This window comes from Giraffa tippelskirchi, chromosome 11, assembly GCF_054371585.1.
Source record: "Giraffa tippelskirchi isolate mGirTip1 chromosome 11, T2T-mGirTip1v1.2.pri, whole genome shotgun sequence".
Classification (NCBI taxonomy): Eukaryota; Metazoa; Chordata; class Mammalia; order Artiodactyla; family Giraffidae; genus Giraffa; species Giraffa tippelskirchi.
This window is the reverse complement of record NC_137285.1, coordinates 148,400,178-148,505,992: the sequence shown is the minus strand read 5'-3', so window position 1 is coordinate 148,505,992 and position 105,815 is coordinate 148,400,178. Positions and strand designations below refer to the sequence as shown.

General features: G+C 52.3%; 5 protein-coding genes, 2 long non-coding RNA genes and 1 pseudogene across 38 annotated transcripts in view; 3 read left to right on the top strand and 5 right to left on the bottom strand.

Moving 5' to 3' along the window:
• YPEL4 (yippee like 4) overlaps positions 1-4,206 on the top strand; it is a 5,449-nt gene extending 1,243 nt beyond the window's left edge. Inside the window, exons 1-7 of one of the 11 annotated variants that reach the window (XR_014068305.1) lie at positions 854-1,072; positions 1,228-1,552; positions 1,743-1,786; positions 2,116-2,224; positions 2,432-2,942; positions 3,650-3,799; positions 3,956-4,206. Coding sequence is in view for 4 of the 11 variants with exons in the window: in XM_081539005.1 (XP_081395131.1) it covers positions 1,412-1,552; positions 1,743-1,786; positions 2,116-2,224; positions 2,426-2,515 (384 nt within the window). In the remaining 7 variants the exon portion in view is untranslated. Of the gene's footprint in view, positions 1-853; positions 1,097-1,227; positions 1,553-1,742; positions 1,787-2,115; positions 2,225-2,425; positions 3,450-3,649; positions 3,800-3,955 lie in introns of those variants that run through there. The other 10 variants (XR_014068303.1, XR_014068306.1, XR_014068304.1 and 7 more) reach the window with 10 other exon arrangements.
• Positions 4,207-31,086: 26,880 nt separating this feature from the next.
• Positions 31,087-44,581, bottom strand: SERPING1 (serpin family G member 1). 7 transcript variants are annotated; one of them, XM_081538993.1, is made up of 8 exons: positions 44,468-44,581; positions 43,706-43,783; positions 42,281-42,713; positions 40,012-40,146; positions 37,815-38,018; positions 37,492-37,631; positions 32,501-32,702; positions 31,087-31,571 (listed from the first exon to the last, which is right to left on the bottom strand). In XM_081538993.1, the coding sequence occupies exons 2-8, from the start codon at positions 43,757-43,759 to the stop codon at positions 31,318-31,320; spliced, it is 1,422 nt and encodes a 473-aa protein (XP_081395119.1). In that variant the 5' UTR covers positions 43,760-43,783; positions 44,468-44,581; the 3' UTR covers positions 31,087-31,317. The 7 variants fall into 7 exon arrangements, with proteins under 7 accessions (XP_081395119.1, XP_081395124.1, XP_081395121.1 ...); XM_081538998.1 differs by having other exon boundaries at positions 42,281-42,698; XM_081538995.1 differs by having other exon boundaries at positions 44,555-44,581.
• Positions 44,582-46,720: 2,139 nt separating this feature from the next.
• Positions 46,721-56,899, bottom strand: LOC145525575 (uncharacterized). The gene is made up of 2 exons (XR_014068299.1): positions 56,621-56,899; positions 46,721-49,432 (listed from the first exon to the last, which is right to left on the bottom strand). It is a non-coding gene; the product is annotated as an uncharacterized LOC145525575 (long non-coding RNA).
• A 5,293-nt stretch (positions 56,900-62,192) lies between these two features.
• LOC145525573 (uncharacterized) lies at positions 62,193-64,461 on the bottom strand. Its single transcript, XR_014068298.1, has 2 exons — positions 63,550-64,461; positions 62,193-62,775 (listed from the first exon to the last, which is right to left on the bottom strand). It is a non-coding gene; the product is annotated as an uncharacterized LOC145525573 (long non-coding RNA).
• Positions 64,101-77,975, top strand: UBE2L6 (ubiquitin conjugating enzyme E2 L6). 2 transcript variants are annotated; one of them, XR_014068297.1, is made up of 5 exons: positions 64,101-64,614; positions 69,141-69,273; positions 69,614-69,709; positions 72,813-72,999; positions 77,247-77,975. XR_014068297.1 is itself a non-coding variant. In XM_081538990.1 (4 exons), the coding sequence occupies exons 1-4, from the start codon at positions 64,588-64,590 to the stop codon at positions 77,396-77,398; spliced, it is 462 nt and encodes a 153-aa protein (XP_081395116.1). In that variant the 5' UTR covers positions 64,514-64,587; the 3' UTR covers positions 77,399-77,975. The 2 variants fall into 2 exon arrangements, 1 of the variants encoding a protein (XP_081395116.1); XM_081538990.1 differs by lacking the exon at positions 69,141-69,273 and having other exon boundaries at positions 64,514-64,614.
• A 2,095-nt stretch (positions 77,976-80,070) lies between these two features.
• On the bottom strand, positions 80,071-94,421 carry SMTNL1 (smoothelin like 1). 12 transcript variants are annotated; one of them, XM_081538974.1, is made up of 9 exons: positions 94,374-94,421; positions 92,978-93,066; positions 87,929-88,623; positions 87,591-87,723; positions 87,181-87,232; positions 85,494-85,655; positions 85,220-85,334; positions 84,948-85,099; positions 80,071-80,322 (listed from the first exon to the last, which is right to left on the bottom strand). In XM_081538974.1, exons 3-9 carry the CDS (start codon positions 88,619-88,621, stop codon positions 80,178-80,180), a joined length of 1,452 nt encoding a protein of 483 aa, XP_081395100.1. In that variant the 5' UTR covers positions 88,622-88,623; positions 92,978-93,066; positions 94,374-94,421; the 3' UTR covers positions 80,071-80,177. The 12 variants fall into 12 exon arrangements, with proteins under 12 accessions (XP_081395100.1, XP_081395102.1, XP_081395105.1 ...); XM_081538976.1 differs by having other exon boundaries at positions 85,494-85,652; XM_081538979.1 differs by having other exon boundaries at positions 87,944-88,623.
• Positions 94,422-95,842: 1,421 nt separating this feature from the next.
• On the bottom strand, positions 95,843-100,219 carry LOC145525569 (large ribosomal subunit protein uL4 pseudogene; annotated as a pseudogene). Its single transcript, XR_014068295.1, has 2 exons — positions 99,937-100,219; positions 95,843-97,263 (listed from the first exon to the last, which is right to left on the bottom strand). The product of XR_014068295.1 is annotated as a large ribosomal subunit protein uL4 pseudogene (transcript).
• Positions 100,220-100,407: 188 nt separating this feature from the next.
• Positions 100,408-103,099, top strand: TIMM10 (translocase of inner mitochondrial membrane 10). 3 transcript variants are annotated; one of them, XM_081538989.1, is made up of 3 exons: positions 100,408-100,447; positions 100,946-101,062; positions 102,679-103,099. In XM_081538989.1, the coding sequence occupies exons 2-3, from the start codon at positions 100,992-100,994 to the stop codon at positions 102,878-102,880; spliced, it is 273 nt and encodes a 90-aa protein (XP_081395115.1). In that variant the 5' UTR covers positions 100,408-100,447; positions 100,946-100,991; the 3' UTR covers positions 102,881-103,099. The 3 variants fall into 3 exon arrangements, with proteins under 3 accessions (XP_081395115.1, XP_081395114.1, XP_081395112.1); XM_081538988.1 differs by having other exon boundaries at positions 100,439-100,825; XM_081538986.1 differs by having other exon boundaries at positions 100,439-101,062.
• Positions 103,100-105,815: the final 2,716 nt, after the last annotated feature.

Below are 105,815 nucleotides of genomic sequence, written 5' to 3'. Positions count from 1 at the left end.
CGGAGGGCAGGACCGAGCCTGCGCGCCCCGGCTCTTCTGCCTACTGTTGCCAGAGCACCCGGCTGGCATCCCTGAAGCAGACTGGGGCTAAGTCGCCCAGAGCGGGCCTGCAGGCCCCACCAAGGAGCGGGCAGAGGCTCCCTAGCTTATCAGGGCCGGCAGAGGACACCTCCCTCTTATCCCTGCCTCCAGCACCCGCGGCCACTCTGGGGCTGAAGCCTGCGAGTCCTCCTCAAGATTCTTAATCAGAACCAGGCAATTCTTTTTATCTCGCGTCACCCACAGAGTTCCTGCCCCTGGGAGAAGGGGAAAGAAACATCCTGTGCCTTGTGCCCCGCAAAGCACGGGGTTTTGACGCTGCCCATCTGAGACCCCGCGCCCGCACCGCAAACACGGCCCGGACCGCCGGCCTCCCTGACACCGGCCCTACTTGCCATTGGCCCCAGCGGTCAGACGCGCCCAAAGGGAAGATCGTTTCTCTCCTAGGCTGGGTGCTTCACTGAGAGCCAAGGCAACAATCCTAGAGGGCAGTAGAGAGAGACAGACAGACGAGCTCAGAGGCTGAGAAGACAAGCCCAGTGATGCTCCCGGGGCAGAATGAGTGGATCCAAGTGCAGGACCGGGCAGCAGCCCTGTCCAAGTCCTTTGGTACCAGAAGAGACGTCCATCAGGTTCTGGACCGCCGCTCCCCGAGAGGACTGGCGCGGAGTGTGCATGTCTACCTGCTCGCGCTCCTTCCCTTTCTCATCACGCTCCTCCCACCCACACCAATCGTGTGCTGGGGCCAATTACCTTGCAAACCGAGGTCACGGAAGGAAGGATCGGCGCGCACCCCCAGCTTTTTCAAGGCTTTGAGCCCCGGAGACACAGAGCCTACCAGCGCACGTGGGATGCATCCTCACAAAAGGACGGAAAAGCGAGGGAGGAAGGAGCAGTTGCCTGTGACGCGGCTTCCATGGCAGCGGGCCGCTCCCGGTGGAAAATGGTGGAGGCCGGCTCTGGCCCCAGGAGGGCGAGACACCGCCTCCCGGGCTGAGGCCCGCATCCGCTGCGGGGCCGGCCCGAGCAGAAGGTCAGCCTGGGTGGCAGACGCAGTGTGAGTGCGCGCGGAGCGGGGCTGCCGCGGACGGGTGAAGCAGGAGTGGAAGTGATCGCAGGCTCCCCGGCTCCTCCGCGCCCCCGGCAGGGGCTCCCCGGCCCTCCTGGTGACCCTCCCCTCCTTCCCAGGTGACCTCCATTTCTGCCTGGCTCACGTCTGGGGGGGCCCTGGCCCGGCAGCCCCCCCGCACCGCTCCCGCCCTGAAACACGGCTCTAGCCAACCTGCTCCGCTGCTTCACCTGCGACCGTCTGTGCGGGGGCTGCACGGCGCCGGCGCCCCCCGCCCGCCAGGGCATCGTCCTCCAGCCCGTCATGCCCAGCTGCGACCCTGGCCCGGCCCCCGCCTGCCTCCCCGCCAAGACCTTCCGCAGCTACCTGCCTCGCTGCCACCGCACCTACAGCTGCGTCCACTGCCGCGCACACCTGGCCAAACACGACGAGCTCATCTCCAAGGTAACGCCCCTCCACCACTCCCACCCCCACCCCCACCCCCGCCCCAGGCTCCTCCAAACACCACCCAGGGGTGAGGCCACGAAGCCTGGCCTCCCTCCTCCATGCCCCCGGGGGGGGGGAGGCTTCAGGGAGCGCGTGACCCCGGGGTCAAGGGCTCCCCGCAGTCACCATCCGTCCTGTGTCTCCGCAGTCCTTCCAGGGGAGCCATGGCCGAGCCTACCTGTTTAACTCCGTGTGAGTCTACCCCTCTCCCTTCTGCGTGTGCCGGTGTGGGTGAATAGCTTTCCTCTCCGGAGAGAGGGGCTGAGCCGCCCGAAAGGGGTGCCCTGCGCCTTCTGGGTTTGCCTCTCCTTTGGCAGAAGCCCGGTCTGCCGCTCTTTGGTGGGGAGCCCGGGAGAACTGGGGTGCCAGGAGCTAGACAGCAAGGGGTGGGGTGCTGGAGGCAGGGCTCTCAGCCGGGTGGGTCGCGCTCTCTCCAGATGCTGGGCCCTCTGGGCTGTTTGGGGGTGCACTGACGGAGTGACCCCCTCCCCCCCGCGTGCTGGGTCCTTCCCGTCTCCTAGGGTCAACGTGGGGTGCGGGCCAGCTGAACAGCGCCTCCTGCTCACGGGGCTACACTCGGTAGCTGATATTTTCTGCGAGAGCTGCAAAACCACCCTGGGCTGGAAATATGTAAGTACTGGGGGGGAGGGCCACCCTCTAACGAGGGGGGGTCTCCGTGGCCCCCGAGGCCCCAGCAGCCACTGGTCAGGTCTCTGCCTGACCCAGAGGGAGGAGGGAGCTAGGAGTGGGGGGGACTGGGTGGGGGGCGGGCTTACACCGACGGCGGTAGGCGGGCCCGCTGGCCCACATTGCCGGCCTCCCCTCCGCCAGGAGCAGGCTTTTGAGACGAGCCAGAAGTACAAGGAGGGGAAGTACATCATTGAGATGTCGCACATGGTGAAGGACAACGGCTGGGACTGAGGGCTTCCGGCGGCCTCTGCCCTCCCGACGCATGCCCCACCCTCCCACACCTGCCCCCGCCCGGCCGCGCGGTCCATACCAGCATGAGTACTGCCCCACCCCTGGGGGGGACCCTGCTCCCGCCGACCCTTCCCCCGCCGCCGCCACCCCATCATGCCCAGGCCCCCTTGGAACGGGGGTCTGGAGTACCCCAGGGGTGCTGAAGGCTCAGGCGTGGGCAGCAGTCAGGGAAAGACAGAAACGGGGGGAAAGGGATGGCCGTGGGGCCTTGTCGCCCCCAAGGTCCCGAAAACCGAGGGGCTGGCGGGGTGGAGACGCAGGCAGAGAAGACCCCCGGGAGGAAGCCGTGTTTGCTCCACTTCTGCGAGCAAACAGAGGACCAACCTCGAGTCCTGGCGCTGGGAGATCCTAGGCCACAGAAGAGCAGGTGAGAAGAGGCTCAAGGTGGAGTGAAATGCTGACCTCAGACGCCGGGAGGTACCGGAGTCTCTTAAGGGTGACGTTTCCCACCCCTCATTTGCAGGAGCCAGGATTCGTGGGGTCGGGGGGGGGGGCGGAAGAAAAACAATCCCAAGTCCCAGGCCCTGGGCGATCATCAAAGCATCCCAGGGGTTTGCATTTCACTCCACTTGGTAGTTTACCTTGGCACTGAAGAGGCACTTTCGAGTATCTGACCTTTGCCATGGGGTGGGGTGGGGGGAGGTGCCCCCCGGAACAGCCCCCACCCCCGGCTGGCAGTCTCCAGAGCGAGCAGGGTTGGTGATCGTCCTCCGAGGCCCGGCCACTGCTCCCTGGGACCCAGGCCCTTGGAGGGAAGGTGGGAGATCAGTGCCACGAGGCTAGGCGTCCTCGCGGCTGCCACCAGCGAACGAAACTTTTGTATGATATATAAAGTGTTTGGGTCTATTTTTAATAAAAAGGGGAAAGCAACACATGAGGCACTCGGTCCTCTGACTTTTCTTGGCAGGTACCATAGATCGTCCCACACACCCCTACCCCAGCCTGCCCCATCTACCTGTTGTTTAGTAGCTAAGTCAACTCTTTTGCAATGCCGTGGACCGCAGCCCGCCAGGCTCCTGTCCATGGGATTCTGCAGGCAAGAATATTGGAGTGGGTTGCCATTTCCTTCTCCAGGGGCATCTTCCAGACCCAGGGATCAAACCCAGGTCTCCTCATTGCAGCCAGATTCTTTACCATCTGAGCCATCAGGGAAGCCCGCCCTTTTACCTCTAGGGGGCAGCAATTGCTCCATCTATGGCAAGACACCAGGGGATGGAGATTCAGGTGAGGTTTTGCTTCTGAGATTTTTTTTTTTTTTGAGTGCGATTCCCGCGTTAACAGCTTCTGTCTTTTGGAGCCCTTGACAAGGAATCCGCTTTTGCCTGGTTTGAAGAGATTCATTCCAGAACAAGAGTTTTCTTGGGTCCCATTGCCTTTCAGCCTGGTTCTGGAATGTTTTGGTCAGCTCATGGCCGCTCTTGAAGCGAAAAGGAAAATCGATCAGCCAAGGTGCTGCCCTGGCAGCGGATACAAACTGGAACAAAATAGCTCAACACTGCAGCATCAATGCAACCATGTGACCCAAGTGCAATTGTTGGCAGTGCTGTGAAATCCTTATTTGTGGGGTCACCGACAACTGCAGGGAGGACTGGATGCATCATAAAAATATTTTTTTTTCTTTTGGTAAGCAAGCTTGTTATTTCCACATTCATTCGTTGCTACTGTAAATATTTGTAAGAGCACTTCGTCCTTGCCACGCCTTGTTTAGCAGTCATAGCCTGACTTCATGGAGCTTCCTGTCTAGCGGGAGGACAAACAAGCAGGCAATTCCAGTTGAAGTTGATGGGGGAGTAGGCGCAGGGCTCGTAGTAGAGGCTTCACCTAGATTTGAGGAAAGAAGCCTTTGCAGAAGTGATGACTTTGAAAGCCCTTGAAAGCTAAGAGGTTGGGTGGGCAGAAAGGAAGAGTAAGGGGTGGGGGATATTTCAGGCTGAGAGAACTGTGTGTCAGGTGGTCAAGTTTAGTTAATTTGAAGAGGAAATAAGTTTCTTTCCTAAACTGGAGCACAGATACGAGTGGGCGAGAGGTGAGCCAGCCCAGGAAAGACAGGCTGGGGCCATGAAACACTCAAGGATTCCATCCCAAGGGCACTGAGTAAACACTGAAAATTTCTTGTCCTTTAACAAGTGGACTCGCATCACCAAATGGCTATTTTGTGCCCGAAAAGAGGCTCAAGTAGAAATGCTAAGAATGAAAAAAAAAGACTTGAAGCTAACTGGAGTCTCAGATACTGTTGTCAACATCAGAATGAAGAGGCTGTTTGGGCAGAAGAGCTCTGGAAGACACAGGTGCTAGAAAGCAAATCAAGCCCTGAAGGAATGATGCCCAGCACCCCCATCTGGGAGGCCTCGGGGTCTGTCCCAGCACCCCCATCTGGGAAGCCTCGGGTTCTGCCCCAGCACCCCCATTTGGGAGGCCTTGGGGTCCGTCCCAGCACCCCCATCTGGGAGGCCTTGGGTTCCGCCCCAGCACCCCCATCTGGGAGGCCTCGGGTTCTGCCCCAGCACCCCCATCTGGGAGGCCTTGGGGTCCGTCCCAGCCTGCCTGGTGATGCCCAGAGCCTTCTCTCAGGTTCCAGAAAGGGACCCAGAAACCCTGTCCTTCTCAACCCTACTTCTTGCACCAGAGTTCAGGAAGGCTTGTCCTTGAAAATTTCTGACCTTGAGCATCAGGCACAAACTAGCTGCCTTCTTAAAGCTCCCCAAATCTGCCTCTCTCTCAATTTACTTATTAAGCCAACTAGGAACCGTGGGAAACAGGAAAGTAAACGGCACCCATGGCTCTCAGTTCTTTGTAATCTCGCCTGGAAGAATCATTCTGTCAGCTGGGTTCAAGGGATCCTATGTAATCTTTACAATCAGGCCACGGGGTGGGACTGTCCAAACTTTGGATGCTCAGACAGGTGTCAAGTACTCTGTGACCAAGAGGGGCTGTGCTGGGAACTGTAGGTGGAGAGGAGGTCTCCTTTTTCTGCCCAAGAGCCAGGGAAAGAGCTGCAGCTACGGGCTGCCAAGGGCGTACCAGCCCCTGACCCCAGGGTGCAGTCCTTTCAGGTTCCCACTTTTCCTTTCCTGTGCACCCCCTTTTTCTCAGGGAGGTCTACTCTGGACCCAACAGTGATCTCTCAATCTTCTCCATCCATCCTCCAATCCCAAGCTGAGTCTGGGAACTCCTTCTTAGCCAACAAGCCCCTCACTCCTTTCCTCCTTAAAGCCTTGAACCTTTGGAAGATACTCTTCTACAACCAGCAGGTGGCACCAAAAACCCTCTACCCCTCAGCTCCGATAACCTTCCTCAACCCTCTCCAAGACTGGTGAGCTGTGATTTAGGACAGGATTAAATCGACACTCTGAAACTTAGGCGCCGTCAAACTCTGGCCATGCTGCTTAAAGCCTCTCCTGACTCAGTTTTTCCATCTGTAAAATGGGGACATTACATTTCAGTCCTGAGGGCCCACCATGATGCATTTGGTGTCTGGCACATGGACTGCACTCGCAAGTGCAAGCTATTCGTCTGACTTACTCAGAGGGGGGCCTCCTAAATTCCCGCCAGGGTGGCTGAGGGGTGCCCAGGTGGGTGAGGAAGGTCGATGCCCAAGAGGCAGCCGGCGCTGGGTAGCGCTGCGCGGCCAATGCCCTTTTAACATTGCACTGCTAGTGACAGGCGCAGACAGTAGCACAATGTGAAAAGAGCTCCGGCCCGCAGCAGAGGGGCGCCGGCCCTCCTCCCAGGCCCCTGGGTTCTCCACCCCTTTCTCGCCTTCAGCACAGCTTCCCTCCTATCTCCAGTGTCCCTTCTGTTTCCCTCCACTCCTCCTTTTACCTTCTTCCTCACCCTCTTCCTAACATGGAGACCACCTTTCCCCGGAGGTTTCAGGGCTGGGGGAAGAGAGTCCCAGGAAGCAGCCTGGCATTCCGTCTCCATGGGAAGATGACTGGGAGACACCCCCGACCCCAGATCCGGAGGTGACGTGAAGCCAGATTTACCTGGATTTGTAGCTCTTGTCAGCTTCCCTCCAGAGAGGAGCTGGCTGGCCCAGACCACAGAGCTTTCTCCCTGCTCTAAAGCTCTCTCTCCTTTATAGTTTAGATAAAGGGAAGGTCTAGGCCTTCACGGGACAGTCTCGGATAGGGGAGAACAGACCGCACAGAGAGACTCCCAGGCCTGCAGGTGGAAGCTGTGGGTGAAGTCCCACCTCGGCAGCTCCTCTCAGAGGCCTTCAGAATCCACTGAGTGGATTCAGCATTGAACAAAATGGTGCGGTTCATTCCCTTGCCATTAGAGACAGGCTTTCCTTGGCAGTGGGGTCAGAATCTGTTTCCTGTTTATCCAGGGACTCCGGTTAGGGGGTTTTTCAAGCTCACCGGCATCTTCAGACTTCCCCATCCTACCAGGTCTAAGGGGCTTACACCCCCGACAAACAAGCCTGAGACCGACCAAAGGTTCAGAGTTGGGCAGTGCTCTGGGGCAGCAGGCTCCTGGCTAGAGCTGTGGGGTAACTCCGAGGTGCTCCCATCAGAAGGGCTTCTGGGGGATGCCCTGTGCCCTCCCTGCTGGAGCTCTTCCTTGTGGGGGTGGGTTCCCCTCCCACTAGCTCGGGAAGCAGGAGAGCCTGTCCCCCGGCCTTTCCAAGCAGTCTGTCCCTGTAATCCGGGCCCCGGGCCCACAGTTCTAATGGACGCAGATCCAGGCCCCGCGAGGGTCGGTCACCAGCCTCTGCTCTTGGGTTGAGCCAAGCCGTCCCCGTGGGGAACCGGATCGTGTCAACAAGGGGCCGAGGGGCCAGGAGGATGGGCCAGCCAGCTTCCTGGAGGCCAGGGGGAGACGCCCCCCAGGGGGGCCCAGATCGCACCGGGGGGGCGGGGCCCCCTCCGCCCAGAGCCGCGCGGTCCGGCCGCCGGCGGGGCCCTCCCCCGCCCCGGGCCCGGGAGCCGCCCCCCGGCGGGCGTGGAGGCCGAGGAGGAAACGGGGGAGGGGCGGCTCAAGTTCCCCGCGCCCCCCTCCTCACCGGCCACCATCTTCCGGCCCCGGCCCCCCGGAGCAGCGGGGGATGGGGCCCGGCCCGCGGCAGGGAGAGAAAGGGCAGGTGGAGGGTCGGCGGGAGCAGCGGGGCAGGCCGGGCCCGCGGCCATGGCGACCGGAGGGGGAGCCCGGAGAGTCCCGGGAACGGGGCGCAGGGGGCGGGGGGCGTGGGGGCGCGCGCTCCCTCCACACCCAGCTCTGCGCCCCCCCGCCGCCCCCGGGACACACACACCTGAGGCTGGACCACACACGGGCGCGCGCGCACACACACTCCAGCCACACTTGCTGCACGGCTCAGCTTACTACACACTTACCCAGACGGCGAGCGTGGGGGGGAGCCCGCAGCTGGCGCTCCGAGAGCACCCCTCCAGGCCCCGCAACTCTTACGGCAGGGGCGGGCCTCACCCCCGCGCGCAGCCCCCCGGCCCGTCCCACAACTTCTCCCGACGCACAACTCCGCGCTGGGTTCAGCCCTGCGGCCCCTGCGTTCCCCCCTCAACGCCCCCGCCAAGCCCCCTGCGCCCCACACCCCCTGCACACACACACAGACACACACACACACACACACCCTGCGCGCGCGCGCGCACACATACACACCCCTGCGCGCGCACACACACACACCCCTGCGCGCGCGCGCGCACACACACACACACCCTGCACACAGACACGCACGCACGCCCGGGCACACACAGATGGCCCAGCGGAGCCCCCCGCCTCGGCCCCACCACACCCCCACTGGAAAGGCGCAGGGAGCCACCCCGGCCCGACACGCCGGCTGCTCCCCCGTCTCAGTTGCGGCCGAAAGAAGAAGCCAGAAGAGATGCCCGCGCGCGAGGGGACCGCGGGGGGAGAGAAGACGGAAGAGGGCCTGGCCCGCCCCCGGCCCTCGCCGAGAGGATGCGCGCCCCCGCCTCGTCCGCGGCGCTGGTCCTCGGGGCGCCCCGATACCTACACGCCGCGCCTCTTTCCGCCCCTCGGCCCGCCACCTCCCTCTTCCCGGGCCCTTTCTCTGCCCTCCCCGCCCCGGTCTCGCTCCCCCGCCGCCCCCCGCCCCCCGTCAACCGCCCTCCCGGGCCGAGCTTGGGCCCCGCGGCGGCCGCGGCCGCGGCGGGGGCGGGGGGCGCCGGGCGCCGCGCCCGCGCTGGGCCCCCCGCGCCCCCTTCTCCTTCCACACTCCCTGCCGTCCATCTTGAATACTTGGGATTCTTGAATGGAGTGAGCAGGATCCGCTGCCCCAGGCTCCCATTGGCTGCGGGTTCACCCTTTTGAAACGAGATCCTCCCGCCCATTGGCTGCCGGGCTCCCCTCTTCGCCCCCAACCCCCATCCCCCGCGCCCCCCCACGGCCGGCGAGGTCGGGGCGCTCCCAGGCGCCCCCTCCGCGGGCCTCCCCCCCCGGCCCACGCGCACCCCCCCACCCCGGGAGGTCGGCCTCCCGGCTCCTTCCATCACGCCCCCCACCCGGCTGCAGGTGAGGGCGGACCCGGTTCCCGCCAAATGCGGCTCCCGAAGCCCGGCTCGCGGGTGACCCTGGTGCCGGACTCGGAGACCCTAGGAGACGCGAGAGATGCGGTTTCCTGCCCGCCTCCCGACGCCCCTTGAGCCCAGGTCCCTCTCCAACCGGGAACCCTCCTGGCCTTTCAGCCTCAGCCCAGGCGATCGGAGCAGCGCTCCTGAACCAGCCAGCCCCCTGGGCTGGGCAGGAAGAGGGCAGCTCCGGAAAGATCTGGGCCCTTCTGAGCGGCTTCAGCCCCTGGTTGCCGCGGGGCAGGTCTGACCCTACCAGGAATGTGCAGCATCTGGAGCTCTGCTCGTCACACATATCCCCTGGGACCAGCTCGCCCAGCCCCGCCCGGCCCAGTATTGGGCCCACTCGGAGCTGGGAGCCCAGACAGACACGGAGGAATGAGGGAGCCGGGCAGAGAGTCAGGCCTGGACTTGGGGGTCCCTTTATTCTGGGCCCTGATTTGCAGTAACATGCTTCGCGAGGTCAAGGTCTCCTCTCTGGGCCTGTTTCCTGATTTACAAAAGTTCGATCTAGAACTTCCTATAGAAGTTTCTATGTGAGGATGGAAATGATCTGTACTGTACCATCCAATGTGGTAGCCACTAGCCACGTGCAGCTACTGACCCTTTGAAATTGGCTACTATGACTGTTATTGTTGTTCAGTCGCTCAGTCGTGTCGGACTCTGCGACCCCATGGACTGCAGCTCACCAGCCTTCCCTGTCCATCACCAACTCCCCGAGTTTACTCAAACTCATGTCCATCGGGTGGATAATGGCCATCCAACCATCTCATCCTCTGTCACCCCCTCCTCCTCCTTCCATCAATCTTTCCCAGCATCAGGGTCTTTTCCAAGACTATGACTGAGGAAATGGGGTTCTGATATTATCTAATTGTAATCACTTTTAATACCCACATGTAACCAGTGGCACCAATTTGGACACTGCAGGTCCAGGATGCTAATGTTCCTGCTGGTGAAGAACATTCTAGGAATCTTGCTCGGCAGAAAGTCTTTTCTCCTTGTCCTCAGGTGCAAAGTCCTCCAGATCCAACCTGCATCAGTGTCCAGGAAGTGAGGTTCGAATCCCTCCACCTTTGTCAGGAATGCTTTCCTTACCACTGTCAGATTGTCAGTCTGCTCTGTGGGGGATGAGATTACACATACCCACAGCACACGGAAGGTTAGGGGTAGTAGAGGATTTGCAAGTTTGCCCAACCTTCATATTTTTCCAAGGATAAACACCACAATATTGACCGCAGTTAGGGTGGGGGCTGTCCTTGGCCCAACGCTTCCCTGGTAGCTCAGTGGGTAAAGAATCTACTTCCAACGCAGGAGACCAGGGTTGGATTCTTGGGTGGGGAAGAGCCCCTAGAGAAGGAAATGGCAACCCACTCCAGTATTCTTGCCTGGGAAAATCCCATGGATGGAGGAGCCTGGCGGGCTACAGTCCATAGGATCGAAAGAGTTGGACACGACTGAGCAACTAAACCACTAAGGACGCACAGCACTTATTGCATTTTTTCTGAGCTTTACAAGGCATGTGGGATCTTACTTCCTGGACCAGGGATTGAACCCATGTTCCCTGCAGTGGAAGCATGGAGTCTTAATCTCTGGACCAAGAGGGAAGTCCTCTTCAGAGCTTTTCTGAGCTCACCACCCCTATCCCCCTGCTGCCACACACACACCATTAAGCTCATTCAACAAATGCACTTCTCTGAAGGGCATAAAGGACCTGGGGTTGAAATCTGCCAACCTGGCTGATACCAAGGGACAACCAGCTCCATGGGAGAGGCTGAGCTCCTGGGTCTGCCAGGGTGATGAGAGTATGGGCAGCTCAGAGCAAGTGTCCTAAATCAGTGTGGTTCAGAGACCCCAGTGTGCACCACCCCCGGCATGAGGAGCGGAAGCCATGAGGCAGAAGACCGACTCTGGGTTTATCCTCGAGTTGACCAGGACACTGAATTAGCAAGCAGCTGTGGTTTCTGTGGATGGAGCAGAGGGGTGTGGGTGTCCAGGGTTCTTGTGGTTACAGGCAAGGACTGGTGCATACAGGGCCCTAACCCAGCGGAGAGAGAAAAGCCACAGGGGGCTGGTAAAACGGGCTGTAGCACCTGCCCGAGCTTGTACAGTATTTGTCCAGTTCCTGCTCTTGGAGGGCGTCTGCCTGGGCAACATGCTGTGGGTAAGGGGAAGACCCATAACTGCCTGGGGAACGGCTTCTGTACTCAATACTGCGTTACTACAGGTGAAAACTGCTAAAAGACTTCTCCAGTGACAGATGGGTAAGGAGTTCGGTGGAGGCAAGGATGGCTCCCAGTGGGGAAGGGAATCTAAGAAGGCTTCCTGGAGGAATAGCATCTAAGACTTGAAGACGAGAAAAGATTTAAAGGAAAAAAGATGAGGACTTCCCTCGTGGTTCAGTGGCTAAGACTCCACGCTCCCAACACAGGGGGCTCAGGCTCGATCCCTGATCAGGGAACTAGAACCCACGTGCCTAAGGGTTTTCAGGCCACGACTAAAGATCTCGTGTGCTGCAACGAAGATCAAAGGTCCCGCCTGCCACATCTACGGCTGGCACAGCCTAATTAGTTATTAAATAGAAGACAAGAAGGTGGGAGGAAGGCAGACCAGGAAATGGCAAGAAGACGCAACAGCACAAAGGCTGGATGGTGGGGAAGTGGTGATCTGTGCTTAGAATGGGTTGTGAATCCTGGGGGAACCCAGGATGTAGGAAGGAGAATGGCCAGGATGGAAACTCAGGCTGAGACAGGTGGTGGTGGCCGTGGACTATTCCCGTTGGGCCTGGCTCAGCTCCAGTGACGTCATGTTTCTTTTTTTTTTGACATCATTTTTCTTGAAGATGCCCTAACTCCTTTCCCTCCTGAACAGTGATGCTTCTCAACTGTTCATCAGGCGCCCAGCACCTCCATCCTCAGCCTTCTGCAGCTTCTACCTTCATCCGCAGGCCCCCATTTGCCTTCCACAGACATCTTTCCCAGGGCAGAACGGACTCTGGTTCCCCTCTAGGGAATGGACTCTCCTCGGTCTGCCTCAGCTCCATGTCCAGCCTCTGGATTCTCTGTGCCTGGGAATGAGCCGCACAAAGCTCCTTTCTCCCTTGTGTCTGTGCTCAGTCCATCAGTTGGGCCCTCCAGGCTCCTCTGTCCATGGAATTTTCCAGGCAAGAATCCTGGAGTGGGTTGCCATGTCCATTTTCACTTATCACATTTTAAACTCCATCCCATCTTGAGAGTTTAAAATGGAGGCCAGGGGATTTCCCTGGTGGTCCAGTGGTTAAGACTCCACACCTCCACTGCAGGGGGCACAGGTTCGATCTCTGGTCAAGGAACTAAGATTCCCCCATGCTGCTCAGCTGGGGGTAGGGGTGGGAAACGAGGGCCAGGAGAAGATAGACATGGACTGACTTGTTAGCAGTTCAGTTCAGTTCAGGCGCTCAGTCGTGTCCGACTCTTTGCAACCCCATGGACTGCAGCACCCCAGGCCTCCCTGTCCATCGCCAACTCCCTGGAGCTTACTCAAACTCATGTCCATCGAGTCGGTGATGCCGTCCAATCATCTCACCCTCTATCGTCCCCTTCTCTTCCCACCTTCAATCTTTCCCAGCCTCAGGGTCTTTTCCAATGAGTCAGCTGTTCGCATCAGGTGGCCAAAGTATTGGAGTTTCAGCTTCAGCATCAGTCCTTCCAATGAATATTCTGGACTGATTTCTTTTAGGATGGACTGGTTGGATCTCCTTGCAGTCCAAGGGACTCTCAAGAGTCTTCTCCAACACCACAGTTCAAGAGCATCAATTCTTTGGTGCTCAGCTTTCCTTATAGTCCAACTCTCACATCCTAACTTGTTATAAGAGTGTAAAAAAAAATGTACCAGGAGCTATTTGGCTCCAGCCCCCGCCCCTACATTCTTTCCCCCTCTTCTGGGAGTTCCGGAATGTTCCTGGGCTCTGCAGTACCCTTTCTGCCTCATCGTCTGTGTCCAGGATCACTCTGGAGGTGGCCCTCTGCCTTTCTTGCTGATCTCCAGAGTCCCTCCAGGTCTCCACTTGGGTATGTGTGTGTGTGAGAGATCAGTCATGTCCACAAGATCAGTTGTGTCCGACTCTGTGTGGCCCCCTGGACTGTAGCCCACCAGGCTCCTCTGTCCATGGGATTCTCCAGGCAAGAACACTGGAGCGGGTTGCCATTTCCTCCTCCAGGGGATCTTCCCGACCCAGGGATCAAACCTGTGTCTCCTACACGTCTCCTGCATTGCAGGTGGATTCTTTACCGCTGAGCCACCAGGGAACCTCGTAGAACTGGGTAACTGTGAGTTAGCAAGACCTTCTGCCCCAGTCCTCTGCCCCTTGGAAGGACTGACTCCGAAACATTAAGAGACACGCTGCTTCTCCGATTGAACGTCAGTGGAGGGGACCAGGCTTCATGGCTCCTGACTCACCGAGATGACACAGGTCTTTCTGTGAGTAGCTCTTTCCTTTCCCTCCTTCCACAAGGAGGTGTTTTGTGTCTCCTCTCACCTGCTTCTGTGTCGGAGGGCTTTCTGTGTGGAAATCTCTGAAATCACTGCTGGGAGACATTCCTAGCCCCGAGGTGCTCCTAGTTGAGGGTTGCAAGGCAGACACATAAAGAGGGAGTCAGGGAGCCACAGGTGTCCAAAGAGGTGCGAGAACCTTCTTTCTGAGGCAAACCCACCTCCCTGAGGTCTTGATGCTGGTCTTGCTTCATCAGTCGCCCCGTTTACTTGCATCTCCAACCCCCTTCCAGGAGCCCAGAGCAGGGGCTGATGAGTTAGGGCCCACAGACCAGATCCTGTCCGCCGCCTGCCGGGACTCTTTTGTTTGTTTGTTTGGGACATTTGGGGTTTTGTTTGCTTTGGGATTTGTTCTTTGTGGCCAGGTTGAGTGGTCACCACCGCCGAGATCCAACAGCCAGCACAACTTAGTCTGTTTCTTAGCCGGCTCTTGACAGCAAAAGTTTGTGGATGCTTGGGACCCTGATGTGTTGGAAAGCTGTACCAGCAGTCAAGGAGGGCCGCTGAAGTTACCCTGAGATGGGAATGGAAAGATGTAGCCGAGGCGTTCGCTGTCAGCCTACACGTAGGCTCAAATCCGGCCAAGTTGACCACTTCTCACAGAGCCAGTCAGCTTTTCACATCTCTTCACGTCCTGCTCACTCGTAAACCTGTCAGTCCAGCCTCCGCCCCTCCTTTCCGCTGAAACAGTTCCCACTAGGGCCAGCCCGACTCCCCCAAGCCTGGTGCGTCATCCTTTGCTCAGTCCCCGTCATGCATGAGCTCTCTGCCTCTCTTGGCTACATCAGTCTTGAAATTCTGGTGGCTTCCTGGAGACTAGACCAGCCTTGAATTACCTCCTATTTCTCTCACAATTCCTTCTCGGGTCCCTTCCCTTGGGTCTTCTTCCCTGCCCTCTTGCCTAAGCACACGTTCTGCAAGGATTTGCCCAGGGCCTCCATCTTCCCTTGACGTTTCTCGCTGCACAAAATCATCCCTTTGCCTGCTTTTAATATTAATACTCACGTCGATGTGGATGTCTTTCCAACGTCTAACTTCTGACCTGACAGCCCAGATTTCCATCTTCCCGAAAAAAAACCCCTGGAGGTTCAGTGGTTAAGACATCACCATCCAATGCAGGGGATGTGGGTTCCATCCCCGGTCAGGGAGCCAAGATCCCGCAGCCTTGCGGCCAAAAAACCCCAAAGAGAAAACGGAAGCAAAACTGTAAGGAAATCCAGAAAGGCTTTTAAAAATGGTCCACATTAGAAAAAAAAAAAAGGAAGAAAAGCCCAGGTTTCTAACAGAACGCTGCAGCTCCTCAGATGCTTGTCTTCCTGACCAGACAAGCCGAATTCGTTCAGTATCACCATCAGACGTAGCATGCTGACCTCTGCCCTGCCCTGCGTGCGTCTGCCTCTCCTCCCGTCTCCCCTTTCATGGCTGCTTGTCCTAAGAGGTCTGCCCTTGATGCTTCCCTCCTCGGGGGCAGTCTCACCCATTCCTGCAGTTTCAACAGTCACCTGTGTGTCAATCGCTGCCCTGTCTACGTCTGGCTGTGTTTTCTGCTGCCTCCTTGCATTCCCAGCGTAGGAGGTAGGTGTGAGGCAGGTGTCAGGTGTTTCTGCCTGCCCAGACTCCATCCTGAACCTGGTAGCTACCCCTTAGCTTTCCTTTGGGGAGACAACCGTCCCCCGCTTTCCTTCTGCGTGGGTCACCCAAGGCTGACCTTGTCTGCCCCTTCAGGGGGCAGTCCCAGAACCCAGGTGGATTAGTCGTCTCTGGTTGTGTAACAAATCAGCCCAAAACTCAGTGGCTTAAGAGCACACATGTATTTTCTCACGGTTTCTGTAGGTTGGGAATCTGGGCAGGCTTTGGTTGGGTCCTCGGATCGTGGTCTCTCATGAGGCTTTAATCAAAGTGTCACCCAGCGCTCGGGTCTCATCTGAAGGCTCAACAACGCTTGCAGAGTTGTGGGCAGGATTCAGTTCCTCGAGGGCTGTAGGACTGAGGGTCTCAGCTCTTTGGGGGCGATTGCCCACCCTCAGTTGCTTGCAACGTGGGTGTCTGCACCGTGGCAGCTTGCATCAGCAAAGCCAGCAAGTCTGCTAGCAAGATGGAAGTCAAATCTTCTGCCACCTAATCCCAGAAGTGACAACACCACCATGTTGCCATGTTTGATTGGTTAGAACTAAGTTAGTTACTCAAGAGGGGAAGACAACACAGAAGTATCATCTAGGAAGCAGATTCACTAGGGGGCAACTTCGAGGCTGTCAACCGCAGAAGTTTTAGCCAATTAAACCACGATAATTGAGTCAAGGCCGGGTATCTAATCAAAGTCAATCAGAATTAGACCTGAGATGTTTGCCAGGACTTTGGAGAGAGTGGAGTTGCTGGCATTGTTCTGGAGGAGAGGGTAAGTTTGAAACTGTTGGTGGTCATACCACTGCCTTGTGGAAGAGAATCTGCCTAAACTGGAAATGAATTAAGGAACAAGAAGGCAAGAGATGGGGAGAGAGATATGCCTGATACAGCCACACCGACAGCAGAACCTCTAGAGTCTTTGGTTATATAAGCCTGGATGTTCCTTCTGCTTCCATTGGTTTCAGAAGAATTCTGCCACCCACAGCCAGAGGGTACCTAGTGGATAAAATGTCTCAGAAATACCTGGATTCAGTTTGCCCAAATCCAATTCAATGATCTTATCTTCATCTCCCCCACAAAGCTGCTTCTTTTCCTAAGTTCTATTTTGCAGCTGAAAGCACGACACAATTGCTTAGGGCGAAAACCTTGAAGTCACTTTTGCCCTTCCTCATGTGCTCTGGAGGTGAAATGGCCCGTGCAACATGGATTCTATAGAATGGTAGGAAAGACTGTTTTCCTTCACAAAGATGGAGGAGGCTCTAAGGTGACCCAAAGAAATGTAAGCTAAACAAGTGAGCAGGTTTTCCTCCTAGTCGTTTGAATCCTACGGAATTTCTGGAGGTGAAGCACATGATTTAGAGGTGGAAAATAGTGTACCTGACTCTCATATCAAAACATACCACAGACCAAATGAAATTCTGACAAACTGCCTGGTGACCTTGTCATTTAGAAGGCACTTTGGGCTGGTTTTGTGAAAATATTCCCTCTGACTCTAAGGCGAATTATAAGAAATGGTGTTGTTGGAAAGCCAGCCATCCTCTCTTTGCCATCTTTCTCCTCAGAGTCCCAACAGCAATTCTGATCTTTCCCGTTCCTTCCCCATGGCCCTTTCATCCAGAACTGCCCCGAATCCTGTGCATTTAGATGTGTCCTGTTTTCTCCATTCACCTGTCAGCTTAATAGCCACCCTGGGGCTTTGGATCATCCTCTGAAAAGCCTTCCTTCCAACCTCCCCTCCATCAGAGTATGAGTCTACAACAGGGAGCTCAGACCATTCATCTGCCCCGAACTGTGATAGCTCTCTAGTGCCCAGACCACATTCTCTAACCTTTATTGGGTTGTTGTTTCTTAGTTACTAAGTCGTGTCTGACCCTTTGTGACCCCATGGACTGTAGGCCACCAGACTCTTCTGTCCATGGGATTCTCCAGGCAAGAATACTGGAGTGGGTTCCCATTTCCTTCTCCAGGGGATCTTCCCAACCCAGGGATCAAACCGGTGTCTCCTGCATTAGCAGGAAAATTCTTTATCTCTGAGCCACCAGGGAAGCCTTTATTGGGTTAAGGACCCTTTTTTTAAAAGCTGATGAAATCTATGGGTAAGGTAGATCTTTCTAGAAAAATCTATATTTTGTGTTTTGATGTACATTTCAAAATCATGAACCCCCTGGAGTCCATTTACTACATATTGCGCCCACCTTTCATGAGTTCAGGTTAGACCTTCAAACAGAGAATACGTTTCAAACTTCTTAGAGTGGCATTCACTGCCTTCCAGACTAAACCCTACCTGCCTTTGTAATTGCAGCTACCGCCTCGTGCAGTCATGGTTAGTTTATGTCCGATTCCCCATCAAGCCCAGAGTCTCCCTGAGAGCAGAGAGCGTACCTTTTAATTTTTCGTTGTTATACCTCCCTGGACAGAAGGACAGTTTCTCAGGGGCAACAGTCAGAACACTTAGTACAAGATCAGTTGTTAGTTCACTGCTAGATTTTTTTTTTAATTATCTTATTATGGTAAGAATGCTTAATATTTAACATGAGATTTACCCTGTTAACAGATTTTAAAGTGTACAATGCAATATTATCGACAATAGACACAATGTTGTACAGCAGATCTCTACAATTTATTCATCTTTCTTTATTTAAACTTTATGCTGGTTGATTAGTGATTTTCCATTTCTCTTTCCCTCCAGCCCTTGGCAACCACTGTTTCATTATCTGATTCTGAGAGTTTGACTATTTTGGAAACTTCATATAAGTGGAATCACACAGCATTTGTCTTTCTGGGATAGGCTTATTTTATTTAGCGTAATATCCTCAAGGTTCACCCGTGTTTTCACTCATTGCAGAAGTTTCTTATGTTTTTAATGCTGAATTCTATTCCATTGTGTGCCTTTACCACATTTTCTGTATCTATTCATTGTCAGTGGACATTTAAGTTGTTCCTACATCTTGACTATTGTGCATAGTGTTGCAATGAGCAGCTAGATTTATTAATTTCTAGCAGCAAAAGGATTTTAGGGTGACATGCCAAGCCAGTATGATTCAATGTCATATGCCCCAAATCTGTATCTGCAGAAAGCCCTGATTTCAAAGCTTTGCAGTTGTTGTGGACCCCACAGGGACAGGAACTGCTCAGACATTGTGCCATGATTTTGGTTTAGAAAATATAGGTCTCTGCTGGGGAACTTCTTACGGCCTTGGCCAGTACTAATATCAGGAATTGTTTTCAGCAGGTGGAGCCCTTTGGGACGCTGGAGAAACTTAAAGAACCGGCTCCGCTGGTGGATTCTCAGGTGAGTTTATTGATTTCATATTCCAGCTCTTGGCTCCACCCCCACCTGCAGAGCAAGCCAGAACAAGACATAGGAATGTCTCCTCTGTTGCTCCAAAATGGGCTTTCTCAGGAGATCTCCTGAGAGTCTCGGGACAGGGGCAATTTCCTCTTGCCCCTCTTTGGCCCCATTTAAAAATTCCATGTTTAAAAATTCCCTCCCCCACCCCCACCTCCCATAGGTGAGGGGCATTTCATATCACACGGTAGGAAGTAAAAAGAAGACATGAGTCCGTAACAGTCCATGTCCTCTGGGGACCAGGGCTCTGTCTTGTTTGACTCTGTATTTCCAGGGCTACAGCAGTGCCTAGCACACAGTGAGCCCTCAAGTTATACTTGTTGAATGAATGAATGGGAAAACAGGAGAAGTCAATGGTCTTGGCTTCTAATTTGTAAGTGTTTGTCTTCAGAACCTCTATGCTTTCTCTGTGGGCACTTGGTATCTTGTGATTTCATCCAACAATCAGCCCTAAAGGATCTGGGTCCTACTAGGCCTGTCAGGACCAATGAGATGACTTCAGATTTCTCTCATATGCAACATATGCACCATTGATAAGTCAGATGCCCTCCTTGTGTGCAAGGGCCTTACATGATGGTATCGATGTGCTATGGTTGTGGTTGTCAGTTAATATTAGTTTCTACCTCATGATCCATAATGGCCACTCAAACTCCAGCCATCGTGCTTTATTCCAGCCTGTAAAGGGGAGAAAGAAGGACTGAAGAAGCATGTGCTCCTCTTTTAAAGAGACTTTCCAGAGGTTATCTATGATACTTCTTACATCCCATTAGCCAGAATGTAGTCACATGGTCCCAGCAGATTTCAAGGGAGTAGTTCTTTATATTTCAGGTGGTGGGGTAACCAACCAGCTAAATATCAGGGGTTCCATTACAAAGGAAGAAGTGGGGAACGTACTGCAGGGGACTGTTGACGTGGTCGAGGAGGTGGTTTGACCTGGAAAGTCTGGCCTTGCAACACCAGAGAACCTTCTCTCTGCTCATGCTCCCGTTCACGGCTCTCGTCTGTGCAGTGGTGGCCACCAGCCCAGGCCCGCGTGAGGGTGCAGGCGTCTGTGCAGCAGTCAGAGAGCATGGCTGCTGGGAGGCAGATGGCCGTAGGTTCACATAGGCCTGTGGGCCTCTCTTTTCCTCGCTTCATGAAGTGAGGAAAGCAATGCCCATTGTGTACGGTTATGGTGAGTACTTCACTCCCCGGAAATCCCTGGGACAGACTTGTTGCCTATGAATGGTGCTTTTTTTTTTTTTTTTTTTTTAAATTGTGGTTAAAAAAAAATGTACAATTCACCTTTTGAACCATGTTTAGTGTATAGCACACTAGTGTTAGCTACTGCACGTTGTCATGCAACAGATTTCTAGAACCTTCTCGTCTTGCAAAACTGAACCGCCCCACCTATTGAAGATCAAGACCCCTGCTCCCTCTCCCTCCAGCCCCCGGCAACCACCATTCTATTCTCTAAGAATTCGGCTACGTTAGACACCTCATATCAGTAGACTTGGATGTTATTTGTCTTTTGTCACTGGCTTGTTTCAGCAGTGACCAGAGGCAAATAATGTCCAAGTCTACTGATAGGAGCCTAATGTCCTCAAGTTTCATTCATGTTGTAGCATATGGCAAGATTTTCTTTTTTAAAAAAAATTGAATCACATTCCATTGTATGGATATACTTCATTTTCTTTAGCCACATATTCTGTGTCCAGATGGATGTTTAGATTGTTTCTGTCTCTCAGCTGTTGTGATTGATGCTGCGAGATTGGTGCTTCTTGGAATTTCCCTGGTGGTCCAGTGGTTTGAGTTTCCACACTTCCCATGCAGGGGACATGGGTTCCATCCCTGATCTGGGAATAAGATCCCACACGCCACGCGGTGCAGCCAAAAGCTAGACAGACAAATAAATAGCTACAAAAGAGCTTCTTATCGGAGACTAGTTAATATCAGAGACTAGTTCTCCCCTTTCTTTCAATACCAGTTAGTGGGGAGCATCATGGTTTGTTGGGTTCTTGTTTACCGGGATGTAAATAATTGTTAGGTGAAACATCTTAGGTGGAAACAGACAAGGTCGATGAATCTGGGAGTTCTATCGATGTTGCGTATCATTTAGAGGGACAGGGGACAGGGAAAGGGGACAATTACAGAGTGCAGATTCTCTTTAGGTGGCCCATTGGAATAGATAAGACATCTGCAGTGATGTCACACTGTTGAATCCCAGAGTCACGAAAATTCCAGACTCCAGATGTTTCGTTATAGGAAGGGTGCAGAACCATCACCAGTTCCCACTAAAGCCAGCCCTTCATGAGTCCTAAATCCCGACCCCAGGGACACAGGCCTGGAGCAGCAGCGAGGAGGAAAGACCACCCAATGCGAATGTATGGCTGCCTCGTTGAGAAATAACCCGTTAAGCAAAACCCTAGCTGATAGGAACCACGAGAAGTGATGCCTCGGGTTTCCTACCTCCAGTGGTTTCCTCAGGAGACACAAACATAAGAATAACATTGATGTCATCATTTTAGAAAAAAAAAAAATCTTTACCCAAATATGGATGTTACACATTTTGAATCTAAAGCATTTGTAGGCCTAGATGGTGTCTATGGTATTCCCAAGGAGCTTCCTAGTAGCTGGAGTGAAAAGGCAACCACTCATGAACATGCTGCTATTGACTGGGAAGAGCAGAGAGAAGTCCTGGTTGGGGGGTGGGGGAGGAGGTGGCTTGTACTGGACTCAGAAGTATGACAGCATTTGAATAAATGGACAAGGAGTTCCCTGGTGGGGCAGTCGATATGAGTCCACCTGCCAAGACATGGGTTTGATCCCCGGTCCAAGAGGATCCCACGTGCTGGGGAACAAACAAGCCCATCCATCACAACCACAGAGCCTGTGCCTAGAGCCTGTGCTCTGCAAAGAGAGGAGCCACCGCTGTGACAAGCCGGTGAGAAGAATGCAACCATGGAGCAGCTGCTGCTCGCCGCAGCTCGAGACAGCCCGCACAGAGCAACGAAGACCCAGCGCAGCCAAAACGTAAAAAATAAACAGACGGCATTCAGAAAGGCATTTTTCTTTTGTATCATTTCAGCCAATAGGTACTGAGTGCCAACGTGGTAGGTGCCAGGCTCCCTGCTTGAGGCTGAGGCTAATGACAAAAAGACACGGTCCCTGCCTTCCAGGAGTTTTTTCAAAATTATCTAGGCAAGGAGAGAAGCTTTTTTTCTTTTTTTTCCCCAATATTCATTTTATTTATTTTTCTTTTATTTTTAAATTAATGTATTGATTTTAATTGGAGGCTAATTACTTTACATTATCGTAGTGGTTTTGCCATGCATTGACATGAATCCGCCACGGGTGTACTTGTGTTCCCCATCCTGAGCCCCCCTCCCACCTCCCTCCCCATCCCACCCTCTGGATCAGCCCAGTGCACCGGCCCTGAGCACACTGTCTCATGCATCGAACCTGGAGCAGCTTTTTCTAATGAGGACCACACTGCCGTGGTCCTCACGCTCTGAAGGGGCACAGAGTCATCTCCAGAGGACCCAGTCCCCACGATGCAGGGCTGGATGAGCAGGGACGGGGACCGGGGCTGACCGTCCGGCTGTGGCTGCAGGGCAGGTGCTGGCCTTGACGGTGTGCCCTGGAGCCGGCCCGTCAGGCACCGTGTGTCTGGTGACCCCAGACCCCCGCCTCTCATCTCACCCTGTAACCAGCCATCTTTGGCTCGGCCCCTGACCCTTGGCCCCGGGGGATCCTGTTTGTTTCCACTGTGGATCTCCTTGAGACGATGGCCCTTAAGCTGGTTTAGGAGAGAAGAGGAGAACGAAGTCCCCGTGGGGTTTCCAGGAGGAACCCCTCAGCTGTAAGCAAGCCCTTCACACCTGAGACCTGAGCTGGGGAGTCCCCCGCCCGGAGGTGGGGCGGGCTGGGAGACACGCTGGGATCCCAGGCAAACAGCAGAGTCTGGTTTGAACGCAATCGAGCCTTCCCAGCTGGGGTGACCTTGAGCAAATCATTTCCTCGAGGCTCCTTTTCTTCATCCGCGAAGCTGGCAAAACAATACCAGATCACCGGAAGATTGCAAAGTTTGAGGGAAATGCTGAAAAGGAAGCCCGGTGTGGGGCAGGTGGGAAAATCCCTGCGTGAAGGGAGCTTAAGCAAGGGAGGGGAGTGGTGGGCTCATGGGAACCCCCCGGAGAGGAGAGGAGGGCGTTCAGCTGAGTCGGACCGTGCCCCTGACTCTGTGGAGCCAGTCTGCTCCATCACCCAAGGAGAACCGGGGCCACGGGGCGGGGGGCCAGCCTGTCACCGCAGGATGATGGATGAGCCTGTTCCGGGGCTTGGGATTGACTTAGCAGCAGCAGCAGCAGCAGCTCTGAGATCCTTCCCCTGGTGGGGTGCTCCCGGGGTGAACACTTCCGGGAGGGCCTGGGAGGCCCTCCTCAAAGGCTTGGAGCGGAGCTGGGTGTAGAGTTTGCGGGGAAACTCTGACACAGCCTTCCAGAGGCAGGTGTGCGTGTGCTTTTGTACGTGTGTGTGAATGCGAGTGAATGGGTATATCTGTGACTCAAACATTAGCGTTTTTTAAAAAAATCTTTATCTCCTTATTTGGCTGCGCTGGGTCTTAGTTGTGGCGTGTGGGATCTATTTCCTTGCTCGGGTATCGAACCTGGGCCCCCTGCTTTGGGAGTGTGGAGTCAGCTGCTGGACACCAGGGACTTCCCTTATAACAGTGAATGCATGTACGTCTGTGCATATGCACGTTTGTATGGACTTGCACATACCCAGGCTTCCCTGGCAGCTCAGCTGGTAAAGAATCCACCTGCAATGCAGGAGACCCTGGTTCGATTCCTGGGTCCGGAATATCTGCTGGAGAAGGGATAGGCTACCCACTCCAGTGTTCTGGCCTGGAGAATTCCAGGGACTGTATGGCACATGGGATCACAAAGAGTCGGACACGACTGAGGTACTTTCATATCTATGGGCTCCCTAGGTGGTGCTGGTGGTAAAGAACCCACCTGCCAATGCAGAAGACGTAAGAGACGCAGGTTCGATCCCTGGGTGGGGAAGATCCCCTGGAAGAGGGCATGGCAACCCATTCCAGTACTCTTGCCCGGAGAATCCCATGGACAAGGGAGTCTTGCAGCCTGCAGGCCATGGGGTTGCAAAAAGTTGGACACGACTGAGCAACTTAGGACGCACACAGTAGGCACACGTACCTATGAGTGTACACGTGTGCTAGGTTGCTAATCAAGACACGGTTAAATATACAATGAGAGGAATATGTAAAATGTAGATTTTTGTCTGGGTCACTTAAAGCGGACTTGCAGTTTGAACACTTCACTTGGCAGGTAGGTAGCCCAGGTCCCGAGGGAGGAAATAATGAAGTGTCCCTGTGCCATCCAGCGCCATCCAGCACAGGTCAGGATGGAAGAGGTGTTCCAATTTGCTTAAAAGTTTTTTCTGGGAGAAGGAGAATTCATATTTCCCCAACTTTTCTTCTCAAGATTCAAGATGGTGGCAATCTCCCTGGTGGTCCATGGCTAAGACTCCGTGCTCCCAACGCAGGGGCCCAGAGTTCGATCCCCGGTCAGGAACTGGATTCCACGTACCACAGCTAGGACCCCGTGCAGCCAAATAAATATATATTTTTTAAAGTCGAGACTGTGGAGAGATTTTGGTAATGGGTGAGTATAATTTCAAACAAGTCTTAGGACAGAGAATATGTAAGGTTGCTATAAAAAAAATTACCTTGAGAAAAATGGAATCTAGGTTACTAAGCACTGGGGTCTACTCTCAACTCTGCTATCCGCCCCTTAAGAGGACTTGAGGGAGTGGGTTACTTACTCTCTAAGGCTTCATTTTCCATTGGCAAAAAGGGGATAATAATAATACGAATTCTTGAGAGTCCCTTGGACAGCAAGGAGATCCAACCAATCAATCCTAAAGGAAGTCGTCCCTGAATATTCATTGGAAAGACTGATGTTAAAGCTGAAGCTCCAGCACTTTGGCCACCTGATGCGAACAGCTGATCATTTGAAAAGACCCTGATGCTGGGAAAGATTGAGGGCAAATAGAGGGGATGGCAGAGGCTGAGATGGTTGGATGGCATCACGGACTCAATGGACATGAATTTGGGCAAATTCCAGGACATAGTGAAGGACCGGGAGGCCCGGCGTGCTGCAGTTCGGGGGGTCGCTAAGAGTCAGACAGGACTTAGTGACCGAACAGCCACAGTGATGTGGTGCCATCATGTATTTATTCAAGTTCGAAAAGCAGCAAATCTCCTTAAATTAAAAAAAGCAAGGTTGCATGATTTCAGAATTGGTATGCTGAGTGGTTTATAGGCTGCTTACAGCTATTACCACCTGACAGCATCCTTTGAGTTGGCAAAGTAAATAACCACCATTAAGTTTCTATCATTAATCAAACTGTTGTTTATGTATATCATAACTTCTGATAGTAACATTACTGACAAATGTGCTGTTATTCTAATATTCAACATTATCATTTAAAACATTTTCTGTATCCTAGAATGATGTTATCTTAGAGTCATTAAGTGGTGGTGTTCGTGCCAAAAAACACTCTGGAATCAATAACTTTGTAATGGAAGTTAGATATGATAAAAAAAAAAAACAAACACTATGAAAGAGCCTAAGTAACTGTCATAACATGCCAAGAAGTTAATTTAGGAGTGCCTCCTCAGGGAAACATGAGATTTTTAGTGTTTAGTAAATGAAAAATAGCGCAAATACAGAACTGGTTGAAGTTTCCTCTCCCTCTTGTTGATTTTGTTGCTCAGTCACTAAGTCGTGTCCACCTCTTTGCAGCTCCACGGACGGCAGCACACCAGACTCCTCTGTCCTCCACTGTCTCCCCAAGTTTGCCAAATATGTCTGTTGAGTCGGTGATGCCATCCAACCATCTTATCCTCTGTCGCCCCCTTCTCCTCCTGCCTTCAATCTTTCCCAGCATCAGGGTCTTTTCTAATGAGTCAGCTGTTAGCATCAGTTTCAGCATCAGTCCTTCCAATGAGTAGTCAGGGCTGATTTCCTTTAGTTTTTTTTTTTCCAGTTTTTTAATGGAAGGATAATTGCTTTACAGAATTTTGTGGTTTTCCATCACACATCAGCAAGAACCAGCCATAGGCACGCCCATGTCCCCTCCCTGCCCCACCTCCCTCCCATCTCCCTCCCCATCCCAACCGTCTAGATTGTCACAGAGCCCCTGTTTGAGTTCCCTGAGTCTTACAGCAAATTCCCATTGGCCATCTATTTTACATATGGTTTTGCAAATTTCCATGATACTCTCTGTATACATCTTACCCTCCATTTCCTTTTGGATTGATTGGTTTGATCTTGCTGTGCAAGGGTCTCTCAAGAGTCTCCTCCAGGACCACAGTTTGAAAGCATCAGTTCTTTGGCACTCAGCCTTCTTTATAGTCCAACTCTCACAACTGTACACAACTACTGGAAAAACCATGGCTTGAAATACAGACCTTTGTTGGCAAGGTGATTTCTCTGCTTTTTAATACACTGTCTTTTATGATTATTCTGGAAAATACAGTGTCAAATTATGTAAGTCGAATTATCCAGTGTCTTTGGTAACATATCTTTTTCATAAGGTGTGATCTCCTCTTAAAAGAAATTATGCAACCCATGAAAATTTCTGTTTGGTAAATACTCAGTGCATATTTAGGTGGTTTTTACTGTTACTGTGGTTCTCAATCCTAGCCCTAAGGGTTTATAGGGACCAAGCAAATTCTGACACAGCACGTGGCTCAGATCAGGAAGTCTTCTGGAATCCAAGCAGAACCTAAAGAACCACTGTTTTGAAAGCAGTGGCTGAATGAGTGTAAACTGTTAATTTTGGAATCAAAGTTTAAATCCCCACATCGGCCATTTAGGGCTTCCCTAGTGGCTCAGCTGGTAAAGAATCCTCCTGCAATGCAGGAGACCTGGGTTTGATCCCTGGGTTGGGAAGATCCCCTGGAGAAGGGAAAGGCTACACACTCCAGTATTCTGGCTGCGAGAATTCCAGGGAATGTATAGTCCATGGGGTGGAAAAGAGTCGGACACGACTGAGTGACCTTCATGTTCACTTTCGGCCGTTTCAGAATCTTGAAACAGGGACTTCCCTGGTCCAGTGGCTAAGCCTCCTCACTCCCAGTGCAGGAAGTTTGAGTTCAGTCTTTGCTCGGGGAACTAGATCCCACATGCTACAACTAAGACCCGGTGCAGCCAAATAAATAAATATATAAAAATACTTTTTAAAAAAATCTGGAAGAGATTATGTGTCCAAGAGGCTACACAGGACCAAGTTTCAACAGTGACACCATGTGGCAGTAAGGACCCACTGCAATGCAACTCGAATCACACTTCAGGATTCTTTCTCAGAATCAGTTCAGTTCAGTTCAGGCACTCAGTTGTGTCCGACTTTGCAGCCCCATGGACTGCAGCAGGCCAGGCCTCCCTGTCCATCACCAACTCCCAGAGCTGGCTCAAACTCATGTCCACCACGTCAGTACCGTTCACCAAACCCACCAGGGGAGGACTGGGTCCCTGGGGATGGGTAGCAGATCCCTGGAACTCTGCCTCTGCCAGGGTGGGACATCAGGGCAGGTCAAGAGGGCAGGGGTCTCAGATATGCGTGTCTCTGAGTGTGTGGCCCTCTGTCTTTCTCAAAAGTAACACTAGCCAAGTGGAGGAGCTGGGGGTTAAGGACGCCAGTCACAGAGCAGCAAAAGAAGTGAATTATACGCAAGCAACATGACACCTCATGTAAACCTTATAAGTTGTTTCTAATATTATAATGATACAGACAAAAAGGTCTTGATTCCTTCAGGAAAATCTCAGAGTAGCAGGTTGCTGGGGGAATTCGCTAATACTTTCTATACATACACGCTAAGTCTGCTGTGGTCGATTAGAAAAGTGGCCACAATCATTCTTGCTTCCTTAAAGGCATGCCTTTGGCAAAAAGACTCTGCAGGTCTTTCCATTAGAAGTGGACACATTTGCTGAATTCCCTGGCAGCCCAGTGGTTGGGACTCTGTGTTTTCACTGCTCAGGGCCTGGGTTCAATCCCTGGTTAGGGAACTAAGATCATACAAGTTGTGAGGCATGGCTGAAAAAAAAATGTGGACAGGTTTTCCTGACTCTTTGAACCTAAGCTGGCCTGGTGACTCGCTTAGGCCAAAAGAATGAGACATTAGTGATGTGATGTTACTTCCTAGCTTCAGACGCAAGAGACTTTGCCTGCCTCTGTCACTTTCTTAGACCCCTGCACCTCCGTTTGAACAGGACCAGACTAGCCTCCTGGAAAATGAGAGACCCACCGGAGCAGAGTCGGTGAGCCGATTCGTTTCAGCCAAGGTCCCAGCCATATGGAAGAGACTGTACAAGCCCAAAGCCAAACCTCATCAGACCTGCCAGCTAACCCCCCAGCTGACTGCAGCGGGCAGATAACCAAGGCCACCCTAACCTGCCGGGCCTTCATGGACTCGGTGACTCACCAGCTAAGTAAATGCTAATCATTTTAAACCAAACCCCCCAAACTGACACATGCCCTCTTACAAGAAAATCCTCAGAACTGAAAATATTTAAATTCCTTTCACTCTCAGACTTTCTACACTTTGTAGATGTATAACAGTCTCTTCTTTCCCCCTACCTGGATGTGGTGATTTATTCATTCATTCAATCATTCATTCACTCAAAAGTTTTGTTTCTTTTTTTTTTTTTAAGGGTAAAGCACTTTGATGGGCATGGTGGGGCACATGGTATAGGACATGAACAAAGAGATCTGATTTGTGGTCTAGTTTGGGCAAAAAGGAAATAAGCCTGGCCAAAGAAGGCACCTGTTCAGACAACCTGGAATCAATTTACAGATGTGTGATCTTAGGGCTTCCCACATGGCTCAGTGGTAAAGAAAGCACCTGCCAATACAGGAGATGTGGGTTCCATCCCTGGGTCGGGAAGATCCCCTGGAGAAGGCTGAAGGTGATCCCACTCCAGTATTCTTGCCTGGAGAATCCCATGGACAGAGGGGCCTGGCAGGCTACAGTCCATGGGGTCATAAAGAGTTGGACACAACTGAGCTACTGAGCGTGCACGCGCAGTCTTTGGAGAGCTGCTTAATCTCTCAGTTTCTGCTTCCTTATCTCACAAACAGAAGTAATACCCGACTCTCAGCGTGGTGGGGAGGATCAAAAGCTCTGTAAAGCTCTGTGCCCATGAGTCAAGATCACCTTCTCCTTCAGATTTGGGGTTGGCACTGAACACCGTATTTATTAAATCAGGATCTCCCCAAAGAGGGGTGAATCTTCCTACATTTGGGAGGTGACTGCTTTCAACAGTTCCTCACCTAAGACTCAGGGCGAAGCCAGCCCCGTAGGTGGAAATTTGGCGTCTTCCCAGAAGGCTGAGAAAATGGGAAGAGAAGGGCCTACGGAGATCACTCTGCACGTGGAGCGGGATGTGAGTGTCTCTCCATGCCCGCCACACGACAGGTCATGTCTGGAAGGCTCTTGGCTGTCAGCCTTGGTTGGAAGGCTGAGCTGCAGGGAAGGCTCTGTCTGGGGACCTGGCATCTGAGGTTTTGCCCCAGAAACAGTCCGCACGGGGAGCTGGGTCCTGAAGCACAGTCTGAGAGGGGGAGGCACGCGAAAGTGGATGAATGACAAGGCAGGAGATAAGCCATGAGCCCCTGCCACGTCCTCTATTTTTCCCTCTCTGAACACCTCTCAGAAACCAGAACACACGTGAACTAGAAGCAGCACATAGGAAGCTTGACTTCCCTGGCGGGTCAGGGGTTAAGACTCCTGTGCTTCCACTGCAGGGGGGCGGGGACATGGGTTCGATCCCTGGTCGGGGATTAAGATCCCACCGGCCACATGGTACAGTGAAAACACAGGAAAGTTGCACCTCTGATCCCGCCTTTCAGCCCTGAGCGCGGCACCCCAGCCCAGGACATGGAGAAGGAGACCAGCTTAACTCGGTGGGGGAGGCATGGTAAGTGGGAGGGGGCGAGGACGACCAGGCCTGCAGCCGAAGGGCCAAAGTCAGAAGTTAGTTTAAACTGACAACACTGTGACAGGGAGAGGAGAAGAGGCCACAGGAGAGATGTGGTGGGCCGGGGGTGGGGATGGGAGGGGCGGGGAAAAGTAAATAGAGACAGGAGACTGAGACAAAAAGACGGGATGAGAAGCAAGGAGGATGGGAAAGAGAGGAAGAGAAGGGCTCAGAGTCGAAGCTGGAAATGAGGACAACACATTAAGAGACATCTTCGGAGACTAAAAAAAAATGCTCTGTTTTAGAAGTCTGCCCCCCGCCCCCCATGAAGGTGTAGATCTTAAAGGCGGGCCTTAGGTTGAAATCATGTTTATATCCTCTGCACTTAGCATAGTGCCCGGTACATGCTAGGTGCTCAGGAAATTGGTTGAGCAAATAAACTATGAAGAAAAGGCAGGATTTCAGGACAGAAGGGGAGGGACACAGAGGAGAGTGGATCAGAGCTCAGACTTCAGTCATAGGGATATACTTTGCAATCCCAGATCTGGCACCTAAACTGCAGGATTCTGGGCAAGACTTAGCCTCTTCAAGTTTAGAGTTTCCCATATAAAGCTGTGAGGATTGATGTCTGCAATCTGCCTGCCAATGCAGGAGACACAATAGGTTTGATCCCTGGGTTGGAAAGATCCCCTGGAGAAGGATAAGGCAACCCACTTCAGTACTCTTGCCTGGGAAATGCCATGGACAGAGGAGCCTGGTGGGCTACAGTCCATGGGGTCACAAAGAGTCTAAGCATGCACACGCGCACAGCTCTTAGCGGGTGGCCTGTGTAAGTTCTCAACAATGTTAGCTACCATTATTACTGTTGTTGTTGCAAACAAATGAACAAGATACTACGGGCTGTGACAAATAGAGCATGAGAAGCTCTCAGTGAACGACTTTGCCCTCCCACTTTGCAGTGCTTTCCCACTCTACGTCTAGGTCTGGCCATGCGACTTGCTTTGGCCGACGGGACGATGGTAAACTTGATGCAAGCCGAGCTGCAGGGTGTGTAAAGGACTGCCTGTCTCTGACTCTTCACTTGGAAACTATGCCACTGCAGGTGAGCGTTGCTGGAAGGGTCCAGGAGATGGATGTGCAGAGGAGAGCCAAGGTGTTCCAGCTGAGGCCACTGTAGGTCAGTCACCCCCGAGCAACCCACCAACTCTTACAGAGTGAGCACAGGGAAGGTCTGCCAGGCCCAGCCCAGATCAGCGAGATGAGTCCTAACTCCCAGACTCTGGTGAAATAATACATGTCTGCCAGGACCAGCCCAGATCAGCAAGATGAATCCTAACTCCCAGACTCCCGTGAAATAATACATGGTTGCTATTTTAAGCCATTAAGTTTGGAGTGACTTGTTACACAGCAGTAGCTAGCTGATACAGGGGCCATGGAAGCCCTCATCTTCTAAAATTGAAAGGCAAATGAGAGAGAAAGTCATGATCTGCCAGGTTTTATTTGTGAAGTCTGCTGTATCTGTGCCAGAGAAAGCTGCAAAAAGTGCTTTGGAGGGGCCACCGTACGGGAGGAGAGAAGCTGGCCCCCTCACGGGACCCCCATGGGAGCCCTTCAGGTGGAGGGCAGGCCTGAGGTGGAGGCGGAGAGGGGCAAGTGCAGGCAGGCCGCAGCAGGCTGCAGCTCGGAGCGCTGAGGCCCCCGAGTGCGGGCTCAGCCCTTGGGGTCATACACCCGGCCCATGAAGACCGGGAACCTGTGCTGCTCGTCCCAGAGCACAAAGAGGAAGGGCTGCTGCACGTCGAAGACCAGCAAGTTGCGGGCCACAGAGACGGCCGAGGCTGCAGTCGCCTCCACCCCGCTCTCCTTCAGCTCCAGGGTAGCCTGGTGCCGGATCCCAGACACCTGCACGTCCGGGTCCTCCGTCAGCCCGCACAGGTTGATGTCGTAGATAAAGTCAAAGTAATCTAGCACAGACGGAGGAAAACAACGCGTCAGAGACCAGCACGACTGTCAACACGGTGGAAACTGGAAACGGAAAGCAGCCTCTAAAAACTGTATAAACAGTGAAATTAAAAAAATAGTAATTTAAAATATTGTTAAAATTAAAATATTACATTAAGAAACAAAACCAGACCAGCACGGAAACCTCAGCAGTTGGAGACACGGGTCCTGACTTCCCTGGGTTGATCCCAAGTCCCAGCCCTCTCTCTCTCCTCCTCTTCCTTGTTTATCAAATTGTAATCACATTACAATGCGCCTTCCAGTCCCGTTCATGGGCTTCTTAATCCGTGGGCCCATCTTCACTCCAATCACCACTTCCTCTCAAGTGGTCAGAGGCCTTGCCCTAACCCCGCCAAAACCCTGAAAAGTGATGCCGTGGCTTCCTCATCAACAAGGACCTTGGAAACGAGGTGATGTATCAGAAGGAGGATGTACGTTCTCAAATGACATCACGTACCAGGGCGTGAGGTCATGTACCAGAAAACAAGATCATCTATTAGGAGATCAAGTTTGATAAAAGAAAATGAAGGGATATATATGGCACGTGTGTGTGTTAAGTCGCTCAGTCGTGTTCGACTCTGTGCGACCCTATGGACTGTAGCCCGCCAGGCTCCTCCGTCCATGGGATTCTCCAGGCAGGAATCCTGGAGTGGGTTGCTATTTCCTCCTCCAGGGGATCTTCCCAACCCAGGGATCAAAGCTGGGTCTCCTGCATCTTTTGCATTGGCAGGCAGATTCTTTACCACTGAGCCACTTGAGAAGCCCAACCTGAGATGATGAATGTGAAAAATACTCAAGAGAGTGTTAACCCCTTTTTAAGGCCCATCCACCCACCCCCACAACCCCTTCTCCTCTGGGGGCCCAGGACCAATCCTGGGCTGCCAGGGCTCACCTAGCATGTCCTGACTGCTCTGCACTTTGATGCGAGGCATCATCAGGTGAGTGGGATGGAACCTGGTCAGCTCCAGCTTCCTCAGGACAGTTCCGAAGATGGCAGTGCTGAGAGCCTGCTCCAGGTCTTGGAGATGGTGTTTCACGCTCTGGGGCACCAGGACCACAAAGCTCAGGTTGTGGGACAGCTGCAGGCGGCCCACCTGGAGGGGAAGAGGTGCCCCTTATAGTCTGCCTACCCCGCTCTCTCCTGGCCCCTACCCTCTGGGACCTGAGGCTGGTCTCCAGTCTGTGCTGTTTCAACCAGGAGCCAGAACTAGGCTCCCAGGCTTTGCCACGAGATGGGGTGGCTGGGCAGGCAAACAGCGCTGGTCTGACCCTGTGCTGGTGAGATGCAGAGAAATGAGCCAGAGTTTCTGATTCCACAGGCTGAGGATCATAGCTGTGCTCTGCCACTGATGAGCTGTGCAATACGGGCAAGCAATGGACCTCTCTGAACCCAGTTCCTTTCACGTACGTTGTGCATAAAGTGTATAATACACATAATGTACCATCAGAGTTATCAGGTCTGTCCTTTCAAAGACTTTTGATGGCTTTTCCCTGCCTATGAGAGTAGGTATAAACCTCCTGGTCTGGCATTCAACGTGGTAGACAAGCTGATCCTAGCCTACCTTTGCAGTTTGCCAGTAGAAGGACTTACAACTGGTGGCCAGACAAAAGTAGGAGAGAAATACAGGACCCACAAGTCCAATACGTGAGTGTTCTCAGCTTGGGATGATTTGCCCCCAGTGGACATTCGATAATGCTTGGGGCTGGCAGGAAGAGGAGCTCACAGTGCTACTGGCATCTAGTGGGTAGAAGTCAAGGTTGCTGCTAAATCCTGCAATGCCAGGGACAGCACCTTATAATGAAGAATCATTGAACCCAAACTGTCAATAGTGCCAAGACTGGGAAACCCCAGACTGATAGGATATGAGAGACTATCACTGAAACGGCATTATGATTGAGGCTGAGAGATGGACAAGAAGAATCTAGAATGCAGAATTCAACTGGGCAATGAAGACGTTAACTGAAACCAATCAATTGTCAGAATTTGAAAAAATGGTCCAGAAGAAGCAGGTTGCACACTGATTTATCACTTGAAGAGCACAGACATTCGGGCGCTGTTGACAGAGGATCTACACAGGGTACGTTGACCTGACACCATGCACCCTTCACATCCTGTGTATGAGCCTTGCCTCTCTGACCAAAAATTACCACATTGTGGTCTTGAATTTTCCAGTTAGTAACCCTAGCATACTTGAGTTGGTAAACCTAATCCCCTTCATTGGGTAAATACTCCTTAAATCTCAGGAAAATTTAGAACGAAGTATGGGAATAACAAAATAAACCAATTCTGTAGTATGAACACTGGGTGATAAGTTCAGAGTAATCTGTGTTTGTTGTTTAAAATAGCATTTATAATTTTTAAGAGAGTCAGACATGCTAATTTAATGCTTTTGGACAAAGAGGGGTAGAATAACTGCATTTGGTTTGAGAATAAAGTTGAGATGTTAATTGAAAGTTGATTTACTCTTCAAATTTAATTTTCACAAGTGGGCTTGAGGTGCCAGCAAGATATGGACAAAGAGCGGTGTAATTAACATGCTAAAAAAGAATATCAAGTATACCAAACGCATGAAGTATATTTATAAAGTATGTATATAAGCTCAAAATGCTTAGGTGAACATTAATTAACCATATTTGTAAATGAAACAAATGGTTTAAAGGAGTTTAATCTGGTCAATATGGCTTAATTAAAGAACAAATGAAAGTGTTTTATAAAAAATTATGATTAACAACATAGCAACTTCAGCTAAAAATTTAAAGGCTTAAGTAAAACTTTGATTTTGAATTTATAATGTGACCATATCAAACAAGTGAAGTGAAGTGAAAGTCACTGAGTCGTATCCAACTCTTTGCGATCCCATGGACTGCAGCACGCCAGGCCTCCCTGTCCATCACCAACTCCCGGTGCTTACTCAAACTCATGTCCATCGAGTTTGTGATGCCAGCCAACCATCTCATCCTCTGTCGTCCCCTTCTCCTCCTGCCCCAAATCCTTCCCAGCATCAGGGTCTTTTCCAATGAGTTAGCTCTTCGCATCAGGTGGCCAAAGTATTGGAGTTTCAGTTTCAACATCAGTCCTTCCATTGAATATTCAGGACTGATTTCCTTTAGGATTGACTGGTTGGATCTCCTTGCAGTCCAAGGGACTCTCAACAGTCTTCTCCAAGACTCTATACTCTTCTCCATGGACTCTATACAGTCCATGGAATTCTCCAGGCCAGAAGACTGGAGTGGGTAGCCTTTCCCTTCTCCAGGGGATCTTCCCAATCCACGGATCAAACCCAGGTCTCCCGCATGGCAGGCGGGTTCTTTACCAGCTGAGCCACAAGGGACGCCCATATCAAATAAAGTATTTGTTTAAAACCCATGGAACGGTAAAGAGTGGGGAAAGTGAAAGTGAAAGCATTAGCTGCTTAGTCGTGTCTGACTGTTTTCAACCCCATGGACTGTAGCCCTCCAGGCTCCTCTGTCCATGGGATTCTCCAGGCAAGAATACGGGAGTGGACTGCCATTTCCTTCTCCAGGGGATCTTCCTAATCTAGGGATTGAACCCAGGCCTCCTGCATTGCAAGTGGATTCTTTACCATCTGAGTCACTTGGCCAACACCAAGGAGTGGGAGGGGGGTTGCATAAAACCCCTCCTCCTTTGCCATTAAAAATCCCTCACACCGATACTCCCCCCCAAACACTCTGAGTTAGAGTGGTGACCCAAACCTACCATGTATATTCACTCTTTCTGCCTTGTACATGTATTCTGGTTCTTTTAAATAGTTGGGAATACTGAAAGCCATTGGATAGGGATGGATGGATGGAGAGGTGGAAAAGTGCATGGAGTGGTCAAAAGTAACCACTTCTGTGACATCTTCCTAGCCCTCGTTCTGAGTGAGATGCTCCCTTTAGCATCTTCCATTGAATCCATTCATTTATTCAGCAAACATAATGAGCACTTATTATATGTGGCATTGTTCTAGGCCCTCAGATATTGTAGGGAAAAGAGAAAGTCTCTGATCACAATATCTCAGAGGGATAGACAATACTGCAATTAAATAGGCAAATAGCAATGTAATTCAGATAGTGATAACTACCATGCTTTTGAACTGTGGTGCTGGGGAAGACTCTTGAGAGTCCTTCTGACAGCGAAGAGATCAAACCAGTCCATCCTAAAGGAAATCAGTCCTGCATATTCATTGGAAGGACTTGATGTTGAAGCGCCAATACTTTGGCCACCTGATGCAAAGGGCAGACTGCTGGGAAAGATTGAGGGCAGGAGGAGAAGGGGCAACAGAGGATGAGATGGTTGGATGGCATCACCAACTCAACAGACATGAGTTTGAGCAAACTCTGGGAGATAGTGACGGACAGGGAAGCTTGGAGTGCTGAAGTCAGTGGGGTAACAGAGTTGGACACGACTTAGCAACTGAACGATACAAAGACAATACAGTACCGTGGATATATTAGTAATAAAACAGGATGATGTTACAGGGTGAGGAGGAGGCAACTTTAAGCAGGGGGAAGTCTCCTCCACCTAGGTGACCTTTTAGCTGACACCAGATGAGCCAGAGGAACAAGTTATGTGACAATCTGCCTGCAGAGGGTCCAGCAGAGGGAAAAGGTAGGAAAGCTTCCAAGGTGGAAACAGTCCTGGCATGTTCCAGAACAGGTCCTATACTTCTCAGCCTGATACTGCGTCACTGGGCATGTCCTATTGTTTCCTGTCTCATAGGTCTGTGTCTTGCTATCCTAACAAGGCAGAACTATCTGGTCATTCACGTACACACTGCTATTTAAAATGGGTAACCAACAACGACCTGCTGTACAGCCCATGGGACTCTGCTCAATGTTATGTAGCAGCCTAGATGGGAAGGGTTTTGGGGGAGAATGGATCCATGTACATATATGACTGAGTCCCTTCACTGTTCACCTGAAACTATCACAATGTGGTTTGTTAACCGGCTATGAGTGTGTGTGTGTGTGTGTGCTCAGTCGTGTCCGATTCTTTGTGACCTCACAGACTGTGGCCCACCAGGCTCCTCTGTCTATGGAATTTTCCAGGCAAGAATACTGAAGTGGGTTGCTGTTTTCTTTTCCAGGGGATCTTCCCGACCCAGTGATCAAACCCACATCTCCTGCATCTCCAGGACTGGTAGGCAGATTCTTTACCACTGAGCCATCTGGGAAGCCCTAACTGCCATTTCCTTCTCCAGGGGATCTTCCTAACCCAGGGATTGAACCCGGGTCTCCCACATTGTAGGCAGACGCTTTAGTGTCTGAGCCACCAGGGAAGTGACTAACTGGCTATACACCAACACAAAATAAAAAATTTAAGAAATAAATAACAACATAAGGAAGAAAACCAAGAAAATATCTGGTCTTTCTTCCTTCCCTCTTCATTCACTGAAATCATACTGTTCAATTTCTGCCAAGGAACTTAAGCCATTTAGCACATGCACACACATGCACTTACTACAAACAGGAACACATGGATATACCTAGATATGTGCACACATATGTACACAGATGCATGTGTACACCAGGACACACACAGAGGAGTTCCTAAGCCAGCAGGGTCTACTGGTGGGTTGACTCGGAAGAGAAGCCAAGACACAGAACAGGAACACGACTCACTTTTTGCCATTTGACGCAGTAGAGACGCAGGAGGAAACCTTAGAATCTTGCTTTCCAACCTCAAATATATAAGGCCTCCCTTGGCCCAGGCTGGAGAGGGGGAGAGGAGAAAAGATAGGGTGGAAATAGAGATGGAAGCAGTAGGAAAGATGGGTTTTAAGTGTAAGGGTGAGCCCCACACCGATGGAGCCAGAGCAGAAAGGAAGTCAGGACGCACAAGAGGCTCTGACACAGGAGTGGGAAGGGCCAAGAACTCACCCGGGCCTTCAGAGTCGGGTCTGTGAAAGACGCCACAGGGTACTTCTTGCTGTTCATCGTGGGCACTTTGATGGCAGAGGATTTGATGTAAAAGGGCTTCATGATTGTTCTGCTGTTATCAAACGCTATCTTCCACTTGGCTAGAGGGAAGAGCAGGGGGAGGGTTACTCTAACGCAGGTGGGGAGGGGAGGAAAGGGAGCTAAACGCTCTGTGGGCAAGGGGTGGGGCAGGTACCGCGGGAGCCAGGGGCGGAGCTCGGGGTTGAGTGGGTTTTAAGCCAGGAGGGGAAGGAAGACCTCAGGACGGGGAGACGCCCCCTCACCACTCAGGGCGACCGCGTTGAGGAGGATGAGGCGGGTGTCCTGAGGCAGGCTGTCCAGCAGCCGCCTGATCTTGTTGTTGGTCTTCTTGGCCACCCAGGCGTTGATGAGCTCCAAGCTGGCCACGCTGTCATTTCCCAGGGACCTCGGGCTGTTGCCATAGAGCCTCTGAGAGGCATCAGCGAAGGTGTCCCTGATCGCCAGGTCTGGAGTGATGGGGAGGCAGGGCAGGCGAGAGAGGCAGGCTTGAGGTCCCCGGGCACCCTCTCCCCTGCCAGGAGCAGCCCTGCAGAGGGAGCTGGCTTCTAACCCGGTGAACGCGGTGTGGAGCAGGGCTCCAGCCCCCTCCTCTAACAGACGCTCCTGAGCCCAGAGCTGGCGAACCCTGAGCTGAGAGCAGGAGGCCCCTTCCTGGGCCTCTACTGACACGCGGCCGTGGCTCGGCACGGTAGATCGAAACTTCCATTCGCCCATATCCTGCTTCGTTTCTTCCCTTCATTCAGACTGCTTTCTAGTCTCAGCCGAACGTTACGACAAGAATTCCTGGGTTTTGCTCTCCAAAACCCAGACCCACTAGAGAAAAAGAGTGTTTGAAACAAAAAATTTTCCTGAACTAAATATGTAATATTGACTGCAGCTGTATTTTCCACCAACCTAGCAAGATGGAGGATACAGCAAACAAGTAAAAAAGGCAATGTTTCTTGAACCCCTCTGAGTCATAAAAAAAAGTTTCCCCTTTTTTAAAGATAATGATGTGATTGGTGAGTTTGCTTTCTTTCCTATATTTTCTGTTTTTTTTTTTAGCCATGCAGAGCAGCACACAGGATCTTAGTTCCCGGACCAGGGATTGAACCCGTGCCGCCTACAGTGGAAGCGTGGAGTTCTACAACTGGATGGCCAGGGAATTCCAATATTTTCTCAGTGTTTTTTTTGTTTTTTTTAAACAATGAATGGGTATTGCTTTTATAGTTAAAAAAAAAAACAGAGAGAATTTTTTCCCCCAATTTAAAAGTGGATCACACTAAACCTGTAATTTTTAAGCTCAGCAGAACTGAGGTTTCAAATGTAGGCATGTCTGAAGCCCACAATGCTGAAGGGCTCTGGCTGAGGCTGGGTGGGAGTTCAGAGCCCACCTGGCTCCATCCCCTCCCACAGAAAGCACTACCCCACCCCCAACCAGCCCCCTCCCCACAGCCTCCTTAACTCCCACTCCCACCGGGACTCCTGCAGCAGTTCTGCAGAGACCTAGGGCTCTGGGGAACAAAATCTGAACGAACTGCATTAGATCATTTTGGAAGCTTATTGCTCTGATTGTTGTTGTTATTATTTAATCGCTCAGTCATGTCTGCCTCTTTTGCAACCCCATGGACTGTAGCCCGCCAGGCTCCTCTGTCCGTGGAATTTTCCAGGCAAGAATCCTGGAGTGGGTTGCCATTTCCTCCTCCATGGGGATCTTCCCAACCCACGGATCGAACCCGTGTCTCCTGCATTGGCAGGCGGGTTCTCTACCACTGACTGCTCTGATTACCTTACCTAATAATGCAACCTATGTAAATGACAACAAACTCATATAACATAAACGTACAAAGAACAGGAGTCCCAAGACCCCCTAACCCACGTTAACAAACTGTCTCTTGTTTGTTTTTTGGCCTCACAGCTGCGGGATCTTAGTTCCCCAACCAAGGCTCAAACCTGAACTCAACCAGTGAAAGGTCAGAGTCTTATCTTAACCACTGGACCACCCTGGAACCCCCAGACTGACAATTTTTTTGTCTGTTTTATGTCTAGAGCTCTCCAGCCCTCTCTGCTCCTGAATGCAGAGGACTGTTCTTAGTTTGATGGACCTGATGAATGCAAATGACATGCGCAGGGTCTCGCCTGGCACCTATCTGGGACCCAGAAGCCACCGGGTGTTTCTGAGGCCCCGCCCTGCTGTGCATGCTTCCCCGCCTCTAGGTCTAATATTCCCTCTGTCCCCTCTTTCCCCAGTGCTATGGATGGATGGAGGGTTTAGTCCTCAGTCGTGTCCGACTCTTGCGGCCCCAGGGACTGTAGCCCTCCAGGCTCCTCTGCCCATGGGATTCTCCGGGCAAGGATACTGGGGTGGGTTGCCGTTTCCTCCTGCAGCCCCAGTGCTAGGCGCCCACCCAAATCCTGAGGACCCAGCTCAGCCTCTGCCGTCCTTCCCGTGACACTCACCTGAGCTGTGGAAGATCTGAGAGAATGAGGCGAAACCTTTGGACGTGAAGGCCTTCAGGGCCCGGTGGACACAGCTGAAGTTCTGGGGGTAGGAGAGGAGCCGCTCCAGGCTTCCCTTGGTTTCTCCTCCAGCCCCTGCAACCAAGAGCAGAGGGAGGGGGCTCCAGGGTTAAGAGACCAGGCTGCAATGGCGGGGCGGGGCGGGGTGGGTAACCCCGTATCATCAGAGCCAGAAATGGTTTGAAAGACAACACATGTCAGAAAGAGGAGGGTGGGGGAGTTATCAACAATCTAGAATTTTCTAGGACTAAATATTCCCTTCCTGCATTTTCCTACCTAATTTTAATACCACTCATCACCCAAAGCCTGGTCCAATCACCACCTCTTCCACGTGATCTCTTAGTTTGTCGGTTCAGGTCTACAAAGATTCAACCTATAAGCAGGGACACTAGGTTGTCATTAAGGAGAGAGCAGAGAATCATAAAAGATGTCCAATACCCTTTCCCCTTGTTCATTATTAAATACTTATTGTCCACACCTTCTGGGTGGTAATAGATAGAATTTAGCAAGCACTCACTTTGTTCCAGGCATCGTAAGTGCTTCTCCCACAGTATCTCTTTGATTCTTCACTATAACCCTTTTATGTAAGGACAGTTACTATCCCCATTATGCAGATGAGAAAACTGAGGTTTAAGAGAGGAAGTAATCTACTCATTTTAAGATCATGGAGTTCATAACTGGAGGGTGGAGAAAAAATTCAAGCCATTTTTTGGGGGGGCAATAAAAAAATTAACTGAAACCAATCAAACGAAATGCACATTCCAGGGGACTTTTGGCAATATCTGGTATCTCCAATACCTGGAGGTGTGGGGTGCTACTGGCATCTAGTGGATACAGGCTACGGATGTTAGGATTCTGGGACTCTAGTAGAAAGGTTCCCCTGTTCCTCACTGTATTGGCTCCAGTAGCCTTCCTGGAATTCCCCTTTGGAGTGACAGCTGTTTCCATTGCCTGGAGCACTTTTTTGTGCCATTCTTAGGTAAATTACCCCAGGGGACTTGACAGTGGTCTTTCAGGGAAGTGCAGGGATTAACATTTTTTTGACCTCCTACCACATTAGGCACTGGGCTATCAGCTTAATTTTTCTTTTTTTTAAGGGTGGCTCAGATGGTTGGAGAAGGAAATGGCAACCCACTCCAGCGTTCTTGCCTGGAGAATCCCAGGGACGGCAGGCAGAGCCTGGTAGGCTGCCGTCTATGGGGTCGCACAGAGTTGAACACAACTGAGAACTTCACTTTCACTTTTCACTTTCACAACCATTTCCATTTTACACAGAGGACTCAGGCTCAGAGAAGTTAAGCGATCTGCTCAAGGTCACACAGCTGAAAAGCAGCATTATTATGATTCTACTCTATGTCTCTCTCCTACTATTCATCTTCCTTATGGCCTTACCCTGAACCATGATTGATGGGCTGGAACCTTATTTAAATGTTCTTGTAAAGTTCATAGGATTTTATAAGCCATGCTGCTGCTGCTGCTGTTTAGTCACTAAGACGCGTCTGACTCTTTTGTGACCCCATGGACTATAGCCTGCCAGGCTCCTCTCTCCATGGGATTTCCCAGGCGTGAATACTGCAGTGGGTTGACATTTCCTCCTCCAGAGGATCTTCCCGACCCGGGGATGGAAACCATGTCTCCTGCAATGGCAGGTAGATTCTTTACCACTGAGCCACCTGGGAAGCCCTTTATAATCAGTAGTGCCTATTAAATCATTGTTAAATGAAAGAATAAATGTAAGTTCCAGAATAAAAAGATTCTCCTCCCCCACCCCCAACATAGCCCATTTTTACAGCTTCCCTCCTGAGGCATAGCTGTGTCTATATCCAGATACCTACCCCGCCTCAGTGAGTGAAAGTGAAAGTCACTCAGTCGTGTCTAACCCTTTGTGACCCCATGGACTGTTCAGTCCATGGAATTCTCCAGGCCATAATACTGGAGTGGGTAGCCGTTCCCTTCTCCAGGGGATCTTCCCAACCCAGGGATCAAACCCAGGTCTCCCGCCTTGAGGACAGATTATTTACCAGCTGAGCCACAAGGGAAGTCCAAGAATACTGGAGTTGATAGCCTATGCCTTCTCCAGGGGGTCTTCCTGACCCAGGAATCTAACCAGGGTCTCCTGCATTGCAGGCAGATTCTTTACCGAGCTATCAGGGACCCCGCCTCAAGGGGAACGTCAAACACGTGAACTGGAGAGAATTCGGGCTCTTACCCAGCAGGATTTGGGTGAGGAGGCTGGCGATGCTGAAGGGGGAAAAGATGAAGTTGGTCTCCTTCTTCTTCAACACTGAGAAGTCGTGGTAGAGCCTCAGGGAGAAGTCTGTCAGAGCCTCCCCCAGCACCGCCTCTGCTGAGCGGATCTCCGAGTCAGAGCAGGAGGTGACAGGCGCCGGGCAGAAGCGCTCAGCAGTGGGCTGGACGGTTGATGGGACCGGTTCGGTGGCGGGCTGGCTGAAGGGCTCGGCGACAGTGCCTTGCACGGCGGTCAGGTTAGCCATCGGCGAGGTGGGAGAGTCCTCGTTGCCTTGAAAGGACTCGCTGTCGAGAATACCTCCTTTCTGGCTGTCTCCTTCACTTTCCCCTTCTTGTAAGTTCCCTGGGCCGACGATCATATCTGAGGCGACTCTGTCCTGTGGTTCAAGAGACTTTCTTTCTTTTATTATGAGGCACAGTCCCCTTTAAACACAAACACTCTCAGGAGGAGAAGGTGGGATTTGTTTAGTTGCTAAGTCTGTCCGACTCTTTGCGACCCCATGGACTGTAGCCCGCCAGGCTCCTCTGTCCGTGGGCTTTCCCAGGCAAGAACACTGGAGTGGGTTGTCATTTCCTTCTCCAGGGGATCTTCCCGACCCAGGGATCAAACCCAGGTCTCCTGCATTGGCAGGTGGATTCTTTACCACTGAGCCACCAGGGAATTGAAGGTGTGATACCAGAGAATTGTTCCTGACAAAGCTTGGTGGGACAGGGGCCTGCCTGGAGCCCCCACCATGGATTGCTTCAGAGAAAGCCGCATTATCCCATTTAACTGATAAAACAAACTGATGCTGAGACAAATTAACCAACTAGCCCAGGGTCTTAAGAGAAGCCGGAGGAAAAACTAGGGGTCAGGCTTGGGTCTCTGCTTCCAGATGCCTTGATCACCACCACATCATCTGATCCATCTCAAAGGGCAATGCTAAAGTCAACTTCCGCACACGCCCACTGAATGCACATGCCAAGGTAAACACCTCCCTTCTCCCTGGCTCACCCCTTACCCCTGACCTCCAGGACCACTGAGGGGAGGCTTTAGGTCCCAGGGGCCCCACCCTCACCCCGCAGCTCAGGTTTCCACGATGACCTCTTGCTTTTTAGTTTCAAAATGCTGTCCATCTCCTTTGCCCTTCTGCTTTATTCTCCACTTTGTACATCAGGGTCGGTCGGCTCGCCTAAGTGCCAGGCTCCCCGCCACCGCAGTGGGGTGGGGGGCCAGGCAGGATTAGACCCCGTGTGGGTCTGAGTCCTTGCTCTTTCCAAGCTGTGTACTCAACTCTGGTGGGAGGACCTCCGGTGCTGACCCCAAGAGGAGCTCTCCTAACTCCCTGGAACCTGAAGGGTTAACCTCAGCCCTGGTCTGCCTGGCCATGCAGGGGTCACTCACCCCAGCCAGCAGCAGCAGCAGCAGGAGGGTCAGCGGGGTCAGCTTGGAGGCCATCTGGGAGGCGACGTCAGCCTGGACCTGCAGGGCCAGCCAGCTTCGGGTGCCAGCTCCGAGCCTGGGGGCCTGGGGGCCCTCCCGCACGCCCACCCCCACAGAGCCCGCCCCCATTCAACGCTCCCCACTGCCTCCCGCCTCCTCCTGGCACCTCTTCCTGTTGTTCCCAGGCCACGTCCCTTTCCCAACTCGGCTGGCCCCTTGTCCAAGCTCCCTCCCAGGCCAGGGCCGTCCACCTGCTCTATCTAGAGGGTCCCGCTGCAGTTCAACAATGAGGCCGAGTCGGAGAGAGGGGCGGGCCGGAGGGGGCCGGGGGAGGGGAGGGGAGAGAAAGGGGAGCAGTGACGCCCAGAGACCCACAGAGACAAGGGGGGCCTAAGGGAGGGAGGGGAGCGAGGACGGGAGACCGCCTTCCTCCCCAAACACCCATCTGCCAGCACCAAACCTGCTCCTAAGTCCCGAGATCGCTGCGCTGCCTCGGGGCGACTCAGCGACTTGTCCCCCAGGGTTGGGGAGGCTGGGGTGGGTGGGGGTTCGGTCGTAGCTATTGGTTGGCCCAGGACACTGCCCAGTTACAAATTAAGGCGGATAGAGCGCTGGTGTGGTTTCCCGTAAATCAGGCTGGGCCGGACCACTTGGTCCAGCCCCTGCCTGGAATTTCAGCTCAAAGCCCCTGGAGATCCGGGCTGGGGAAGCTGGGCTGCAGACCTCAGCTGGGCACAGCCAGGCGTCCTGCTCCCTCTGCAGGGGCGGTGATGGAGACGTCCCAGACCCCAAATGTGCTCCACAGCTTACCAGCAAGCTGCCTTCCCGGAACTGCTCGTTGGGCTGGATCCCTAAAGGAATGCCTGGAAAGAGGCCCGATGGCGCCCATTGGATGTAATAGCTGAGAGCCTCGCAGCACTTAAACGTCTGGTTCACTTGGTGAGCCTTCTCTTGAAAATAAAGCCTGGACTCGACCTCCTGAGCTCCTGACTTCACCCCTGCTCTCCTCCTGTTCCCGCTTCTTTTCTTGGCAACCTGGAGTTCGTGGTTCTACCCCTCTGTAACACATGAGGAATCTGGGGCCCCCGGTTCAGCAAGCATTCGCCTTAACTGAAAAACAGAAAACTGGGAAAAACAAAAACAAAACCAGAAAAAAAAAAAAACAGCCCAGGAAGCTGGGTATATGTGTCAAGGGGTGGGAGGCTGGAGACTGGAGCCAACACGCCTGGCCGTGAGGCCTGGCTTGTGGGTGACCCCAACAAGTTGCTTTCCCTCTCCGTACCTAGCTTCCCTCTCAGGGTTGCCAGGTAAAATACAGGAAGAAGCCCAATTAAATTTGAATTTCAGATAAACAAAAGTTGTTTTGAAAATATGTCCCATGCAATATCAGGACCTACTTACATTAAAAAAAATTTTTTTTGTGGACGTTTATCTGAAATTCATATTTAACTAGACATTCTGCATCTTATTTGCTAAATCTGGCAACCCTACTTCTGCAAAACACGGTGGTCTCTGATGGCCTGATAGAGCTCTGATGCTCTGTGGTCGGGTCACTGCCAGGCCTGTCCTGTTTGGCACATTCTGGAAAGTTGGCTGCTAGCAGCAGAGCTGCTGCTCCAACGGGCTGACCAGGAACGGGAACAAGAGAACATTCATGGGCTCCTTGGGGGCATCCACGGGAAAGACTCACAAAGACGGTACCGGCTTTGCAGGTCCTCATTCCTTGGGGTTGTGGGGGAACCTCCCAAGTCATGGAGAAGTCCCTTTACATCGTGCCGTGACTGCCAACAGCTGTACACACAGTGGTACTCCTCGTAAGAAACAGCTAAACAAAAAGAAGCTGGTGGAAAGCACCCCCTTCATCCTTCATTAATGCTCATGACATCTAAGAAATGGGTGCTAACATTAATTCCATCTGAAACGAATTTTAAAAAATGAGACTCTGACTTCCCGGGTGGTACAGTGGATTAGAATCCGCCTGCCAATGCAGGGGGCACTGGCTCGATCCCTGGTCTGGGAAGATTCCATGTGCCTCGGAGCAGCTAGGCCTGTGTGCCACAATTGCTGAGGCTCCCCCCCCACCCCGCCCACGCTGCTGTTACTGAAGTCCGTGCGCCCAGAGCCTGTGCCCCACAACCAGAAAAGCCACCGCAACGAAGGGTAATCCCCGCTCACCGCAACTCGAGAAAGCCTGAGTGCAGCAACGAAGACCCAGAGCCACCAAAACTCAGTTAATTAATGTTCAAAAATGAGACTCAACAGAAAATTATTTGATTCACCTGATGTCACACAGCTAGTGACACAGCCAGGTTGTGGACCACATCTGTCTGACCTCCAGACGCAGCATTAACCCCTATGAATTCTTGGCACAAGCCGTGAGCCAGTCTGAAGCTGGCAGCAGAGTGAACATCCTGTGTCCAGCGGCAGGACCGTGGAGCTCTGTGCACCAGGGTCTCAGGGTGGGCAAGGACCAGCGGAGAGGTCGTCCCAAGCTCCTTCGGACTTCTCAGCTCTTTGGCCAAAGCCGTCTCTTCTGGACATTTAAAGGGTTGTCTCTGCTTTGTGGCGACTGTCTCGCCCGATGAAATTGGGAACCAAGTTGAAGCCCTTTCCCACTGTGAATGGCCTGAGGTTGCCTTACTCAGGGTGTTTGCCTTCGTGTGGGTAACTGGATGGCTTCCCTCATAGCTCAGCTGGTAAAGAGTCCGCCTGCAATGCGGGGAACCTGAGTTCAATCCCTGGGTTGGGAAGATCCCCTGAAGAAGGGAGAGGCTGCCCACTCCAGTGTTCTCGGGCTTCTGTGGCTCAGCAAGCCCACGGTTTCTCTGTCTTAAGAAGCTCCCCTTCCAGCGGGCGGGGAGGGGTAAACTCACAGGAGGCTCTTTCCCCTGCACGTGTGTGCATGGCTTCTCCTCCCTGTGGGGTTCCTGGCGTTGGATAAATTCAAGTGCTTACTGAAGCTCTTTCTGTAAAGCATTTTATCTTTTTTTTTTTTCCTCTCTGGTCCACCCTCAGATACAGAAGGTACCAACTGCTGTGGGTGACAACCTGCATGCCTGTAGTTTCTCTTCGGAAGAAGAATTACCCAAAAGTTGGGATTAGGGCGGAAGACTCAGGGTCACCAGATTCTCAGAACACAGAAAATCATTCGGATGATCAGTTCCTCATTTCACTCACAGAGGGCACACGAGTATCACTACAGATGCAGAGAGGTTAAGTGATTATGTACAAAGAATGTCTTGGGCATTAGGTCTCAGTCCTCTCTTCAGAATCCTGGCTGAGGAATTCCATTCAAGGAGAATAAAATTGTGTGTGTGTGTGTGTGTTTTTAACTTTTATTTATCTGGTTGCACCAGGTCTTAATTGCAGCTTGTGGGATCTAGTTCCCTGACCAGGGATTGAACCCGGGTCCCCAGCATTGGGAGGCCAGAGTCTTAACCCATGGACCACCAGGGAAGTCCCTCATTTCTTATTTAGTATAGGTCAGGGCCCAGGGTCTGTAATGTCAGGTGCTGACCTACCAAAAAAAGGATAAGATGCAAATCTTTTCTGTTTGCTAGAAAGGTGAGTGAAGTGGAAACATCTCTTCTATATTAGCCCTGCAGGTAGACCAGATGCACAGCTTTACCGAGGACGCGTGTGACTTGAGCCAACCATTTCTTTTATGTACACCCAGCAACACATCCCCTAATCAACCACACACACAGACACACACACACACACCAGTTTCTTGCATCGTTCTTTGAACCTACTCTGTCAATCTGATTGTCTCATTAATGGTCTTGCTGTATATTTGTGTGGGAATCATGTTTCTGCCATTCTGAGGGCTGTGTCTTAGCTTTCCTTTTTTTATTTTTATTTTTTCTGGAGGGGAAAGGCCAGGAGAAACATCCACGGTGGCCCCAGGGCAGCCCGGCCCTACCCTTAGCTCTCCCTTGTGTGGGGGGATGGATGCTTTGTGAGTAAGGGCAGAGCGCTAACTGAGCTTCGTCTCTGATCTCCTGCAGTCTTCTCAGCGGAAGCCCAGGGTTGGCAGCCATGGGGTGATGGTTGGGTGAGGGTCCTGCAGCCAGTATTCCTTAGATATCTTCTCACCAAGCTGTCCCCTGCGGGCTGTTTCCTGCTCAACTTTCCAGGGACCAAGTCTTCCTGGGAACCCACTAGAGAGTCTGAATTCACAGGACTTTTCTGCGGAAGACCCTCTTGTCAGATATTAGCACTCCCACGTTCATTGCAGCACTAGTCACAAGGGCGAAAATGTGAAAACAATCAAAAAAAGGTGATGTGTACATACAATGGAGAAATATTCACCGTAAAAAAGAAGGATATTCTATAACACGAGACAACACCAGCGGACCTTGAGGACATCGTGCTGAGTGAAATAAGCCAGACAGAGACCAAGTGTCGCCCGATCCCACTCACGGGCGATACCTCAGTAGTCAAATCCGTGACGTCGGAGACTGGAATGCTAGTTATCAGAGTTGGGAGGGGGATGGGGATGGAGGATTATTGATCCACAGGCAGAAAACTTCAGTTGAGGAAGAAGAATAAGCTCTTGGGAATTCCCTGGTGGTCCAGCGGGTAGAACTCCATGCTTTCACTGCTGAGGGCGCAGGTTCAGTCTTTGTCAGGGAACTAAAATCCCATAAGCCACAGCCAAAAAAAAAAAAAAAGATAAACAAGCTCTAGAAACGTGCTGTACAACACTGTACTCATGTTCCACACCGATGTACACTTAAAAAAAATTTAAGAGACTAGATCTCATGTTAAGTGTTATCACAATAAAATAAAATAAACCCCTGTATTTTCATTTTCCATCAGTCTACTGGTAGGACATACTTGGGAATGAAAGACAAAGACATGGATGAGGTCCAAATAATTATTGAGAAGCAAACACCAAACCCTGACTCACAACCTATTTGAAGACCCTGGAAGGTCAAGAAAAACAAAGCTTTTCTGAGTATAACAAAAACATATTGTGATTCCTGATGGGTATTCTAAATGGGCTCATTTATTTCTTTCTAAGGAAATTTTATGGGCTTCCCTGGTGGCTCAGACGGTAAAGAATCCACCTACAGTGCGGGAGACCCAGATTCAATTCCTGGGTTGGAAAGATCCCCGGGAGAAGGCAATGGCTACCCACTCCAGTATTCTTGCCTGGAAAATTCCACGGACAGAGGAATTCTCTGTCCTGGCAGGCTAGAGTTCATGGGTTGCAAAGAGTCTGAGATGACTGAGCAACTAACACTTTCACTTTCAAGGAAATTTTATACTACAACGTCACATGTGTACTTCGTAAAAATTTTCAAACAATGCAGACATTTGTAAAATGAAAAGTTATTCCAGATACAGCTTCGGGTAACAGTTTCGAGTGTATTCTTAGAGACTCTCTAGCTGTGAGGTTATGTCTGCCTCACACACATAATTATTACTCTTCCATAATTTCCTTTCTCATTTGAGTGTCACAGACATGTTCCATGGCGTTGCAGGCAGTTGTACCTCATTCTTCCTTACAGCTGCCTAGTGTTCCTTTGTGTGCCTGGATCACAAACTTTCTTTGATCCCACACGGAGAGACATTTGGGTTGATTTCCCGGCTGAGTACTGAAGAATTGATGCTTTTGAACTGTGGTGCTGGAGAAGACGCTGGAGAGCCTCTTGGACTGCAAGGAGATCCAACCAGTCAGTCCTAAAGGAAATCAACTCTTTAATATTCAAAGGAATATTCATTGGAAGGACTGATGCTGAAGCTGAAGCTCCAGTATTTTGGCCTCCAGATGCGAAGAGCTGAATTGTTAGAGAAGACCCTGATGCTGGGAGAGATTAAAGGCAAAAGGTGCTGGGAGCAGCAGAGGATGAGATGGTTGGGTGGCATCACTGACTCAATGGACACGAGTTTGAGCAAACTCTGGGAGATGGTGAAGGACAGGGGAGCCTGGCATGCTGCAGTCCATGGGGTCAAAAGGGGTCAGACATGGTGACTTGGTGACTGAACAATAGCCAGGCCCCTCACCGAATTATGGTTCCAGGAGACTCCCTCGGGCCTGCCCACTTTTACTCTCCTTACGCAGCAGCTTGCCCGGCTTCTCTGCTACATTTATGCCTCGAAGCTTTGGTTCCAGCTCTCTGCTGTCACAGTTTTGGGTAGAAGACCAGGGTCTGGACAGTTTACTCAGCTGTGGATCTGGTTCCTCCCGGACCGGGATTTCTTGTTTTGACCTGCTGCTCCTGCCTCCCGCCCCCAGGATGACAGTGCCTGCCCCAGTCCCAGGGCACCAGCTCACCTGCCCACCCCTCATCCATCCCTGCCTGACAAGGAGGCAGGGAGCCAACATCCCGGTACCTCCCAAAGTGGATGTGAAGCCCACGTAACCGCTAACCCCACTGAGGACTTCTCTCCGCTCCACCCTCTAACATGTAATTACCTTTGCCCTACAAACCTTGCAAGCATCTCATCACACAAATATTTACCTGCCACAAACAGGAGTTTTCCAGATAGAAGAGGGGCTACACATTCCCTCCGCCTGGGGCCCTGTGATCAGATGCAGGGCAGAAAGGGGAAAGCACGTGCGTCTTGCAGTCACCCTGACTTGGATTCAAATCCTGTTTTTATACTTCAGAAAATTATTTATTAGAAATATTTATTTATTTGACTATGCTGGGTCTTAGTAGTGGCTCACAGGGTTTTTAGTTGCGGCATGTGAACTTTGAATTCGAATGTGGGATCTGGTTCCCTGACCAGGGATCGGACCGCTGACCCCTGCATTGGGAGTTCAGAGTCTTAGCTGCTGGACCACCAGGGACGTCCTTACTTTTCTGCTTATTAACTGTCTTGGCAGGCGGGGCCGGGGGGGAACTTAACCTCTCTGAGGAGTCATAGTTTCAGAATCTGATATGGAGGTTGTACTGTCTCCCCTACAGGGTCATTTTGAGGATTAAGTAAGACAGGTGACAGATACTTAAAAGGTATTTGAGAAGATAGCTTTTGAGTGCTGATGACCACCTTCCCATAAGTTCCAGAAAAAGCCATCATTTTTGTTTCCCGTTAGCGTGGTCATAAACTGGGTGCTCATGAATGAGGTTTTACATCAAAAGGGGTTTGTTCTTGAGTCAAGCATCCTTGCAAGGCCATCTAGACTTTTAATTTTATTTACTTTCATATTTTGGTCTCACCTCCCGGCCTGTGGGACCTTCGTTCCCCAGCCAGGGATTGAACCCACATCCCTTGCCCTGGAGGCACGGAGTCTTTACCACTGGACCACCAAGGAAGTCCCTAATTTCATTTTATGATGAGACATATAACGCAAAAGAAATCTGCAATGGCTGCCCAGTGTCTTTGTGTTTGTAACATTAAAAAGCGACAGTGATTCATAAAGAAAATTACACAAAATAAATGTACAGTTTAACAAATATTATAAAGTTCACATCCATGTAACCACCACCCTGTTCAAAAACTAGATTATTATTGTCAAGCTGTAAGCATCCTCTGTTTGCCTCTTAATCACAAGTCTGTTTCCCTACAGGAAGGCACGGTTGGAATGTTGCAGTCATCACTTCCTTACTTTTCTTTATAGATTTGCCTCCTATGTCACCACTCTTAAACAACATCGTTAGTTTTGCCCATTTCGGAAACTTATGTAAATGAAATCATGCAGTGTGTATTCTTAAGCATCTGGGTTTTCTCACTAGCAGTATGCTTTTATGATTTGTCCATATCAGGGCATGTAGCTACGGTTTGTTCATTTCCATTGTTCTGTAGAGTTCTGTTATGTGAATATACCACAGTGTCATCTGCTCCAGTATGGATGGACACTTGTTTCCAGTCCTGTGCAATGCAGCTATGAATATGCCAGGGCATGTGGCCGGTTTCTCTAGGGTCTATCTCTAGGACGGTCATTGCTGAGTTAAAAGGTGTGAGCACCTTCAATTTCCCTACCACTTCCAAAGTGAGTTTACGATTTAAACTCTCATAGCAATTTATCAAACTGTTGTGTAGACCTTGGGATGGTGAACTTTATGTATCAAATGGACTGGGCCATCATGCCCAGGTATTTGGTCAAACATTATTCTGGATGTTTGGATATTTCTGTGGAGCATTTTTTTCATAAGATACGAATATTTAAACCAGTGGACTGTGAGTAAAGTAGATCACCCCTTATAATGTGGATGGGTCTCATTCAATCAGCTGATGGTCTTAACTGAACAAGGAGAAGTTCTGCCAGCAGACAGCCTGTGGACTCGAACAACAATTCTTCCCTGAGTCCAGCCTGCCGGCTTATCCCATCAGGGTTAGGACTTGCCAAGCCTCCATAATCACGTGAATCAGTTCCTCAAAAGAAACTTCTCTCTCTTTCTCTCTCTCTCCCCTTGTCTATCAAAACATCCAGAATACGTACATACACCCACACCACATATATATGAAATTCTGCACACCCAATGCGGGTGTTCCAAGTTTGACCCTACATGCCGTAACTAAAGATCCTGCATGTCTCAGCCAAGGTGTGGTGCAGCCAAATAAGTAAATAAATATTTTTTAAAAAATTTGTATCCTAATTTGAACCTTTACTTCCACCTCGGGCTCTCTGTATGAGGCTGGAAGGTGGTAGGAGACTGACTAACCTCTCACCCAGAGGGTCTGGGGAGGCGGAGCTTTCCCTCCACCCAGTCCATCAGGAAGCCTTTCAGTAACATCTCCAGAACGTATCCTGAATCCACTCACCTCTCTCCTCTGCCCATAGTCCTTCGTCACCTGGACCACTGAATAGCTTCCTAACTGGTTTCCAAGCTTCCACGCTGCCTCTTTTCAGCAGCATTCTCCATTCAGCAGCCAGAATTGTAAAAAACAGGAGTTGATCTTCCACGGAAGACCATTCTGATGGGAAGTCACATGAACTACTTTCTTTCCGCACTCATAGTAAAATCTCAGCTCTCCAGCCTGTCTAGCAGGTGAGGCTGGGCCCAGCTAACTTCTGCTTTCCTGTCCGGCCTCCTCTGGGATTACTCAGCTCCGTTTATCCCGTCGAGTCCCCCACCTTCTAGAACATGCACACTCTTGCTCTCACTGTCCTTTCTGTGACAGGACTTTTCCTTCACCGACTTTCTGCGCAGCTGGTTCATCCTTTGGATCGGAGCATTTATAATTATTCTTTTAAATATTTGATTTATTTATTTGGCCACATTGGGTCTTAGTTATGGCATGCTGAATCTTAGTTGCAGCATGCAGAAACTTTAGTTGCAGCATGTGGGATCTAGTTCCTTGGCCGGGGCTCGAACCCAGGCACCCTGCATTGGGAGCCCAGAGGCTTAGCCACCGGACCACTAGGGAAGTCCTACGTTTGAGCCTTTGAATGCTCCTCCTCAGAGCAGGCTCTCTGACCACATCCAGTGTTGTTCTCTACCACAGTGTCCTTTGGGTTTTCTCATCATGTTTATCACAAGGGACAGTTAATTTTTTAACTGGAGGAAAATTGTTTTACAATGCTGTGTTGGTCTCTGCTGTACAACAATGTGAATCAGTCATAATTATGTATACTTTCTTGTTGTTCTTTAGTCTGACTGTTTGCAACCCAGTGGATTGTAGCCTGCCAGACTCCTCTGTCCACAGGATTTTCTCAGGCAAGAATACTGGAGTGGGTTGTCATTTCCATCTCCAAAGGATCTTCCTAACCCAGGGATCAAACCCACATATCCTGCATTGCAGGTGGATTCTTTATAGCTGAGTCACCAGGAGCCCAATTTTATATATATACTCCGTTCCTACTGAGCTTCCCTCTCCCCGCCATCCCACGCCTCTAGGTCATCACAGAGGGCAACGCTGGGCTCCCCATTTCATATAGCAACTTCCCATTCAGTTCAGTTCAGTTCAGTCGCTCAGTCCTGTCCAACTCTGCGACCCCATGGACCGCAGCACACCAGGCCTCCCTGTCCATCACCAACTCCCAGAGCTTACTCAAACTCATGTCCATTGAGTCGGTGCTGCCATCCAACCATCTCACCCTCTGTCATCCCCTTCTCCTCTGGCCTTCAATCTTTCCCAGCATCAGGGTCTTTTCAAATGAGTCAGTTCTTCGCATCAGGTGGCCAAACTATTGGAGTTTCAGCTTAAGCATAGTCCTTCCAATGAATATTCAGGACTGACTTCCTTTAGGATGGACTGGTTGGATCTCCTTGCAGTCCAAGGGACTCTCAAGAGTCTTCTCCAACACCACAGTTCAAAAGCATCAATTCTTTGGCGCTCAGCTTTCTTTATAGTCCAACTCTCACATCCATACATGACTACCGGAAAAACCATAGCTTTGACTAGATGGACCTTTGCTGGCAAAGTAAAGTGTCTGCTTTTTAATATGCTGTCTAGGTTGGTCATAACCTTTTGGGAACAGTTTTTTTGTTTGATCATTGTCATTTGATTGCTATTTGCTTTCCCCACTAGACTGTGATCCACCTGAGGGCAGGGACCCCACCTGACTTGCTCACCACTCTATTCCTGACACATGATGCTGCACTCACCATCTAGAAGACAGTCAGTGCTTGTTGAATACTGGATACATCTTGCCTGAGTGGAAAGACAGATGTCCTGAGCATGGGGACTGCTCGTAGGCACTCAATGAACTGCTGAGAATCTCAAGCGATCGTGTGTAACTATCAGGGACAACCTCCTGTGTGTGTCTGGGAGAGGAGCGGGGTCACTGAGTCTTGTGGAAATATTCCCCACCCAGTGAGAGGATGCCAGCTAAAAACTGTCCGCCGGCACCTGCCTCTACAAGGATGAAGTTGCCAGCCCCTGGAGCCACTGGCCTTCAACACACCCTTAAAGGAGTTCAGGGAGGAGATCAGGAATGAGTACTCTGTGCTCTGGGAAAAACTGGCAGAAGAGGCCTTCAGATAGTTTTATATTTTCAGAAGATTTTATGAGCTCAATTATTCTTGCATCTCCTCATATTTAGACAAGCACTGAAATCATTAAAGGTAGCATCTGGTGGCACATATATATAATGGAATATTACTCAGCCATAAAAAGAAATGAAATTGGGTCATCTGTAGTGATGGAGATGAACCTAGAGTCTGACACACACAGTGAAGTAAGTCAGAAAGAGACACATATTGTATATTAACACGTATACAGGAAATCTAGAAAAATGCTGCTGATGAACCTATTTGCAGGGCAGGAATAGAGACGCAGAGGTAGAGGGTGGATGTGTGGACACGATGGGGAAGGAGAGGGTGGGGCGAGTTGCAAGAGCAGCATTGACGGACACATGACCACATGCAGAACAGAGAGCTAGTGGGGAGCTGCCGTGTAACGGGGGCTCAGCTCGGGGCTCTGTGATGGCTGAGAGCCGGCGGATGGGGGGCGCTCAGGAGGGAGGGGATACGTGTATACATACGGCTGGTTCACTGCTTTGTACACCAGAAACTAACACCGTACAGTAAAGCAATTACACTCCAATTAACTAAAGGAAAACAAAAAAGGTGACCTCTGCTCTTCGCGGCCAGCAGCAAGCCTTCGTCAAAGTGTGTGCTTGATGGCAACATGCCCTTCACCGAAATGACGGAGAATACTGGCTTTCCCTCTGTGAGTTAAAAATATTGCCTGCCATATCAGTAAACAAAGGACGTGGCAGCCATGAAACCATCGTATGAGAGCCACCCAAATGGTGAGCCCTGAGGGAGCTCAGGGTGGGAACAGAAGGCTGCTGTTGCAAGCACCGCCCCCCTGACACCCCCCCCGACCCCCCCCCCCCCCACAGCCCGACCATGCACCCTGAGGAGGCTCAGGGAGAGAAAACACAGTATACTGGCCCCAGGTAGCTGGGGTGCGTTTCAAAGGAATGATTTCTATGCACCCAGATTTTGCGTCTTCCCAAACATAGAAATCCTAAAGGAAATCAGTCCTGAATATTCTTTGGAAGGACTGATGCTGAAGCTGAAACTCCAATACTTTGGCCACCTCATGTGAAGAGCTGACTCATTTGAAAAGACCCTGATGCTGGGAAAGATTGAAGGCAGGAGGAGAAGGGGACGACAGAGGATGAGATGGTTGGATGGCAACACCGACTCAATGGACATGGGTTTGGGTGGACTCAGGGAGTTGGTGATGGACAGGGACGCCTGGCGTGCTGCAGTTCATGGGGTCGCAAAGAGTCGGCCACGACTGAGCGACTGAACTGAACTTAACTGACAGAGAAAAGCACTAAATTAATTTGAGATATCTCATTTTCTTTAATTAACAATAACCTTTTGATGTCCCAACTATCTGATCTTTGTTGCAAAAGCTGTGTATCCTTCCTATCTCCCCCTTGCCTCTTAGAAGCAGTCCCTCAGAGTGATCCGAGAGTCTTGCCTCTGGGCTTGAAGTGCTCCGAATGTCTGATGAATAAAACATAACTCTCAACTTTTAGGCTGTGTATTTTTTTTTTTTTTCAGTCAGCACCTACCTCTTCAGAGCAGTTTCTCTATGAAATTTTGTCTTGCAGGCTAGAGTCCTCATTTTGCCCCCAATAAGACCCAACCTACGGGATTTCCCTGGTAGTCCAGTGGTTTAAGAATTCTCCTTTCAATACAGGGGACCCAGGTTCGATCCCTGGTCGGGAACTAAGACCCCACATGCTCTAGGGCAATTAAACCACGACTAGAGAGCCCCATGCCGTCTGATACAGCCAAACAAATAAATAAAAACAAGTTAAAAAATTTAACTCGCAACTCTCACATTGGCATTTTCTTCCCATTGACAAGGGGATTCCACCTGTTGGTCCCTAGCGGTTCCATCTTTGTGATCCCGCTCCATCTCTCACCCACAAACAGGAAGAGTGGGCGTTACAGAAGCCACCGGTGGCGCACTGGTGTCAGCTGCTAACTTCTGCTGCGGCTGGGGACTCACATGGTTCAGAATCTGACTTCTCTCCCGCCTTGCGAGAAGCTCTGATTCCATTTCTGCTCCATGCGACTTCCTTTCACCCGCTGGTACACAGAAGAAAGTCACCAGCTATTCGCTGAATGATTGGATGAGCAAGGTGGCTGGACACTGGCCATCAAGGACACAGAGGAAATGGCCCACGACGGCTGCTAGCGGTTATTTCCTCCTACACACACCCCAAGAGGCACTTTTGGCAGTTGCTACTGGGAGGCCGGTGACATCCTTTGCCTCCTCTAAAGAACTGATAAGGCTGAGAGGAGAGTCCTAAAGATATTACATGGAGGTAGGGGTGGGCAGGGAGAGCACACCCTCCCCTAAATTCCAGAGAAGCAGCTGCACCAGGAATTTGTAACAATTCAAGGCCAAGGGGTAATCTTTATCCTACCCCAGCCCCAGGACTACTCCTGGAGAAGGAAATGGCAGCCCACTCCAGTATCCGTGCCTGGGAAACTCCATGGACAGAGCCTGGTGGGCTACAGTCCAGGGGGGTCACGAAGACTCGGACATGACTGAGCATTCACGCACAACCCCAATACACATCAGTCACACTTTTCTTGTGACTGCAAGCCCTGAGTTACTCTCATTTTCCTCCCTTACCAAATACGTAGAAATTTAAACATTAACATGAATTGCATCCATTTACATGTGTGCTACAATAAAATGACCTTTTGGTTAAAAAAAAAAATTTAATGTGACAGATAGGGCTAGATTGATGCTTTTTATCCAACCCAGACGCGTTCTGTCATCGCTTCACCTCCTCCCGGGTTTTACTTGTGTTCGTTGAGGGTCCAAATCTGGCTGTCTTTTCATTCCGTCACAAGCTCCCCAGGGCCTTTCCGGGCCAGACTTCAGACCACAGTGCAGCTCGGACTAGTGGCAGACGCTCCCAGTTCAAAGACCTCCTGTCCTGTCCGCATTTCAAAGATGGCCATTTCATCTCCCACCGACAATTCTAATTGCCATCCAGAGAGCTGCCCCAGAAAGCTGGCTCCACGGCTGGGTTCTGCCTTTCCTGGTAGGTCTGCCCTCACCTCTTCTCCCGTGGGCTGAAATGGAGATAGAAGAGGGGATAAAACCCTGGGGTGTGGGAGGGCCAGGGCCCTTGTTCCCAGCTCAGGAAGTGTATGAGTCCTTGGATCAGGATGTGGTTACCTGGGTGACTGAGTCAGGTCTCAGGGCTTTGACACTGCCCGAGTCAGAATGCTAATTTACTCTTCTTCAAAGCACCCTCATTGCTTTATTGTTATTATTATTAACAAGGTGCTGCCACCTGGATTAAAAGGGGCTTTGTCTTTTGTTGGCCTTTCAGAATAGTTTTTAAAGCAGTGTTCTGACAGAAACAAAATCGATTTCGGACGTAATTTGCTTGTAGGGTCCTCTGCACAGCAGACGTCATTTGCTTGTAGGGTCCTCTGCACAGCAGACTCCCCAGGCCCAAGGGCTTGGCCAGAGCAGGCTGTGGGGTAAGTCCCCAACTCCTGTGCGGAATGTCTAAGCCTGTGGGGCAGGGGTCATTCTATTCCAGGAAGGTGAAAAGTGAAGTGAAAGTGAAAGTCGCCGAGTCGTGTCCAACTCTTTGTGACCCCAAGGACTATACAGTTCCTGGAATTCTCCAGGCCAGAATACTGGAGTGGGTAGCCTTTCCCTTCTCCAGGGGATCTTCCCAACCCAGGGATCGAACCCAGGTCTCCCGACTTGCAGGCGGATTCTTACCAGCTGAGCCACAAGGTGCCCTGTCACAAACTGTCCTGAAGGATTGAGAAGGCTTAGGAACTCCAGTCCTGGATCCACAAGGTTTTATATTCCCAGACCTCAGCCTCCTCATCTGTAGAACAGTGGGCATTTTTTTCCACATTCCCTCACCGCAGTACTAGTGTATACTTCCATATTTGCTGTGGACTGAGTTGTTTCTCCCTCATGCCCTCCAAATTCATATGCTGAAGCCCTAACCCCCAGTGTGACTGAATCTGGAGATAATCTTTAGGAGGTAATTAAAATTCCATGACTCCCTCCAGTATTCTTGCCTGGAAAATCCCACAGACAGAGGAGCCTGGCGGGTTACAGTCCATGGGGTTGCAACAGAGTTGGACACAACTTAGTGACTAAAGAGCAACAGCAATAAAGTTCAGTGAGGGGCCTCCCTGGCTGCCCAGTGGTTAAGACTCTGCTTCTAATGCGGGGAGCTCAGGTTCAATTCCTGCTCAGGGAACTAAGATCCCACATGTCTCGAGGCCAAAAAAAAAGTTCAGTGAGGCCCTAAGGGTGAGGTCTGAGTTCAGTAGGACAAAGGCCTTCTGACAAGAGGAAGAGACGCACACGCACCCCTCCTCCCCCTGAGGACACAGAGGGGCATCTCCCTGAACATCCCCTGTGCTGGCAGCCTGATCTCGGACTTCCGGCCTCCAGAACTGTGAGAAAATTAATTTACATGGTTTAAACCACCTAGAAGAGGGCATTTTGTTGTGGCAGCCTGGGCTGGCTGAAGGACTCATTTTGCTTACTTGAATACATGTATGTAGAAAGGAAATGTGCCATTGCCTCTGCACATGGAGACTCAGCAGCCCTCACCAAAGACAGGCTGAATCGGAGCCAACCAGACACAGGGCCTTGGGCCCAGAATACTTTTAGGGGCCTATGAAAAGGCTTTAATTTTAATTTCTTTTAAAATTGGAAGGAAAAAACAGAAATAGAGTCACGGATGCAGGAAACAAACTTATGGTTCCCAGGGGGGAAGCTGGGTTGGGGGGGTGGATAAACTGGGAGGTCAAGATCAACCTACACACACTACTATACATAAAATATATAATTAACAAGGATCTACTGTATAGCGCAAGGATCTCTTCTCAATGCTCTGTAATAACGTATATTGGAAAAGAGTCTAAAAAAGAGTGGATATATGTATATGGATAATTGATACACTTTGCTGTACAGCAGGAACTAATGCAACTTTGTAAAATCAGCTACACTCTGATAATTTTTTTTTTAAATCAGGAGAAAAAATAAATACAATAACAAACCCAGGCTTCATTATATCCTTTTTTTAGCATGCAGGATCTCCACTGCAGCACATGGAATGCTTTGTTACCCAACACAGACTCTCTAGTTGTGACAAATGGGCCCCGGAGCACGCCAGCTCAGCAGCTGTGGTGCGTGTTCTTGGTTGGTGACAGCTTGTGGGGTCTTAGTTCCCTGATCAGAGATCAAACCCAAGTCCCCAACATGGCAAGCGGGATTCTTAACCACTAGACCATCAGGGAAGTCCCTTGAGTATATTCTTATTTATATCAAAGAAGACCAAAGAAATAGAGGAAACCAATGCAATGGGAAAGCCTTCTCTTCAAGAAAATTAGAGATACCAGGAGAACATTTCATGCACAATAAAGGACAGAAACAGTAAGGACCTAACAGAAGCAGAAGAAATTAAGAAGAGGTGGCAAGAATACACAGAACTGTACAAAAAAGGTCTTAAAGACCCGGATAATCATGATGATGTGGTCACTCACCTAAGAGTCAGACAATCTGATGTGTGAAGTCAAGTGGGCCTTAGAAAGCATTACTGTGAACAAAGCTAGTGGAGGTGATGGAGTTCCAGCTGATCTATTTAAAATCCTAAAGGATGATGCTGTTAAAGTGCTGCACTCAATATGCCAGCGAATTTGGAAAACTCAGCAGTGGCCACAGAACTGGAAAAGGTCAGTTTTCATTCTAATCCCAAAGAAGAGCAATGCCAAAGAATGTTCAGACTACTGTACAATTGTGCTCATTCCAAATGCTGGCAAGGTAATGCTCAAAATCCTCCAAATTAGGCTCAACAGTACCTGAATTGAGAAATTCCAGATGTATAAGCTGGATTTGCAAAAGGCAGAAGAACCAGAGATCAAAATGCCAACATCCGTTGGATCATAGATAAAGCAAGGGAATTCCAGAAAAACATCTATTTCTACTTCATTGACTACACTAAAGCCTTGACTGAGTGGGTCACAACAAACCGTGGAAAATTCTTAAATAGGTGGGAATATAAGACCACCTGATCTGTCTCCTGAGAAACCTCTGCAGGTCAAGAAGCAACAGTTAGAACCAGACATGGAACAACTGACTGGTTCAAAATTTTAAAAGAAGTAGGTCAAGGCTGTATATTGTCACCCTGCTTATTTAACTTACATGCAAAGTACATCATGTGAAAAGCCAGGCTGCATGAATCACAAGCTGGAATTAAGATTGCCAGGAAAGATATCAGTAACCTCAGATATGTAGATAACACCCTAATGGCAGAAAGCAAAGAGGAACTAAAGAGCCACTTGACAAAGGTGAAAGAGAAGAGTGAAAAAACTGGCTTAAAACTCAACATTCACGGCATCCGGTCCCATCTCTTCATGGCAAGTAAACAGGGGAAAAGTGGAAACTGTGACCGATTTTACTTTCCTGGGCTTCCAAATCACCGAGGACGGTGACTGTAGCCATGAAATTAAAAGACGCTTGCTCCTTGGAAGAAATGCTATGACAAACCTAGACAGCATATGAAAAAGCAGAGACATTACTTTGCTGACAAAGATCTGTCTAGTCAAAGTTGTGTTTTTTCCAGTGGTCATGTATGGATGTGAAAGCTAGACCACAAAGAAGGCTGAGCACTGAAGAAATGAGCTATGGTGTTGGAGAAGACTCTTGAAAGTCCCTTGGACTGCAAGGAGATCAAACCAGTCAATCCTGAAGGAAATCAACCCTGAATATTAATAGGAAGGACTGATGCTGAAGGTGAAACTCCAATACTCTGGCCACCTGATGCGAACAGGTGACTCATTGGAAAAGACCCTGATGCTGGGAAGGATTGGGGGCAGGAGGAGAAGGGGACGACAGAGGATGAGATGGTTGGATGGCATCACTGACTCGATGGGCATGGGTTTGAGTAAACTCCGGGAGTCGGTGATGGACAGGGAGGCCTGGCGTGCTGCAGTCCATGGGGTTGCAAAGAGTCGGACATGACTGAGCAACTGAACAATAGCATCTACTCTCTAAGCAACTTTCAAATATAAAATACAGTATCATTAACTATTAGTCACTAGGCAGTACATTACTTCTCCAAGACTTCCTTATAATTGGAAGTTGGTACCTACTTCCCCCACCTGCCACCCCTCACCTCTACCAACCTATCTGTTCTCTGTATTTATGCATTTGGTGTTTGGTTTGTCTGTTTAGATTCCACAGAGAAGCGACTTAGAGGCCTTTCTTCCACAACCTTTTGCTCTCTGTACAGATACACGTCTCTGAGTCAATGGTAAAGACAAAGGTTGACCTCAGCCCTCTCCGTGTCCTGCAGAGAGCTCAGCACAGGCATCGCAGAAGCAGGCACTGAATAAATTTTGTGGAACAAATGAATACAAGCCAACTACATTAGAGAGAATAAAAACAGTTCTTCTGAAACCTTGTAACTCAGACTTGGACTTGAACCCATGGTCTTTGAGCTGAGATCACACACCTTGATTCTAAGACTTAAGCTCTTGATGTCTCATCGCAGAAAGAATTCAGTGAGACAAGGTGATAGGTAAGAAGTGGATTTATTTAGAGAGCAACACACTCCACAGACAGAGTGGGAGCTGTCTCAGGAGAGAGTGGCCTTTAAACCTGGTATGCTTACTTTTTATGGGCTGAGTAATTTCATAGGCTAATGTCTGCAATTCACTCGGATCTTTGTCTCTTCCAGGAAACCACTGCCCCTCTCTGAGGCTGGATCCAGTGACCCTCCTGCAGGCTCCCACAGCATCAGATGATTGCCTGTAGCCTAATGCTTATCACTTTGCATTAAAAACGCAGGGACTGTATTGTTTCTCCATCTCAATAGTCGAGAACTTCTCAAATACAAGGACCGCCCCCCCCCGCCCCCCATTTTCACTGTGGTCACTGCCTGGTGCTCCACAGTCAATGCTTATTAACTGAGATGAACGACCAGAGATGGGCTCAAAGGCCTCGGTTCCTTCGTCTCTACCTATGCTCAGGGCTTGTGGACAGTGTCCCGTTCATTTCTGGCAGAGAAGACGCCCTGTGTGGGAATTCCCTGGCAGTCCAGTGGGTAAGACTCTGTGCTTTCGCTGTTGTGTGCTCGGGTTTCATCCCTGCTCAGGGAACTGCAAAAAAAGAGAGAGAGAGAGAGAAAGAGAAAACAAGAAGATTCTCAGATAAAGCTTACTGAATTCAATTAAACAGAGAATAAATCATTCTGCAAACACATCCTACACTACAGCAGAGAAGTTGTTTGGTATCAAGACACCTAGATAAACGTAAGTGAGGCAGTGAATTCAGAACTCAAAAATACGTGCTCAAAATATTTTCTGGTTTTCTTCCCCCTCTGAGCTGAAAGAGATGAGGGTAAGGGAGACAGGTTCACCCAGCCTCATCGTTATTAGGCAATTATTCCCCAGACGCTGCTCCGTGCTCTGGGGCTTCAAGCCCACAGGGGCCTTACCTTCATGCTTGGGGAAAGAGCCTCTGCCCTTGCACAAGGGTGGAGAGCCCTGGCTGTGTTCTGGGGCACACAGTAGGCCCGCAGTGTGTAGTGGACCGATGGTAAGATAAGGGAGGCCCCTGAAGTCTGTGCTGGGGTGACACCACCCAACTGTCTCCCAGATTTGCATGTAATAGGTGCTTGTGAGAGGCCTTAGTCGCTCAGTCGTGTCCGACTCTTTGTGGCCCCCTGGACTGTAGCCCACCAGGCTCCTCTGTCCATGGGATTCTCCAGGCAAGAATACTAGAATGAGTTGCCATGCCCTTCTGCAGGGTAGTAGCTACTTCAGTCAGTCAGTTCAGTTGCTCGGTCGTGTCTGACTCTTTGCGACCCCATGGACTGCAACACGCCAGGCCTCCCTGTCCGTCATCAACTCCCGGAGTTTACTCAAACTTACGTCCAGTGAGTCCCTGATGCCATCCAACCATCTCATCCTCTGTCGTCCCCTTCTCCTCCCGCCTTCTATCTTTCCCAGCATCAGGGTCTTTTCAAATGAGTCAGCTCTTCGCATCAGGTGGCCAAAGTACTGGAGTTTCAGCTTAAGCATCAGTCCTTCCAATGAATCTTCAGGACTGATTTCCTTTAGGATGGACTGGTTGGATCTCCTTGCAGTCCAAGGGACTCTCAAGAGTCTTCTCCAACAGCACAGTTCAAAAGCATCAATTCTTCGGCGCCAGCTTTCTTTATGGTCCAGGTCTCACATCCATACATCACTACCAAATACTAAACCTAGAGAAGGACTGAAAGGCCTAGCGGACCCCCGAAGCTAGAGAATGGGTCTGAGGGCGCCCCTCGCGGTGCTCTGCACCCGGCGGTCACCCGGGGGAGGCGTCTTTGCCTCGGCACCCAGTGCCGGAGAGCACAAAGGACCCCAGGCTCCCAGGGGAGGGCCCTGGGCGGGGACGTCGTCTCCGGTGTCTCGCAGCCCTTTGTAGAGTTGGGACCCGGGGCCAGAGAGGGTTAATGGTTTGCCCAGGGGGCGCTCCGGGAATCCGCTGGCGGGGCTCAGGGCGCCGGTCTGACGGTGGGGACCCCAGGCGGCCGGTCCAGGAGCTGCGCGCGCACGGCGAGCACCGCGGGTTGACTAGGGGCGCGCGCGCGTCTGGAGCAGAGGGGGCTGAAGACGGGCAAGGGGAGCCCCCTGCGCGGCCTCGGGCGGCGGGGCTGCCGCAGACCCCGGATGGGCGGGCCCCCGGGCCCCGGCGATGCCGCGCGCTCCCAGACCCGCCAGGCTCCGGACCAGAAAGCGCTCGAGCTCCCGGCCCCGGAGCCCAGCGGGGCCCGGGCGCGACCCCCAGCTCGGTGGCCCGGCCCCGATGGGCGGAGCGCAGCGCGGGCGGGGCCCCTGGGGGCGCGGCCCCGGGGCGGGGCGCGCCGAGCCCGCGGGCCGCTCCCCAGTCCGGCTCGTTCCCGGAGCCCCGCTCTCGGTCCCAAGATGACGGCGAGCAAGCGGGTGGCGAAGGTAACTCCTCCCGCGCGGCTCCGCGCGCCCTCCCGTCCCCGCTCCCCGCATCCCGCCCTCGGCTCCCCAAGCGCGTTTGGGGGACCTGGGCCCGCTGAGTCCGTGCAGCCGTGCCCCTCCCCGAGAACCAGCGGGGCTGCGAGCGGGTCTGCCGTTTCGGGGGGTGAGGGCGCAGGAGCGGGGTGTCGCCGGCTCCCCGAGCTGTGCCGGGGTGAGCCGCCCCCCCGGATTGGTTTCGGTTTCACTTCTCCTGCCGGAAACTTGGGACAGTTACGTGCGTCCCGGGGCTTCCCTGGTGGCTCAGCCGGGAAAGAATCCGCCGGCAATGCGGGAGACCCGGGTTCGACTCCCTGGTTGGGAAGACCCCCTGGAGAAGGGAATAGAAACCCACTGCAGCATTCTGGCCTGGAGAATCCCATGGGCTGTATCGTCCATGGGGTCGCAACGAGTCGGACACGACTGAGCGGCTTTCGCTCTCTGGTGCGGGAAGGGTCGGTTCCTTGGCGTCTTCCCGGAGCCAGGCGCTCCGTTCGCGGTGGTGGCAGGTGCCCTTTAAGCAGAGATAGCCCTCCCCCCCCGTGCTTTGGTCCCCACATTAAAGCCCCGAGAAGGGGGGCTTCCCTGGTGGTCCAGTGGTTAGGACTTCCACCGGAGGGGCGCGATTGGATCCCGAGTCGGGGAACTAAGATCCCCCAAGTCGTGCAGCGACCCCGTCCCCGCCCCCCGCAAAAAAAAAAAAAAAAAAACTACCAAGAAGTATGGGACGCTGGGTAGAGGGTGAGAGCAAAGTTCTCAGGGTTTTTCTCCGGAAGAAAAGCTGCCAGGGCGAACCCAGAAGGTCACCTGGAGTAGATGGTGTGCGTTCTTGTGGTCTACAGATGTTGTGGAATGCCTCCCATACGCTGGTTCCTGCTCTAGGAAGTAGGGAGGCAGAGAACACCGAAAAAGTCTTATCTTCATTCTGATGAGGGACACAATTTGAAGTGAGGTCGGGAAGGATGGGGAGGGAGGGATTTTCCCCAGGAGGTGGGAAAACCCAAGGTATTTGGGGGGCTGGGGTATGGCAGGGATTGGAGATAGATGGGGAAGGTGAGGGGGTATTCCCTGGTGGCTCAGATGGTAAAGAATCTCCCTGATGGTGGAGCAATTCTGGGGAGGTGGGTCTGATACCCCTGAGGCTTTGAGTCTCTCAGAAGTGCCCCTCCTGTGTGCAGGTGTGAGGAGGGTGAACAGGGGGTGCTACCCTCAGCCTCTGGGAAGAAAATGATCTCAGGTTGGGGCACCCAGAGAAGGCTCAGCCCAGAAGGATTGAACTCTCTGGAGGTTGGCAGCAAAATGAGGCAGAGAGTTTTTCCAACCAAGCAGGAAAGAGCTGGGAGCCAGTATTTGTTTCCCCGGCACCATTAAATGTCAGGTAGTTTACATTAGTCATTTCAGCAATCCTGTGAGATAAGTCCTCTACTCCCATTTTACAGATGGGGAAGTTGAGGCTCAGAAAGACTAAATTGATTGTCCTGGGCCACCCGGTTGGGAGTGGTGGGGCTGGGATTTGAGCCCGGGGTTGGTGAGGCTCCAACCCAGAGGTTCTTTCAGTGGCTTCTCAACTTTCATTTTCTGTTCCTCTGAGTCAGATGATTTCTGAGCAGGCGTCAGGGAACAGCTGTGTGTACTAGTGTGGGTTTCAACATCTCCAGGCTTTGCGAAAGTCTTGACAGAACTCACGTATAACAGGTAAAGTCCAAGTTCCTCCAGTTTTGGTAAAGTTGGGAAAATATCTTTTCCAGGGCTTTTCTGTGCAGCGTGGGGCTTCCTTCTTGCTCAGGACTCACAGACGATCCTGGAACTAGTCGTAGCAGATGCTTCTAGTTTGGGGTAACAGATCAATGAAGGGTCATAGACTCTGGGCAGTTTGTTGACATGAACAGAGGTGGAGTGTAGAAAGATAAGAAACAGGGGGTAATGGTGTGCTTGTATTTTGGGGCTCAGAGAAAGTTTAGGTGGGGCACAGTGTGAAGGGTTCCCCCAGCTGTGGACCTTCTTTGGGGACCTTTCTCTCCGCCTTTGTTTGTACCAGAGTTTTGCAACTTTGTCGCCACTGACATTTGAGGCTGGATCATTTTCTGTAGGACGTTTATCACACCGCCGGTCTCTATCCACTAGAAGGAGTGGCACTCCTCCGCATGTGACAGCCAGAAATGGGTCGAGACATCGCCCAAAGCGCTGGGGGCGGGCAGATAAAGGAGCCCCCCGGCTGAGAACCTCTGGGTTACACCCGTTCGGGGTTACAGAAAAATATGACCTGCCCTTGAATGTCTCTTTTAAATACATTTATTTATTTTTTGGTTGTGTCATGTGGCTTCCAGGATGTTAGTTCCCCTTCCAGGAATCAAACTCCGTGAAAGCATGGAGTCCTGACCACAGGAGAGCCAGAGAATTCCCTGGCTGTCTTTTTATCTTTTTTTTTTTTTAGGTCTATTGCCAAGGGGAGAGGGAGAAAGGAGGGGCAGCAGAGAGTAGGGGTAAGAGATACAAACCATTAGGTATAAGATCAGCCACAAGGATATATATACTGTACAACATGGGGAACATAGCTAATATTTTATAATAGCTATAGACAGAGTATAACCTTTAGAAATTGTGAATCCCTATATCGTAACATATAATATTGTCCAGCAACTATACTTCAATTTAAAAAAAAATTTTTTAAAGAAAAGAAAATACATTTTTAAAACGGTCTATTGTCCCACAAAAAGGACCCCAAAATGGAGAGCGGGATTCCTCGGTCTAATCAATTTGAGGTGTGCTACACACTTGGGCACACATCTCGGGGAATGGCAACACACAGCAGAGAGTTAAAGGCTTTGGAAATTCCTGCAGGGAAGAGCTCCGTTTAGCCTAGTGTTTCCCAATGCGCTTGACCATGGAACCCTTTTCCCGTAACAACTGTGAACTTTGCATGGGACATGCTGTGCGCATCTGCTCTAACCGGGCCCTCTGCGTGGCGGACCCCTATTCATTCTGCAGGGCCCAGTTCAGTGTCCCCCGTGTGAAGCTTTCCTGCTCCCCTCCCCTCTCCTCTCTTCTCCTTTTGAGAGGGTGACAGGCAGGAAGGCCAGGGGTCTCCAAACGGAGCAAACAGGCTGCAAGTGTCAGACATTTTCATCTCTCTCTTAAGGAGCAGGAGGAAAGATTTTTTCCCCTACTCTATACAAATTTAAAAGGTTTCTCTTAAAATTCTGTGTTGCCATGACGACCCCTGGCTCCACCTGAAGTTAACTTTTCTCAATGCGTTGCGTTTTCTTATGGAAATGTTGTCTTAAGCTATATGGCTTCCCTGGTGGCTCAGACGGTAAAAGCGTCTGCCTACAATGCGGGAGACCCGGGTTCGATCCCTGGATGGGGAAGATCCCTGGAGCAGGAAGTGGCACCCCACTCCAGTGCTCTTGCCTGGAAAATCCCATGGACGGAGGAGCCTGATAGGCTACAGTCCATGGGGTCGCAAAGAGTCGGACGCGACTGAGCGACTTCACTTGACTTCATGTCAGTGAACCACGTGTTCACCCTAGACTCGGTCTTTCTTCAAGTCAGTTCAGCTTAAGACTCAGAACCGATAAGGGCGCAACAAACCTGTATGTTTTACTCATACATTGCTCTCCTCACCTCTGTTAATAAAACTACATATTTAGTTGGAAACGTGTCTTTCTTCAAGATTCAATCGCTTTATGGCCCGGGATGACTCACCTGGTGCCAATGTCATCTCAAAATGCCTGTTGTGGCTGAGGGGCCTGGTGCCACTCTGAGTTTTGAGACATCTCCTTTCTCTAACAACAGCTTGCGGATAGGAATATAACATGCTGCTAAAGGCTAGCAGCGGGGGCACTCTTTCTGCCCCCTTCTGATGTCTGTGTCAGAAGCTTTGTTTATCTCTTTTATGCTTTAATAAAACTTTATCGCACAAAAGCTCTGAGCGATCAAGCCTCGTCACAGGCCGGGGATTGAATTCGTCTCCTCCGGAGGCCAAGAATCCCAGCGTCTTTCACGGCTCAGTGACGACCTTTCACTTTCCCCTCCTGTTATGTGTCCACGCTTTATCCGTATAATCACACCGTGTCTCTTCCGCCACTCCAGTGAAGTTCTCGAGGGCGGGCCTGTGTCTTAGTGAAGTGTCCGTGGAAGATGCTGTTGGGAGAACTCAGTGGTCAGGTGACAGGGCCGCCCTTCTGGGAAGGCGGGTCGTCTCTTGTCCTCTGGTTTCCCTGCTTGACGGGTGGCATTCTCTGCTGCGGTCCGCCTGAGCGGTGGCCCCTCCCCAGGCCTGCTCTGGAGCAGGCTGACAGGGACAGGCCGACGGCTTTGCTGCCCGCCCTGCCCTGAGCACGGTGAGGGCGCATCGCCATGCTGGTCGCCGGTGGGTAGAAGGGAGGCATGGCATCGTGGCTCCCTAGGAAGAGAACCAGCGGACAGACGTGAAGCACCTTGGTTTCTGGAGAAAAGGCTCCTCAGAGAGATGTGTTGGTGTTTTTCAGTCACTCAGTCATGCCTGGCTCTTTGCAACCCCATGGACTGTAGCCCGCCAGGCTCTTCTGTCCATCGGATTCTCCAGGCAAGAATACTGGAGCGGGTTGCCATTTCTTTCTCCAGAGGACCTTCCCCACCCAGGTATTGAACTGGTGTCCCTTGCATTCCAAGGCGGATTCTTTACCACTGAGCCCCCAGGGAAGCCCTAAGAGGTTTACTCCCAGGTTATAATATCTAGACCCGGTGATTTGCATCATCCTCCGCCTGGTACCCACAGAGCTGGAGTGAAGCTAAAAATCCGGTGATTCACTTAAGGCCCTGAGCACCGGGCCAGACACACTCTGAGTGCACAGTGAATGCCGGCTCCAACTCTGCCCGCTTCTGTTCTCTGTTTGGAGCTCGGCACGATTTGTTGAGGGAGAGGGGGAGGGTGCCAGAGGAGGGGAGACTCGGCCAACTGCCTGCCCTGTGCTCCTTGCAGGAGCTGGAGGACCTGCAGAAGGAGCTTCCCAAGTACCTGCGGAACCTGTCCAGCGAGGAGGACAACGTGCTGGTGTGGCATGCGCTCCTGCTGCCTGTGAGTGTCGGCGGGGCCCTGGCCTAGGACCACGTAGGGCAGGGGCCTGTGCAGGGAGGGCTAGACTGGGCGAGAATTTTTCTGCCTCAGAATCCTTTTTTGTTATTATTTTTATTTTTGGCTGCACTGGGTCTTCTTGCTGCACGTGGGCCCTCTAGTTGCGGCGATTGGGGGCTACCCTCTAGCTGGGGTGCCCAGGCTTCTCATTGGGGTGGCTTCTCTCTTTTTGGAGCATGGGCTCAATAACTGGCACACCGCCTTAGCTGCCCCACAGCATATGGGATCTTCCCGGACCAGCGATCGAACCCGCGTCCCCTGCATTGGCTGGTGGAGTCCTAGCTACTGGCCCATCAGGGAAGTCATAGAATTCTTTTTTTCACTGGAGGTGATCATTGGCAGAGGGGGTGTGTGTCTCTCTCTAGACTGATTGCTTCTGAGGTCCAGGCCGACTGATGAAGAGGCTAAAAGGCTTTTGGACTTAGTGGGAGACCCCTTCTTCAAGCCAGTAGCTACTGAGCCCATCATGGAAGCTTCGGCAGACAAAGAGCATCAAAAACAAAAGAAAGGCTTCCTTGTTGACTTAGTGGTAAAGAATCCGCCTGCCAGTGCAGGAGATACGGGTTCATTCCCTGGTCCGGGAAGATCTCACATGCCCGGGAGCAACCAAGCCCAAGGGCCACTCTGTTGAGCCTGTGGTCCAGAGCCTGGGTCCACAATGCTGGAGCCCACCTGCCACGACTGCTGAGGCTCCAGCGCCCTGGAGCCCCCTGTTTGCTGAGGCCTCACCCTTGGCCTTGCGTCTCTGTCCCAGCCCCAGCCTCCGCGCGTTATCAAGAACACGTTTTCTTTATCTGCCCAGCATTTGCTCAGACACACCCATGACCACTACAGCTTCCTTTCTGCCTTCTGCTCAGGAAGAGGAAATTTCTTAAAACCTTGACTCTGAACTTGCATATGTCATTCTTTTTTAAAAAGCTTTATTTATTTGGCTGTGCCGGGTCTTAGCTGTGGGCTGTGGGATCCAGCTCCCTGACCAGGGATCGAACCTGGACCGCCTGCATCGGGAGCACAGAGTCTTAACCACTGGGCCACCCGGGACGTCCCACGTATGTCATTCTGACGGTCATTCTCCTGCCTTCTCTGTCACGAAGGTTCTGAAAGGGTTTGGAGCTTTAGGAGCAGCCTGGAGGCCCCTGTGCGCTGTGCTGGGGTCATCCGAGTCCGGGGTTCCCCCATCTAGGGGTGTGGATTACTGCTCCCATGTGGAAAAGTCCAGTCGACCGTGCTGAGTACCCATCCGAGCACTGTTGCTGTGACGCTGGGCAGGTTACTTGCATGCACTGAACTTGTTTCATCTGGAAATCCCGATGCTAATACTGAGTTCTCATAACACTTACCCTGATAGCTGACGCATGTGGACTGCTTGCCATGTGCCTGGCCATGTTCCAGGTCCGTCACGTGAATAAACTCAGGACTTCCCTGGTGGTCTGGTGGCTAAGATTCTGTGCTCCCAGCGCAGGGCACCTGGGTTCAATCCTTGGTCAGGGAACTAGATCCCACATGTTGCAGCTAAGACTCGGTGCAGCCAAATACATAAATAAATAATAATAATAAAAAAAAGAAAGCTGGTGCACTCTTCACTACCTTAAAAACAACAACACGTGAATTAGCTCATGTAATCGTCACACAAGCCCTGTGAAGAAGGCTATAATTCTTTCTGTATGGAAAAGCACAGAGAGGTTCAGCTGCTTGTCCAAGGTCACACAGGCATGGGGTGACAGAGCCAAGATTCACACGCAAGCCGAGTGGCCCGGAGTCCACGTGACCCCTACCCCGTGCTGCGTGGGCTAATGTGTGTCAAGCCCTTAGCATCGGGCAGCACAGAGCGGGTGCCCAGGGAACCTTCCAGCTGCTAAAATCTGGAGGGCCTTCTGCTGGCCCCTGGCAACCCTTAGGCGCCCCGGTTCCGAACTGTTGTTTGAAGGTGGTAAAATGCCCATAACAGTATGTACCGTCTTAACATTTTTTTTTGGCTTTGCTGTGTCTCTGTTGCTGAAGGGCTTTTCCCTAGTTGCAGCGAGCGGAGGCTACTCTCTAGATGCAGAGTTCAGGCTTCTCACTGCAGTGGCTTCTCTTGTCATGGAGCATGGCTCTAGGGCGAGGGGGCTCTAGAGCACAGACTCAGCAGTTGTGGCTCACGGGCCTAGCTGACTTCCCTGGTGGCTCAGACGGTAAAGCATCTGCCTACAATGTGGGAGACCCAGGTCCTATCCCTGAGTCGGGAAGATCCTCTGGAGAAGGAAATGGCAACCCACTCCAGTACTCTTGCCTGGAGAATCCCCTGGACGGAGGAGCCTGGCGGGCTACAGTCCACGGGGTCACAGAGTCAGACATGACTGAGCGACTTCACTTTCATGGGCTTAGTTGCTCTGGGGCATGTGGGATCTTCCTGGACCAGGGATCAAATCCACATCCGCGGCACTGGCAGGTGGATTCTTAACCACTGGGCCGCCAGGCGAGTCCTAGACAAATAGTCAAGAAAGTGAATCCTAAAAGCTCTTATCACAAGGAGACATCTTTTTCCCTTATTGTTTCTCTTCATTTTTTTGTATGAGAAGATGGGTGTCAGCTGAACCTACTGTGGTAATTCTTTCACAGCATATGTGAATCTAACCGTCAAGCTCGACGCCTTAAGCTTAGTCATGTGTATCAGTTATTTTTCAATAAAACGGGGGAAATCTTAATTACCGATATAATAAAAAGAAGCTAAGACGGTCCTGAGGATGCCTCCAGTCAGACTGTGCCCATTTTTCAAGGGAGGAAACTGAGGCTTAAGGGTGCGAGGCAGCTGGCCCTTGGTCGCACAGCAGAAGCCAGGATCCGACTCTTGCAAGCCCCAGGCCAGGGTCCCACTGACCCACAGCCCAGTTGCTAAATGAATGCAGGTGCCATCTGTGTCCGCATTTACGGTCCTTCGTCGGAGTGGAGCAGAGGAAGCCTGGGGCCCTGGGGCGGGGGCGGGGAGGGGGGAGACCAGCCCTGGGTCCTGGGGGAAGAGGGCAGCTGTGCCTCAGCCCAGAGCTTGACCCCTTCTCTCGTACAGGAGAGACCACCCTACAACCTCAAGGCCTTCAGCCTGTGCATCAGCTTCCCCAGGGAGTACCCGTTCAGGCCCCCGACGGTGAAATTCATCACCAGGATCTACCACCCCAACGTGGACAGGGACGGGAGGGTGTGCCTGCCCATCACCAGCAAGGAGAACTGGAAACCCGCCACCAAGACTTGCCAAGGTGGGGCTGGGTCCTGCCTGGACGGGGGGACCTGGGCTGAACGGGAGGGGGTCACCAGACCAGTCTTGAGTCGGTTGTTCCAGTTTATTGTTCAGTCGCTAAGTTACGTCGGACTCCTTTGTGACCCCGGGGACTATAGCCTGCCAGATTCCTCTGTCCGTGGATTTTCCCAGGCAAGAAGCTACCAGGGCTTTTCTGGGGGTTCAGACGGTAAAGAATCTGCCTACAATGTAGGAGACCCGGGTTTGATCCCTGGGTCGGGAAGATCCCCTGGAGAAGGAAATGGCAACCCACTCCAGTATCCTTGGTTGGAAAATTCCATGGACAGAGGAGCCTGGTGGGCTACAGTCCATGGGGTCGCAAAGAGTCGGACACAACTGAGAGACTGAATTCACTGAATTCCCTGCTGTAACTCAATGAAACCAAGCCATGCCGTGTGGGGCCACCCAAGATGGACGGGTCATGGTGGAGAGTTCTGACAAAACATGGTCCACTGGAGAAGGGCATGGCAAACCACTTCAGTATTCTGGCCTTGAGAACCCCACGAACAGTATGAAAAGGCAAAAAGATAGGACACTGAAAGATACACTCCCCAGGTCGGTAGGTGCCCAACATACTACTGGAGATCACTGGAGAAATAACTCCAGAAAGAATGAAGAGACGGAGCCAAAGCGAAAACAACACCCAGTTGTGGATGTGACTGGTGATGGAAGCAAGGTCCGATACTGTAAAGACAGCTGAAGGGGCGGCCCTAATGATGATAATGTACATCACTGCATTAGGCACTCTGACTCAGCACTAAAAGCTTCACACGCTATCTTTTTAGTTCACTTTTTTTTTTTTTACTGAAGTATGGTTAATTTGGGGGGAAGGAAATGGCAACCCACTCTTGTATTCTTGCCTGGAAAACTCCATGGACAGAGGAACCTGGCAGGCTACAGCCCATGGGGTCACTTAAGAGTTGGACACAACTGACCAACTTCACTTTACTTTTATGGTTCATTTACAATGTTGTGTTAGTTTATGGTACACAGCAAAGTGATCCAGGTATACATATGTATATATATTCTTTTCCTATTCTTTTCCACTGCCGTTTCACACAAGGTATTGAATACAGTTTCCTGTGCTACACAGTAGGGCCTTGCTGTTTGTGTATTTTATATACAGTAGTTTGTATCTGCTCACCTCAAACTCCGAATGTAGCCCTCCTCTCCTGCTTTCCCCCAGGTCTATAAGTCTGTTTCTGTTTTGTAAATGAGTTCATTGGTATCTTTTTACGATTGCACATGTAAGTGATATCAAATGCTATTTGTCCTTCTCTGCCCGACTTCCTTCACTTCCTTCACTTAATGTGATCATCTGCAGGTCCATCCGTAAGTTGCTGCAAATGGCATCCTTTCATTCTTTCTTATGGCTGAGTAGTACTTCCCTGTACGTCTACCACATCTTTACCCACTTGTCTGTCAATGGACATTTAGGTTGCACTCATGTCTTGGCTATTGTAAATAGTGCTGCTGCGAACATTGGGGTGTGTGTACCTTTTTGAAGTAGCGTTTTCCCTGGGTATATGCCCAGAGTGCGATTGCTGGATCATCGGGCAATTCTATTTTTAGTTTTTTAGGAATCTCATACTGTTTTCCATAGTGGTTTCACCAATTTACACATCCCACCAACAGTGTAGAAGGGTTTTCTTTTCTACCCACTGTCTCCAGCTTAAAAATTCACTTTTTTATAACATATGGTATTTTTTGTATACATGCATGGATTGAAATTGAAATTATAATGGATTAATCATAATTCAGGAATACAAAAATGCAGATGGGTGGCCCTTGAGGACTTGGTCTCAGATACGTCCCTGCACCATTGAGAACTTGAACTTTCTAACCCAAGGAAATCAGCTATTTTTAACACACCAACCTCATTCAGTGCCCATCACAATAAACTGTGGAAAATTCTGAAAGAGATGGGAATACCAGACCATCTGACCCGTCTCTTGAGAAACCTGTATGCAGGTCAGAAAGCAACAGTTAGAACTGGATATGGAACAACAGACTGGTTCCAAATAGGAAAAGGAGTACGTCAAGGCCGTATATTGTCACCCTGCTTATTTAACTTCTATGCAGAGTACATCATGAGAAACGCTGGGCTGGAAGAAACACAAGCTGGAATCAAGATTGCTGGGAGAAATATCAATAACCTCAGATATGCAGATGACACCATCCTTACGGCAGAAAGTGAAGAAGAACTAAAGAACCTCTTGATGAAAGTGAAAGAGGAGAGTGAAAAAGTTGGCTTAAAGCTCAACGTTCAGAAAACTAAGATCATGGCATCTGGTCCCATCACTTTATGGCAAATAGATGGGGAAACAGTGGAAACAGTGTCAGACTTTATTTTTCTGGGCTCCAAAATCACTGCAGATGGTGATTGCAGCCATGAAATTAAAAGACACTTACTCCTTGGAAGGAAGGTTATGACCAACCTAGATAGCATATTTAAAAGCAGAGAGATTACTTTGCCAACAAAGGTCCGTCTAGTCAAGGCTATGGTTTTTCCAGTGGTCATGTACAGATGTGAGAGTTGGACCATAAAGAAAGCTGAGCACCGAAGAATTGATGCTTTTGAACTGTGGTGTTGAAGAAGACTCTTGAGAGTCCCTTGGACTGCAAGGAGATCCAACCAGTCCATCCTAAAGGAGATCAGTCCTGGGTGTTCATTGGAAGGACTGATGCTGAAGCTGAAACTCCAATACTTTGGCCACCTGATGTGAAGAGTTGACTCATTGGAAAACACCCTAATGCTGGGAAGGATTGGGGGCAGGAGGAGAAGGGGACGACAGAGGATGAGATGGTTGGATGGCATCACCAACTCAATGGACATGAGTTTGGGTAAACTCCAGGAGTTGGTGATGGACAGGGAGGCCTGGCGTGCTGCGATTCATGGGGTCGCAAAGAATCGGACACAACTGAGCTACTGAACTGAACTGAGAAGCCCCTTGAAATAGTGCTCTCACTGGCCTTGTTTAATAGATCAGGACACTGAAGCATGTGAGAGGTGAGCTCTTACCTGAGCTGGCAGACGGCAGAGCTGGGATTCAAGGCCTCCCTTGGCTGGCTCTGAACCACGTGGCTCAGCACTGCGTGGCTCAGCAGAACTTTCTCCATTGATGGAGTCGGTCCACAGTGGCCCTTTCCAATGCCGCAGACACTGGTACAACGTAGCTTTCAAGCACTTGAAGTGTGGCTAATGTGACCGTGAACTGCATGCCTAACTGTCGTGAATTTCAATTAATTTAAATCGAGATGACCACACATGGCTGGCAGCTACCATGTTGGGCACTGTGGCTCTAGTCTACGGACATAATCAATACATGATCAGTCCTGTTTCTGGAGACTTCCCTGGAGGTCCAGTGGCTAGGACTCCGCACTCCCCACGCAGGGGGGCCTAGATTCGATCCCTGGTCAGGGGACTAGGTCCCACAGGCTGCAACTAAAGATCCAAAACTAAGACCCAGAGAGGCCAAATAAATACTTTAAAAAAAATCCCACCTCTGGATCAGCTCGGGAGTTCTTAACCCTGGAAAGGAGAGTGCTGGGGAGAGGGGCAGGCGTGGTCCTTGATGAGCAGCAGAGGTCTGCAGAGCGCTCTGAGCCCAGAGCCGCATGTTTGTCTGCATGTGCTCCTGCACACGGGGGTGAGCCCACTGCCTTCGCCGGGTTCCCAGTCACCCGTGAAAGATTTCGAGCCCCGGGGCAGGAGTGGTTTCCAGTCTTGAGCCTCGGAACCCTTTCTTCCCCAAATTAAAAAATTTTGCAATCCTATTACCGACTCGATGGACATGAATTTGAGCAAACTCCAGGGGACAGTGGAGGGCAGAGCAGCCTGCGTGCTGCCGTCCTCGGGGTCTCAAAGCGTCAGACGCAGCAAAAGCACAGCGGTTCTGGCTGAAAAGGGAACAGAACCCAGAAACTGCGTTGATCTCACCGACCCCCGCGACGGGGGCTGTGACACCATGTGAACAGCTTCTGTGACACCGTGGAACACCGGTTGAAAACCACTGAGGTAACTGCTCATGAGAGCTTTGGACACCATCTTCGGGGCACTGAGTGGCATCTGATTTGGTCGTAGAGCCACCCTACGACGTCGGTTGGTGTGGCGTTTCCGGAGGTCTGGGAGTGGGCAGCGTCGCTTCCCTCCCACGAGTTTTTTTTTCCTCCCTCCTGATGTCCTGATCCGACTTCTCTCCCCAGTCTTGGAGGCCCTCAACATGCTGGTGAATCGACCGGAGCCGGGCCAGCCCGTTCGGCTAGAGCTCGCCGAGCAGCTGACACAGGACCCAGAGCTGTTTGACCGGATGGCCCAAGAGTTCACCCTCAAGTTTGGAGTGGACCGGCCCTCCTAACCCGGCTTCTGACCCGCCTGCTTTCTGTGTGATGGATGGACGCCCCTCGTGGATGGGGGGCCAGAGCTCCTTTGCGATTTGCTCCCGCTCATGTCTTCCAAGATTTCTTCTTAGGTTCTGTGTGTGTGTGTGTGTGTGTGTGTGTGTTTGTGTGTGTGTGTAGGGGGGAGGGTACTGCCGTTATGTGTGTGGACCCACTGACCACAGGTGTGCTTTCCCCAGCCCCTTTCTCTGCCCCGGAGTCGGAGGCATTTACGTTTGCAGACTCGAAATCCAGCTCTCCAGTGCTCGGTGATGGGGGTTCCTGGTCCCACCGGTTGGTCCATCTTAGAGACTCAGGCCACCTTCCCGGCCAGATGAGCAGCAACCCGAATCCCCGCCCCCCACAGGGCCCTGCTTCGGGGGCAGCAGGTCGGGTGGGATGTAAACGAGGAGGGGCCGTGGGGAGGAGGGACTCTTACAAAGAGCTCTGGGGATGGAGCGGCTGAAATCATAGACCTGTATAGATTTAGGTGCAAAACCTTTCCGTTTCCACTGGTGAATCATAAAGTGAAGAGTCTCCTCTCCACCCCAGAAATCTGCCTGTACGGTCTTTCGTTTTGTTTTTAGAGATTTACTTATGTTTCGGTTGTTGGCCGAGCGGGATCGTCACTGCTGGCTTTCCCGTAGCGTCGGCGAGGGGGAGCTGCAGGCTAGTTGCAGTTCCTGGAGTCTCGGCGAGGGGGAGCCCCTCGCGAGTTGCAGCCCCGGGCTTCCCATCGGACGTCCTCTCTCGCCGAGCACGGACTCGGTAGCTGCAGCTCGTGGGCTCGGGACTTGTCTCTCGTGGGCTTAGTTGCTCTGCGGCCTGTGGGCTCTTCCCCGAGGAGGGATCGAACGGGGGTCCCTTGCACCGCAAGGCGGCGTCTTAACCACTGGGCCACCAGGGGAGCCCTGACTTCATGGTTTTTATTTTTTTATTTTTTTATTTTTTTGACTTCATGGTTTTTAAACCTCTGCTGTCCGGTTCGGTGGCTGGTTCCCAGCGTCAGGCTTTTCGCCGGGAGGGGTTTCCCTTGCAGTTCGAGTCCAGGGGGAACCATGGAGACCGTGTGTTTGCTCAGCTGTTAAACACTAGGGTCCAAGTGAGTGTTCCCTGAGGGGGCAAGTGGTTCATCGGGACGAGGCTGGGGGATTAGCTGCAGTCGAATGAAAGATGCTTGCTTCCCATCAATGGAGGGCTTGCGTGGCATGGAGCCTTGTGTGACCCCAAGCGCTGTGGGGAAGGCTGCCTGTGAGGGGTCCGGCCACCCTCAGCCAGAGCGGTCGTCGACCCATCCACAGGAATAACGCCCCCGCTTTACACAGGAGGCACCCAAGGCTAACGGAGCACTTCAGTGGGTGGCCCCGTCCACTCTGCTGATCTGGGCCGAGTCCGCACCTCTGGCCGCAGTGCTGAGCTGGCGGGTTTTCATTTCTGTGTTTTTCCTGAGCTGTTCTCATCAGCGCACGTGCTCCCGACGGCTGATAAAGCCAGACAGGGTTGTCAGTAGGAAATCAGAGTCAGCTCGGGGCTTCCCTGGTGGCTCAGCAGTAAAGAATCTGCCTGCAAGGCAGGAGATCCAGGCTCCATCCTTGATTCGGGAAGATCCCCATGGAGGAGGACATGACAACCCACTCCAGTATTCCTGCCTGGAGAATCCCATGGACGGAGGAGCCTGGCGGGCTGCAGTCCGTGCGGTCACACAGAGTTGGACACGACAGAAATAACTAAGCAGCTGCAGCACTGTACTCAGCTCTGGGGCTCATATCTAGTGAGCAGTGGAAAAACAGAATCAAAACTTCAGCCAGAGTTGGAGAGACTAACTTAGCACAAAGGAGGAGCTTCTGGGGGTGGTGGTTCTAAAACCACTGGCTTTTTTTTTTCATTTTTCTGGCCACACCACACAGCATGCAGGATCCTAGTTCCCTGACTCGGAATCGAATGCGTGCCCCCTGTGGAGTCTTAACTACTAGACTTCCAGGGAAATCCCCAAAACCACTGGCTTTTCAGAGATAGAACGTGGAGTATCTTTGAGTCAAAGAAACCACCTCCAGGTCCCACGAGCCTCGTTTGAGTGAGAGTTCTAGAGAGTCTTCTACACCGGTCCCTGTGCTGGGATTCCCTAATCTAGGAGAAGTGTGGAAAGAGGGAAACAGCTGTGGGAAAGTGCCCCCTGTGGCTGGAAACATGAAGATGTCGTTACTTTGGGCTGCAGCTTGGAACGTATTTATGTGGCAGGTGCCAGGCGAGGCTAGATTGCTAAGTTGTGTCTGACTCTCTTTGACCCCGTGGACTGCAGCACGCCAGGCTCCTCTGTTCTGCAATGTCTCCCAGAGTTTGCTCAAAATCATGACCACTGGGCTGGTGGTACTGCCTACATAATCCCATTTAACCCTTACAGCACCTGCGAGATTTCGAGCTGCTATTATCCCCGTTCAGAGGGCGAACTGAAGCTCAGAGAGGTTCACCCACTGGCCCAGGGACACACAGCTTCTTGGCGATGAGACCCAGTGCTCTGTCCTGTCCCAGATGCCTGTCATGCTTGTTGAGAAAATCATGTCATGTAAGGAAAGCGGGCAGCCGGGGCTTAGTATCCCAGAGCGAAAGAGGTTCCGGGCGGGGTAGGGAGGGAGCCCCGAGGAGCCAGACGGGATTTTACAAAAGAACCTTTAATGCAATTAAGACTGGGGCCGCCTGCCCAGCCCCACCACCTCCGTGGAGCTGAAGGGAGCCTCGGGGCCAACACTGGCCAGCCCCTCATTTCTTCTTGGTCTTCACCAGCCCCTTCTGCACGAGGCTGCGGTACAGCTCCTGGATGTAGGTGTAGACGCACTTGGAGTCGGGCACCGCCAGCCGCACCATATCATCCACCTCCAGCAGCTGGGCGCAGTCGGCCAGTTTCCTGAGGGGCAGAGGGGGAGGGGTGAGGAGGGGAGGGGGAAGAGGTGGGGAGCAGAGAGCCGACAGGGAAAGAGGTTGGGGGTAGGGGACGGGGTGGGGCAGCCCCCCAAGGATGAAGCCCGCAGGACTGCGTGCGGCAGCGCTGGGAGTCTGTCTGGCGCAACCATCCCACTGTACAGATGAGACAACTGAGGTCCAGCAGAGTCAAGACTTAGACTCAGCGCGGCTTGATTCCAAAGCCCGTGTTTTCACTGCCCCACATGTCTTCACGTGGGAGCGAGACCCTCTGGTCTGGGGTTCCGTGTTAACCCACCCTTCTATGTGCGCCTGTGTCCATCCTCTGGAAGGACAGGCCCCGCAGGAAGAGTTAAAAGCACCCTAATCCCAGCTGGAGTGTGGGCTTGCAGCCTTAACTTCTCCAGCTTCATCCAGTCTCTGTGTATGTACTGAGGGGCGCCACGTGCTAGGTATTCTTCTGGGGAGTTTAACACTCAACAAAATAAGACTCCCCTATTCTCATTAACATTCTCGTGGCAGAAAACAGGCAGTTGTCAAATAGAAATTGATGGTACATCAGGCGATGAGAGATACTATAAAGAAAAATAAGGCAGGGAAGGACAGGACATGTTTCTGTGTTCAAGGGGATTTCCTTTTGTAATATTATGTTGGTGATGGCATTTATTTATTTATTGTCAGTGCCTCGCAGCTTGTGGGATTTTAGTTCCCCCACCAGGAATTGAACCTGGGCCCTCGGCAGTGAGAGCGCAGAGTCCTAACCACTGGACACCCAGGGAATTCCCCGAAGGGATTTTTAATAGGAAAAGCTCTCTTAAAGAGTACTTTTAAGCTCAGGAAAGTTCTCCTAAAGAGAGTAAATCAGGTACATATTTGCAGGAAGAGGGTTCCAGGCAGAGAAAATAGGTGCAAACGTCCTGAGGCAGGAGTGTTTGAGCAACTGCATGGAACTTAGCAGCAAGTCCTGTTTCTCTAACTTCCCAGCTGCTCCTTGGGACCGTGGGCTACTCCTGGCTTCACTGAGGCCAGCCATCTGATCAAAGCATTGCCAGGGCCTTGCCACCACGTGCCAGGAGCCTTATCAAGTGTTTCCCTCTCCCGGCCTTTTTTTTGGCCGCACCGGCAGCTTACAGGATCTCAGCTCCCCGACCAGGGACTGACCCAGCCCAGCCCAGGGCAGTCAAAGCCTGGGATCCGAACCCCTAGGCCACCAGGGGACTCCTAAATGCCTTCTCTTAAATGGTCTTGAATGGTTTCCTCCACTCCTCTGTGTTCAACCGGCAGAAGGGAAGCCGGCGACTCAGAGCATCTTGGTGGTTTGCCCTAAGTGAGTGGCACAGCTAGGACTCCACCATGGGCCTGCTGAACACGCCTGGCACCCCAGCCCTGAAGCCGGGTCCCGAAAGGCACAGGTGCCCAACCACCAGGGGTGTTGGCGGCAGGGGCCACCAGGGTCCCGGGGGGCATCCTCTCAGGGCTGAGTCAGCTGGACCGAGAGCCAAGCCAGACTGCGGGCAGGTGAGGAGCGTGGACCGAAGGGCTTCAAGGAACAGGAGGAGCTCCCCACAACGAACGCCATGCTGTTGGCTCCTGGGTGTGGGTCGGGGTGCGGTTTCCACCTGGGAGAGGCGAACGCTTCATTCCCACTGGGCCTGGGGAGCCAGGGCGGGACTGTTCCACGGGAATCAGAGGAGCCTTCTAGAAGGGAGCCAGCTGTGGCCGGGCCCCTTACTTTGCACACCCAGCCCCGGGAGAGGTTCCGTCAGCTGCCGAGGGTCAGAGAGCTAGGGCGGGGGACTTCCCGGGTGGTCCAGCGGTCAGGGCTTGGAGCTTCCAGGGCGAGGGCGCACGTGTGACCCCCGGTCTCCTGTGGTCAGAGAACTAAGATCCCGCATGCCTCACGCACGGCCACACACGAGAGTGAGGGCGGGGGAGGCACCTCCACCCCCGAGCTCCCTGCTCATCTCTCCCTCTTCGAGGCTGCCTGCCGCCTCCCCTTTGCCCAGTAGCCTAGCTTGATTTCTCCTTCTGCCTTCCTGTGTCTCTGAGGGCTCGGAGCCAAGGCCTGGCAGCTCAGGAGGCCAGGGATGCCTGGTCAAGGCTGAGCCACACGCCCTTCTGATGGTGACCGAGAGCTCACAGCCCCGGCCAGGAGTTTCCCTTTCCAGGGCCGGGTCGGCCACACCCTCCTGCACCAGCCTCCCATAACTCCCTGCTGCAGCCACACATGCATGGTTGTGACCATCAGATCAGACGATCCAAGGGGAACACTTAGCAGGACTCCTGGCGTCTGATCACGCTTGGTTCACGTGGCTTGGCATGGCCCTTAAAGGTGCTTCCGAGCTCAGAGCAGGACACGGGGCTCCTGACGCCTTCACCCCCACCCCCACCCCAGGGCACTGCCCCAGCCCTTGGCAGGATAATGTGAAACCGGAAGGAACCTTCCAGAGCACCAACTCCACAGGCATGCACGTGTGCTGAGCCGTGTCCGACTCTGCGACCCCACGGACTGTAGCCCGCCAGGCTCCTCTGTCCATGGGATTCTCCAGGCAAGAATACTGCAGTGGGTTGCCATTTCGGTAAAGAATCTGCCGGCAGTGCAGGAGACCTGGGTTCCATCCCTGGGTCAGGAAGATCCCCTGGAGAAGGAAATGGCAACCCACTCCAGTATTCTTGCCTGGAGGATCCCATGGACAGAGGAGCTTGGCGGGCTGCGGTCCTTGGGTCTCAAGAGTCAGACATGACTTAGAGACTAAACCACCACCTCCAGGAGATCTTCCCAACCCAGGGATTGAACCCGGGTCTCTTGGTGTCTCCTGCATTGGCAGGCGGGTTTTTAAATCACTGAGCCACCTGGGAAGCCCTTCTGGAGCACCAAGTCGGGGAGTTTTCAGATGGCATCCTTGGTGCCCCAGGGCCCGGGAGACATGCTTCAGGACCATCTTAGGAAGGGGGGTTGGGCACTGACCTGGGTGCTCCAGGAACCCCTCCCAGCCTAAAAAGGCCGCCCTTATATCTGTTTGCTGTGTTGGGCATTCACTTACTATTTTGTTTGAGGAAACTGCCAGTGGGGTGGGGGACCCATCTGAAAAGCACCGGTCAGTATCAGCTATCTGGTTTTGCCGGTGGGGACATGCAGACCCAGAAAGGGGAGGGTGACTGCTCCAGGCTTCCCCACGGGTTGGTGGCCGGGCCTGAACTCACTCAGAGGGCTCGGCCTCCTGGATCAAGACGCTGCCAACATCCCTAGTGACCTGTTCCCTCCTCCGGGGCTTCAGAAGTGAACTCAGCCTCCCCTTCCCGGGCCTCAGAGCTGTGCTCGCAGACGACACCCTCTGCACAGACCAGGTGGCCCAGAAGCGTCCCCCAGGCAGGAAAGGAAGGGTGGGCCAGGATGAGCCCCCGGGGAGGCTCAAGGCCATTGAGGGACCAGCCGGCCTCTCCTGGGGCGGTGGGTAGAGGTGGAGGCCTTTGGCCGAGTCCACCTTTGGTGCTTTGGGGGGAGTGTGCCTCCGCTCCCCACCGCCTGGCAGCCTTGTCTTGGCCTCTCAGGGTCTTCCCTGAGCCCCGCTGCTCCTCACGTCCCTCCTGCCTGTCTAGTACACCACTTCCCCATCCCTCCACCGCCCTGGCACCCAGCTGTGTGAACCTCAGCAATAAATCTCCCTCCGGGTTCCACAGCAGATAACAAGTATCATCACAAGGGCTTCCCTGGTAGTCCAGTGGTTGGGAATCCGCCTGCCACTGCAGGGACCATGGGGTCAGTCCCTGGTCTGGGGAGATTCCACGTGCCTCCGGGCAACTAAGTGTGTGGGCCAGCCACAACTGCTGAAGCCCAAGAGCCTGGAGCCTGGACAAGAGAGGCCCGCATACCACACGAAGAAGAGGAGCCCCTGCTCATTGCAACTAGAGAAAGTCTGTGCAGCCGACAATAAATTAATCAATTTAAAAAATATGTATCAATTGTGATATCATTCATTTTGATATAGGAACAGCAGCTAAGATTTTTGTCTTTTGAAATGTTTGCCTCGGTTAGGCTCTGTGATGAGGACTTTAATTATTCTCATCACAGCCCTGCTGAATGTCATGCCCACTTTAAAGGTCAGAATATAGAGGCTCAGAGAGGCGAAGGAGACTACCCAAGATCACACAGCTAACAAAAGTCAGGGTCAGAATCTGGCCCCTGATCTCTGCAAACTCCGTCTTCCCCTCCTCTCTCTCTCATCCGCCTGCATGTTCTCTGCCTGTCCTCTCACATTTTATTCCGCATGTATGTGTGTTTGCCATCTATCTCTCTTTAGAATGTGAGTCACGGGAGTTCCCTGGTGGGCCAGTGATTTAGACTCTGTGCTTGCAACACCAAGAGTGAAGGTCTGATCCCTGGTTGAGGAACTAAGATCCCACATGCCAAGGGGCACGGCCAAAAAATAGAGTAGGAGTCACGGGCAGCGAGGATTTGGTCGGTTTCACCCACTGCTTTATCCTCAGCCAGTTCCCCGCATCTGTCGCATTCAAAGAGATGTGGCCACGGGCTCGGCCTGACTGTCCCTCCCGGGCCCTCTACGGCTCGGCCCCCGGTCCCCGCCGCTCCGCGCCCCCCGCCCGGCTTACTCTGCGGTGGAGAAGGCCAGCGCGAAGTTGTGGCGGCGCTGCGCGGGGTCCAGCGCCGCGTAGTCGAAGGCGTCGGGGAAGAACTTGTGGATGAGCGCGCAGAAGGCCATGCCGCTGCCCCAGCTCGAGGAGAAGTTCTGGATGTCCACGTGCTGCAGGGAGGCCGGGAGCCGCGTCAGGGGCCTGAGCCCCGCCCCGCCCCGCCGGACCCCCCGCCCCGGCACTGCCGCCCCGGCACTGCCCTCCGCGCCCGCCCCGCGCCGCCCGCGCACCTCGTAGCTCCTGGTCATGGCTCGGCACCACTCCAGCAGCATGTTCCGAACGCCGCCCACCGCCGCGCCCGCCGCCTTGGTGTTCCGGAACAGGGCTGTGGGGCCCGCGGCCGCCCTGTGCGCCGGGGCGGGGTGGGGGGTCCATCAGACGGCCGTCCTCCCGTGGGGGGGTCCCATCAGACGGCACTATCTGATGTCCCTCTGGGGTTCGGGCTGCTCCCCCGCCCCATCCTCACACCAGTTCAGCCCCGCCAGCCCCTCGCCCGAATCCTACCCCCCGAACTTGTCCACGATGGCCTTGCGGTTCTGAGCTCGGGGTCCCCGGGGCCGGGTAGGAGCGGACACCCTGCGCTCTGGTGCCTTCTCTTTCTTCCTCTCCGCTGACGGAGGGGGCTCCGTGGGGCTCTGGGGCACATCGCTGGGCGAAGAGTCACTGCTTGGAAACGTTCAGAGAAGCGTGAGAGGGGCTGGGACCCGCCCCTGCAGGGAGGAGGCTGGCTGAGCAGTGGTCCCTGCCGGCCCAGGAGGCAACAGAGCTAGGGTCCCCGCCTCACACACCTGCCTCTGGGCCCAGCACCGGGAGGCGCTGAGAAGGAAGAGTGAAGTTCCGTCTGACTTCGGGGAGAACGGAGGTTGGTGGGATGCGTGGGTTAGAACTAGGGCACATCTGAGGTCTGACCTGAGTTCGCATCCTGCCTAGGCCTTTTATTTGCCATGTGATCTTGGGAGTGTCAAACCAGTCAGTCCTAAAGGAAATCAACCCTGAATATTCACTGGGATGCTGAAGCTGAAACTCCAATACTTTGGCCACCAAGGTGAAGAACTGACTCATTGGAAAAGACCCTGATGCTGGGAAAGATTGAAGGCAGGAGAAGGGGACGACAGAGGATGAGATGGTTGGAGGGCATCACCGACTCAAAGACATGAGTTTGAGAAAACTCCGGGACATAGTGAAGGACAGGGAAGCCTGGCGTGCTGCAGTTCATGGGGTCACAGAGTCAGGTGCAACTTAGTGACTGAACAACAACTTGGGACTGTCATGTCACTTCTCTGAGCCTCAGCTTCCTCATCTGTATAATGGGAATAGGTCCCTGACAAGGTGGGTCTAAGGCCTCTGTAAGAAGGGGAATGTGAACGCTCACCAGGTACCTTTCCCTAAGAAGGTCACACGGAGGTGCCTTTCAGCTCAAAATAAAGAAAGGCTTTTCTAACGACAAAATTTGTGCCCTGGCAAGAGGAAGGCTCTCGTGTCATCCTGCACCTTTCAGGCACCCGGCGTCAGGCTGAGTGCTTTATACACAGACGTCATCTAAGCCTTACAAGAAGCCTGTGAGGCAGGTACCCTGACTGTGCCCACTTCCCAGGGGAGGAGAGGGGAAGTGATGTAGCTGTGGTCACACAGCCAGGGAGTCCCTGTGGCTCAGCGGTAAAAAGCAAAATCCGTCTGCCAAGGCAGGAGACTCGAGTGCCGTCCCTGGGCCGGGAAGATCCCCTGGAGGAGGAGATGGCAAACCCTCTACAGCATTTTTGCCTGGGAAATCCCATGAACAGAGGAGCCTTGTGGACTAGAGTCCATGGGGTCCCACGACCAACCTAGCAACCAACGCAACTGGCAGCGTCGCTGTCCAAACTCAGGCTTTCTGCTCACGCGCTACCGGTGACGCTGAGACTGCGCAGACAGACAAGCCTGGGGGCTCCCATGAGGAGTCCTGGGGGTGCTGGAGAGGAGGCTTCTTCGGCAGCGGGTGGGAGGCCAATCAGGGATGCTCCACCGCCCTTTGCTCCCCACTCCAGCTCTGCTCATTTCCCGGGCTCTGCCCTGAGCTAGGGGGCAGCAGTATTCCTGGCACATCTCGAGACCAGACACTGGAGGCCCTGTCTCAGGGGACAGCAGGCTTTGAAGGGAGCAGGTCGTGGCGGGGGGGGGCGCGTGGAGCTAGGGCTCCAGGGTTTGACATTACCTGGCTGAAGGAGCGGGCTCTTCGGAAGCGGCAGTGTCTGGGCTCAGCCCCTCTGAGGGAGAGGAACAGGAGGAAGGGAAGCGGGGCAACCACAGCACGCCCCCTGCATGCCCCCGGCGGGCCCTGCAGCAGGTGGGCTCCCGGGGGCCCCCACGCACGCCCCCAGGTGGGCCCTGCAGCAGGTGGGCTCCCGGGGGCCCCCACGCACGCCCCCAGGTGGGCCCTGCAGCAGGTGGGCTCCCGGGGGCCCACACGCACGCCCCCAGGTGGGCCCTGCAGCAGGTGGGCTCCTGGCCCCCCGCCCCCCACGCCCCCCGGGGCAGCCCCTGCAGCAGGTGGGCTCCCGGGGGCCCCCACGCACGCCCCCAGGTGGGCCCTGCAGCAAGGTGGGCCCGCCGGGGGCCCCTCACCTGGGCTGGCGCTGCCACCCTCCTCCGTGGGGCTCTCGGGCCAGTCCTCCGGGGAGCTGGGAGGCCCCCCTGCCCCGTCCTCGGCCTCTGCCACAGCACCCTGGTCCTGCTCATCATCAGGACCGCCCGGCTCCTGGAAGGAACGCGTGCTGGGTGGGCTCGTACCTGCCCAAGGCTCTGCGAGGGCTTCAGAAAGATCTGGAAGGCAGCCCACACCCCCGCCCCCAACCCAGGCTCTTGGACTTTCCCGGAGAAATAAAGCAGTACAGGGGCTTGCTTGTGGGGGGGACTCTGGACCGCCGTGGGGCCCCCTCCCTCCTCTTCGCTTCCTCACTCACCACCCCCTCCTTCACCTCCTCCTCCTGTGGCTCAGGCGTCACCTCATCCGCCACGGCAGCCTTCTTCTGAGAGTCCAGCTGGGCCGCTGGAGCGCCGGCTTTCTCCTGGGCTCCAGCCTGGGGCTCCTCCGTCTTGCTGCCCTCCTCCTGAGAGGCCACGGCGGCCTCCCCCTGCCCTTCGGCCTCCCTGCCTCCAGCCTCGGCCTCCTGCGCCCCGGAAGCCTGCTTCAGCTCAGCCTTGGCCTCTTGGCTCGCGTCGACTCTCTCCCTAGACCCAGGCTTGGCCTCTTTCTCATCAGCCCTCGGCTTCTCAGAGGCCGACGCGGTCTCCTCTTCTCCCTTCACCCCCGCAGGCTCAGAGTCGGTCTGGTCTTTCCTGTCGGTCTTCTGAGAGGCCGCGGTGGTCTCTCCCTGCCCCCTGTCTTCCTGTTGAAGCTCAGCCTCCCCTTGGGATTCCGCCTTGACCTCACCCAGCCCATCTGACGCGGCCTGGCATTCTGCGGGAACACCGTCCTCGGCCGGGGCCCCCTCCGGCGTTCCCGCTGCGTCTGGAGGCCCTGCTTTGGCGGCACTGTCAGCGGGGCCTGCGGCCTCCTCGTCTGCAGAGCCGCCACCTCCCACGGTCTCTGGGGCCTCCGCGTCTGGGGAGACAGTGGCCCCGTCCTCAGAGGACTTCCCCGCCTTCTGCTCCATCTCTGGAAAGAGAAGACAGACATGCCGGGTCATGCCCCCTTTCTCCAGGTGAAGGCCCTGGAGTCTGGACGCCTTCAGTTCAGTCCGGGGGCCCCCATTGCTTGGGCATGAGACAAAAGCACCCACTTAACGCCTGGTTAAATGAAGGGGAGAGCACCACGTCCCCCACATGGGCTGTTGGGCCACAGCTATGTTGACTTAGATCCACCGAGCGGTCCTCTGCAGTTGTGACTTGGGTTTCAGAGAACACTGCGTCAGGACTTGCTTGGTGGTCCAGCGGTTAAGAATCTGCCTGCCAATGCAGGGGACGCGGGTTTTGTGCCTGGTACGAGAAGATGCCATGTGCTGAGGGGCAGTTAAGCCCCTGGACCACGACTACTGAGCCCACACTCTGGAGCCCAAGAGCCATCACAAGAGAAGCCCCGGGTATCGCAGGGAAGAGTCCCCCCACTCACCGCCACTAGAGAAAGCCTGGGCACAGCTAAAGACAAATAAATGAACAAAAACACTTGAAAAAAAAAAGAACACCGAGTCACGTAATGCTTTTTCAATGATTCGGCCTCTTTATGAATACGTCAGCGAGATGGTTACAGTTTGACACTCGCATCCTGGGACAGTTGCTCCTCTTCCCTTTTGACGGAGATAGCTGTCCGCAGGGCTCACAGGCTCAGAGCCCAAAGCAGACAGGCGTCTTTAGATAGAATCAAATAAGACTGCTTTGATTCCAGTTGGATTTATTTTTACAGTTACGTTCTATTTCTGGCCGGTGACGTGGAGTTTCCATTTCCAATAGTGATGTAAAGTTTCTTTTATAAATGCATTTACTGAAGTTAAAATCAGCTAATTTGAAGGAAGACGTTCAGGAAAGCAGAATACAAGATAGATAAACCGTGGAGATGGTGTAAGGATGCCTGAGATTTGGGCAGCCCTGGGCCTGCATGGCATCTGGGTCTCTGCCAGCCCGTGTGTGGGTCTCCAAAGAGCTGGCCCTGGGCATGGCAGAGTTCCCTTCGGTGAAGAACAGATACGTGCTCTCCCTAATTAACCTCTGCAGGGAAGTCTGATCCTCCAGCTGCCGGGGGTGGGAGAAAAGGGAGCTCGTGACACTTTAATGTGAGGTTTCCTCTTCAAGTACTGTAAGTACAGTCAGCCTTCCATATCCTTGGGTTTGGTGGATTCAACCAACCTCGGATGGAAAATATTTGAAAAAAAAAAAATCCAGAAAATTCCAAAAGGCAAAACTTGAATCTGCAGCCGCTCCTACTATTTACGTAGCATTTACATTGTTATTAACAATTGTTTACATAACATTTTCATTGTACTGGGTATTACAAGCGATCTAACGCTGACTTACAGTATGAGGAAGGCCTGGGTAGGTTAACAGCAAATGCTACACCATTTCATATAAGAGACAAGAGCATCTGCAGATTTTAGTACCCCCCAGGGAGGCTGGGACCGATTCCCCACAGACACTGAAGTATGGCTGTGCTGTCCGATCTACGAAAATAGCTGGGTGGGGGGACAGAGCCAGCTCCTTCTGCCCTTCTTGGGGGGTCTGTTTACAGAGAAAATAATCCCCAAATAATGTTCAGGGCATGACTCAGGCAGTAAAAGAAGCACACACTGCTGTCACTGGCTAAAAATACCTCCTGCCCTCTGCAGGGCCGTCATTCTGGGTACAGTACCCCTGGCACCTGGGCAGTTGGGACGGAGGCAGGAAGACGTGCATACGAGGGCCAGGGCCATGTTCCTGCCAGCCATTCGGGTCCTGGGGTCCCTGGATTCAGTCTCCCACCATTGCCCAGGAAGCGGGCTGGGATTTTCAAAGATGCTCACACTGCTCTTCAATTCTACCGCTCCCGCTACAGCCCATGGTTCACAGCTCTGACAATGAATGAAAGCTGGAGGGAAAAAAATGAACCTGGGAGATGGAACACTAGCCCTGTGTCAGCCCCGAACCTGGGACTGGGGCGAGTCTCCTCGCCTCTCTGAAGAGTTTTCACTTCCAGCCCAGACAGCACTGGTCGAGGTCAAGTTGGCAAACTGTGTTCCGTGGAAAACTGTGCGTGTTAGTAGCTCAGTCATGTCTGACTCTGCGACCCCATGGACTGTAATCCACCAGGCTCCTCCATCCATGGGGATTCTCCAGGCAAGGATACTGGAGTGGGTTGCCATGCCCTCCTACAGGGGATCTTCCCAACCCAGGTCTCCTGCATTGCGGGCAGATTCTTCACCAGCTGAGCCACCAGGGAAGCCTGTGGAAACCTAGGGCCTCCTAAGACATTAATAGGGTTTCCCAGGTGTTGCCAGTGGTAAAGAACCCGCCTGCCAACGCGGGAGGCGAAAGAGACTCGGGTTCGATCCCTGGGCCTGGAAGATTCCCTGGAGGAGGAACTGGCACCCCACTCCAGTATTCTTGCCTGGAAAATGCCATGGGCAGAGGAGCCTGGTGGGCTACAGTCCATGGGGCCACAAAGAGTCGGACACGACCGAGTGAGTGAACAAGACATTAATGAGGGTTGCATTGGGGACACGAGGGTGTTCACTGGCTAAGATTGTTCCAGAAACAGCCTACTCTTAACCATTTTAGAGTCTTACAGCTTCATTAGCACTTAAGTAGAGTCCAGATACCCCATGGTAAAGAAATCTTCACTTTGTTTGCTGCTGCTGCTGCTGCTGCTAAGTCGCTTCAGTCGTGTCCGACTCTGTGCGACCCCATAGACGGCAGCCCACCAGGCTCCGCCGTCCCTGGGATTCTCCAGGCAAGAACACTGGAGTGGGTTGCCATTTCCTTCTCCAGTGCATGAAAGGGAAAAGTGAAAGTGAAGTCGCTCAGTCGTATCCGACTCTTAGTGACCCCATGGACTGTAGCCTACCAGGCTCCTCCATCCGTGGGATTTTCCAGGCAAGAGTACTGGAGTGGGATGCCATTGCCTTAGCTTCCTTTAACTCATTTTTCTCCAAATATATTTGGCCTTGGATTTTCTTTTTCTTGCTTTCTTTTCATTTTGCTTTATCTACCCTGAGGTAGTCTGTACCCCGAGTCTCGTTCTGCTCCCGCATTGGCAGGCGGGTTCTTTCCAACTGGCACCACCTGGGAAGCCCTATTAATGTCTTAGGAGGCCCTGGTTTCCACAGGCTTCCCTGGTACGGATGTGAGAGTTGAACCACAAAGAAAGCTGAGCACCGAAGCATTGATGCATTTGAACTGTGGTGCTGGAGAAGACTCTTGAGAGTCCCTTGGACTGCAAGGAGATCCAACCAGTCCATCCTAAAGGAGATCAGTCCTGGGTGTTCATTGGAAGGACTGATGCTTAAGCTGAAACTTCAATACTGTGGCCACCTGATGTGAAGAGCTGACTCATTTGAAAAGACCCTGATGCTGGGAAAGATTGAAGTCAGGAGGAGAAGGGGACGACAGAAGATGAGATTGTTGGATGGCATCACCGACTCAATGGACATGATTTTGAGTAAACTCCGGGAGATGGTGATGGACAGGGAGGCCTGGCGTACTGCTGTCCATGGGGTTGCAGAGCGTCAGACAGGACTGAGTGACTGAACAGCAACCCTGAGGCACATCTGCTGCCCTCTTGAGCAATGCCACCTTTAGCAGAAGAAACTTTAGCGAATGCTGGTCTGGATGATCCACACACCACATCCCTGCCTGTGCTCTTGTTTGGAAAGTGGTATGGCACACTGGTGAAAATCACTGATTCTTCAGCTTCCTACGAGGGGATTCCTAGCTCCCACTGCGACCTTGAGCAAGCTTCTTACCCTGCCTGGGTTTTCATTTCTGGAGATAAAAATAGGTCTCACCTCATAGGGATGGTGGAGGGTTAAGAAAGCCAATGCATAGAACGTATTTGGGGGTGTTCCTGGCACGGAAGGAGGACTCATCATACATCAGCTTGTACGGTGTAGGTTGGCTTCTGCCCTGCCCTGGGCCAGATTAAGGTCCTGACTCAGCCAGGAGGGCATTTAGTTGGTAAGACAAAGCAAAGAGAACTGAACACCGGTAAGATGATGAGCCCTTTTTATGCCTCAAAGTGTGGCAGTGATAGTCTAAGACATAGCTGAGCCCTGCAGCTGTCTTACCCTTCATCCACACGCCTCACACACAGCATGGTGGAGGGGAAGGGCAGGTGTACACACACACACACACACACACACTCAGCCATCCTGTATGTTCCTCACCTCAGGTCTCCACACACACACACACACACACACTCAGCCACACACACACACTCAGCCATCCTGTATGTTCCTCACCTCAGGTCTCCACCCTCCAGGCCTGTCAGAAATAGCCAAGAAGTGAAGAAACTCAGAATATTAAGACACTAGGATAACACCACCCACCTCAGCATTGACTCCCCTATAGCTCAGATGGTAAAGAATCTTCTGCAGTGCAGGAGACCTGGGTTTGATTCCTGGGTCAGGAAGATCCCCTGGAGAAGGAAACGGCAACTCACTCCAGTACTCTTGCCTGGAGAATACTATGGACAGCGGAACCTGGCGGGCTACAATCCATGGGGTCACAAAGCATCGGACACAACTAAGTGACTAACACACACACACACACACACACACACACACCCCAGCACTAACAATTCTACAGCTTGCACTGCGCGCATCCTCCTATACCTTCCTGGTTCCTCACTCTAACCCCTCGGAATAGGTGTTATTGGCTCCGTTTTACAGATGTAGGAATTTGAGGCTCGGGGAGTGGAAGTCCCTTGACTACTGTGGTGCTTGCTGCTGCTGCTGCTGCTAAGTCGCTTCAGTCGTGTCCGACTCTGTGCGACCCCATGGATGGCAGCCCACCAGGCTCCCCCGTCCCTGGGATCCTCCAGGCAAGAACACTGGAGTGGGTTGCCAAGTCCTTCTCCAATGCAAAGAAGTGAAAAGGGAAAGTGAAGTCGCTCAGTCGTATCCGACTCTTAGCGACCCCATGGACTGCAGCCTACCAGGCTCCTCCGTCCATGGGAGTTTCCAGGCAAGAATACTGGAGTGGGTTGCCACTGTCTTCTCCAACAGTGGTGCTTAGGACAATTAAATGGTCAAACCCAGGTCTCTTGACGACCAGTCCAGAGCTGCTGCTGGAGACGCTGACCAGCTCCTCAGCCAGGGTTCCATGGAAGACGCCTGGCCGGGGTGAGGGGGACCCCAGGAGGGTAGTCGGACGTGGCTGAGGAGGTCGGCTCTCGCTTCCAAGAGCACGGTAGCCTTCATCCCCCTTCCCTGCCCGGGAAGCCTTCATTCCGCCCCAGGTTTGTGTCCACTGTGGCAGCTCCCGTCTCTTCCTGTTTGTCTTGGCAGACGGGAAGGCAGAGTAGCCAGGAGCCCGAGTTCTAAGCCCCATACGGTGGAGACAGTGCTGGGAGGTTCTGCTAACACCTCCACAACCTCTGCCGCTCGGTCTGTCTTCCTGTGGTCCTCCAGCCAGCGACATCCCTTGGAGATGCCCCCTCAGCTGCTTAGAGACACCGCCTCCCACCCCAACTGGACTCGGAAGTCTCCAAGACCCTCTCTACCCATCAGGTCCTGGTGGGTGGCCCCCGGCGGGCGACTCTGCTAAGCACCCCAGGGCTGAGTCTCCGACCTCCGGCTCAGAAGAGTTGACATAGTGATGGCGAGATTCAGAAAGGATTTCTCCAACCGGGGGGTGCTGCTCAGAGGCTCCTGCCCTTGGAGGTGGGCAGAGGGGTTGGCAGATGTAGGGGCCACTTGGAAAGGGGCGCAGGGCTTCGCCTACCTGCGGGGCCTCTGTCTGGGGTCCTGGAGCCGTCTCCTTCCTCGAGCTGAGCGGTGTCTCTCCCGGGCTATCTTTAAGCTCCTGGGCTTCTAGCCCCCACTTTCCCCCCCACCTTCCACCCCCCCCTCCCCACTGCAAGGGCCTGGGGCCACAGACCAGCATTGTTTACTATCCTGTTGGTACAACACTCCCCTCTGGATGGGGAGGCTCGGGTTTCCGTGGAGCTCTGACAGGTGGCACCTTTCAATCACTGCCGGGCCCTCCCGCCTGCCCAGGCCCGCATCCGTCCTGTGCCCGTTTCCTTCCCCTCGTCCTTGCCTGGCCTGGGGGAGGCCCCCAAGGCATCTGCAGGCCCCTGTGGAGCAGGGTCACCAGCTGCCCGGCCTCCCCTGCCCATCCAGAGCCCAGGTCCTGCACCTCCCTGCCCTCCACGCTCCTTTAAACAGTCCCTTTACCCTTCCTCGGACTAAAGCAGCTGCAGGAGGTTGGGCGAGGGAGGGGGTGAGTGGACAGCTGCCGTGAGGACCTGTCTCGGGGGGCCCCCGATGGATGGGGTCAGGGAGGGGCAGAGCAAAGGGAGATGGCCCAACCTGATGGCTTAAGAGTCCAGATGATAGAATCCGAGCTGTATTCTGAGCCGAAGTGACTGGGACACAGTAGGCGCGGAGCAAATTTCTGTGCTGAATTGAGATTTTTGCTCCGAAAAACAGAACATCTTTATCTTCCCTAGGTGTCCTGTGATCTAAGAAGGGTACTGCTTTCGGAGTATGTGTGAGGGGGGCTGTGACTTACAAAGCTGGGGACTCCCCCAACCACTACCCCTTCACCATCCCCACTTCAGCCACCCTGGCCTCCTTCCAATTCCTTCAATAAATTGATTCCTTTCTGTGCTCAGGACTACCACCATTCCGCTTCTGCTCTTTGCAAGACTGCCTTCTGCTCTCAAATGTCATTTCCTCCTAGAGGCCTCCCATGACATTGAGTTCCTCTCCATCAACTCCGCATATTTTATTTTCTTCTTATATACTACTTATTGAAATCCAAAATTACCTTATCCATTTCTTTGTCACCGGAGTTTCTCTCTAGACTCTGAGCTCCACTCTGAGGCAGGGGTTTTACCTTTCATGTTCACGGCTATATGCCCGGGGCCTAGCAAATTGCCTAGGTCAGATGAGGTGTTCACTAAATAGATATTAAATAAGCAAATACTTTAATTAGTTAGCTTAAATATGGCATGAAAACTTGGGGGCTTCTGCCTGGCATGATCTGAAAGCCTGATTTGGGTACCAGTGGTTGAACTGCCAGCCGTACTTAGTGTGAAGACATCTATAACTTTAAGGGCATGAAAATTGCGTTGTGGAAAACAGACTTCATCTGTTAGAGATGCAGTTAGATGGAGAAAATACGGCTAAATGCTGACAACTGCCAACTGATGGGTGATTAGTATCTGAAAGTTCAGTACACTGTGCTCACCACTTTTCTGGACTTTTATTTTTCATGTTTCTCCTTGCCTCTCTGTTCAGGTCTTTATTCAAAATCAGCTGTCCAGAATGAGTTGGCATTTATGGAATAAATACATGTAACTTTATGCAGCAGCCTTCTTTTCCTCTGGGGTGGGTTTCTTTTCTGCAGGCTTCTTTTCAGCTGCTGGTTTCTTGGTCCCTGCAGCCTTTTTTCCCACCGCAGGCTTCTTGCCCTGAACCCCCTTCTCATCTGATTTGGCTTCTAGTGCTGCCGCCGCCTTATACAGGTGGGTTTTGTTGTTAGCGGCCTGTCGAAGAACGGCGTTCTAGTGCGTGGTCTTTGCGTGTGGGTTAAGCATCAACATGAGTCTCGGGTCTTTCAGTGGATTCTTCTTCAGGACTCTGCGCTGAATCTTCTTGCGTGGTGCTGGGAGTGCTCTTTGGGTTTCTGGGCTTTTCGAGTCTGCTGAGGTCTGTCTTGAGGACTTTGCCCATGGGGAGGTTGTAGTTACTCTTGAGGGAGGCTGCCCGACACCCAGTGCCATACAGCTCACCTGACTTTCAGAGAGCGCTTTCAGTCCAAATGCAGAAACGGCCCACGTGACCACCAGGAGCACATTTCAAAATGTTCAGCTTACTTACATGAAGCAGGGTAACTCCAGGGATGTTTCTGAAGGCCTTGATGACACCATTGTCCTCGTTACAGATGAGGCAGGGTCCCCTGCGCTGGATACGGCCACGGTTTCTCATTTTGCCTTTGCCAGCTCTCATTCGCTGAGAGGCGTAGACCTTTTTGATATCATTCCAGGCCTTCTGTTTCTTCAGAACCAAAACAGCCTCCTTGGTCTTCTTGTAGCCTTCAACTTTATCTTCAACCACCAAAGGCAGTTCAGGAACTTCCTCTACACGATGACCTTTAGGCATGACCAGCGCTGGTGAGGCCGAGGCAGCCAGTGCAGAGCAGATGGCATATCGCTGCTGCATTGTATTCGCTCTGCGGTGCCAATGTTGCCAGGTCCTGGTTGGTGCAAACAGGCGGCCCCCATGACATATATTTCCAAAACCACCCTGGGCAGAACGGGAAGTCCCGCCACCTCGAACCCTGGGAATTCGAGCCACAGCTCTGCCGGTACCCCAAGACTCGGCACTGGTTTGATGACCTGCTAATCCACTGACAGCAGAGGGCTGTCTGTTGTTTTTGCTCAAGTTGGTGTGAACAAAGTTAACACTCTCTGGTCGAATGGGAGCCTTGAACACAGCAGGCAAAGTGACATTTTTGCCAGATGACCCCCCCTTTTCGGAGTACACTGGTATCAGTGGATGAGCACATGCCATGGTGGGGAGAGAAGGCCACGCTCCTCTCAACCCGGCGGCTCCCACAGGAAAAGTTTTCTGTACTTTTAAACTTTGCCCTAATAAATAAAAATCTAAAAAGAAAACAACAATTCATTGTTATTGAGCAACTGTCATGGATTAGGTGTTTTAAATACGTTATTTTTTCTGTTTGTTTTGTAATGATTTTTGAAACTTCATTTTGAAATAATTATAGGTTTATAGGACGTTACGTAAGTGGTACAGACAGGGTACTGAAGGTTAAATCTTACTTAAGATTTAGCCACTGAAAGCTAAATCTTACATAACTATATGCAACATCAAAACAAGGAAATTGGCCTGGATATATGGCTTGTATGGTATTATGACAACTTAGATTTGTATAAAACCTCCACCCACAATCAGGACATGGAACCATTTCAGCCACACAAAGATCTGCCCTGTGTTATTCCCTTAGGCACACTTCCTTACCTCTCCCCACCAACTCTAACCCTAGGCAATCTCATTAATCTTTTCTCTCATTGCTATAACTTTGTCATTTTCAGAATGTGATTTAAATGGAATCATACAGTTACATAATCATTCATAAAATCTAATTAAAAAAATCCCATCTAGGAAGCAGATTCTTCTTGTAAGAACCCATCTCCTTTTCCATGTAATTTCTTAATAGTCCATAATGTTTATAATGTTTTCCAAAGTAAAAACCAGGATAACATATGTACAATAAGATACATTGCAGTATTATCATAATAGCCAAAACTGGAAACCCACAAGTTCATCAACAGGAACGTAGATAAATGCAGTACGGCTGATTTATACAATAAAACACTAGACACAATAAAGAAAAATGCATAAGAGATACACACAATAGTATGGCTGAAATCTTACAGAGCCGACATTGAGTTCAAGAGGTGAGGCAAAACCAGAAAACAATGTATAATTTTGCTTATATGAAGTTCAAGAGTAGGCAGAGCTAATTGATGCTGATAGAGGTCAGAACAGAGGTTCACTGCAGGAGAGGGGATACTGACTGGGAAGGGACATGAGATAACTTCTTAGGGTGCTGAAGTGTTTTGTATCTTGATCTGGGTAATGGTTATAAAAACAAATATCTATGTAGAAATTAAGCTTAAGATTCTGCAATTTACTACTTTACTGTCTGAATTTTATACCTCAATTTAAAAATTTTATTTATTTCTGGTTGCCCTGGGTCTTTGTTGCTGTATGCCGGCTTTCTCTAGGCGCCGAGTGTGGGCTTCTCATTGCAGTGGCTTCTCTTGTTGCAGAGCACCTGCTGTAGGTGTTCGGGCTCTGTAGTCGTGGCTCAGGGCTTAGCTGCTCCAAGGCATGTGGAATCTTCCCAGACCAGGAATTGAACCCATGCCATCTGCAGTGGCAGGCAGATTCTTATCCATTGTGCCTCCAGGGAAGTCCTATACCTCAATTTTAAAGTATCAGGGCACAGGGTTTGACACAGGGTTTGTGTCCTTAGAGCAGTGCTGTAATGAGACCCAATGTTTAAAATTGTGACTTTCTCAGGGAACTACACTGTGACCAGCCATGTGAAGTGTCTGGCTCACCTTCTCCTATGGGCAGTGTACCCTTGCATCATTAACTTGCATTTTAAAATTTCGTTTACTGGGTCATCCCTTGAAAAATCCAGGATTGAGGTGGATTTTTTCTTGGGGTGCGGGGAGGAGGGCGGGGAGCAGGAGACAGGTGTGCAGAGAAGAAACACATTGTCTTATTCCCTGGTGGCTCAGAAAATAAGGAGTCTGCCTGCAATGCAGAAGACCCAGATTCGACCCCGGGATTGGGAAGATCCCTTGGAGAGCGGATAGGCTGCCCACTTCACTATTCTTGTGTTTCCCTGGTGGATCAGACAGTAAAGAATCTGCCTGCAGTGTGGGAGACCTGGGTTTGATCCTAGGTTGGGAAGATCCCCTACAGGAGGGCATGACAACGCACTCTAGTATTCTTGCCCGGAGAATCCCCATGGACAGAGGAGCCTGGTGGGCTACAGTCCATGGGGTCGCCAAGAGCTGGCCACGACTGAACGACTAAGACACACTCACAAATGCCCTTCTTCACCCAAACACGCTAAGTTGGCTCTGGTGGCAGCCGCAACGGCTGCCAAATCATCTTTATGAAGAGATGGCCCGGGGCGTCTAACAGAAGTTGAATTAAGCCGACTGTGTACTTGACGCCTCTTTCTGCAAGGAGCCTCGCATGTCTCCGCAACTCCAGAGACGGTTCAGGGACCTCTGCACAGCTGTATTCACCTGAAAGACCTCTTGAGCTCTGGTTCTCAAATCTGGCTGCACAGGGGAATCGCTGGGGAATTTTACAATGGACCTGTTAGGTAGTTAGAATAGGAAAAAGGAGTCCAGAATAGCGGTGGCTAAAAGACAAGGAACGGAAAAGCCCGTGAAAATAAAACAAAGGGAAGTCCAAGGACCGAAGTGAGGACCTCAGGTAGAACAAACAGCCCTCTCGGCTAGCCTAGTTTACACAGGGCAGGCCCGGGGTGAGGAAAAAACATAAAAAGAGGAGCTGAAGGGCCGGGGCTCTCTCTCGCTCTCCTCTTCGCATCCTTTGGGTCGGCATGCCCTCACCCCTCGAGGATGTATATTCGTTTATTTTCTAAATAAAACTGAGCTGTAACACAGAGCTGTGACACAGTCTGTCCGAGGGTTTTAACGTTCGTCGCCTCAAATTCTCGTTGTGACAAGACAGAAACGAGGAAATCACACACTCCCACGACCTACCGATGCCCAGGTCCTGGCCCCAGGGATTCTGATTTAACTGGTGCGAAGTGGGCCCTGGGCACTGGGGTGATTTTAGGCGGCCCAGGTCGGGTGACGTGCATCTGAGAGCTGCAGTTTGAGGACGTCCTTTTCTCTGCGCCAGACCTGCGCTTGAATCCCAGCCCCTCGGAGCGGAGGGTGAGGTTCGCCGAGCTCGCTACCCCTTTCCGCTCTGACTGACCCGATAAACTCAAACCGCTCCGCCATCCCCGCTAGGGACCTGAACTCTACCCGGGCTGCGGGCGCTCTACGCCCCGCCGCAGCCTCTATGGTACCCTGCCGTCCTCTCTAGCACCTGGAGGACTCCCTCGCCTCCGGCCGGAGCCGGCCGCTCCCTCTCTATGGTGGCGGATTTCCCGGCACCGCCCGCGGCGGGGTCTTCACTCCGGAAGTGCGGCCTGAGCGGAAGAGAGGCGGGACTTCCCGCCGGCCGCGCCCCACGTGCTTCCGCCCTGTCCCGGCCGCGCGCGCGGTGAGTATGTGGCGTGTGCCAGACGCTGGGGGACCCCGGGGCGCAGTGGCGGCGGCCGGGGCCGCGGGGGAGGCTCCGAGCGCCCGGCGACTCCGACGACGGCGCCGCCGCTCCAGAGCCGTGGTCCCGGGCCCGGCCCCGCAGGGCCGCGTCGCATCGGATCCGCAGGGCCCCGCGCGTTCGTGCCAGCCGTTCGGGGCTCCCTCCCGGACGCCCCCTCTTCTCCCGGAGAGACGCCACCTCGAGAGGCTGGGCGTCGGGGCTCCGGGACCCGCTCTGCAGGCCCGCCGTCGCCGGCTCTGCGACCTTGGGCGGGACCGCGTTCCCCCTCGGGGCCTGGGTTCCCACGTCCGACGCGGGGTGTTTGAGCTCGCCGAGGTCAGCGGCTCCTCCTGGTCGGATGCCCCTTGCGATTCCTCCACGTTCTGCAGCCCCTGCGACGGGAAAGCGGCTGGGAGGTCTGGGTGCTGACTGTTATGTCTCCTCCCCCGCCCCCAGGAGCTAGGAGGCCCGCAGGAGATCTCTTCCAGGGCGCAGGGCTGAGATGGACCCACTCAGGGCCCAGCAGCTGGCTGCAGAGCTGGAGGTAGAGATGATGGCCGACATGTACAATAGGTAAGGCCGGTCCTGCCGCTTACTTGTCTTAGAGAATGCTCCCAAGTCATCTTTTCCAAGGGCAGAGGTGGGCGACTTCCGAAAAATCTTCGTCGCAATCTAGGATAAACTGAGGTCCATACTTACCTTCCCAGCGCCCATCCCCACCCCACCCCACCCCCGCTACGCATGCATGCCCAGTGGCTCAGTCGTGTCTGGCTCTTTTCCACCCCTTGGACTGTAGCCGGCCAGGCTCCTCTGTCCATGGGATTTCCCAGGCAAGAAGACTGGAGTGGGTTGCCATTGCCTTCTCCTCCCACCCCCATGGTTAAGGGCTAATGCAGGCGCGGTGTGGACTCACTAGAAGGACTTGGACGTTGGGATTGGGATGGAATTGATGATGGAGGAGCCGAGCAGGAAGAGAAACCAGGCTCTGGTTGGGTTCTGGGGACAGTAGAGCAGTTGCCTTTTGACAGATTGTGCAGAACCGTTTAGCAGTCAGCATTTTGGAAGTGCTTCCTCCATCTTAGAAACATGGTGAGCACTTTATAGGCATTATGTTTTTACAATCTCCACTGAGTTCTCTTGTCCCATTTTTAAGGTGAGGACGTTGAGGCTTCTAGAGGTTCAGTAGCTTTCTCAGGGCCCACAGCTCGTCAGTACCAGTGTCAGGACCAGGACTTCAGTCTGACTCCTAACAAGTGCCCATGACCATCGGGCAGATTTGGGAACAAATCACAGCCACACCAACCACCACTACTGTGGCCTTGGGCAAGTTACTTGGACTTGTAGACTGGTGGTTTCTCCAGCTATAAAATGGAGTTCATAATAGTACCTTCCTCATAGAGACATTATAAATATTAAATGTTAAAATATAAGACAAACTTATCAAGCCCAACACAAGTAGGCAGTCAACAATTATTTGCTATTTTTATTGGCTAAAACCCTCTGGTATCCTCCTTTGATTAGCTGGGTTTGTCTCAGAGGCTATATGTGAGAATAATTTTTTAAAGTAAGCTGTGAAGTCAGGCTTCATATGTGCATGTAAGTTGCTTCAGTCGTGTCCAACTCTGCGACCCCATGGACTGTAGCCCGCCAGACTCCTCTGTCTGTGGGATTCTCCAGGCAAGAATACTGGAGTGGGTTGCCATGGCCTTGTCCAGGTGATGTTCCCCACCCAGGGATCGAACCTGCATCTCTTATGTCTCCTGCATTGGCAGGCAGATTCTTTACCACTAGTGCCACCTGGGAAGCCCACAGTAAGCTCCCTGGGTTCATAGCCCAGCTTTATGTGATCCTGAGGCTCTCTGTTCCTTCACTCCCTTATATGTAAAAAGGGGATAACGATCGTGCCTATCGCATAGAGTTATCCTAAGGACTGCATGGCAGAATCCATGGCATGCACTTCGCATGATGTCTGGAACGTAGCCAGTACTCAACTAATGGTTCCTGTCTGATGAGTCAAAAGCATGGGGTAAACATGGATTCAGACAAGGACCTTCCAAGACGGTGGAGGTGCAGATTGGAGATCTACACTGCCTTCTTGGCGGGTGGCATCGGGGTAGCCGGGCAGGAGTGGCTGCGAGTCCCTGGTTTGCCACAGCAGGCTGCTGACCTGGCCTTGCCCTTCCTTCTAGAATGACCAGTGCCTGCCACCGGAAGTGCGTGCCTCCGCACTACAAGGAGGCAGAGCTGTCCAAGGGCGAGGCCGTGTGCCTGGACCGCTGTGTCTCCAAGTACCTGGACATCCACGAGCGGATGGGCAAGAAGCTGACGGAGTTGTCTATGCAGGACGAGGAGTTGATGAAGAGAGTGCAGCAGGGTTCTGGGCCTTTGTGAGGCGCCCGAGAGGACACCCCAAGGGCGCCCCTCCCTTCCCACCTGTCTAACAAAAGTGCCCCCTGTCGGGTGTCTGTGAAGACTGCAAGGCCTGGGCTCCTTCCGGAGAGTCTCCAGGAGCCGTTTCCCGGGCGCAGAAGGATGTTTGTCACACTGGCCCGTGACTGTGTGTGTGAGTGTATATGTGTATATATATATATTAAAGCAAATTTGTTGACACCCGCAGTGTGCAAAGCAATGTGCCTGGCACTTGGGACTGAAGGCGGCAGACACAGCCTCTACCAGCAGAGGGAGTCGGATGTGTTTAAAAGCAGAGACCGGTCCTGTGGCTTAAGTGGACAGTCCCCGTCAGCCACTCGCTGTATGACCCTGACTGTCGTTCTACCGTGCTTGGCTTCCTCATCTGTAAAGTGGGGGGACGGTCATAGGGCTGGGGTGAAGGTTAAGTGAGTTAACGCGAATAAACCACTTAAAATAATGACTGGGCCAGAGAAAGTTCCCAAGATGCTTATGTTTTCTTAAGCAGACGCATCGTTTGTTTTGGCTGCGCTGGGTCTTCGTTGCTGGGTGCGGGGTTCTCTTTGCGGAACACAGGCTCTAGGCACGCTGGCTTCAGTAGTTGTAGCTCACGGTCCCAGTTGCTCCATGGAAAGGGCAATCTTCCTGGACCAGGGATCAAACCCGCGCCTCCTGCGTTGGCAGGTGGATTCTTCACCACTGTACCACCAGGGCAGCCCAGCTTTTTATGTTTAACAACTGAAATGCAGGCTGGCATTTTCCCAAATGATGGAAACGGAATGATTTAGAGGAGTGGGTGGAAAGTCGATGGAACTTAAGTAGCTACAACGTCTTGGTTCTAAACGGCCATAGCGGAACGTGTGAAGGGACCCAGCGTCACGCATGGTGTGTGTGATCCAGGCGAGGGCCTGAGTGACAACCGCCATTAGCTGTTCAGGGTTCACTTGAGTCCGTGCTGGGGACCGCACTCCTGATCCACCCAGCAGGCTAGAGGCCCTCTTAGGAAACGGGGCTCTGAGAGATGGTGCTTTCTGGGTCACAGGAGAGGAGCGGTAGCCTGGAGGCCAGAACAGACAGCTGCACGTGCTGCCTCGCAGAGGAGAGGACGCCTTCCTGTGCTGAGGCTGCCCTTGGAGAGCTGCAGCTGGGGAAGGGCGGCTCGCTGCGGGAGCTTCGGTGACCCCAGTGCCGCCGGAGGAGCAGAGGCGTCAGCAGAGGGCGGCAGCTGGCATGTAACCTCACCGGGCCCCTGGGCTCCCAGGACAAGTAGAGGCAGCACATTTCAGGCTTAAGAGGACAGGTTCAGGGAGTTCCCTGGCCGCCCAATGGTCGGGTCTCCCCACGTTCACTGCCACGGGCCCAGGTTCATTTCCTGGTCAGGTAATGAGTGTCCCACAGATTGCACAGTGCATCCGGGAAAAAACTGTAGGTGCAAGTCAGACCACCTGGGGTGAGAGTTTCAGTCTGCGTGCTCCTGGGGAGGCATTTGACCCCTCTGTGCCTCAGCTGTGTGTGTGCCGGACTCGTGGCGACCCTGTGGACTGTAGCCCACCAGGCTCCTGTGTCCATGGGCTTCTCCAGGCAAGAATACTGGAGTGGGTTGCTGTGCCCTTTCGCAAGGGATCGTCCGACCCAGGGATTGACCCTTCATCTCTTCCATCTCCTGCACTAGCAGGCAGATTCTTTACCGCCAGCACCAGCTCAGTTACCCTACAAGTGATAAAACCAATTCATCCAGTCGTTGGGAAGATTAAATGTGTTAATAATAACTAAAGCACTTGGGAAAGTGCCTCCCTTTCCGTGTTAAATGCTCATAATGTTACCTTTTTTTTTTTTTAATTGCTAACTTGGATGTAAGGAGACATGAGATCCACCCCCAGGAAAGCTAAAAATGTTTGTTCGTGGCCGTCAGGGTGAGCTGAGAGCCCGCGTCCCCGTGCTGCAGGGCCGGCGTGGGCCAGCAGGTGGCGCCGCCCGCCCGCCGGGGCCGGTCCGGGCGGTCCTCGGCCCTCAGCGGGGGTTGTGCCGGGAAGGGGACAGTGGTGAGGAAAACGGAGGCTGTGCCTGCCCTCAGGTTTAGCAGGAAATGTCAGGGGTTTCCAGGGTGCGTCGCTGAAACGTGTATTAGAAGCAGGGGCAGTCGGGGTGGAGAGGAGAGGTTTCAGCTGCAGACAGACCACTGCAGAAGAGCTCACGGTGGGGTGGGGTGGGCCGGGAGGTGCAGGAGAGACCTGCCCGGGCGGGCGCGCGGCTCCGGAGGGCTGTGTTAAAAGGCCGCGTGTTCCCCGAAGGGCGTCAGCTAACGGTGGAAGGAGGTGAACCCTGGCGGTGAAAATGACAGATCTGCATCTTAAAGGCTCCCTCTAGCTGCCAGCCAGGGGGATCGTGGTAGATGGATGACATGGATTCTGGGGAGACCTGCCAGGGATCCAGTGAGGAAATGGGTGTGTCGCGTGTGTGTATGTGTCTGTGTGTGTGGATTTGACTACAAGTACCTGTGGAGGCCTTCCCTGGGGGCCCAGGGGTTTAGAGTCCCATCTTGCCACGCAAAGGACGCTGCTAGTTCAATCCCTGGTCCAGGAAGATCCCACATGCCATGGGGCCCCTAGAGCCTGTGCTCCACAACGAAAGGAGCCACCGAGATGAGAAGCCCCTGCTTGCCGCAGCCGGAGAAAGCCTGCACGGGGCGACAAGACCCAGCGCGGCCAAAAAGAACAAGAAATTAAAAAAAACAGTACCCATTGTTGCCACATTGTGCTAGTGAGTGTATCATTTCATTAAGACCTGATAACAGCTCTGAGGCAGGCATGATGGTTCTCATAGATGAAGAAGCTGAGGCTCCAAAAAGTAAGTAACTTGCTAAGGGTCATAGAACAAGCAAGTGGCAGGACTGCAGCTAATTCAGACCCCAGAGCCC

Coding starts and splice junctions, on each gene's coding strand:
- UBE2L6 (XM_081538990.1), top strand. CDS start 64,588: ATGACGGCGAGCAAGCGGGTGGCGAAG. Junction 69,710..72,812: donor GGCATGCGCTCCTGCTGCCT/GTGAGTGTCGGC, acceptor TCTCTCGTACAG/GAGAGACCACCCTACAACCT. Junction 73,000..77,246: donor CGCCACCAAGACTTGCCAAG/GTGGGGCTGGGT, acceptor TTCTCTCCCCAG/TCTTGGAGGCCCTCAACATG.
- SMTNL1 (XM_081538974.1), bottom strand. CDS start 88,621: ATGGAGCAGAAGGCGGGGAAGTCCTCTGAGGACGGGGCCACTGTCTCC. Junction 85,656..87,180: donor GAGCCCGCTCCTTCAGCCAG/GTAATGTCAAAC, acceptor AACGTTTCCAAG/CAGTGACTCTTCGCCCAGCG. Junction 85,100..85,219: donor CCATGACCAGGAGCTACGAG/GTGCGCGGGCGG, acceptor GCCTCCCTGCAG/CACGTGGACATCCAGAACTT.
- TIMM10 (XM_081538989.1), top strand. CDS start 100,992: ATGGACCCACTCAGGGCCCAGCAGCTGGCTGCAGAGCTGGAGGTAGAG. Junction 101,063..102,678: donor ATGGCCGACATGTACAATAG/GTAAGGCCGGTC, acceptor CCTTCCTTCTAG/AATGACCAGTGCCTGCCACC.
- SERPING1 (XM_081538991.1), bottom strand. CDS start 43,759: ATGGCCTCCAAGCTGACCCCGCTGACCCTCCTGCTGCTGCTGCTGCTG. Junction 42,699..43,705: donor TGCTGCTGCTGCTGGCTGGG/GTGAGTGACCCC, acceptor CTTGAACCACAG/GACAGAGTCGCCTCAGATAT. Junction 40,147..42,280: donor CCTCACCCAAATCCTGCTGG/GTAAGAGCCCGA, acceptor TCTTGGTTGCAG/GGGCTGGAGGAGAAACCAAG.